The sequence below is a fragment of the Nicotiana tomentosiformis genome, chromosome 11 (genome assembly GCF_000390325.3).
Source record: "Nicotiana tomentosiformis chromosome 11, ASM39032v3, whole genome shotgun sequence".
Classification (NCBI taxonomy): domain Eukaryota; kingdom Viridiplantae; phylum Streptophyta; class Magnoliopsida; order Solanales; family Solanaceae; genus Nicotiana; species Nicotiana tomentosiformis.
This window is the reverse complement of record NC_090822.1, coordinates 123,544,862-123,689,040: the sequence shown is the minus strand read 5'-3', so window position 1 is coordinate 123,689,040 and position 144,179 is coordinate 123,544,862. Positions and strand designations below refer to the sequence as shown.

The 144,179-nt window shown below is 39.4% G+C and overlaps 4 protein-coding genes, 1 long non-coding RNA gene and 1 pseudogene across 19 annotated transcripts; 3 read left to right on the top strand and 3 right to left on the bottom strand.

The window, feature by feature from the left end:
- Positions 1-1,923: 1,923 nt before the first annotated feature.
- LOC104085877 (uncharacterized) lies at positions 1,924-10,065 on the top strand. Its single transcript, XM_070188559.1, has 7 exons — positions 1,924-2,145; positions 2,549-2,751; positions 2,887-3,334; positions 3,424-3,783; positions 3,882-4,060; positions 4,150-7,116; positions 7,256-10,065. The coding sequence occupies exons 1-7, from the start codon at positions 1,944-1,946 to the stop codon at positions 9,842-9,844; spliced, it is 6,948 nt and encodes a 2,315-aa protein (XP_070044660.1). The 5' UTR covers positions 1,924-1,943; the 3' UTR covers positions 9,845-10,065.
- A 4,501-nt stretch (positions 10,066-14,566) lies between these two features.
- LOC104085876 (ETHYLENE INSENSITIVE 3-like 3 protein) lies at positions 14,567-19,249 on the top strand. 3 transcript variants are annotated; one of them, XR_001967217.3, is made up of 4 exons: positions 14,567-14,898; positions 15,663-17,628; positions 17,722-17,791; positions 18,748-19,249. XR_001967217.3 is itself a non-coding variant. In XM_018767223.3 (3 exons), exons 1-2 carry the CDS (start codon positions 14,864-14,866, stop codon positions 17,593-17,595), a joined length of 1,968 nt encoding a protein of 655 aa, XP_018622739.1. In that variant the 5' UTR covers positions 14,567-14,863; the 3' UTR covers positions 17,596-17,628; positions 17,722-18,090. The 3 variants fall into 3 exon arrangements, 1 of the variants encoding a protein (XP_018622739.1); XR_001967216.3 differs by having other exon boundaries at positions 18,581-19,249; XM_018767223.3 differs by lacking the exon at positions 18,748-19,249 and having other exon boundaries at positions 17,722-18,090.
- A 30,410-nt stretch (positions 19,250-49,659) lies between these two features.
- Positions 49,660-51,151, bottom strand: LOC138900741 (uncharacterized). Its single transcript, XR_011411981.1, has 2 exons — positions 50,408-51,151; positions 49,660-49,965 (listed from the first exon to the last, which is right to left on the bottom strand). It is a non-coding gene; the product is annotated as an uncharacterized lncRNA (long non-coding RNA).
- A 1,735-nt stretch (positions 51,152-52,886) lies between these two features.
- On the top strand, positions 52,887-55,672 carry LOC104088748 (UDP-glycosyltransferase 92A1-like). Its single transcript, XM_009593486.3, has 2 exons — positions 52,887-54,587; positions 54,704-55,672. Exons 1-2 carry the CDS (start codon positions 53,996-53,998, stop codon positions 55,588-55,590), a joined length of 1,479 nt encoding a protein of 492 aa, XP_009591781.1. The 5' UTR covers positions 52,887-53,995; the 3' UTR covers positions 55,591-55,672.
- A 5,965-nt stretch (positions 55,673-61,637) lies between these two features.
- On the bottom strand, positions 61,638-94,420 carry LOC104088747 (uncharacterized). Of its 13 annotated transcripts, XM_070188240.1 has the most exons (17): positions 92,421-92,547; positions 91,631-91,879; positions 91,407-91,503; positions 91,244-91,318; positions 91,109-91,153; positions 89,986-90,153; positions 86,634-86,882; positions 85,780-86,535; positions 73,619-73,903; positions 72,398-72,825; positions 71,687-72,155; positions 70,938-71,195; positions 65,182-65,968; positions 65,037-65,095; positions 63,415-63,783; positions 63,175-63,213; positions 61,638-62,345 (listed from the first exon to the last, which is right to left on the bottom strand). In XM_070188240.1, the coding sequence occupies exons 6-17, from the start codon at positions 90,112-90,114 to the stop codon at positions 62,163-62,165; spliced, it is 4,011 nt and encodes a 1,336-aa protein (XP_070044341.1). In that variant the 5' UTR covers positions 90,115-90,153; positions 91,109-91,153; positions 91,244-91,318; positions 91,407-91,503; positions 91,631-91,879; positions 92,421-92,547; the 3' UTR covers positions 61,638-62,162. The 13 variants fall into 13 exon arrangements, with proteins under 13 accessions (XP_070044341.1, XP_070044330.1, XP_070044333.1 ...); XM_070188229.1 differs by having other exon boundaries at positions 91,407-91,788; positions 92,421-94,420; XM_070188232.1 differs by having other exon boundaries at positions 70,938-71,174; positions 91,407-91,788; positions 92,421-94,420.
- Positions 94,421-100,156: 5,736 nt separating this feature from the next.
- On the bottom strand, positions 100,157-104,362 carry LOC117280342 (uncharacterized; annotated as a pseudogene).
- Positions 104,363-144,179: the final 39,817 nt, after the last annotated feature.

Genomic DNA, 144,179 nt, shown 5'->3' with positions numbered 1-144,179 from the left:
TAGTTGTTAACTTGTTATAGTACTTGAAAGAGTGGTCTTTTGCTCACATCAGCTCTCATTTTCAAGTATAAGTTTGAAAAAAAATATATTTTGTTGGTCAGTGGAAATTGCTTATGTTCTAGTGGTTTTAAACTACTTCTTGTGCTTATTATTTTTTACGTACTCTTCACATGCAAGTGTTAGGATTTTCGTAAGAAGTATATGAAGGTTTCTTGTTTTGGTAGGTTAATATATATATTGAGTCTATTACTTCTTTCTTATTTTTCTCTAGATCATGACATCGTTTCTCATGTAACAAATGAGTAAAATTTATCATGCAAGGCTATATTATAATTAGGATTTCAATATTAAAACAACATTGGGATGGATCTTTATTGATAGTCAACAATATTAAAAATGAACCACTTAGCTCTTCTTCTTCTTCTTTTTTTTAAAAAAAGTCATAGAGTCACAAATTTGATGTTGTATGTGGGCTGAAACTAATACTTAACTTTATAGAGCTTTTCTTTCTCCGGCTGGCCGTGATTTTCTATATAGTTTGGAAACAATTAAGCAGTGGCGGAGCCACCTTATCCTAAGGGTCGTCTGGAAAATTACACTGGGTAGTTCGGTAATTTTTATTTTATATGTATATATTAGTATATGTTGACTCTCCTTAACTTCTTTGTGTGTTTACTTCTTTATATTTTTATACCCCTTAGTGAAAATTCTGACTCCACCACTAGAAACAAGAAACATCCTTTCTTCACTATGCATATTGTTCAATGTCTCTTCAGTTGCGTTGCTATGTAATCACTTAAAGTGATATAAGTAAAACAATATGAGAAACAATTGAAACATAAATGTTGAGAAAATGCAAAGGAAATTTGTATTGGATGATGTTAGTTAAACTTACGATGACAACAACTGGCTTCCAATAATAGCTGTTGATTTCATTGCAGAGCTCACCTTGTTATTTCAGTAGCAACAAAGTTCCCTCATAGTTCAAACTGAGGTATGTTTCTCTCTTTCTTTCTTTTTTTGTAGGGGGAGGAGGAACACTACTAAAAAATTCAAGTTTTAGCGACGGACAAATTCTGTAGCTAAACAGAAATATCCGTCGCTAATCTCATTTAGCGACGGATTAGCAACGGTTTATCAAGAAATTCTGCTTGCTACGAGCGTTTTAGCGACAGATTAGCGACGACGTTCGTAGCTAATTCTAGTTTTGAAATTTAAGTCATATACTCTAACAGAGTAAAGATTTTATTACACTGTAAGTGTAGTTTAACTTGTGATAGTAGGTTACCATATATAATATATTATTATTATAATTATCAATAAATGATTATCATTATAGAGATTGCTTGTAATTATGTTACAAGTGATCTGATTGTGTAAATATTTTTTACGCCGTTAATGATACAACTTAGCCTCTCTTTTGTCCCTTTCGTTTTATGTCTTTTTAAGTTTATAAAAAAGTAGATTAATAATAAATGGAGTATGCAAATCAAAGCTGCAAATACTTCCATGTGGAAACCATGGAGAAATGTAAATTCTGTTCACATCAAATAACATAGTAAGTGACAACAGAGGAATATTATGTTGATTCTTCTCTTGAACAATGTCTTGTTGAGAACAAACTTTTGTTTTTGTTTCTTCTTATTTCTGTTTTTTGAGTTTTCTTTATATCGGCATATACCTCTGTCTGAGAAATGATAATTAAGACCATTGTTTTCATCGATAAATATTTTTTCTAACCAAGTTCTGTTTTATTCTTTTTGCCATATATAGTTCTCATTATAGAAATATCCAGCAAACCTTTGGTTCTTAAAAATTAAAATAATAACAAGGCTGGCTTAGTCTATTCAGCTCCCATTAGCTTAATTAGATGGAAGTTGAAGTTGGAGGCTAAAAAGTTGTTATATGTATTTAGCAGGTACAATTGAAGGTAATTAAAAGCAATGGATGCTCAAAAATCCATTGAAGATAAATTCTCAAAGATACATCCATGTTTTCCAGTGAATACAAGAATAGCAATAGTTGGAGCAGGTCCAAGTGGAATATCTGCTGCTTATGCACTATCTAATCTTGGCTACAACAATGTGATAGTAATCGAAAAACATCACTCGGTTGGTGGAATGTGTGAATCTGTTGATATTGAAGGTAAACAAATATGTCTTATATAGAGTTTACATTCTGTGCACTGACAACGTAAAATAGAGTAATAAACCGCCATAGCTGGTTAAATTGAACGGATCGTGTTAAAATTCTTTATACTGTTAGTGAACAAGGGCAGCCCGGTGCACTAAGCTCCCTCTATGCGCGGGGTCCGGGGAAGGGACGGATCACAAGGGTCTATTGTATGCAGCCTTACCCTGCATTTTAGCAAGAGGTTATTTCCACGGCTCGAAACCGTCACCTCCTTGTCATATGGCAGCAACTTTACCAGTTACACCAAGGCTCCCCTCCTTTATACTGTTAGCGTATATAATTTAAACTCGTTCTATATGTAGGTACTTTTTGATTGAGGGTTTGTGAGAGGTAACAGATTTTGTGTGTTATGTAGGAAAAATTTATGATCTTGGAGGTCAAGTCCTAGCAGCAAATAGTGCTCCAACAATTTTCCATTTGGCAAAGGAAACAGGAAGTGAGCTTGTAGAATTAGGCTCTCACAAACTTGCATTAATTGATAGCCAAACAGGGAATTATCAGGACAACAAAGTTGCAGATGATTATGTATCTGTTATATCATTGACATTAGAACTCCAGGTCAGCCTATGTCATGTACAAAAATTCAGTTGAAATACAAAAAGAAACGGCATCATAATTCATAATTCGTAATTGACTAGTCTTACGCTGACTGTCATAATTCAGCTCGTTTGAACCATAAAAGCTTATTCACAGGACAAAGCAAAGGACTCAGGTAGAATTGGTGTTCATGCAGTGAGTGACATTGCTTCTGATATGACGCCTTCATTTCTTGAAAGTCGCGGATTTAAGTCTGTTCCAAAATCTGTTGCATATGGCTACACTGCTTCTGGATATGGATTTGTTCAAGACATGCCTTATGCATATATTCATGAGTTTACTCGAACATCTATGGCTGGGAAAATTCGACGTTTCAAAGATGGATACACAAGCCTCTGGAAGAAAGTTAGTGAATCTTTGCCAATAACAGTCATGTGCCAAACGGAAGTCCTTTCAGTCAGACGCGATACTTCAGGCGTTAAAATTGGTGTCAAAAACAGCAGTGGGGATTTCAAAAGTATGGAATTTGATAAAGTGATATTATCCGGGGCATTTCCTTATAGAAATGGGAAGATATATAGATCACCATCTTCCATTTCAGCAGGTATTACTAGTCTCTATATCAAGATATGCAGCCTTCTTTGTGCTTGAGTTTCGGCTCAGTTTTATGCTAATGTTAGTTTGATATAACAGATCCTGAAAATGAAGTGCTGGAATTGAGTGAACTTGAAAAGGAGTTGTTCAGTAAAGTACAGACCATCGACTATTACACGACGGTTCTGAAGATTAAGGGACTAGAACACATGCCAGTTGGATTCTATTACTTTGAGGAATTTATGGATGATCCTGAAACAATAGGAAATCCAGTTGCCATGCAGAGATTCTATTCCAATACAAACATTTTCCTTTTCTGGTCTTACGGAAACGCAGCCAATGTTGAGGTTTCAACAGTTTTACAGCTCGCGATTGATGCTGTCAAAAGGATTGGAGGTGAAGTTGAAATGATCGTCCTACAACGACGATTCAAGTATTTTCCTCATGTAAATAGCCAAGGTAAAGATTATTATACTGAAAGCACAACATGTCTTTCCTGTCAAAAATTAGCTCTAGAATTTAGGGGTAGCTAACTTCCTTTTATAATTTGAACACAGATATGAAGGAGGGATTCTATGACAAAATAGAAAACCAGCTACAAGGTCAGCAAAACACTTATTATGTGAGTGGATTAATGGCATTTGAGCTGACTGAAAGAAATTCATCCTATTCTATGGACTTAATTTCCAAGCACTTTGCAAATCCTGATACACAACCTACGTTTCCTTACGTTAAGGTACTCGAAAGAGAAAATGATTGTTGCATTTTAAGAAAAGTTGAAGTGTGACATGTGAATAATTCAAATCAAAACCATTGATTTTGCAGAGATTATTTCCGCTCTTATCTGATCGCTTGGATAAGAATACTACAGCTTTGAAAGAATACCAGCAAGTGGAGTTTCCTGAACTGACTAGCCTCGACGGTTATTTAAAGCACTGGAGTACTCATAACATCACCAGAAAGAAGACATTGTACAAATGGATTAGTGAAGAAGGACAAGTAGTTAACCAGAGGACATATGAAGAACTTAATGCTAATTCTTCTTGTATTTCTCAGAAGCTGTTGTCTAGTCAAAAACCAAACATGAAGCAAGGTGACAGAGTTCTCCTTGTTTATGTCCCGGGGCTTGATTTTGTCGATGCCTTCTTTGGGTGTTTACGAGCTGGAGTATTGCCTGTCCCAGTACTTCCATCGGATCCAATGCAAAGAGGAGGACAAGCACTACTCAAGATTGAAAACATTGCTAAATCATGCAATGCAGTGGCTATTTTGTCAACTGCTGGTTATCATGCAGCTGTTCGAGCAGGCTCCGTGAAGAGTCTATTATCACTGAACCGTAAAAATGGAACGTGCTCAGCTCGCTGGCCTAATCTTCCATGGATACACACAGACTCTTGGGTCAAGAATTCCAAAGGAATGCATTCAAATAACAATGAAAGTTTTGAGCCCCGACCGGACAACGTATGCTTTCTACAATTTACATCAGGATCAACAGGAGATGCTAAAGGAGTTATGATAACTCATGGAGGGTTAATCCACAATGTGAAGTTAATGCGAAGAGTATACAAAAGCACATCAAACACAGTACTAATAAGCTGGCTTCCTCAGTATCATGATATGGGACTTATCGGTGGCCTTTTCACAGCTCTAGTAAGTGGGGGATCAGCAATTCTGTTTTCCCCAATGACATTCATCAGGAACCCTCTCTTGTGGCTCGAGACGATGAGCAAGTACAAAGCAACTCACAGCGCTGGCCCAAACTTTGCGTTTGAACTTGTCATCCGGAGGTTAGAGGCTAACAAAGAGAAGGAATGGAAGTATGATCTTTCATCACTCAAGTTTCTAATGGTTGCTGCTGAACCAGTGAGGCAGAAAACTCTAAAGAGATTTATTGAGCTCACGAGACCTTTCGGTCTTTCCCAAAGAGTGATGGCTCCTGGGTATGGATTGGCAGAAAACTGTGTGTTTGTAAGCTGTGCTTATGGAGAAGGAAGACCAATATTGGTGGATTGGCAAGGAAGAGTCTGTTGTGGCTACGCGAATCAAAATGAGGCAGATGTTGATATCAAAATAGTTGATCCGGAAAGTGGTGAGGAGCACAAGGAATCAGGAAAGGAAGGAGAAATATGGATTAGCAGTCCTAGTGCTGGCATTGGATACTGGGGAAGGGAGGAACTGACTGAGAAAACTTTCAGAAACAAGCTCGGAACGCGTTCCAAAAAGGTATACACAAGAACTGGAGACCTTGGAAGGATAATTGAAGGGAATCTGTTTATAACTGGAAGAATCAAGGACCTCATTATAGTTGCTGGAAGAAATATCTACCCATCAGATATTGAAAAAACTGTTGAAAGCTCATCCGAACTCTTGCGACCGGGTTGTTGTGCTGTCATTGGAGTTCCGGAAGAGACCTTATCCAGCAAAGGAGTGTCAGTACCTGATCACTCTGATCAGGTTGGATTAGTTGTCATTGCAGAACTTAGAGATGGTAAACCTGTTAGCAAAGATGTTGCTGAGGAAATAAAGGCAAGAGTTGCTGAAGAACATGGTGTTACTTTGGCTTCTGTTAAGCTGATCAAGCCAAGAACTATCAGCAAAACAACATCTGGAAAGATAAAGAGATTTGAGTGCTTGAAACAATTCAGTGATGGAACACTGGATGTGGTTCCAGATCAAATTTCGTCGAAGCGGAAACTTCTTAGATCTTTTACCACAGCTTCATGTAGGGAGGGACATACACCAAGGCCACATTTGAATATAACATCACCTTCACCAACTCCAAGATTGAATAAAATAGAAATAGTGGAGTTCCTGAAAAGACTGATTTCTGAGCAGACAGGAATCTCTATCAGCAAGATTACTACTACTGAGAGCTTAGTATCTTATGGTATTGATTCTATTGGTGTAGTCAGGGCAGCTCAAAAGCTTTCAGATTTTCTTGGAGTGCAAGTTGGTGCAATTGATATCTTCACTGCAACTTGCATTGAGGATTTGGCAAGCTTCACAGAGGATTTGGTTAGGAAATCTCGGCTTCATGATACCGAAAATCCTTCTTCTTTTCAAGACTACTCAGAGGATGATTCATGTAATTTGGTGGCTGAAGTTTCCTCTTCTCGTCGATTCGGAATCATGCTATTACAACTTCTTGCTCTTGTCTATGCCATTTTCATGTTGGTCCTTCCTGCATACTCATCCATATTTGTCTTTAAAACTCTGATTTTGGCAAGTCCTATTCTGATGAATTCATTTCCTTGGGTTGGTTATGCAATTTCTTTGATGTTTGCACCATCTGCTTGGCTTTTATGCATATTTACCACCTGCTTATGCATTGGTATTCTTGGAAATTTAGTCCTTCAACCAAATTATTCCCTGACACCAGAAGTGTCCATTTGGTCATTGGATTTTGTTAAGTGGTGGGCACTGTATAAGGCACAAGAAATGTCATCCAAAGTTATGGCAGTGCATTTGAGAGGAACAGTATTTCTGAAATACTGGTTCCAAGTATTTGGAGCAAGGATAGGATCATCAGTCGTACTGGATACCGTCGATATCAGCGATCCAGCACTCGTTTCGATTGGAGATGGAGCTGTTATTGCAGAAGGAGTTTTAATTCAAGGCCATGAAGTGAAGAATGGAATCTTGAGTTTCCTTCCAGTTAAAATTGGCAAAAACTGTTCAGTTGGTCCTTATGCTGTACTTCAGAAAGGAAGTGTTTTGGGAGGAGGGACTGAGGTAGCATCATTACAGAAGACAGAAGGAAAGGCAGTATCAAAATCAAACAGCAGCAAGAAGGTGAGGAATTTAATTTCACAAGTTAAATTTATCTGATTGTTCAACTTTTTATAACCTTCATATTTTCTTATTTAGCCCCTAAACAGAATCCTAAGGAGCCTTTTTAACATAGTGAAATGCATTTCTATTGAGATTTCAGGTCATCGAACAGACAAAAGAAACAGAAGGTGGTCTTAGTCAAGCTATGTATCACTTGATGGGAATTTACATTGTCGGATTCATAAGCGCTCTCTCAGGAGCGATCCTTTATTTCTTGTACATTCTGTTAGCTCAAAAATCTCCATCTCTTCAACACTTTTCCTTAATCTGTCTTTCTGGAGCATTCCATTGGCTTCCTTTCACTATCATTTCTTACATGACCATTATTTCTACTACCTCTTCAAGTCCAATAATCTTTGCTATCTCAGTTGCAACCGCCTACTTGGCTCATGGATTGATCCTGAGCTTCCTTACCATCTTTGTCAACAATTTTTTCTCAAAAAGCACAGATGATTCACTAAGAATATGGCTGAAACATAGAATTAACATTGTCTGTCATCTCAGATTTGCTAAACTCCTTTCTGGAACTGAAGCTTTCTGTATGTACTTAAGGCTCTTGGGGGGCAAAATTGGAAAACATTGTTCTATCCGAGCCATCAACGCGGTTTCTGATCCAAAATTGATATCACTAGGCGATGGTGTCCACCTAGGTGACTTCAGCAGGATTATAACCGGTTTCTATTCCTCGAGTGGATTCACAAGTGGGGTAGTTGAGGTACAAGACAATTCAGTTGTTGGGAGCCAAAGTGTTGTTCTCCCAAAGTCACTTGTCCAAAAGGATGTAATTCTTGGTGCACTTTCAGTTGCTCCAATGAATTTCGTTCTACATAGCGGTGGTGTTTATGTTGGATCTCAAGTTCCTGTCATGATAAAGAACACACAACATTCTATGGATGAGAGGATAGAAGAGATGGATACGAAGTACAAGAAGATAGTTGGAAATCTAGCTGCAAACTTGGCTGCAACCACTCTCAAGGTCAAAACAAGATATTTTCATCGAATTGGTGTTAGTGGAAAGGGAGTGCTTAAGATGTATGATAACATTAAAGGATTGCCAGAACACAAAATCTTTCGATCTGGCAAACATTTTCCTGTCATAGTCCGGCATAGCAACAGCTTAAGTGCCGATGATGATGCAAGGCTCGATGCTCGTGGTGCTGCTTTGAGAATACTCTCTGATACCACTTCAGATGATGGAAAAACAATTCTAGACTTGACCCTGAAGACAGGGAAAGCATTTTATGCTCGGACTATTTCTGATTTTGCAACATGGCTTGTTTGTGGCTTAGCTGCAAGGGAAGAGCATGTGAAACGTGTTCCACATGTTCGCGATGCAGTATGGACATCATTACGTGATTCGAATTCATTTACTGAAATGCATTATTACTCAAATATATGCAGGCTTTTCAGGTTCAAAGATGGACAAGAAATGTATGTGAAGTTCAAGCTGAGGCCATGTGATGAAAATATTACTGAAGATTCTGGTAAAGTTGAGCCTATTGGAATACTTCCTCCAGAAACAGGTGCAATTCCAAGGAGAGATAATGACACACGCCCGTTACTTTTCCTTGCTGATGATTTCCAGAAACGTGTGAGCTCGCCAGGTGGCATTCGCTACATTTTCCAACTACAATTCAGGCCAGTACCTAAGGATGAAGCAACACAAGATATTGCACTTGACTGCACTAGGCCATGGGATGAAGCTGAATTCCCATATGTTGATGTTGGAGAAATCATTATTGATCAGAACCTCAACAAGGAACAATCAGAGAAGCTGGAATTCAACCCTTTTCTCCGATGCCACGAGGTTGATGTTGTTAAAGCAACATCAGCCTCTCAAAGTGCTTCAATCGATCACGGTCGTTCATTGATCTATGAAATTTGCCAACATTTGAGAAATGGTGAACCACTTCCAGAAGCTTGGAAGAATTTCATAGAACAATCTGATGTGAAAGTTGATCTCTCTGGTTGTCCTATTGCATCTTCACTACAAGTAAAACAAGAAACTAATCATGAAATAGCTCTATCAAGAACATGGTTTCAAACTTCTTGGTCTACTTTTGCTCAGCCACTACTCCAAACATTCTTGCCATACTTTTTCTTGGCATATTCAATTCATGGTCCACTAAATTGGCTGATGTTTTTAAAGCAAACTACAAAGCAACCACTATACTGGTTTTTTCCTTTCTTTTGGATATCTTCAGGGCTAATAGCAGCATTGGTTTGTGTATTGGCAAAAGCTGTTTTCACAACAAGAAAGAAAGATGGAGGAAAAGCACACATATGGAGCACAAGTCTTTTAATGGAAACAATATGGCAAGCATTTAGGACATTAGTTAGTGACTATTTCATGGAAATGACAACAGGATCATTCTTGTTTGTTATTTGGATGAAACTAATGGGATCGGAAGTTGAAATAAGTCAAGGGGTTTATGTAGATAGCATGGGAGCTTTATTGAATCCTGAAATGATGGAAATTGAAAGAGGTGGATGTGTAGGCAAAGAAGCATTGTTATTTGGACATATATATGAAGGTGAAGGAGTAGTGAAATTTGGAAAAGTTAGAATAGGAGAAGGAAGTTTTGTGGGGAGTAGAGCTGTGGCAATGCCTGGAGTTGTAGTAGAAAGTGGTTGTAGTTTAAATGCACTTTCACTTGCCATGAAAGAAGAAATTGTTAAGTCAAGGTAAAATGGTTGTTGGCTTTTGTCATTTATTCAAAAGAATATGATAAGCTAATTACAATCTTTGTTTATGAGTCTATTGTGTTATGTTCATGGCTGGTTTAGTGAATAAAGAACAAGTCCTATAGTTTTTATGTGAAGAGAGAATAAGTGAAAGAAATTAAAGTTATTCTCTTCTTTGTATGATTCTAAAAAAAAAGGTAAATAAAGGAGAATTGTTACGTTTTCTTTCTATTCTTTCTTTCACCTTGAACTTTTTAGTGTGCATACAATAAAACAATAACTATCTTTCAATTCCAAGCAAGTAGGGGTTGACCATATATATCATCATTGTCCATATCTTCCTTTCGCTTGCCAAATTCAGAGGCGGACCTATGTGTAGTGTTAAGGGGTCATCGGATCCCATAAATTTCGACAAAAATCTTATATATATGGTGCCCCATCATGTTAAAATGATTATATAAATAACTTGGCACCCATCATGTTAAAATCTTGGGTCCGCCTCTGATGGCGGGTGCCAATAGTTTATATGGATCAAAAAGAAAATACTTCGACATTTTGACCTCTGTATTTGTTTTCTCTTCACTCATCACTACTAACAAAAGTGTTAATTACATGGGGATTTTACATGAAAATTTTATTCGCAGATAATACCTACGGATTTTTATGGGAAACATTAAAAATCCTAAATTTAAAATATTTTACCTGCGAAAAATATTTTCCTAGGCAAATACGTAGGTAACTTTGGCGCCATTATGCGCCAAAATATTACCTAGGAAATTGTCTGGGGAAACGAATTAACAAATATATTTCCGTAAGAAAATCCACAGGTAAACCAATAAAGAAAACGGAAAAGAAATCCAATGTTAATCCGAAAGAAAATCTCTCGTTAACGCTACATGCGAATTTAGTTGGGGATATTTTCTTGGGGATTAGCTTATTTGGGAAATTACTTGGGGATATTGTTGTTGCGGATTTAGCCGGGAATTGTTTCTTGGGGATTTACTTGGGAATTCTCTTAGCTGGGGAATTACCTGGGGATGTTATTGCTGCAGATTTAGTTAGGGATATTTGCTCGGGGATTTACCTGGGAACTTTCTTACCTGGGGAATTACCTAGAGATTTTGTCGATGTGAATTTAGTTAGAATATTTTTCTTGGGATTTTACTTATTTGGGGAATTACATAGAGATTTTATTATTGTAATTTTGCCAGAAATTTATTCTTGGTGATATAGTTTGGGAGTTACCTAGAAATGTTATTATGTATGAAATTAACTAGAGATTATTTGTGTGGATTTAGGCAAAAATTATTGTTTGATAATTTACTTGAGTACTTCATGATACAATTTTGATTGGGGATTTGTTGTTAGGATTTAGATAGAAATTTTATTGTTATTGTTTTAATTCGATATATGATGCTTGAAAATTTACGTGATGATTTTATAACTAGATATTTAAGTTTGAAATTCTTTGAAGACTTTTTAAAATGTTATTTGAAATTTTAAGAAGATAATATTTTAAATTTAAAAATTATATTTTTTCGAAAAGTTACAAAACTTAATATGTAAAAAATATTCATAGAAATTAATTTTATCTATTATATTTTGTCGATTTATGTGTAAGTAAATGTAAAGATGTTGATCCTATATAAAACTTATAGATGTATACATGTTTGGATTGAGCATTATAAGGCATTAAGAACTCAATAATAAAATAATTATCACAAAGCTAGTTATTTTAAGAATTAAAAATTTAATATGACTAATATATAGGACATGATAAAGCTAGGATACAACTACATGTGACATATTTCAGCTAATATCTTCAAAAAATATACTAAATGTAACTGAATGATTGAAAAGTATTTACATTTAATTTCTTAGCAATGAAAATTATGTTACATTTATAAAAATATAACTAATTTTTATTAACTTTCTATCTTAAGTTTGTCATTTTTTTCACATGTATTTAATAAGATAAAATTTAATTATAGTATGTATAAAATGATGTAGTTTGAGATTGTCAGTATTCAAACTTAATCGAGTGATCTTATGATTCTATTTTCTAACATCATCTCTTGATTAAATTTTAGCATTATTAAAATCACTTAATCACGTATACTTTATTAGGATTAGCAAAATAACTCTTACTAATTATCATGTACAATGTGTTTAACTCTTGTTAATTAATATATTTTTATATATAAAAAAAAGAAATTAATATGTTAATCAAGAATATAAATGAATTTTAGAAAAATAACAAAAATATATTAAATTTAAAAGTAATATGAACGTAATTTGCTATTACTGGGAGAAGAGTGTTTCATTGTTTTGCGGAATCCTTAATTAATACATCCTTTTATAAAATAAAAAAATAAAAATTATAAAGAGCAATTTCGAATAAGCGTATCAAGAATGGGCTTTCTAGGTGTAAGGTTGGATTGTGGTTTATATTAATGTAATAATCCTAACAGTAAAAAAAATTAAGAGAGCCTGATACAAGGCATGGGTTACATATAGATTTAGAGGAACTACTAGTTAGGAACGAGTAAAAATAATATATAATATAATATTAAAGCGTGGGGTATACATTATAGTATATACGAAAAACAAATATGCGGAGAGTTGAATTAATAAATATATAAAAATGATATGATAGTAATTTTAATTTATCGTCTAAAAATTTCGACACATACACTTGACGATTTTTATGGAGATTTACTTACATCTATTTCTCTATCAAAATCCACAAGAAAACTCTTAAGTTTCATTATTTTTTTACCAAAATTTCATGCGAATATTTTGAATTTTCTATGGAAAAATCTGCAAGTACTTTACATGCGAATTTACAACCCCAGGTAATTTATATGCGGATTCAAAATCCTCAAGTAACTTACCTGGGAATTTTTAAAATTTGCAGGTAATAATTACCTACGAAGGTTTTTCCATCGAAATTTTTTCGGAAGGAAAATCCGTAGAAAACTTATTTTTCTGCGAATTTTCCTACCTCAGTAAAATTCCAATGTAATACGTGATTTTCTTGTAGTGCATCCAACTTAGACAATAGAAAAGAAAACTTAACACTTTCTCTTTAAATAATAGTTTTTATTTAGGTCTTACACTTTGTAGGAGTGGTTTAACCTTACGGAGATTTATATATTTTAACAAAATAAAGAACTTATAATATTTTTCTTAGTATTTGCAAATTTGAAATATTTTTTATCGGAGTAACATGATCAATAGAATTCATATAGCCGTAGTAGTTATTGTTTTATTGTTGTAATCCTCATCTAAAATTAAAATGACTAAAAACTTATGCCAAAGCCGTACTTGCAATATAGTTTTAATCTCATGTTCGTGAATAAAATCATTTTCTGAATTAAGAGGAAATAATCTTTTTCTCAGTCCATTCCCTCAATGGAAATAAAAGGATAAATTTGCAACTTAAAATGAATTAAAAGAAAGAGAAAAAGAAAAAGAAAACCAGAGCCCGTGAATTCGTGAGTCATTCCCCCTTAATACACAAAGCGGTGCATGCATGCACAGATTCATTGTATTTGGACATTTTCCTTTTTGTTTTCCATTTTAGTGTTCCATATTTGTATTGGATCCCGATTAATTCTGGTTCGCGTCACATAAAGCTTATTCAAAAAACAAAAAAAAACCTTCCTTCTATGATTTTTTTTATTCTTAGAGATCAACCCGAAACTTCTGATCAAGCGTGATGAGATTCTATTCATCACATCACCACTTTTAGTGGTATTCATAATTCATTGAATCTGGACATTTTCACAATTTTTTTTTTGTGGTCATTTCACAAGTTTCTTGAGAAGAGACAAATGATAGGATGAAGAAAATCAAGAAACCAACAACGCCTGTAATCTCTAGGGTTGTGACACTTGTCAGTTGTCCCCTCTAACTTTACAATTTGTCAGGTAAATTCCATAGTTTTATATTCTAATCAAAATTAAAATGTAATTTGATGTAGTAAATACTAAGGACACTTTTTCTCTCATAGTTGACTATTAGGTTCTCACAATAACATCTCTCCTTTTTAGTGCTTGGCGAGTCTATTAACTTCACACAAAAAAAAGTACCAATTATAATTTTTAAATACATTACACAGTTTTTATCAATAAAATTTAACTTCTTTACTTTTGAGTAATTTCGAAGCATTTACATTTAGGAATCGGTTGGTTGATGCATTAGAATTTTAACCTTAGCATAATATTCAGCATAACAAAGTAGTCATCACATAACTAATGAAGTTTTAGTTGGTATAACTAAGTAATTATTCATATTAAATTATACGATAATCCATGTATTATTTTATATAGGATAAAAAATATAATAAGGATACGTATATCAATAGTGCGGTGTATTTAGAATAAAGTTATCATTTTAAAGTAAGTATAACATATAACAATCTCTTCAATATTAATTATATCATAACAATCTCTATATTATTACTCACTATTTAAATAATCTCTTTATTATTACTCACCATATAAATAATCTATGTATTAATTATATGAACCAAAAATACCTCAATGTTTAGGAAGTAGAGTAAAATTTACATGTCTGCCTTTGATATTTAATCCATAAATCAATACATGACACATACTTTTGTACAATTAATTACTTAATTATTATGTTTTAATATAATTTCGTATAAACAGTCTATAAACGCTGGTGATTTTCCGCCTCTTCTTTTTTGTCCTTTTACAATACGTCTTAGCCTTTTACTTTTTTTTTCCCCTCCTTTTCGCTTTTCTTAAGGAATTTTCAATCTCGTTGTCTTCAATCTAACATTCTGAGTTTTCGCCGTCTCTGTTAATAATACATGTCTGCATTTATATTTATTTATTTTATTCTAAAACCTTTTTTAAGTTTTTTATTGCCTCCTTTTGCTGTGTGACCATTTTTAACCAAAAAAAAAAGGAATAAAATCTGATACCCTTTTTAGGGTTGAATCAATCTGCTGCAACCAAAAGGAAATAAAAACTGCTGCAACTGTTGCGTAGGCATGGCTGTGATAGATGAGATTGGTGTTGATGTCAGGTTAGACCCTTCTAATTTATTTATTTTTTCTGTGTGTGTGTGTATATATATATATATGTTTCATTATTTGTGTTTATTTTTTGTGTTTTCTTTTTTGGGTTGTGTTGTTGTTTGAGCTGTGTGTAAACCAATGTATAATCTTGAATAGTTGTGTTATGACCAATTGTTATAGTATCAATTTATCAGAATTGTCATATGGGTAAGTTTTGTTTTTTATAATCTTGAAGGGTTTTATGAGTTTTGAGCATTTGTGTATGTTACGTCAAATCTATATTAGTATTTGAGAATTTGGGTATGTAAACACTAGCTTGAAAGTTGAGTTTTTTATTGTGATTTTTGTTCAATTGCTGGAAATTAGATAAGCTTCCTGCATTAGCAATCATAAAAACTGAATCTTGGATTGAAAAGAATAGTCTTTTGTGTTTTACGAGTGTGAGTTTGTTGCTTTCTGTGGCGAGCCTTAGTGGACAGAGTTGCCCGATACCTATGTTGGTTGGAGGTAGTAGGTACCCCGTGTAATTAGTCGAGGTGCGCACAAGCTGGCCCGGACACATTGGTTATCAAAAGAAAAAATTGTCGCTTTCTGTGGTCACTTTGAAATTGTTTGTCTTTAGTGTTTGCACGTCTTAGTTGTGTGTTCTTTGACATTTTGATGTTTGCTGGTTTATGAATAATGTACCTCTGTTGGATGGATATAATTTTACTGGCATTTAGTTTTGAAGTGAATAATGTATGATGATCGATGCTTATGTGTTGGGGAACAGCTCGGACATTGAAGTCGATGACATAAGGTGTGACAACATAGCAGAAAAGGATGTCAGTGATGAGGAGATTGAGCCAGAAGAATTGGAGAGACGGATGTGGAAGGACCATATTAAGCTCAAGCGGCTCAAGGAAAGACAGAAACTTGCAGCCCTGAAAGCCGCTGAGAAGCAGAACAATAAGCAAGTTACAGATCAGGCTAGGCGGAAGAAGATGTCGAGAGCTCAGGATGGGATTTTGAAGTACATGTTGAAGCTCATGGAAGTCTGCAATGCTCGAGGATTTGTTTATGGTATCATTCCTGATAAGGGTAAACCAGTGAGTGGTGCATCGGATAACATAAGAGCTTGGTGGAAAGAGAAGGTAAAGTTTGATAAGAACGGTCCTGCTGCAATAGCCAAGTATGAAGCAGAATGTCGTGCGAAAGGAGAGGGAGTCGGCAGCCAAAATGGGTACGCGGGAAGTGTTCTGCAAGACTTGCAAGATGCTACACTGGGGTCCCTTTTGTCTTCTTTGATGCAACATTGTGATCCACCTCAGCGGAAGTACCCGCTGGAGAAAGGCGTCTCACCACCGTGGTGGCCAACAGGGAATGAGGAATGGTGGTCTAAAACGGGACTACCCAAGGGTCAGAATCCGCCATACAAGAAGCCACATGATTTGAAGAAGATGTGGAAAGTTGGCGTTCTAACTGCTGTTATAAAGCATATGTCGCCTGATATTGCGAAGATCAGGAGATTAGTCCGCCAGTCAAAGTGTTTGCAGGACAAGATGACTGCTAAGGAGAGCTCGATCTGGTTGGCTGTTTTAAGCAGAGAGGAATCGATCCTCCAGCAACCGGGCAGTGAGAATGGATCATCTAGCATAGAGCCACCTGCTAGAAGCCGCAGTGAAAAGAAGAAACCTTCCATTAGCAGTGACAGTGAATATGATGTCGATGGCATTGATGATGGTATTGGCTGTGTTTCATCTAAAGATGAGAGGAGAAATCAACCATTGGATGTTCATCCTCTAAATGCCATTCCTCAATCTCACCAAAGTAAGGAGCAAGGAGATGGACGGCATAGAAGAAGAAAACGTGCTAGGTCAAATCCTACTGAGCAACTGATCCTACCATCTTTGAGACATAGTGATGACCATAGTAACTCATCACCTGATACAAACAGTTCGGAAATCCTAAGGGAAAATGACAAGAGCGGAGCACCAAAGCCTGTAGAGCACAACATTGTGACTCAATCCGAGTTACCATTACAAGACTCGAACCTTTCATTGGTTCTATCAGCTAATGTAGTCTCTACAGAAGATGCATATATAGGCACTGAGCCATCTCTTTATCCGATGGCGCAAAACTCTGCAGTTGTCCCTTATGAATCAGGAGCGCATCTTGGAAGTCAAGACTCTGCTGTCCAGCATCAATTTCATGACACTGAGTTCCATGGTCACCATAAAATTCCAGGAATAATCGATGGACCACAAAATTCCCATTTGCATTATGGATCTCACAGTTCTGTCGTACATACCGAACTGCAGGTTTCTGGATTTGCTCATGGATCTCAAATTTCTAACTTCAATCAACCTCCTCTGTATCAATCTTATTCTTCAGCTGAATTTGGATCCACACATGAGAAACCACAGTCCCACTTGGCCCGCAATGAGTTTCAGATTAGGCCAAGGGATTCTGGAGTTGGTTCGTTGCTTCACGTAAGCGGAAATAATATTACTGTAGACAATCAACATTATGGAAAAGACATGTCTCAGAATAACCATGATAGACATATTGAGATGCCTTTTCCATCACCACTTACTATTGGTTCACCGGATTATGCTACACTCGGCAGCCCATTTGACTTGGGGCTTGATGTCCAAAGTTATTTAGATAATACTGATTTTTATTTAGATTTTGACAAAGAAATGATGTCATTCTTTGCCTCATAGACAACCACAAAGGGCTCAAACAACATTTAGAATGTGAGTATTACTGAAGTGAACTACTTCTCCCTCTTTCATTTATTTGGGCTGTAGTTTTGCTTTTATTTTCTCATTACAAGAACTTCTTTGCAGGTGCGTGATAAAGGTGGAATGTGTTTCAAAGTGGAACAAGTCATTCTCTCATTAAATCAGAAGCTTGACTGTAAGTTATGGACTTAGTTTTCTTATACAGAAGTCAAATGTAAATTCATTGACAGCAATCTCAATTTTGTTTTTCTATTTTGGCCTATCCTTACTTTGTTGAAGAAAAGTGGTGAGGGGCAAGAAAGAGTTGTTATTGTCTTCTTTAGAGGTTGTAAAGTTGCTCATCATGCTCAAAACGCTCTTGTGGCCTATAAACTGTTACTGTAGCATTTTTTAAGGTTCTTTTTCCCTATAAACTGAAGGCCGAAGACTGGAGACGCAATTTATGACATATCAACTATTTTTGTGGCCTACTCATATTTGTTGTCATCATTCTTTTATCTTTTGATTTTCTTTTACCATAATCATTGTAATTTTCACATTCATTCTAAGCTAACTTTTACACATTTATAGTCTGTTTGGCTAAGTTTTTCCAAAGCCAAAAGCAATTTATTTTCTAAAAAAATGCTTTTGAGTAAAAGCAGAAGCCGTTTTGGTTACGGAAAAAAGTAGTTTCTCTCAAGAAGCACTTTTTAAAAGCTTGGTCAAACATTAATTATTGCTCAGAAGTACTTTTCAATAATTAGTCAAACACAAACTGCTTTTTTCGAAAAAAACATTTTTGAGAAGAGAAAAAACACTTCTCGAAATAAGCTTATTTTACAAGCCTGGCCAAACACGCTAGTAATTTCCTCTGCCTAGGAATGGGACATATATGGAGGGAGAATCGATAGATGGATATATGTACCAGAGAGAAGAATTTTATTTTTGGTCCATAAGATTAAGTACTTTCATTACTTCAAAACAGGAGCGTACAAAGGAGGGAGGTGCAGGTGCACCACTGGTAGCATAAGGAAAAAGACATTCTACATCTATAGTTTCATCCGTAGATGGATCATTACAAAAAACAGTGGTTTCAGTATCTATATAGCTACATTCTTGATTGTTGTGGCTGTCTTGTGCTGGCACTTGCAGTGGATTTACAGCAGTGGTGTCGTGTTGGTTTACAAAAATACGAGTGCGGATGGATCGTCTACGAGCCACGCCTGTTAGGTCATGTGTGTATTCCTTGAGGGCAAAAGTAGGGGCTTGTTCCATGGTGCACATAGCAGAACCACTGGGCAACTTAGAGCCATACTTAGCTAAAACATCTGCTACCATATTTGCCTCCCCGTAGGTATGTTGGATGATAGGATCACCAAGCCGCATGAGCAAGAACCTGCAGTCATCAACAAGATTTAAGTAATGCGGATTTGTTGTTTTATGATGGTAATTAGCTCTTTTGCATCAATATTGATCTCTAATTCAGGGGTGGATTTATGCGGAGAGGGTGGGGTACATGCACCCATGCTCCCCTTCCTAGGCTATGTATATACAGTACAAAATTTGCAGTTATATACATCAATATATTGGTGACCACTCATGCTCAATTGACTACTTTGGTGCATTGGTGATTGAGTGCCCCTTTTGTCTCCCAGATCCAGAGTTCGAACCCCCATCCCCACATTCTTCTTTTTAATTAAATTTTTCTATTTTTTGTCTTTTCTAAAGTTCCTTTTAACTTTTAATTAAAATCTTCTATTAACAGATCCCTAAAACACTAAGACCCCAACCCCACGTCACTTTTTACTAGTATCGTTTTCGATCCTTTTCTTTTAGTCAAAATTAGATACAACTATTCTCTTTCTCTCTTCGAATACTCCATTCTTCAAGAATCAAGAGCGCAATTTCTTCTCATTGCTCTCTGCTTTTAGTTTCTCAGGTATGCAACTACCCTGTCTCTCTTCTTGCTTTGTATTTTAATTTACTCGCTGAACTTTCTTCTCCTCTTGCAATTTTCCGAATTCTCTTTTTCCTTTTTGTTCAATGTTTGAATCTCTTGCCAAGATTTTGTCTTGTTGGTGATTATTATTGTTTATTTCTAAGAAGATTAGGCTGTTGAATGCTATTTCTTGGGAGAATTTGGGAGAGCTATGGCTTTAAAGTCTTGAATATTGGTAGTATTGATTTGCCCACATATTATGCTTGAGAAAATGCTTGATCGATCTTAGTTAAGTGGGGGCTATGTGGACTTAATTTATGGCTAATTATTAGTATTTTGGGCCAAGATAACATAAGATTGAACTCTGCAAAGAACTAGAGTTAGAACTTCTGCTAAGAATTCTCTAAAAATGAAGTAATTACTAACAATCAAAAAAAGAATCATACTATGAAGCCAATGAATGAGAAAACTGATCTAATGTAGTAATTGATTGATTTGTGTCCCTTAAATTCAATTACTCTATGATTTGGATCATACTATTCTATTTGAAGTAAGATAGATTAAATAAAAGTGTAAATGTTTAACTTTGTAGGAACAATAATCCTTAAAATTGAAATGGATAGATTTCTCACCAAACCGAAAAATGGTGAGCCAAGTTCTAGTACTACTTGGCCCATCCGTGAGTTCACAAATAGCTCCGGAAGTTCAAAGGATGACAAATCCTTCGCTACTTTCAAGTAGTGCACCCATGATCTAAAAGTCGTTGATACACCTCAGCTCTAATGGATAGCAGTGGTGTTGTAATGCTAATCTAAGGCCGACTACTAAGGCATGTAATTCCATGTGGATGCTATTTGCATTGGGATATTTCCAGCAAATCCCCATACCCATTTATTTAAATCCTTTCAGTTTAGTGCTTTTCCACAACTCATTTGAAGGCGATTTTAATGTTTTAATAAGTATCTTCAGTTAACCTCAATTCTATTATTTCCACCTTTTTGTATGAACCCAGTTAAAACATTATCTTTATCTAAATTATATTGGTATGAGAAGGTGGGTTGTTCTGATGGTAAGAGTTCTTGGAGGGAAGGATGTCGAGGGTCATTTGGAAACAGCCTCTCTACCCCAGGGTAGAAGTAAGGTCTGCGTACACACTACCCTCCCCACACCCTACTAGTGAGATTATACTGGGTTGTTGTTGTTGTTGTTGTTGTTGTTGTTGTTGTTGTATATTGGTATGAGATCTCTAACTTTGATGATTTATGGTTGGTGAAAGTTTAGAAGTTAAAAGGAAAATGAGATTTCCCCAATTTAAGCTTGTCTTATAAGTAATTACTCTTAGCAATAGTAAAAAGGTAAGTTTAACTTTTAAGGAACTTTCTTAAAGCATATTTCATTTTTTTTAGGCAGGGGTGGGGGGGGGGGGGTGGGGCAGAAAAAGTTCGTCAAATGACTTTCTTTTTGGGCAAATAAATACTAGAAACTGAGTACTATAAATATTACCAATAACGATAGTACTGACTAGCCGTCAATACATCGATAATTAATTGTACCACATATATGTAATGAAGGGGTAATTACAGTAGTACAGAATATCCCCTATTCAAGCCTCCTAACTAATGACCTGGGATCCATCCCTCCTAGTGCCTTCTGAGTTGAGCTTGTCGCACATGTATTGCCTAGTGAGGTTTACATGTCTTGTGTAGTTTGCATGCTATTACACAGTGGAGGGTTTACCCAGTGCGCACAGTGTGCTCACCACAGAGTGCTCACGTAAAGCCCAAAGGGCAGAGAGGCTGTAGCGGATGCGGGTTATCCTAGAGTTCCAAAAAAAAAAATTAATCGCTCTTAGGTTCAACATCATTTTTCTCATCATCACTTTTCTTATCTATAGCCCATTCTTCAGCATCAGAAAAGACGTAACCTAAAGTCCATAAATGAGTATTTCTGAATACCATTCGGATGTAACAGCTCAATGTTATCTAAAGAGTGAGACTCGCCATTGATCACCTAGTAAAATAAGCACAAACTTAATTGATAACCTTTAACACATTAAGTATAAGCGCATATATTGTTTAATGAAACTAATACTCCACTTAATAATTACCACGAACACCCAACGTAGTCTTACAATCAGAGCATTCCCACTTTCCAGCAACATATATATATATATATATATATATGGAAGAGAAAAGGATGATCAGAATTATTTTATACCTCTTAATTATAGAATTCAAATTTTTTACTTATTAGTACCTCAGTTTGCATAGGTGGCTCAGCATCAGTACGGAAGACCCAATCAGGTACAAGTTATCACAATTTTTCAATACTGCATCGTAAGCGAGCCGGATCAGTTGTGGTCTTTCCTCTCCATCTGCAGGAGGCTCACCAGATAACGACCCAGGACGTACGCAGAATTTCTCGTAAGCGGTATCGATATTTAAAAGAAATAGGGACAATCCAAAATAATGATATCATATACTAAAAAAAAATATAGTTCTATGTCATATTAATAAAGTACATTACTATAACTCTCCTCAGTGAGTGTTGTTTACTCTTTTGAAATGGACTTATAATATCCCAATTGAAAATACAACTTAATACTTCTTTTTGTATGTAAGAACCAAACATAATCACATCCCACAAATATTTTCGGCGCTTAACCGTGTGAGCTAAGCCTTCCCTTTTGACAAGCAACGTCATTTCAATTAATTTATTATTACTTCATTTCCGCATACTAATCACATTATTACTTCATTTCCGCCCTAAAAGCCTCGCCAAGTAGTTGTTTCTCCTCTTCAGTAAGTGGACGATGTTGCATCTTCTGCACCCGCGGACACATCGTCAGCGAGGTGTCCAAATTCTCCTTTGCTTCATATGATGGCCGAGTTCGATGAGGAGGAATCGTTGCTGAGTGATGGTAATTTTCTTCCCCGCAAGAGGAGATTGGTGGACGTCGGCGAAGGAGCTGTCCGGGCGGTGAATTCGATGATGGGAGATTTCATCGTCTGAAAAACGACGACCGTAGAACTTGAAGATGACGTCGAATTACCGCACGTGATTCCGCCATCGTCTGATGCCGAAGAGGGTATGTCTCTCTCTGAGACCATGATGGAATCTGAAGGGCCATCGGCGAGAGTCCCTGACGACTTGCGGCAGGATGAGCCATCGGCCTCGCGACCGGCCGAGGATCCTTCTTCGAGGGCCGACATAAAAGGAATGCGCGTAGCCAAGGAAGGTTACGAGATGGGCTCTGATGTGGATTCTGAGGAGGTGAGGATGATGGGGGAGGGATTTACCCGACTCGAGGTAAGGTTGGAGGGGACCACGTGGACTATTGCGATCCCTATGGATCGAGATTTGCTGGTTGACACGGAGGACGTGGTCCCCTCTGTTCTGATGTGGAGGGTAAAACCCTTGAAAGATGAAGGATGCCACTTTATCTAGGAGCATAGCCGGCCTCGCTCTTAGGGTAAGTTTTTTTTATCCCTCTTCGTTTTTGTATGTCGTGTTCAAAGTTTCATTCTTACTCTTCGTTTTCTGTTTTTCTTTCTTTCAGACTGTGATTTTGGAGATTGAGAGTGCCTGAAGAGAGTAAAGGCGTAAGGCTATCTTTTTTAAGATGGAGAGAAAATACCGTGAGTACCGTTGTAAGTATAGCGAGATCTGGAGGCGTTTTGGCGGGGGAGGCAACTTCCGAATTCTCTGAGACGAGCTGAAGGAAAAAGATGACGAGCTGGTAAAGGTCATCAAAAAATGAAGTGTTCTTGAGGGGGCGTTTAGGGACAAAGAGTAGGAGTTGGAGGTTAGTAGAGGGGTTTAAGCCCAGTGTGGTGATCTTCAGGCCCAGGTGGTCTCGTTGCGCGCCGAGCTTGAGGAGTAGGAGTTCAAAGCGGGAGCTTTAAGTAGTGAGGTCGCTGAGAAAGCAGCTAATCTCGAAAAGGTGGAGTCATCTTGGTCGAGGGCTACGAAGAAGGGGGAGGCCTTGGAGATCGTAATTCGTGTTCTCTGTTCCAAGCAAGAGAATGCATTGGAGACGACCAGAATCAAAGAAGAGCGGCTTGATGAACAGATCGGAGAACTAGAGAAAGAGGTTTTTGTCCTTTGTGATCGAGTTTCCGTTCTAGAGGCCGAGAAGGCACAATTGTTGGCTTGACCATCCTCTTCCTATGTTTCTAACTTTCCTAATGTCCCTCGAGATTTATACGAAGAGTGGATTCATGCCGAGGCCCAGCTGGATATATTCAGAGATTTGATGAAGGCGGGAACAGTTTCGGAAGCCGTCCTCGAGGATGCTCGTGTTAAGGCACGTGAAACTTGGGTTGCATGTGGCTACGATCCGGCTACACTGAAGGCCGGGGATGGCGAGGAGGATGCAAGCATGGACCAGATTGAAGATGACGCCTGGTATGAAGATGAGTATCCTGATGGCGATGGTGAAGGGGTGGACGATAATGGTCTAGGCGACCAGGCCGATGGTGCGGCTGGGCCAGGCATCGATTAGCAGCTTTTCTTTTTCTTCTTTTGTGTTGCCATAGACTTGTGCATTTTTTTGTGGGCGTCTTCTCAAGACTTTTGTTTGGGTTTGTATGCTTTCTAATTTTGTTTCTTGGTTGCCTTGGTTTTCTTTGGTCGTAATAATCTAGATTGTGTGGGGTCGAACGAGGTCGAAACAAACTTAGGTTTGATCATGGTCGGGGGCCAGTGGACGTTAGTTCGAATGAGGTCGAACATATCGTATGTTTGTTTATGGTCGAGGGTTGCTTAGGTGTTGACTCGAACGAGGTCGAATGTAACCTACGCTTAGTTATGATTGAGGGCTGATTTGGGCGTTAATTCGAACGAGGTCGAATGTAACCTGCGCTTAGTTATGGACGAGGGCTGATATAAGCATTAATTCGAACGAGGTCGAATGTAACCTGCGCTCAGTTATGGCCGGGGGCCGATATAGGCATTAATTCGAAAGAGGTCAAATGTAACTTGCGCTTAGTTATGGCTGAGGGACGATATAGGCGTTAATTAAAACGAGGTCTAATGTAACCTGCGCTTGGTTATGGACGAGGGCCGATATAGGCGTTAATTCGAACAAGGTCGAATGTAACCTGCGCTTGGTTATGACCGGGGGACGATATAGGTGTTAATTCAAACAAGGCCAAATGTAGCATGTGCTTGGGGATAACAGAAATAAACTTCATGCATTTGTGCTTTATTCATATACTTGGAGAGATTTACATATTTTCCGCGTGTTGGCTTGCATTTCAGTCCCAGTCCTAGTCTATCTAGTTCCTTCATTGGTTGAACTGGAAAAGTATTGATAGGTCGAGCAATGAACTAGTCGTCCGGTGCCTTCGTCTGTGCGCACTTCAATCCTGAAGTATCCCCGTCATCGCCTCGTTAAAAACCTCCTCAAGAAAACCCAATTGGGACAAAATTCGAGTAAGGGAAAAAGAGTACGAATTTGGGACACCATCCTGTAAAAGTTGAAGTGCTTGAGGTGTGTAATATTCCAGTTGTTTGGTTGTCGCTTTCCTTCCATTGTTTCTAGTATGAATGACCCTTTGTTTGTTGTTGCCGTGATTTTGTAGGGGTTGTACCAGTTTTTTCCTAGTTTACCTTCTCGCGGGTCTTTGCTTGCTTGTGTTTTAACTTTAATCACGTAGTCCCCGACTTTGAGTGGCATGATCTTTGCCTTTTTGGTTATAATAGAGTTATGCTTGTTGTTTTTGGGCGACCATTCTCACGTAGGCTATATCTCTCTGTTCCTTGACTTCGTCGAGTTCCTGCATTCTACTGTCATCGTTCTGGGGTCCACTTTAGCTGGAGTATTTTAGGATGGGCTCCCCGACCTCGACCGATATTACTGCATCAGTCCCATAGACTAACGAGTATGGCGTTTCTCCTGTACTCATCTTTGGCATTGTTCGGTAGGCCTAGAGTACTTGTGGTAATATTTTCGGCCACAGTCCCTTGGCGTCTTCGAGTTTCTTCTTAATGATGTACAGTATTTTCCGCGGGGTGGTAAGGCGTTAAGACTATTCTTTTAATGTGCCATTTTTCAAAAAGGTCGACGACCTTCTTTCCTTCAAATTGGTGCCCGTTGTCGCAACTGATTTCTTTGGGGAGAGCGAAACAACATATGATGTTTTTCCATATGAAGGCGATCACTTCCTGTTTGCGTATTTGGGCGAAGGCTCTTGCTTCCACCCATTTAGAGAAATAGTCAGTTTAAACCAAGAGAAATCGTATGTTACCTCGTCCTGCCGGGAGGGGGCCCACGATGTCCATTCCCCATTTGATGAACGGCCAAGGGGAAGTCACTGAGTGTAGGTGTTCTCCTGCTTGGTGGATCATTGGGGCGTACTTCTGGCATTGCTCGCTTTTTTTCACGAAATTCGCAGCCTTCTTTTTCATGGTGGGCCAGTAATACCCTGCCCATATGAGGCATCTAACTAAAGCTCGATTGCTGGAGTGAGATCCACAGTGGCCTTCGTGTACTTCTTCAAGGACGCGCCACGTTTGATTTGGGCCTAAGCATTTCACTAGAGGGCCGCCATATGTTCTCTTGTACAGGTCGTTGTGAATGATGTTATATTTGGCTTCTTGCATTCGCAGCTTCATAGCCTCTTTTTTATCGTTGGAGAGTACACCTTCCTACAAATATGTAATAATACGGTTGCGCCAGTCCCAAGTCAGGTTTATGGTTCTTACCTCGATTTGATCTATCGATGAGTTGAGGAGTTAGACCATATTTCTTTCACCCGTTGTAATGTTTTTGGTGGCTGCGACTAATTTGGCGAGGTCGTCTGCCTCGATGTTCTGTGCTCGGGGGATCTGGTCGAGTTGACATTCATTGAATTCAAGTAGTAGCTTACAGATTTCGGTCTGGTACTTTTGTAACTTTTGCTCCTTTATTTGGAAAGTCTCTTTGACTTGGTTAAACACGAGTTGAGAATCACAGCGCAGCCTTAGCCGCTTCGCCCCGTATTTGAGTGCTAGTCTTATTCTTGCAATTACGGCCTCATACTCGGCCTCGTTGTTAGTCATGTCCGGGCATCTTATAGACTGGCGAATCACTTCGCCTATTGGGACTTCGAGTACGAGTCCCAGCCCATATCCTGACGCGTTAGACGCGCCATCGGTGTACAAGACCCAGAGGTCTTGTGTTTGGGGGGAAGCGTGGGCGACTTCTTTTTCAACTTCGGGCATTAATTTTTCACTGAAGTCGGCGACGAAGTCTGGGAGGACGTGTGACTTTATTGTCGTTCGCGGTCGATATGTAATATCATGCTCGCTCAGTTCGATGGCCCATTTGGCCAACCTACCTGATAGCCTGGGTTTATGCAAAATGCTTCTTAAGGGGAAAGTCGTGACGACCGAGATGGGGTGGCATTGGAAGTATGGTGTTAGCTTTCGTGAAGCCACGACTAGTGCCAGAGCCATTTTTCGAGATGGGGGTATCTTGTCTCGACGTCGACTAGTGTTTTGCTAATGTAATAGATGGGAGATTGCGTACCCTTATTTTCCTGGACTAGGACTGTGCTCACAGCTACTTCGGACACGACGGGATAGACGAGGAGGGGTTGCCCCGGTTCTGGTTTTGAAAGCAGCGATGGCGAGGACAAGTACACCTTTAACTCCTTTAGGGCTTGGACGCACTCAGGATTCCATTGAAGGTCGTTCTCCTTTTTGAGTATGCCAAAGAACTTATGGCACCTATTAGAGGATCGTGAAATGAACCTCGAAAGGGCGGCGATATGGTCGGTCAGTCTTTGAACTTGGTTTTTGGTGGTCAAGTGCTCTGGTATCCCTTCGATGGCCTTGATATGATCGGGATTGACCTTGATACCTCGTTGTGACACTAGTAAACCCAAGAATGTTTCTTAGGCCACACCGAATGTATATTTTTTAGGGTTCAGTTTCATGTCGTATTGCCTGAGTGTGCCGAAGGATTCTCTCAAGTGGTCGATGTTATCTTCTTTCCTTTTGTATTTGACCAGCATGTTATCGATGTAAACTTCCATCGTTTTACCAAGTTAGTCTTTGAACATCTTCGTCACCAATCTTTGGTAAGTTGCCCCCGCATTTTCCAGCCTGAAGGGCATGACCATGTAGCAGTACGTCCCCTGGTGGGTGATGAAGGTGGTCTTTTCCTGGTCCTCTTCCTCCATGAGCATCTGATTATAGCATGTGTAGGCATCCAAGAAACTTAGTAGCTCGTGCCCGACTGTTGCGTCGCTGAGTTTGTTGATATGAGGTAGTGGAAATGAATCCTTGGGGCAAGCTTTGTTTAGGTCAGTTAAATCTACGCACATCCGCCACTTGCCATTCTTCTTTTTTACCACGACTACGTTGGCGACCCATTGGGGGTACTTCGACTCCCTGACGGAGTCATTTTCCAAATTTTTCCACTTCTTCGTGTACTGCATCATTAATTGCGGTGTTGAACTTACGCCTCACCTGCCTCACCGGGGGTGGGGGTGGGTAGAGTGGATCGACGTTTAATTTGTGCGTGGCGATCTCCTTTGGGATACATGGAATATCTGCATGGCTAAAAGCAAACAAGTCCATGTTAGTAGTTTAAAATTCATGAAACTTACCCGGTTCGTGAAGTTTGCAGCTGATGTAACCTTTTTTTTGTGGTCGTTGCTGTCTAATTGAATGGGGTCGAGGTCCTCTATGGTCGATCCTGCAGCCTTGACCATATGGGGTTCTCTGATGACGTCCTCGCTGTCATTGCATACCGACCTTGACCCTGTTGATTGTTATGCCTCCTTTTCTTTATCCTTTGTTTGTTAGGTGGCAGTACAATCTAGGGCGATATGGTAGCATTCCTGGTTTGTGCGTTGCTCCCCTCGAATAATAAATATTTCCTATGGAGTTGGAAATTTGATGACTTGGTATAAGCTTGAGGGGATAGCTCTTATGGTGTGTATCCATGGTCGTCCTATTATGGTGTTGTATGTCGTGTCCTGGTCTATGATGTGGAATGCGGTCTCCAGAGTGACGCCACCCGCCAAGACGGGGAGTGTGATCTCGCTGGATGTTTTGCTCAACTGCATTGTTAAAGCCTGTTAGTGTGATACAATGTAGAACTATCTTTTCCTCGAGTTTCATTTGTGCGGGTACTCGAGGATGGATAATACATGCGCCACTCCCATCGTCTACCATAATCCGTCTTACGTCGGTATCTAAAATTCATAAAAGTAATAACGAGAGCATCATAGTGAGGGAAAGCCATACCGTTGGTATCTGACTTATCGAAGATGATACTTTCTTCGAGTTCATCATACCGTTCATGGGTGATCGACCGTTTGAGCTTGTGGGTTGTGGTGAACTTCAATCTGTTGATGGAAGTGTCGTCCCCGCCACCGATGATCATGTGGATGGTGCGGGCTGGCGAGGGCAATTTTGGCGGCCCTTGATGTTGTTCACGTCCCCTGGCAAAGTTGGTCCTTCATTGACCGCTCAACAATTTTTTGAGGTGTCCCTGTCGCAACATGTTTACGACCTTCTGTCTTAGGGCGATGCAATTATCAATTTTGTGTCCTCGCTCTTGATAGAACTCGCAGAGGGCATCTGATTTTCTGGTATTCGGGTCTGACCTCATCTTTTATGTCCACTTCACCTTTGATCCGAGCTTCTCCAAGGCGTAGACTATCTCTGTAGGTGACGCGCAAAAATTATGAGCAGATAGCAAAGGGGACATACCTCTCTCATTCCGGTGAGTCCCTATTCTTGATCAGGGTGGGCCTTTTTCATGGCGGGATGATGACGCAACGGTGGTTCTCATATATTGGAGATGTCGTTCCCAGTTTGGTCGCGAGGCCATGAGATCTCTTCTGATATCATTTCTTCGATCTTTTTTGGATTCTGCTTACACCGTGGTCAGTCAATGGGTCGACCCATTGAGGTCGTCTTCGTCTGCTCGGACTTCGGCACAATATACGTTATGTATTTCGTCCCAAGTCGTGGGGTGATACTTCATAATTCGACTTAATAATTTTCTTGTCGTCCTTGAACTAATTCTGCTCAGCCCATTTTGAAAAGCTGATACTGCCATTACTTCCGATACATTTGGCAAGGTCATCCTTACTCGGTTAAAACGGGCGAGAAAATTCCTCAACCCCTCTCCCGGGGATTGTTTAATAAAAAAGATGTCATTTGCTCTAGCCTCAGCCTTTTTGGCCCCAGCATGGGCTGTTACGAACTTATCAGCCATTTCCTCAAAGGTTTCGATAGAACATGATGGGAATTGCGAATACCAGGTTAATGCGCCTCCTGTGAGGGTTTCTCCGAATTTCTTTAGTAGAATGGAGGATACTTGTTCCTTGGCGAGGTCATTGCCTTTCACGGAGGTGACGTTGTGGGTCACATGACCCTTAGTGTCTGTTGTCCCATCGTATATTTTCAGATAGGGCGGCATTCTGAAGGTCTTTAGTATGGCATGTGGGGCAGCACTATCACTGTACAAGTGCTCGACGAACCGACCGACATCTCTCTTCGACAATAGCTTAGGAACGCCCGATATTTTATCGACCCTTTCTTGGTGTTCTCTCATTTGGTCCCGAAGTGCCTTGTTCTCGTTTTCCATTTTCTCCATCCTTTTCAGGATGGCCGTGAGAGCGTCGTCACCTGCATTGTTAACAATATTATGAGTAATACTTCTCATCATGGGAAGGGAAAGAGGTTGATCATGTTGCTCGTCCACTAGTGGCATAACATAGGTTCTCGCATTTTCTGCGGCCGCATCCCGAACGGGCTTATGGAGGACGCTGGTCAGTGTATCAGTTAGCCAGGCTTCAAGGAGCTTCTTTACTGCTGGTGATTCCTCATCTACCATGGATGTGGAGGTTGCCTTACCAAGAGATTTTGTGATGCTGCAGTGGGGAAGGGGTGATCCACCTCGCCTAGGAGAGGCATTGGGCATCGTGTCCTCATCAACTACTTCATAGCTTTCATGGATGATGTTCATGAGGTTGGTTGGGAGGTCACTCATTATTCTCGTTCTTTATTCTCTGTTACCTGCCATATTAGATGTATGTATGCAAAGGGAAAAAGGTTCTTGTTTTTTTAATGTTAGTGACCAGTGTCGATTGTAGATCTAGAAGAAACTAAAAGACTTAACTAGAAAATCCCCACAGACGGCGCCAAATTATTTGACCAAAAAGTATAACTTTTGGCTAAACTATTAAATTTATGTAATAATGGGTTAAATCTAGTTAAAGATAATAACTCTAGGTGCAAATCTTGAAAACGTACGGTAGATGGGGACAGATCCTATAAAGGGTTGATAGCAATAAATACAAAATATTCTTAAAATATAAGCAATAATGGAGGTGTAGCAAGCAATAAATAACAATAAATGACATTTAAGTAAATAGGCGGAAGGATTCACCCAATAATGGATGGATTGGACGAATGTTCCTCCTGACAGTGATGAATGATATATAGATATAAGATTTGCTTGGTCAATCCTCGGATCTGGTGGAAAAGTGTGGAATAGTATGAGCAAATATCTTGATAAAAGGTAATATTTGTATTTTTATCAGAGAGAGAATCTTCTTCTCAAAAGTGTTCTTATCAAATGAATATTACATACCCTTATTCCTTTTCCTTTTCCCTTATATATTTGACACATATCCCTACCAAGCCCAAAATATCTTATTTCGAAAACTAGTCGTTCCTATACTGGTAACGATGCTTGACCTCGGCCATCACTGCCTTCTTTACCACGAACCTCGCTATCCCCTGGCCGACCTCAACTAATTCTTTCCTTAATGACGTATTACCCTAAATATTATAGGGCAAATTTTGGTCCTATACACAAATCGTAGCAAAAACAAACATGTTAGGTGATATTTTGGTGAACGAAAAGAAATAATCGAGGTGCATACAAGTCAAACACCACGTTATTAGAAAATAAATTGTGAACATAGGATGCTGAAGCTTTCAAAGGTTGCTCGAGGGTGAAGCTAAGAGTGTAGGTTCTAGTGCTCAAAGTTAGTGAAGATTGGACATTATTTACAACGTTACTAGCAATGGATAACTCAAAATTACAGTTTGAAAAGACGTTTGAAGAAAATCAAAGCAGATTATGAGATGTTAAACATGTTTGGGCTTCTGAATTTCAAATCCAAAGCAAAATGTATATTTTAACCGCTTCTAAAAATAATAGCTGATATATATATATATATATATATATATATATATATATATATATATATACCCGGAAGCGAAGCCCCTAAAATATTAGGCAAAAAATAAATAAATGTAAGGACAAGAAGCAAGTAACAATAAGATAATTAAACCTGCAGAATAAAGAAAATTAGAGTGCAAATAAATAAATTTATGGGGCAGAGCCAGTCATGTAAATAAAATGCGATAAAGTAAATTAGGTGGTATAACCGACCATAATGCAGAGTAATATAAATGGAGTAAGTGAGCAAGAGTAAAGTAAATAAAAACTTGATTGTTATTGAAAATGCAAAAAATGATAATACAAGTTAAAAACTTATAACATACTTAGAGATAGAGAGCTCTAACCAATTCTAGATTGAGGGAGAGAATTCTTTCTCAAATGGTAGTGTAAGGTATGCCTTTTACAAGTGATATGGGGGGACTATTTATAGCCAAAAACAAAAAATTACATATTATTTTCTAATGTCATCCATGATATCATTAGGAGTAAGTGCTAGCTAATGTCATGGATGATGTCAACTGTGATGTCATTATGTTGTCACGCTGAGTTCTCAGAACATTAAATCATGGTCTTCTTCTTCTTCTGATGATGATGATGATTTTTTAGACGAACATTAAATCTCTAGGATCCTACGTTGAAGGTTAGAGAGCTGAGGATAGTCTTTAGCTTGGTGAATCCGAAGTTCCATAGAAAATGTTCTAGGGATCTCATAAGGTTTAAATGTAATAATCCGACCGGTCGTTTTGAGAGTTATAGTCCCGATCCCCTATTTACCTCTTTTCCCGTATCTGTTTCAACTTATGTGACTTCCCGGGAGGTTTTGTTTTGATTTTTGGAGGGTTTTGGGACACTTAGTCCCTAAATGGAAGCTTAAACCTTAAGCTTTTGACCGTAGTCAGAACTGTGTGAAGACGACATAGGAATAGAGTTCCATCGGTTTCGTTAGCTTTGTTGGGTGACTTTGGACTTAGGGGCGTGTCCGAATTGTGTTTTGGAGATCTGTAACTCATTTAGGCTTCAAATGGCAAAAGTCGAATTTTTAGAGATTTTGACCGATAGTGGACTTTTTGATATCAGTGTTGGAATCCGATTCCGAAAGTTGCAGTAGGTCCGTAATGTTTAATATGACATGTGTACAGAATTTGGGGTCAATCGGAAGTGGTTTGATAAATTTCGGCATCGGTTGTTGAAATTGAAAGTTTCAAGTTCATTAAGTTTGAATCAGAGGGTGATTCGTGTTTTTAACGTTGTTTGATTTGATTTAAGGGCTCGACTAAGTTCATATGATGTTATAGAACTTGTTGGTATGTTTGGTTGAGGTCCCGGGGGCGTCGGGTTCCTAGAGTTTTGGCACTTGCGGTGGGGTAACCACATGTGCGGGCTCGCACGTGCGGAAGGAGGAGCACGGGTGAGGTTTGGTCAAGCTTGGTCTGTGGGAGGAGGTGCGAGATTAGCCCGCAAAAGCGAACCCGCATCTGTGAAAGATGGAGCGAAAAAACGGACGGGGCCTAGAGCGTGATGATCGCAGAAGCGGAAGATATCCGCAGGAGCGGGCGCGCATGTGAGGACCCTTGCTCGCAGATGTGGACACAACCTCCTTAAGTTATTCCTGCATATGCGATGGTTTTTCCGCAGATGCGAAAATGCTGGACAGAACACTTAAATGCAAGGGTTCGCGATATTTGCTCATTTTAAACATTTTGAGCTCGGGTTTGGCGATTTCTTGAGAGCATTTTCGAGGGATTTCGTGAGGTAAGTCCCTTATACTTATTTTTGACCAATAATCTTACTTCCCAATTTATTTTTCACCTAGCTAGTGTGTATTTAAGGTGGAATATGAGAGTTTGAGGCTAGGGATTTGAAGAGTTTGATTTTGGGTTTTTAGTGGTCATTCGAGGTTGGATTTTGATAAATTTAGTATGGTTGGACTCGTGAGTGAATGTGCTTTAGGATTTTGAGATTTTTACCTGATTCTGAGACGTGGGCTCGGGTCGACCTTTTAGGATGAATTTCGGATTTTTTGTTAAAGTCTTGATTTCATTGCTTAGATTAATTTCTTATAGTTATATTTATGGTATATAATTGATTTTGGCTAGATTTGGGCAAATCAGAGTCGGATATTCGTGGAAAAAGCATTGTTACAGATTGATTTGAGCTTGGTTCGAGGTAAGTGGCTTGCCTAACCTTGTGTGGGGAAAATCCCCTTAGGATTTGGTATTGTTATGATAGGTGAGCGCCGTGTACGCGAGGTGACGAGGCTATTTGTAGAAAAAACCTGATTTTTATTGAGTAATAGCTTGCTTTCATCTTATCTGAGTATACTAGCATGTGTAGTTATCCTGTTAGCCTAGAATAGCATGTCTACGTGTCCTAATTGCCTATTTGAACTCTTTGCATCATGTTTAGTAAGTCCTGTTTCTTTCTTGATTTGTACTTACCCTAAATTTTAGGTTTTCTTGTTGTAACTATTATATTCATTTGTTTGAGTTGCGTATTTATTTTGGGACTACGAAATGGTATCCCCAAAGATCCCCTTGTATTGCGTATTTACTTTGGGACTACGAGGCGTTTACTCAGGAGATTCCCCTGTACTACATATTTACTTTGGGACTACAAAGCGTTTACTCGGGAGATCCCCCTGTACTGCATATTTACTTTGAGACTACGAGGCGGTTCCTCGGGAGTTCTCCCTGCACATTTACTTTTGAGACTACGAGGCGGTTTCTCGGGAGTTCTCCCTCCACATTTACTTTTGAGACTACGAGGCGGTTCCTCGGGAGTTCTCCCTTCACATTTACTTTTGAGACTACGAGGTGGTCCCTCAGGATTTCTCCCTGCATATTTACTTTTCAGAGTACGATATGGTATCTCGGGAGTGCCTATGTTGTTATATCATTGTGCGATGTTGTTATTGCTTTGTGAATACTTATTGTTGTCTTCTCCGTTTTTATTTCATGTTTATTATATCATCTGTCTTATTATTATATACCAGTAGGGCCCGGACCTGACCTCGTCACTACTCTACCGAGGTTAGGCTTGACTCTTACTGGTTACCGTTGTGGTGTACTCATGCTACTCTTCTGCACATGTTTTGTGTGCAGATCCAGGTACTTCCTATAAGCCCCGCTACTAGCTGAGAGTGTTTGCTGCTCTACGGAGACTTCAAGGTATATTTGCCGCGTCCGCAGACCTCGAAGTCCCCCTCCATTCCATCCTATGTCATTTACCTTCCTTATGTTTTTTATTAGACTCTGGTGCATAGAGATACTAGTTTTCCTCCTGTAGCTTGTGACTTATGATGTTCCTAGTTTTGGGAATACTGTGTATTATTAGAGTGTTGGTTGTTGTAAATGCCAAGCGACATTGTTATCAGTTATTTAGTTATCTGTTACAGTTAGTTGTTAAGTTTTGTTTCCATTTTTGTTATTTCCGCATCTTTGTTAGGCTTACCTAGGCGTAGAGACTAGGTGCCGTCATGAAATCTTATGGAGGGAGAATTGGGTCGTGACAAGTTTATATTAGAGCTCTAGGTTCATAAGTGTCGTGAGTCACAAGAAAGTTTAGTATAGTCTCATGTATCGGTACAGAGACGTCTGTATTTATCTTCGGGAGGCCATGGAACTGTAGGAAAATTTCACTTCTTTGATTCCTTCTTGTGCGAAATTGTTGGTTTCGAAATTCTAAACTTATGTATTCTATTCTCTCACAGATGTTGAGGACACGTACGGACGGATCTGATGACCAGGCACTCTCACCCCCTGCTAGAGCCGCGAGAGGCCGGGGCTGGGGTAGTGGCCAAGGACGTCCACGTGGTGCATCAAGAGCACCCGCACGAGCTGCTACAGAGAAGCCCCTGGTATCTCCAGTTGGAGGGCAGACACCTGAGATACCTGTTGCTGCACCAACTCTCCAGGAGACTCTAGCCCAGTTTCTGAGCATGTTCAGTACCTTAGCTCAGGCTAGATTGATTTCACTTACTCCTGCCACATCTCAGGCCGGGGGAGGAGCACATACTCCCATTCCCGATATTCCAGAGCAACGAGTTCAAGCCGACCGGGTTCCAGAGATTATATCAATGTAGCTGGTAGCTCCGGTTCAGTACGAGACTAGGACATCCGCTTTTGAGGCTAAGCAGCTCAGACTTGAGAGGTACAAGAAGTACCACCCAACTACCTTCAGCGGTTTGGCTACAGATGATGCTTAGGGTCTTCTGGAGGAGTGTCATCGTATCCTCCGTACTATGGGTGTAGTAGAGACGAGTGGGGTTTCTTTTACCACCTTCCATATTAGAGGAGCATCCTATAAGTGGTGGCGTGCTTATGAGTTGGATAGTCTGGCTGAGGCAGCTTCACTTACATGGACTCAGTTCTCGGACATGTTTTTGAGAGAGTATGTCCCTCAGAGCCTCAGGGACTCATGGCGCGTGGAGTTTGAGCAGTTACGCCAGGGTGCTATGACTATGTCAGAGTATCAGTTCATTTCAGTGATTTGGTCCGACATGCACCGGCCTTGGTTGCCACAGTTCGAGAGAGGGTTCATAGGTTTATTGAGGGACTCCACCCCAGTATCCGGATCAGTATGGCTAGGGAGTTGGATATGGATATTGCTTATCAACAAGTTGTGAGTATCGCGAGGAGATTGGAGGGAATGCTTACCTGGGATAGAGATGAGAGAGAGGCCAAGAGGTCTCAAGAGACTGGTTCTTATTCTGGTACTCGTGCCCCAGCAGCTCGCCATGGTAGGGGTTATATGAGTCGCCCCGTTCATTCCGCGCTTCCAGCCGCCAGTGGTATTCTAGTCCTTTTTAGGCTCCAGGAGCCTTATTATGCACCACCAGTATCTAGTGCACCTCCTGCACGGGGTGCTTTTAGCGGTCAGTCCAGCAGACCTAGCCCGAGTCAGTCACATCAGCCACGCTCTCCGGGAGCTTGTTTTGAGTGTAGAGACACCCTCTATATGGTGAGGGATTGCCCCAGATTTAGGAGGGGTGCACCTCCACAGACTTCTCAGGCACACCGTGCTCCACCGGGTCCTCAGGCTATGATTCCAGCACCAGCTACCACCCCACCTGCTCAGCCAGCTCGAGGTGGAGATTGGGGAGGTCGAGGTTGCCTTAGAGGGGGAGGCCAGGTCAGATATTATGCTCTTCCTGCTCGTACAAAGGTAGTTGCTTCCGACTCTGTCATTACATGTATTGTCCCGGTCTGTCATAGAGACGCGTCGGTATTATTTGACCCAGGTTCTACATATTCCCATGTGTCCTCTTATTTTACCCCGTATTTGGGCGTATCTAGGGATTCTTTGAGTTCCCTTGTTTATGTGTCTACTCCTGTGGTAGATGCTCTTGTTGTGGACCGCGTGTATCGGTCGTGTTTGATTGCCCTTAGTGGTTTTGAGACCAGAGCCGATTTGTTATTGCTTTGCATGGTAGACTTTGATATTATTTTGGGCATGGACTGGGTGTCGCCCCATTATGCTACTCTTGATTGTCATGCTAAGACCGTGACACTGTCTATGCCAGGATTAACATGATTAGAGTGGAGAGGTGCCTTAGAGTATACCCCCAGCAGAGTTATTTCATTTCTTAAAGCTCAACGAATGGTTGAAAATGGGTGTGACGCGTATCTAGCTTATGTGAGAGATGTCAGTATTGATACACCTACAATTGAGTTAGTTCCAGTAGTGAGGGACTTTCCAGATATGTTTCCAACTGATCTTCTAGGCATGCCACCCGACAGAGATATTGATTTGTTGCCGGGCACTCAGCCCATCTTTATTCCTCTGTATCGTATGGCTCTTCCTGAGATAAAGGAGTTGAAGGAACAATTACATGAATTTCTTGATAAGGGCTTCATTCGGCCAGTGTATCACTTTGGGGTGCTCCTGTCTTATTTGTGAAGAAGAAAGATGGCTATATGCGGATGTGTATTGATTACCGCCAGTTGAACAAGGTCACAATGAAGAACAAGTATCATTTGCTTCGTATTGGTGACCTATTTGATCAGTTACATGGTGCTAGGGTGTTTTCCAAAATTGACTTACGTTCATTCTATCATCAGTTGAAGATTCAGGAGCCAAATATCCCGAAGACTGCTTTCAGGACTCGGTATGGTCACTACGAGTTCCTTGTGATGTCTTGTGGGATTACCAATGCCCCAGTAACTTTTATGCACTTAATGCACAATGTGTTCCGGCCCTAACTTGACTCATTTGTCATTGTATTTATTGACGACATTCTGGTGTACTCCCGGACTTTGGAGGATCATGAGCAACATATGATGACAGTGCTTCAGACCCTGAGAGAAAAGAAGTTATATGCAAAATTCTCAAAGTTTGAGTTTTGGCTAGACTCAGTGGAATTCTTGGGTCATATAGTATCGAGTGATGGGATCCAGGTGGATCCGAAGAAGGTGGAAGCAGTGCAGAGTTGTCCTAGACCGTCATCAGCTACGGAGATCCGGAGTTTTCTAGGATTGGCGGGGTATTACTATCATTTTGTAGATGGATTCTCATCTATTGCAGCATTTATGACCAGGCTGACCTAGAAGGGTGCTCCGTTCAGGTGGACAGAAGATTGTGAGGAGAGCTTTCAAAAGCTCAAGACAGCCTTGACTACAGCCCAGTATTGGTATTGCCTACAGGTTTGGGGTCTTATACTGTATATTGTGATGCATCGCGGATTGGTCTCGGTGCGGTGTTGATGCAGGATGGTAGGGTAATTGCTTACGCGTACAAATAGTTGAAGGTACATGAAAAGAACTATCCTATCCATGACCTTCAGTTAGCAGCTATTGTTCATGCCTTGAAGATTTGGCGGCACTATTTATATGGTGTTCCTTGTGAGATCTACATCTATAACTGGAGTTTGCAGCATCTGTTCAAGCAGAAGGATCTTAATTTACGTCAGAGGAGGTGGTTAGAGCTTCTTAAGGATTATGATATCACCATTTTGTACCACCCTAGGAAGGCCAATGTAGTGGTCGATGCTTTGAGTTACCAGGCAGAGAGTTTGAGGAGCTTAGCATATCTACCAGCAGCAGAGAGGCCCATGGCGTTGGATGTTCAGGCCTTAGCTGGCCAGTTTGTGAGATTGGATATTTTTGAGCCGAGTCGAGTATTGGCTTGTGTGGTCTCTTGGACACAGTCCAGCACGGTGATGCTAAGGAGGTCACTATTGGGGATGATAGAGTATTTAGGATGCACGACAGACTATGTGTGCCTAATATGGATGGTTTGCGTGAATTTATTCTCCAAGAGGCTCACAGTTCGCGGTACTCCATTCATCTGGGTGCTGCGAAGATGTATCAGGACTTGAGGCAGCATTACTGATGGAGGAGGATGAAGAAGGACATAATGGAGTTTGTGGCTCAGTGTCTAAATTGCCAGCAGGTTAAGTATGAGCATCAACGACCATGTGGATTGCTTTAGAAGATAGAGATTGCGGAGTGGAAATGGGAGCGGATCATTGTGGATTTCGTTGTTGGGCTCCCACGGCCTCTGCAAAAGTTTGACGCAGATTGGGTGATTGTGGATAGGCTAACCAAGTCAGCTCATTTCATTCATGTGATGACTACCTATTCTTTCGAGCAGTTGGCTCGAATTTATATCCGCGAGATTGTCAGGCTTCATGGCGTACCGGTATCCATCATCTATGACCGGGGTACGCAATTTACATCATGGTTCTGGAGGGCTGTGCAGCAGAAGTTTGGTACTTGGGATGAGTTGAGCACAACATTTCACCCTCAGATGGACGGATAGTCCGAGCGCAATATTCAGATACTGGAGGATATGCTCAGCGCTTGTGTGATAGTTTTTGGGGTGCTTGGGATCAGTTCTTGCCACTTGTGGAGTTTGCCTACAACAACAATTATCAGTCGAGCATTCAGATGGCACCGTATGAGGCTTTGTATGGTAGGCGTTGTCGGTCTCTAGTGGGTTGGTTCGAGCCGGGCGAGGCTATATTATTGGGTACAGACTTGGTTCAGGATGCCCTGGATAAGGTGAAGGTAATTTAGGATCGACTTTGCACAGCCCAGTCCAGACAGAAATGTTATGCGGACCGGAAGGTTCACGATATTGCATTCATGATTGGAGAGCGGGTCTTACTCTAGGTTTCGCCTATGAAGGGCGTTATGAGGTTCGGGAAGAAGGGAAAGCTGACCCCAAGGTTTATCAACCCATTTGAGGTGTTTCAGCGAGTTGGGGAGGTTGCTTATGAGCTTGCCTTACCTCCCAGTTTAGCAAGAGTCCATCCAATATTCTATGTTTCTATGCTCCAGAAGCATCACGGCGATCCGGCTCATGTGTTGGATTTCAGCTCAGTCCAGTTGGACAAAGATCTATCTTATGTTGAGGAGCCAGTGGCTATTTTGGACAGGCAGGTTTGAAAGCTGAGGTTAAAGAACATTGCTTCCGTGAAGGTTCAATGGAGGGGTCAGCTGATCGAGGAGGCGACTTGGGAGACCGAGCAGGATATGCGCAGCCGTTATCCTCATCTTTTCACCACATTAGGTATGTCTCTATACTCGTTCGAGGACGAACGATTATTTTAAGAGGGGGAGGATGTAACGATGCAGCCGGTCATTTTGAGAGTTATAGCCCTGATTCCCTATTTACTGCTTTCCCCGTATCTGTTTTCTCTTATGTGACTTGCCGGGAGGTTTTGTTTTGGGTTTTGGGGTATTTTAGGACACTTAGTCCCCAAATAACAGCTTAAGCCTTAAGATTTTGACCGTAGTCGGAACTGTGTAAAGCTGATTTTGGAGTAGAGTTCCGTCAGTTCCGTTAGCTCCGTTGGGTGATTTTGGACTTAGGGGCATGTCTGGATTGTATTTTGGAGATCTGTAGCTCATTTAGGCTTGAAATGGCGAAAGTCGAATTTTTGAAGATTTTGACCGGTAGTGGGATTTTTTATATCAGAGTCGGAATCCAATTCCTGAAGTTGGAGTAGGTCCATAATGTTGAATATTACTTGTGTACAAAATTTGGGGTCAATCGGACGTGGTTTGATAGGTTTTGGCATCGGTTGTAGAAATTGGAAGTTTCAAGTTCATTAAGTTTGAACTGGAGGGTGATTCATGTTTTTAGGTTGTTTGATGTGATTTAAGGGCTTGACTAAGTTCGTATGGTGTTATAGGACTAGTTGGTATGTTTGGTTGACGTCCCGGGGGCGTCGGATGTGTTTAAGATGCTTAATGGATTGAATTTTGACTTATGCAAATTGCTGAAGTTTCTGGTTCCTGGTGTTTTCGCACCTGCGGTGAGGTGACCACAGGTGCGGGCTCGCACGTGCGAAAGGAGGATCACATGTGCGGTTTGGTCAAACTTGGTCTGTGGGAGCAGGTGCGAGATTGGCCTACAAAAGCGGACCCCCATCTGCGGAACATGGAGAGCAGAAGCGGACGGGGCCTGGAGCGTGATGATCGCAGAAGCGGAAGATATCCCAGGAGCGGGCGCGCAGGTGCGGCCCCTTGATCACAGATACGGACACAACCTCTTTAAGTCATTTCTGCACCTGCGATGGTGTTTTTGCAGGTGCGACTAGGGGTCTGCAGATGCGGAAATGCTGGACAGAACACTTAAATGCAAGGGTTCGCGATTTTTGCTTATTTTAAACATTTTGAGCACGAGTTTGGCGATTTCTTGAGAGCATTTTCGAGGGATTTCGTTAGATAAATCCCTTGTACTTATTTTTGATCAATAATCTTGCTTCCCCATTTATTTTTCACCTAGCTAGTGTGTACTTAAGGTGAAATTTGGGAGTTTCAGGTTAGGGATTTGAAGAGTTTGATTTTGGGTTTTGAGTGGTCATTGAGGTCAGATTTTGATAAATTTTGTATGGTTGGACTCGTGAGTTAATGGGATTTCAAATTTTTTGATTTTTTTTCCGATTCCAAGACGTGGGCCCGGGTCGACGTTTTAGGATGAATTTCAGAATTTTTGTTAAAGTCTTGATTTTATTAATTAGATTAATTTCTTATAGTTGTATTTATGGTATGTAATTGATTTTTGTTACATTTGGGCCATTCAGAGTCAGATATGCGTGGAAAAAGCATTGTTATAGATTGATTTATGCTTGGTTCGAGGTAAGTGGCTTGCCTAACCTTGTGTGAGGGTAATCCCCTTAGGATTTGGTGTTGTTATGATAGGTGAGCGCCGTGAACATGAGGTGACGAGTGCGTACACGGGCTATTTGTGGAAAAACTTAATTTTTATTGAGTAATAGCCTGTTTTCATCTTATCTGAGTATACTAGCATGTGTAGTTATCTTGTTAGCCTAGAATAGCATGTCTACGTGTCCTAATTGCCTATTTGAACTTTTTGCAGCATGTTTAGTAAGTCCTGTTTCTTTCTGGACTTCTACTTAGACTAAATTGTAGGTTTTCCTGTTGTAACTATTATATTCATTTGTTTGAGTTGCATATTTAATTTGGGACTCCGGGACGGTATCCCGGGAGATCCCCCTGTACTGCATATTTACTTTGGGACTACGAGACATTTACTCGAGAGATCCCTCTGTAATGCATATTTACTTTTGAGACTACGAGGTGGTTTCTCGGGAGTTCTCCTTGCACATTTACTTTTGAGCTATGAGGCGGTTCCTCGGGAGTTCTCCCTGCACATTTACTTTTGAAAGTACGAGGCGATTCCTCTGAAGTTCTCCCTTTACATTTACTTTTGAGACTACGAGACAGTTCCTCGGGAGTTATCCCTGCACATTTACTTTTGAGACTACGAGGCGATCCCTCGAGAGTTCTCCCTGCATATTTACTTTTGGGACTACGAGACGGTATCTCGGGAGCGCCCATACTGTTATATCATTGTGCGGTGTTGTTATTACTTTGTTAATACTTATTGTTGTCTTCTCCATTTTTATTTCATGTTTATTATATCATCTGTCTTATTATTATATACCAGTAGGGCCCGGACCTGACCTCGTCACTACTCTACCGAGGTTAGACTTGGAACTTACTGGGTACCGTTGTGGTGTACTCATACTACTCTTCTGCACATGTTTTGTGTGTAGATCCAGATACTTCTTATAAGCCCCGCTACTAGCTGAGAGTGTTTGCTGTTGTACGGAGACTTCAAGGTATTTCTGTCGCGTCCGTAGACCTCGAAGTCCCTCTCAATTCCCTCATATGCCATTTACCTTCCTTATTTTATTTATTAGACTCTAGTGTATAGAGATACTAGTTTTCCTCCTGTAGTTTGTGACTTATGATGTTCCGAGTTTTGGGAATACTGTGTATTATTAGAGTGTTGGTTGTTGTAAATACCAAGCGACATTGTTATCAATTATTTAGTTATCTGTTACAGTTAGTTGTTAAGTTTTGTTTCTATTTTTGTTATTTCCGCATCTTCATTAAGCTTACCTAGTCGTAGAGACAAGGTGCCGTCACGACATCTTACGGAAGGAGAATTAGGTCGTGACATTAAATAAAGGGATTAAAGAAGTCGATGTTTCTGTAGGCTTAGAACTAGTAGATGATGAAGGTGGTTTTTTAACTAAATATTCACCAAGACATTGTAAATATTTGTTTGTATAATAATTTTTTTCAAAAGTATTTTTAATATCTTTGCGTGTAATAGTTTCATTTTTATTTTTTAATTTGAAAGGATTAGCTTCTACTGAAGTATTTGCATAACTTGTTGAAAATCCTTGTGTTGGTGGAAGTTGTGAGATTACTTCCTCTCCAGAGGAGGTTTTCAGAAATTTTCAAACGTTAACTGATTTAGAAAAAGGAAAATATAATTGGTGATATTCAGCATAAGCTTCAAACCATTTAGAGAAATTAATTTGCTCTTCTATGAAGTTTAAAGACTCATAGTAAATACTTTGGAGATTTTTCCTTTCGTCTCCTTGAAAATTCTAGAAAAACCAAGTTCTTTTGAAAATATTTTCTTGTGAATAAAAATTTGCTCGAAGTTTTTCTTTATCAATTTGAAAATCATTTTCCAAAACAACTAATTCAGAACCTAAAGTCGAGTAAGTGGGAGATTGAGGTTGTTCATAATTAACTACTGTCGGGGGCTGTTTCTACAGTATATGTAGTTTGTGGGAGTCTAGAGTCAAAATTAACCGTTTCGATCCTAGAAGAAAAGGAAGATATTGAATGTCTTCCAGACTGAATCTCAGACTGTGCCGAAGAGGAAGAGACATTGACTCTTTGGCTAAGGGGCCTTTGGAAGGAAATGGCTACAGATCCGCTAGAATATTATTGGATCTGAAAGACCGTAGTATTTTCTGATTTCTCAGCCTGAGTAGTATCTTGCAGTAACCAGTTTTGTGGTAGAGAAACATGGCTCCAAGAAATGGATTTTGGTATTGACATATGAGATCTTTGTAGATCTGTTTTGAAAAGAACAGTTTCACCTTTATGGAGGGTTTTCATGGCTCCAGTATTAAAGGCTGAACTCATAGCTTTATACTGTATTTTATAAACAATTGCTACCGGTAAGGATCCAGTTTTGATTTTATAATTAGCAGTTTTAACATTAAGAGTTAAAGAATCTAAGATATTTCTATCTCTAAGAGACACTGTAAAATTAGGAAAACAATCAAAGTAAATAGGTCCACTATTGAGGCTAGTTTCTACCATTTCTAGGAGGGAATCATTGAAGTCTAAAAATCTAGAATCTCTAAGATAGAGGAGTAGAGATGTGTCTAGACCTTCTCTGGACAGAGGTCTAGCTGCAATCTGTACTAAACCAAAATGGAGATAATTGTATTTTTGCATATATTTTTCTATAGACTTGGAGTTTAAAAGTTTGATTTCCTCATGATCTGATTCAAGAGGAATGGTTTGTTCAATTATAGAAATATAGTAATCACTTGTTAAGGGCCATCGTGAAGACTTGTAAATTGTGTACTGTGGATGTTTAGGGATCTTTCAGTCATCAATTGATTGCTGCAAATCAGAAAAGCTAATTTCTTATTTGAGTTTGGGGTTGGAAGAGGATGAGGAGGAGGAAGATGAAGAAGTTGGAGAAGAGAAGGAATTTTTTGAAGGGGACAAGAAAGGGTGGAAGAAAGACATGTCTTAGATCTGCAAGTGATTACAATAAAATTAATGACGATAACTTTAATGCTTCCTATTCTTGGTTCAAGAGACCATTGGGTTCCAAAGGATAATATTCAAGTTCTTAACTCAATATTATGTAAAAAGGTTAGATCTAAAAATCAAATATATGGATACATGTCTTCTCTTATATATAGTAATTAAATCTAATAACCTCTTAAGAAGTTGTTCTTTAGGATGACCCAAAGGTTATAAATAATCATCTATAAGCCAACTAAGAATTATCATATCCACTTTTCTCAGTAAAACTACTTATAGTGTAGATCCGGAGGGATCAAAGTGCCATCCTTAAGAGATCTTCTTAAAAATAAAATATAAGATTTAAGAAAGATATATAAAAGAAGCCATATATCTATAGATCTAAGGTTGATATACCAATACCATATAAAAGAAAGTTAAAATCAAGAATAATAATCCTTACTCCCCCACATGGCTCTGATACTAAGGGGACCAGCCAATAATAATCCTTACATCCCCCCATGGCACCGGTCCCCTTGGTAGCAGAGAAGAAATTAGCTTCATCATCATCCTCTTCCAACCCCAAACTCAAAGAAGAAATTAGCTTTTCTGATTTGCAGCAATCAATTGATGATAGAAAAATCCCTAAACATCCACAATCCACAATTTACAAGTCTTCACGATGGCCCTTAACAAGTGATTACCATATTTCTACAATTGAACAAACCATTCCTCATGAGGAAATCAAAATTTTAAACTCCAAGTCTATAGAAAAATATATGCAAAATTACAATTATCTCCATTTTGGTTTAGTACATATTGCAACTAGACCTCTGTCCAGAGAAGGTCTAGACACATCTCTACTCCTCTATCTTAGAGGTTCTAGATTTTTAGACTTTAATGATTCCCTCCTAGGAATGGTAGAAACCAACCTCTGTAGTGGACCAATTTACTTTGATTGTTTTTCTAATTTTACAGTATCTCTTAGAGATAGAAATATCTTAGATTCTTTAACTCTTAATGTTAAAACTACTAATTATAAAATCAAAACTGGATCCTTACCGGTAGCAATTATTTATAGAATACAGTATAAAACCATAAGTTCAGCCTTTAATACTGGAGCCATGAAAACCCTCCATAAAGGTGAGACTGTTCTTTTCAAAACAGATCTACAAAGATCTCATCTGTCAATACCAAAACCCATTTCTTGGAGCCATGGTTCTCTACCACAAAACTGGTTACTGCAAGATACTACTCAGGCTGAGAAACCAGAAAATACTACGGTCTTTCAGATCCAATAATATTCTAGCGGATATGTAGCCATATCCTTCCAAAGGTCCCTTAGCCAAAGAGTTTATGTCTCTTCCTCTTCGGCTCAGTCTGAGATTCAGTCTGGAAGACATTTAATATATTTCTTTCCTTCTAGGATCGAAACGGTTAATTTTGACTCTGGAATCCCACAAGCTACATATACTGTAGAAACATCCCCCCGACAGAAGTTAATTATGAACAACCTCAATCTCCCACTTACTCGACTTTAGGTGCTGAATTAGTTATTTTGGAAAATGATTTTCAAATTGATAAAGAAAAACTTCGAGCAAATTTTTATTCACAAGAAAATATTTTCAAAAGAACTTGGTTTTTCTAGAATTTTCAAGGAGACGAAAGGAAAAATCTCCAAAGTATTTACTATGAGTCTTTAAACTTCATAGAAGAGCAAATTAATTTCTCTGAATGGTTTGAAGCTTATGCTGAATATCACCAATTATATTTTCCTTTTTCTAAATCAGTTAACGTTTGAAAATTTCTGAAAACCTCCTCTGGAGAGGAAGTAATCTCACAACTTCCACCAGCACAAGGATTTTCAACAAGTTATGCAAATACTTCAGTAGCAACTAATCCTTTCAAATTAAAAAATGAAAATGAAACTATTACAGGCAAAGATATTAAAAATATTTTTGAAAAAAATAATTATACAAACAAATATTTACAATCTCTTGGTGAATATTTAGTTACAAAACCACCTTCAGCTTCTACTAGTTCTAAGCCAGCAGAAACATCCACCTCTTCAATCCCTGTATTTAAACTTTATGAGATCCCTAGAACTTTTGCTACGGAACTTCGGATTCACCAAGCTAAAGACTATCCTCATCTCTTTGACCTTCAACGTAGGATTCTAGAGATTGAGAAAACTCTGATAACTCAGGATTCCCCAACTAACGATTCTTCTATACAGGTTCTCCGAGAAGTCGATTCTGACCAAGAAACCAATTCACAGTCAGACAATTCCATGATAATCCTCCCCTAGATATTTCCCCTGTTAGAACAAGATCCTTCAACTAGCGTCAACCCCAAAGACTTTACTATTCTAGAGATGTCCATCCTGATGTAGCCTTAGAAGAAAGACCCAATGTTATGCAGAACAATTATAATGCAAATAATATCTATGAATGGAACATAGATGGTTGTTCTGAATATAATATTTTTGTCAAATTACAGCAAATGACTATGGTAGCTACTGCATACCGAACTTCTCATAAATGTTCTGACTAACTTACTACCCATGTCTTAGTAGCAGGTTTCACAGGTCAACTTAAGGAATGGTGGGATATCCATTTTAGCGAACAAGATAAGAACCAAATTCTCTTTTTAAGTGTCCGAGTTAATTCAAGGGGAGAACTAATTCTTAAGGATGGCTTTACCATTCCTGATTCAACCAACACCCTGATTTATACCATTATCAAAATATTCATAGGTAGTCCAGATATCTTTTGGGAAAGATCTTCTGAGATACTTAACAACCTTAAGTGTAAAACCCTTTCTGATTTCAGATGGTATAAAGATTCCTTTCGTACCCAAATCTACAAAAACACTGACGGAAATCTCCCATATTAGAAAGAAAAACTACTAGATGGCCTACCTAAGTCTCTTAGAGATTTAGTTAAAGAATAACTCCAAAATCAACATTCTGGTGATATTATTCCTTACGAACAAATTACCTATGGCCAACTTATCAGTTTTATTCAACATGTAGCTTTCAAAATCTATCGACATGATAAGATATTGAGACAATTAGCTAAAGATAGAACATAGACCCGTCAAGATCTAGGTAGTTTCTATGAACAATTTGGTTTACCACCTTGTACTAAAAAGCCTCATAAGAGACGGACAACCAAGGATATGGAGATTACGAAATATAGGTTTTCTGCACCCAAATTTAGGAAGACCAAACCGTTTCCTTCTAAATCCAAAACCTTTCCAAGTAAACATAAATCAACAAACTTCCAAACTCCTAATTCTAGCAAATGTTTCAAATGTGGCAAACTAGGTCATATAGCCAAATACTGCAAGTTGTCTAACAAAGTTAAAAATCTTGATTTAGATGAGTATGTTCTAAACCAGACCGAACAACTTTTATTAGAGGACAATGGCACTTCTGATGTTGCTGATGATGAACTTGAACAACAATTTAACCAACTCGAAGATGATGACACAAAATCATCTTCATCCCAGTCTAGTTAAGAGGAACCTGCAGTTAATGTTCTCTCTAAAGAACAAGATCTTCTTCTTGAACAAGACCTCCAAACTGAAATAGCATTCCTTAAGGAAGAAATTCGAGAAAATAAGGAAAAACAAGAATTAGACCGTCTTGTTCTCCAACAGCTCTCTACCAAACCTGAAGAGCCTAAACTAGCTGAAACTAAACCAGTTGAACAAGAAGTTTTTGTCAACCACCTCTCCAGAATTTTCATAAGAAAATGCCATATGAGGGTCATCCTAATTGTCAATAAGTCATTTACCTTGGATATCATTATCTTATTTGATACAGGTGCAAATCTCAACTGCATACAATAAGGCTTCATTCCAACCAAATTCTTTGAAAAAATCAAAGAAGGTCTTAGAGCTGCTAACGGCAGAAAACTAGGAATTAGCTTCAAACTCTCCAATGTTGAAGTTAGAACCTCCCTAGAAAATTTTCCATTACTTTTTATGGTAACAAAACAAGGAATTCTAATCGAACGTATATGAGGTAGAACCCTTCTTCCTTTTGAGAGACCTCCAATGACAAAGCTCTTGTCTACCATAAAAAGTAAAAAAACACAGATCAATTTTCTAAAATAAGAAGTAGCGTTCCAAAGGTTACAATAGCAACTTCGAGATTCTTCTCTCCAATCCAAGATAAAAACTTTGGAAACCAGAATCCAAAGAGAACTTTGTACTGATTTATCTACAACATTTTGGAATCGCAAGAAACACATTGTTAGGCTCCCTTATGAACCTGACTTTGATGAAAAAACCATCCCCACAAAAGCTCGTCCTATCTAGATGAATCACGAGCTAACCATTCATTGTAAAAAAGAAATCAATGATCTTCTTGAAAAAGGCATCATCTCTCCAAGCAAACCCCCTTGGAGTTGTGCTGCCTTTTACCTCAATAAAAACTCTGAAATTAAATGAGGTGTCCCTTGATTGGTCAACAATTATAAACCTTTGAACAAAGAACTTCGCTTGATTAGATACCCTATTCCAAACAAAAAAGATTTACTTCAACTACTTTATGCTGCAACTATCTTTTCAAAATTTGATTTAAAATCAGGATTTTGGCAAATTCAAATAGATCCCAAGGAAAGATATAAAATTGCTTCTACGGTACCATTTGGACAACACGAATAGAATGTAATGCCATTTGGTTTTAAAAAAATGCTCCTTCCGAATTTCAAAGGATAATGAATGATATTTTTAATCCTTTTCACAATTTATTATTGTTTATATTGATGATGTTTTAGTATTTTCTACTAGCATAAAATAATATTTTAAATATCTAAAGGTTTTCTTTAATGCTATCAAATAAAATAGATTAGTTTTATCAAAAACTAAATATAGTCTTTTTCAAATCAACATCCGATTTCTTGGGCATAATATCCAACAGGGAACCATTATCCCTATTCAAAGATCCATACAATTTGCTGACAAATTTATTGACCAAATTTTAGATAAAACCCAGCTTCAAAGATTTTTAGGATGTGTTAATTATGTATCAGATTTCATTTCAAGCCTTAGCAATTTGCTAAAACCTCTCCATGATAGGTTGAAAAAACCTCCACCTCTGTGGACTTCAGTCCACACCAATGTTATCAAAGAAATCAAATTGAAATTCAAAGACCTTCCTTGCTTATCTCTCCCCGATCCTTCTGCATCCAAAATAGTTGAGACCGATGCATCAGACATTGGTTATGGTGGCATTTTTAAGCAGAAAAAAGATGACAAGGAGCAAATTGTTGCATTTGCATCAAAATATTGGAATAATTCCAAACAAAATTATCCTACAATTTAAAAAGAAATTTTAGCAATTATTTTGTACATTTTTTTATTTCAAGCTGATTTATTAAATAAATTTTTTTTGTTAAGAATTGATTGTAAAGCTGCGAAATCCGTTTTACAAAATGATGTACAAAATTTTGCTTCTAAACATATATTTGATAGATGGCAAGCTATTTTATCTATTTTTTATTTTGATATAGAATATATCAAAGGGAGCTTAAACTGTATTCCAGATTTTCTTATCCGAGAATTCTTGCAGGGGAGATAAAATGCCAAGAAAAAAGAAAGAAAAAATTTCAGATCCTCCAATACCTGTTCTTCCTCCACTTGAGGTAAATATTACTGAAGCAGTACCCAAACAGTCTGCTACAGATGTTGTTTTCAAACAACATACCATTTCAGTTGCCTCCAAGCAACTCTTAAAAGGCGCAGCTGGACCAAGCCAGCCCAAATATAGGAAGCCATCAGACTATGCCATGAGCGGACTCCCCCAAATTCATATGATAGAAAGTTCAGGACCCATTCCAATTTTTCGTCCAAAAAGATGGGCAGAAGAAGAATATCAACAAGCTTAAACTCAACTAGCACAGACCATGACTTCTCCTTGGACAAAAGGAGAATTCATGCAATGGTGCCAACTCATGGGAATTAAAGATCAAATGACCATGCCTGGCCTATTTAAAAAATAACTGGGAGATCAGTACTAATTATATAAAAATTATAGTTCCAAGGTGGCAGCACAAAGCCACGCATCTTCTTCCAACTCCGTGGCGGCCCAAAGTCACACGACCCCTTAAATTCCTGTGGTTGCTAAAAGCACCACACAAAAGATATTGGAGGCTACAAGCTCCATTGCAGGTACAGGATGTCGATCCAACATCTCAAAAACCACAACTAATCAGGCACTTTCTTCACCAGTGCCACAACCTATTTCTTCAACAAAAGTTCCTCCTTCGAGGAACCTACTTATATTAAGAATGAAAGTGTTTACCCACGCATTCAGATTGAACCAAAATTCTGGCATTCCAACCTCGAGGAGGTAGCTAAGAAAATACTTAGCCCTTCAGCCAATTTTGTTCAAAACATCCATAAATATACACAAAAATACTATGAATTTATTCTCATAGATATCAGTTCCTGCTTGTTTAAGCCTCACAAAGAAAAACAAACCCAATCATATGTCACGCATATTATGGTGTGGATTAACAAAATAATCTCACCAAAAGAATGGGGAACCATCCAGCCAAATACAAAAGACTTTCTCAGCCTTTTGATTCGTAATTTTACAATTATTACGACTACCAGACATCATGGATGAATGCTTTCACCTTCCAAAACCAACTTGGAAAGCATTCATGGTTCATCCTCTAGAGTAAACAATTAACCTCTGAATTCCCTTAGTGGTTTATACATCAATGGTATCCTGCATATGGTCATAGAGTTAAAATCCTCCCAGCACCAGTAAAAGAAGGATATGATTATTTCTGCCACAGGTTTTCTAGTGAGTAGCAAATACCCATACTCCTATAATTTTCCCACAGATTTCATATCCCATGGATATACTCCCAGACGTTTTCCTTCCATAAGCCAGAAAGACATAAAGGACTACTGTGGTTAGCCCTCCAAGGCCACTGCAAATGGTACAAAATGTAGGATTCATCTGAAGCCTATGTGCCAGCAGTAGACAAGTGGTTTCTATCTCATCCGCAGTATCTAGCTATAACAGATGTGCCGAAATATTATTTTTACAACAAAGTCCATTGCAAGTGCACAACTAGCCGGTTCCAGCAACATGCTTGATTTTATTCACCAAATGAAAAATATTCTTGATTCTCTCAAGACACAAATTCCAGGTCAACAAAATCAAGCATCTTCGTCTGAAAAATGATCATCATCATCATCAGAAGACCCTGATTTAATGTTCTGAGAAATTAATCAGAAATTACATCAGCGTGACAGCACAATGATATCACAATTGACATCATCCATGACATCAGCTAGCACTTACTCCTAATGACATCATGGATGACATTAGAAAACACTATGTAATTTTTAGTTTTTGGCTATAAATAACCCCCCATATCACTTGTAAAAGACACAACTTACACTACCACTTGAGAAAGAATTCTCTCCCCCTCTCTAAAATTGGTTAGAGCTCTATCTCTAAGTATATTATAAGTTTTTAACTTGTATTATCAATTTTTTTTTTTCATTTTAAATAACAATCAAGTTTTTATTTACTTTACTCTTGCTCACTTACTCCATTTATATTACTCTGCATTATGGTCGGTTATACCACCTAAATTACTTTGTCGCATTTTATTTACATGGTTGGCTCTGCCCCATAAATTTATTTATTTGCACTCTAATTTACTTTATTCTACAGGTTTAATTATCTTATTGTTACTTGCTTCCTGTCCTTACATTTATTTATTTTTTTCCTAATCTTTTAGGGGCTTCGCTTCTGGTCCCCTTGGTATATATATAGTTAAGATTAAGAATATATATATATATATATATATATATATATATATATATATATATATATATATATATATATATATATATATATATATATATCGACCGACCACTTTTGTATTTTGCCCAAATATAAGAGGACAAGACGCATTCAGAACAAAAGCCCAGGAGGAATTTGGGCTTGTGATTTTGAAAGGAAAAATGAGACATTATAGCCTATGTAAAAATAATAGCCGAAAAGTTGTATAAAATTTGTATAATTTTTGTATATATATATATATATATATATTTTGTATATTTATTATATACAAAAATTATACAAATTTTATATACTTTTTCGGCTACCAGATATAAATAATTTCTGGCGTTGGCTAAAAGTGATAATACCCCTTTTTGAAACACGACCCAATCTTATCTATGGCCCAAAAACTTTAGGGATCCACAATACACTTTACTATGATAGTACGATGACATGTTTATGCAAAATACTGTTGTAATATCATCTTAATTATATATAAGCACATAAAAAAATATTTTACATATATACACGGTACAACTCCGGAAAGAAATCCAGTAAATATGGCTCCACCACTATGGAGGCTATGAGCAATTCAATTTCGATGCCTGTTATTAAGAATTAAGAACACTGTACATGCACAAAGTAGAAGTATCTTGCGAGCGAGCGGCATGTTAGTATTCCAAAGTAAAAAAGGAAACCAAAAACAAAACAAAAAGAGGGAATGGAGAAAAAGAAAAACTGAAACAACAAAGATTAAAGGAAATATTAAAAAGGGTATATATTTTAAATTAAATTATATACTTATTTTTACATGTATTAACCATATCATAGTAGGTTATTTACTATACTATATTTTTTCAGATTTCCAGATCATGCTTGTTACATACAGTAACCTAATATTGTAGATAATTTAACATGATGGTGCAAAACAATTATACACTTTTATAAAGCCAAATAAGCTTCTGCAACATGTATAGGTCTTTCTTTTAAATTTGTCCTACGGCTTCTTCCAAAAAATAGCTGCACAAATATTCAAACAATACAAGTATAGATATTTCAACTACTATGTCACTTTCCACACATTTTCTTGATCAGGTTGTTACTCCACTATTTAAAGAATCAAGTAAGACAAATACCTGACCAAAATGTTTTATTATATTTTACATTTTGGAATTGATGGTCTGTTAAGAATATATTCACATGGTTTCCAAAATCTCTCTTTTATTAAGAATTAAAAAAAGACTTGATAATGATAGCAGATCATAATTCAAGAAATTCAAAGAGATAAAGCTTAAAAACTTACTTCATGGCCTCTATATATCTTAGTCCAAGAACTATACTCAAACTCTCTATATTTTCTCTCTCACACACAGAGCTATAGTTTCTTCTATACACTCTTGTCAATGGCACAAAAAAGAGAAAACATAGTAATGTTTCCATTAATGGCACAAGGCCATTTCATCCCCTTTTTAGCATTAGCTCTCAAACTAGAGCAAGAAAAAGGTTATTACATAACCTTTATCACCACCTCTCTCAATATCAAGAAACTCCGTCCATCTATTCCGCCACAATCCTTCATTCGTCTCCTCGAAATCCCTTACGATAGCACATCCCACGGCCTCCCTCCCAACACTGAATCCACCGAGAATCTGCCACTTCCGCTCTTCATCCGATTCCTCGAATCCACTCCCTCTCTCAAACCAGCCTTCACTAAAATCATGTCCAATCTTTTTCTTGAAGAAAATTGCTCTAGGCCACCACTTTGTGTCATTTCAGACATGTTCTTTTCATGGACAGCTAAGATTGCTCATACATTTGGAATGTTTCATGTTATATTCAATGCTGGTGGATGTTTTGGTATGGGGGCTTATCATTCAACTTGGATAAATCTTCCTCATGTAGGAAAAAAATCAGATGATGAATATTTTCTTCCTGGTTTCAAAAACTGTAAGATTCTTGTTAAAGAATTGACTGAAGAAATTAGAGCCATTACAGGTAACTGCCGATTCAGGATTTAAACTCAATGAATGTTCTTAGCAACATAATACATTGAACTATAGAAATTACGAAATATTAGTGTTTTTTACATATACGATTTACGTTTTTTACAGGACCTGTGCCATTTCCTCAGACCATGTTTCAAGAATGGCTAGAGACTGATGGAATGTTGTTTAATACAGTGGAGGAGATGGATTTGATGGGATTGGCTTATTATAGAAAGCAATTCCCTTGTCCAATATGGACAATAGGACCAATTGTTTCATCATTTGGTAGCAAAGCAAGAGCTGGAAAATCATCAGAAGCAGAAAGTGTTTCAAAGATTTGTGCAAATTATCTTGACACCAAGTCTCCAAGTTCAGTTCTTTATGTAGCATTTGGTTCTCAATGTACACTAACAGAGTCACAAAGAGAGAACTTAGCCAGAGCACTTGAATCTAGTGGGGTAAATTTCATATGGATAAATAGGAACTCATCAAATATTAATCAAGAAAAGGAGTGGTTACCAAGAATTCAATATAGTAAAAAAGGACTTATAGTCCAACAATGGGCACCGCAAATGGAGATTTTGTCACATAAATCAATTGGCGAATTTTTGAGTCATTGTGGATGGAATTCAGTAATGGAAGCTCTTACAAATGGAATTCCAATTCTTGGATGGCCAATGGGAGCAGAGCAGTCTTTTAATGCAAAGATGTTAGAGGAAGAGCTTAAAGTTTGTGTTAGAATAATGGCTAGTGGAGTAGTAATTAGCTCTGATATAAAGCACGAGGAGATAGTGAAGAAAATTGAGATTATTATGAAGGAAACACAAGGAAAGGAGATGAGAAAGAGAGCTTTAATGGTGAAAGAGATGATTCACAATGCTTCTATTACTACTAAAGAAGGTTTAAAGGGTTCTTCAGTTATAGCCATTGATGAGTTTCTTAATGCTGCATTTTGTATGAGGAAGAACATTTTTGGATCACCAGAAAAACTGTTATATGCATTGATAGCATAAAGTTGTTTTTAAAAAAAAATTAATATCTGCTCTATTTTTTTTACTGTTAATGTAATTCATCAAAAAACTATTTTTCTTTTCATGTTTTCATTCTTATAATCTGATTTATATTCTTCCAATGATGTGTAACACTGCCTATATATATATATCTGCAAACTGCATACCAATTTCAGAGGCAAATCCAAAACTTAACGTTAATGTGTTAAAAATGAATGCAATTACTATGTATATGAGTCCTTTAGTATTTTTGTATATGTATACATGATTAGAGTTGAAAGCAATTATTGAATACCATCTCAAGCCACCTATGACGAAATCGGACCACATTTAAAAAAACTGACCATAGCTTATAGAAACTAAACTTAAGGCAATAAGATTCGGATAAAATTCTAAGTCCTTTCAAGAAACTAAGACATTTTTCTCTTCTTCCTAAGGATATAAGACATCCAGCAATCTCTGCATGTCATCTGTGTTATCAAAGGCGAAAAGCGTAAAAAAAACTCTAAGGTTTGTGGGAGCTTTAACCGCAAAGCGCAAATAAAGCGTGAGCTTTAATGAAAAAAGCGCAACGGGAAAAAAAGTATATATATATATATATATATATATATATATATATATATATATATATATATATATATATGTGTAGTCCAAAACCAATAATTATAAACATGAATAACACATATATAGATAAAAAATTGAAAAATAATTAAAATAAAATGAAATATCAGTTGTTTAGTGTCGCCTTTTCAGGATTACACTCATCGGCAAGGAAAAATATGCCTTAGAGCCTTGATGCGACACAAAAGCGCCCCCAAAGCAAGGCGAAGCGCTCAACATGTTTTGAGCCTCGCTTCAGGGCTTAAGCGCGTCATTGACAACACTGCATGTCATTGGAGGGTGGACTACAAATATTTTGCAGTTCCATTTTCTAGTTTTTTTCTTCATAACCATTTTGTTAAAAGAAACAGTTTTTTTTTTCTTCTGAAACCCAATTATTTTGTATTCCTGAAACGAAATAATCATTTTAAAAAAATGTTTCTGTCTGCAATGTTATTAATCATCTAGTTCAAGTCTTTATTCTGCTCATAATGTAAATATGGCTAAAATGAAAAATAAAAAGTTTTATGGTTCAACGAATCTAATCACATGCATTATTTTGGCACACTTAGTACTAGCTGAAAAATTATTAAAACAATTGTATAATTTTACTTTTGTAGGGCTATGAAAATTCAAACTCAAATATCAAGAGATAAATACTAAAGAGGTGTAATGGAGGGAACATAGATTCAAACGTCTCAATCTTTTGTAAAAACTAAATCCTTTAAGCCTTCGAAGAATATTACATAAATTAAAAGGTTAAGCTCATATCAACCTGCTAAAAGATTGTAATTCTAATGCCTAGCATATACAGCTAACAAAATAGAAAAAAACACAGCGGCTTGGAATCACAGGAAACTTCACATCAATATACAGTAGTGCAAGAACTTAAATTAATTTTACCTTAATTCGCATAGGGGACCGGGATATACTGCTAGGGGATTTGGGGCATTCGGAGAGTCTCCGTGACTTTAGGTATTGCAGGCGCATTAAGGTGGAGGAGGTCGCGTGGGCTTTGCGTAAGATGAGTACGGGTAGAGCACCCGGGCCAGACGAAATTCCGGTTGAGTTTTGGAAGTGTGTGGGTAGAGCAGGCTTGGAGTGGCTGACAGGACTGTTCAATGAAATTTTTAGGACGAAGAGAATGCCGGATGAGTGGAGGTGGAGTACAGTGGTACCATTGTACAAGAACAAAGGTGATATCCAATTTTGTAACAATTATAGGGGTATCAAGTTACTAAGTCATACCATGAAAGTTTGGGAGAGGGTGGTAGAGGTGAGGGTGAGGAGGAAAGTATCTATATCCGACAACCAGTTTGGGTTCATGCCGGATCGCTCGACCGCGGAAGCTATCCACCTAATTAGGAGGTTGTGGAACAGTACAAGGATAAGAAGAAGGATCTACACATAGTGTTTATCGACTTGGAGAAAGCATATGACAAGGTCCCTAGGGAGGTGCTCTGGAGATGTCTTGAGGCAAAGGGTGTGCTGGTAGCTTACATCAGAGCGATCAAGGACATGTATGATGGAGCTAAGACTAAGGTTAGGACTGTGGGAAACGACTCAGAGCATTTCCCGGTTGTTATGGGTTTACACCAAGGCTCTGTGCTTAGCCCGTTCTTATTTGCATTGGTGATGGATGCATTGACAAACCATATTCAAGGGGATGTGCCATGGTGTTTGTTATTCGCTGATGACATAGTCCTAATTGATGAGACGTGAGATGGTATTAACGAGAGGTTGGAGGCATGCCATCGAGTCTAAGAGTTTCAAGTTAAGCAGGACTAAGACAGAGTACCTGGAGTGTAAGTTCAGTGCTGAGTCAAGGGAAGTAGGCAGGGACATGAGGCTTGGATCACAGGCAGGGGCGGCCCGACGAGTTTTGTGGCCTAAATCCAAACTTTACGAAGGACCTTAACTTTTCTTTTCTTTTTTTAAATTATTTATTTATTTGAAGTCTATTTTCTAGCATTTCTTAGATACAAAGTTATTAATAATTTTCTTATAATAAATAACTCCTAATAAATCTTTCTTAATTGACAATATTGTTAATTCATTTAATCTTTATTGAGACATTGTTTATCTTAGGTGAGATTTTATCAATTTTAACTTTGAAAATTTCTTTCCGCTAAAAAGGAAACAAGAGTTATTACCTATATTCCATAAGTAATATCGGCATTGGAAAAAGAATCAATTTTTTTTATTTGACCGAGTGTATCAGTTAAACTGTTATCTTCTAATTATACTATTTTTCTTAATATTTTTAATTCTGATAATAAATCTAAATCGTCAATATCGAATTGATTATCATGCATTAAGGAACATTCAAGATTAAGGTAATATGTTTTCAAAATTTTATCATCTAGTGATCTTAATCTTTACCGCTAAATAGAAAACCAAATATATTTTCATATGCTTCGAATTGTTCAAATCTATTTTGAAGTAAAAACAAATAGCCTTGTCTACTATGTATACAGTAATAAATTCCAAAGGGCTCTTCGAAATATTTTGAGATTTTATTTTCAACATTCTAATCAAATTGTTACTTCTTATATATCATACGTTTCTTACGAACTTCGGGTTCAATATTCATTTCAAGTGCAATTTTCTTGGCAGAAATCATAGCAGTTGCAAATCCTTCTTCTTTATACTTGTTAAAGAAAGAAATCAAAAAATTTCACTTCAAAGAACATTTAAACTTATACATAGCCTATTAGGTGTAACAAAAAATGGGGCTCCTATAAATGTAGGGCCTAAAGAAGTTGCTTTACTTGCTTTATGGAAGGGCCTCCCTTGATCACAGGTCATCCCCAAGAGAGGTAATTTCAAGTACCTTGGGTTAGTTATCCAGGGGGATGGAGAGATTGACGAGGACGTCACTCACCGTATAGGGGCAGGCTGGATGAAATGGAGGTTAGCATTTGGAGTCCTGTGTGACAAAAAAGTGCCATCAATACTCAAAGGTAAGTTTTATAGAGTTGTGGTTAGACCGACCATGTTGTATGGGGCAGAGTGTTAGCCGATCAAGAGCTCTCATATCCAGAAGATGAAGGTAGCATAGATGAGGATGTTGAGATGGATGTGCGGAACTAGGACGGATAAGATTATGAATGAGGATATTCGGGAGAAGGTGGGCGTGGCCCCTGTAGATGACAAGATGCGGAAAGCGAAACTCAGATGGTTCGGGCACGTACGGAGGAGAAGCCTTGATGCCCTTGTGAGGAGGTGTGAGAGGTTGGCTTTGGTTGGTACGGGAAGAGGTAGAGGGCGACCTAAGAAGTATTGGGATGAGGTGATCAGGCAGGACATGGCATGACTGCAGATTTTCGAGGACATGACCCTTGATAGAAAGGTCTGGAGGTCAAGCATTAGGGTTGTAGGCTAGGGGTAGTCGAGCTTTTTCTACTTCATACCGGGGGTGAGGCGGGTTTGATAGGGTTGATCTTAGACGATTAGGTGTTAATGTTGAGTCCAGACTATCTTTTCTATTTATCATAGCCCCGGGCCTTAATTACTGGTTATTGTTATTGCATGTCATCTATTTTATGGTTTTTATGCTGCTATTACTATTTCTATGATTTCTGCTGATGTTACTGATGAATTGTCTCTTCTTATTTTATTTCCGTCTTCCTGAGACGAGTGTCTATCGGAAACAACCTCTCTGCCATATCGGGGTAGGAGTAAGATCTGCGTACATACTAACCTCCCCATACTCCACTTTGTAGGATTTTACTAGGTCGTTGTTGTTGTCGCATATGTGCCTCAACAACACTTTTGTAGTCCCAATCTAGGCTGAGATAAGTTGTCATAGTTTTTTAATTCGACATTTAATAAAGTCTCCACATTTCTTATAATTTATTAGAACTACGGAGGCTTTACTATGACGTGGAATTAAATGAAGAAGACAATTGTTCCGGCTCTCTGGACATACTGTAATAATTATATATGTATGCAATAGCAACAACAACAACAACCCAGTAAAATCTCACAAGTGGAGTCAGGGAAGGGTAGAGTGTACGCAGACCCCATTCCCTAGAGGGGTAGAGAGGCTATTTCCGAAAGACTCTCGGCTCAAGAAGAAGAAAATAACAATAGGCAATGGGTCAGTTAATAATAGAAGCTAGAAAAATAATATCAGCATCTTAAGAAACAGAAAATAGATGGAAAAAGCAATAACAATAACCAGTAATAATGCCATAGAAAATAGTGTGGAAACTACATAAACAGTGTGGAACTACATAAACCACTAACGACCCAAGGCGAAACATTACCAGCCTAGCCCCGCCCCCGACACCACGTATAAAAAATCTCGACTCCCTCCTAACCTACAACCCTAATGCTCGACCTCCACACCTTCCTATCAAAAGCCATGTCCTCGGAGATCTGAAGTCACGTCATGTCCTGTATGATCACCTCACTCCAATACTTCTTAGGCCGCCCTCTACCTCTGCTCATACATGTCAATTTCAACTACTCATACCTCCTAACTGTGGCATCTATGCTTCTCCTCTGCACCTGCTCGAACCATCTAAGCGTCGCTTCCCGCATCTTGTCGTCCATAGGAGTCACGCCACATTCTCTCGAATATCTTCATTCCTAATCTTATCTGCTCGCACATCGATCTCAACATCCTCATTTCTGACACTTTCATCTTCTGGGTTTGAGAATTCTTGGTTGCCCAACACTGAGCCTCATACAGCATGGCCGGTCTAACCACCGCTCTATAGAACTTGCCTTTAAGTTTCGGTACCACTTATTACACAGGACTCCAGATGCTAACCTCCATTTCATCCACACTCCTATATGATACATGACTATATATGTATGCAATATATAAGAATATAGAGAGGGAACAACTATCATTAATCATCCTCGAATCCTCCAATAACATTAACAACATTTTTCAGAAAATAAGAACTCGTGTTCCGGTGCTGAAACCATAACAAAAGAAAAAGGAAAAAAGACTAAGGATGTTTTGAGAAAATTAGAGATGATGAGAAAATATATATATATGGATTATTTTCTTGTCGAGACCTTTACTTTTTTTCATCACGTGGAAGTAGAATTAATTCTTATTTATTTAATTCTATCCATGTGGAGAGGAAAGAAATATCTATGCTCAACTATTCTGGTATATTTTTAATGGGAGTTTTTGGTGTTGCATTATATGGTTCTAAGGAACCAAAAATAAATTTTGAAACATTAGTTAATCAGTCATATCTAAAGTTTTAACTGGGAAATACTCTAATGTTACTTATGGAGAAAAGGTTATATCAAGTTTTAATTTTTTTTTATTTTGCTCTCTCTCTCTTGAGTATTTGCATTATTCAATTTAAACAATTATTCTTGCATATGTTCCATAATCAAGTAATTGTAGAAGACTCAACAACTTTTTAAGAGAACCTATGACTATCTTGAATTTTGGTGATTGTATGGGGTTTATATTCCTCTTGAACCAAGTATTATTCCCAAGTAATTAATTCCTATTTATACCTCTCGTTACCACAAGCAAGCTTTTCATAATTCTCTTGTGCGCACTGTAATCATGTCACTGGCTTTTCACTACGGCACTAATATTCTAGTATGGTGAACTAGAAAGGATTTCAGTTGGTGGAAAGCAATCAGATATGATTGTGTCATCCAGTATGCTTGCTCATGTACCTCTCTCCTAAAAGAGTAAGATAATTGTGTGTGTGTGTGGGGGGGGGGGGGGGGGGTTGGAAGGTAGAACTTATTATGATCTACAACTCCTTTTGTGAGAACTCTCACAATTACCTAATGCATACAGTACTTCTCTAACTAAAGTTAGCTGTACAAAATGATAAACTACTGTATCTCTGGCTTCCTCTTTTGAGACTTTACAACCCCAAAATGAACAAAATAAGCATCCAAAAAAACATAGTTCTGCACAAAACCCTGATAAATTATAAGAACGGTAGATCAGTGCTTGTACTTACAGATAGATGTTTCCATTTTTACAAAAGGGAAGTACTCGTGGGATTTGCGAAGAGATGTCGTTTTAAAATAATCTTTGAATTCATGAATTGTCTTCCAAGAAGGCCACTGAGAATTGCAGGTGGCCCAGCTTTAGTTTCAAACATTTTTTGCGCAATGATATGGTTATCCAGAATCATCATCTCTAACAAAGTTCTGCAACTCTTTAAGACAAAAAGGCAATATATTAGCATTTCACAGAGGCATCCACTTCCAACCAAGAGGTTGCGAGTTCGAGTCGCCCCAAAAGCAAGGTGGGAGTTTTGGAGGGAGGGAGCCGAGGGTCTATCGGAAACAGCCTCTCTACCCCAGGGTAGGGGTAAGGTCTGCGTACAAACTACCCTCCCCAGACCCCACTAGTGGGATTATACTGGGTTGTGGTTGTTCTCAGAGGCATTCAAAGCATGTACTAACAACCTTTCTCTAAAATCATCTAATTTGGAATTCTAAGTTACAGATTTTCATACAATATTACAGAATCTGGCACTTTTGATCACTAAGAAAGAAACTGTATACTTCCTCAGCTAAGTAGCAATATATGATAGACATTACTCTAGTGCAAACCCCAGAACTACAGAAGTTCTTGGAAAGAAGTTGAATGTCAAAGGTGGTATTTATAAGCTCTCAGGTACTTGGCTCCACGATTAGATAAATGGGAGAAAAACTAGTCCAATTAAACTTAGATTGCAAATCTCTTTATAGCAACAAATACTTGGCAGCAAGAAGATGCAGTTAAGACTGATAAGTTTTGAACAAGAGCAATAAATTACATTCATTTTTGGGAGGACAAGGCCGAGAAGGTCCTCGGATATTATTTTACCAGAACTGTAACCATGTAATTCAGTTCATATGATAAATAGAAAATTCAGGTCACACTATGAAATCATTATGATCTTTTCCCGGGGTGACTTCTGTTTGTTCAGTCAATCGGAAACGTACACTGGGGCACTGATGAATAGTTTGTTCATGGAAAGTTTACAAATGGATATATACCTGAGGATTCAGACCATGCATCTGGTCAATAACATTATCCTGCAACAAAAATTAAAAGATGCATTTATAAGTTCATATCGGGAAGAGGCTTCATCATAAATAATGACCGTAGTAATCACTTTCTATCCATGCAAATTAACCGTGCCAACATCACTTCTGTAATGGTCTACAGCTACATGTCATAATCAACTGATATGCACCACATTTTATATAAGATACCGTAAGTTTAAAAGTGCATACCTCTAGAATTCCTGGATTCTGCATTATGATACCCAGAGCACGAGACACAAGTTTTCTGTAGACAATGTTGTTGACAGTGCCATCACCATCAATCCAAAACAATATTGGCTTACAGAAATGAGATTTTGCAGTTTGGAAGTCCAGTGAATCATGTCCATTTGTGCTTTGCCTTTCAAGTAAAGGTTCAGAAGGTTGCTTTTGATCAGTGGGATTATGGAGTTCAGCGGCTTCATATTTGCTTGGTGCTGCCCCTTTAGAAACTCCCGCAGGAATGACCAAAGAATCTTGTCGAGCAACAGACACAGTGGACAAGACATACTTAGAACGATATAACGAATCAACCACATGAACAGAATCATAAGCATTGACCTGCATTGAAGGTTCAATAGGTTATAGGCGCAAATTACAGAAAGTGGAAATCTCCCCCAATTAATCATTTCATATCTTGTCTCTCTGTAGCATCACTGAAAAACCATTACCAATTTACCAAGATGAAAGGAGCAGGGAAAAGGATCAATCGTAAATCAGATAATGACAAGATGTCTATCTTTGCCAACTTACACCCTTTTCTACTCCATAGGTGTGTATCAATCATGCGAATTTGTCTGGTGGATAAGACATTTACCTGCACCAGGGCATTGACTTAGCTTACTTGGAACAAACATACTAATAGCCTGTTTGGCCAAGTTGTTTTGGACCAAAAATGTTTTTTTTAAGCCAAAAGTGCTTTTTTCCAAAAATTGAAGTGTTTGGCTAAGCTTTTGAAGAGAAGCAGAAGCAGTTTTGGAGAAGCAGAAAAAAGTAGCTTCTCTCCAAAAGCACTTTTTTGAAAAGCACTTTTGAGAAAAATACACTTAGAAGCAGGTTTTAAAAGTTTGGCCAAATACTAATTTGAGAAGTGTTTTTCAAATTAATTAGCCAAACACAAACTACTTCTTACCAAAAGTACTTTTGAGAAAAAACACTTCTCAAAATAAGCTGATTTTTGCAGCTTGGCCAAACAGGCTATAATTCCTTGTTTTCTGGCACAACCCTCAATAAATAGTTTGTGTAGTTTTACGATCTATCCTCTTTCTAGAGGGGGGCATTTTTCTGGACACTATTACCAATACAAAAGGGAAAAAAGGTTACATGGTCCAAAGTATTGCAGTATACAAATTCCTCTATCTAAACCAACCAGGCCTTGGAAAAGGGAAACGAACCATATCACTATTCCCACTATAAGAAATAATCCATCCATCTCATAAAGATAGATCTAGTTTGATTGGAGTGGAGTTTAAGAGAGTAAATGTTTGAATTACATTTCCAAGTTGATAGAGAAGTGCTTAAATAATAGTTTGAACTTTGAAAGAGTGGAATAGTTAATTGAAAATATGTCACATCAAGTTGAAACAATACAAACTTGTAGTAATAAACCTATACTAATAAGAATTTTTGGAGGGACTTAAATTTACCATTTGTCGAAATAGTTCTAGCTTTTCCAGACTGACCAAAAAAAAAGGAGGTCAATTTTAATGGAATGGAGAGAGTACTTCTCTGCCTACTTTCTTTTATACTTGTCTAATCTCAAATTACCACCACTAGGAAAAAAAATTAAAATTGACAACTACAAAGCATAGTACCTTCAATACTTGTCCAAAAGTTTCAAGGACGTCGATAATAACGCCCAGCATCTTTTCCCCTGATAAGGGACAAAAACTCATCGCATCACTCTTGTGATATTTTAATCAAACAGAAAAGTAATGTGAAAAAAGAAGGGTTTCATACCCTGAACATCCACAGACATTGAGATTTCTTTCATGCTTAGACCCTGGTCACCAGCCTTTTGAACGGCTAAAAGTAAAGACCTATAGAGCCCTGGGTTAAGTGCAGAACTTTCCTTTTTAGAAGAAAAGGAGCAAAACTGTTCAGCACAGCTTGCCATGGCTTCCCAGAGCAACTCTTTGGAAGACACTGCTGTGTATCTGTAATTCTCATTCTCATGTGTTTCCTTTACATGATTTTGTCCTTCGATGTGAGATGCACTACTGCTAGCTTCAAGAACTGACATGAACTTGACTTGATTATCTTCACCAATTTGTGTCAAGGGCTGATAGTCATCATCTTTAAAAAGTTCTACAGCTTCTCTGCTTAAAAATGTTGCACGGCTCAAGGATAAAGTAATATCAGGAAAACCCTTTGCTCTGCGACCCTCACCTTCGCCAATCAACCATGGTCTCAATTTCTTACTCCTGTTTCCATCCCAAAACTCACAAATATTATGTTTACGTTTGAAAGTTCTGGCATCCTTAGCCTCTCCAATGCCTTCATCTGGAAGGCATGGTATAATTGACAGTTCTCCTGAAGACAATAGACCACATAAAGTTAAGACATCACCACATTGCATGTCCGGCGGAAGAACAACCCCACCATTTATCATCTCTTTTTCTCTTTGATGCAGCCAGGTTGAAAATCTAGCTGCTTGTGCTCCAGTTTCTCTTTGAAGCAGAGATAAAAACATACTATTCAAGATGTTCGGAGGAAAAACAACGGTGCCTTTGGCTGCAGTCCTGATCTGCATAAAAGTGAAGGTGAGGACATTTAGTATAATAAGGAGAGAATAATTGCAGATGCTGCCATCGATTAAAAAAAAATCTGCACTTCGCTACACATATCCTTCTATACCAGTTTCACTGAGTCATCTTACTATTAGGGAGTGGCTTAGAGAAACAGGGTAACCAGGTTGGTCTCACTTGCAAACTACCATCCAAGAAACTATGCTAATACCCTAACGGGGCACTTGTATCGACAAAGCTATGCTTCTTAATACCTGGACACAAATACTGGCCCTACACTACAACTCTCCTGTTGAGAAGCTCCATCAATCATAGACACAAGTAAACAACTAACAGATACTACTTTTTCCCATTATTCCATGCAATACTTAGTTATTCCTTCTGAAAAATTCCTTTACTTTCCAGTTGAACAAACATGAAAATTTGCAGTAAAATATGTTTGCTCAAAACATGACACTAGCCAATGCAGCCAATGACTGCTTGAATTTTTCTCAAATATATAATGCTGATACTATACTCAATTGTTTTATAAACGAAGGCCAGTGGCACATGGTCCAAAACTCGGTGGATAAAGGGTCCATCCCTCTACTCTTCACTTAAATACCGAGCTTTTGTCTGATATTAATTTCTTAAATCTTTTATATGAAATGTTTCTCCTGCTTTGCACATAATGTGACATAATTTGACTGGAACATGTGAGAAGGCACGTGAGAAAATATGTTATTGATATTAAATGATAAATACAATACAAGAGGTCCCTATTTATAGCTATACACTACAAGGAGATATTACTCCTCTTCCAATGTGGGACAAGACTACACTATACATATCTATAAACTAACACTCCCCCTCAAACCGGTGCATACACATCATATGTACCGAGCTTGTTACACATGTAGCTAATACGAGAACCAGTAAGAGACTTAGTGAAAATATCTGCTAGTTGATCATTCGACTTTACAAACTTTGTAACAATATCTCCTGAAAGTATTTTTTCTCTGACAAAGTGACAGTCGATCTCAATGTGTTTGGTCCTCTCATGGAACACCGGATTTGACGCAATATGAAGAGCAACTTGGTTATCACACACTAGTTCCATCTTGCTGATTTCTCCGAACTTTAACTCCTTGAGCAACTGCTTGACCCAAACTAACTCACACGTCGCTATAGCCAAGGCCCGATATTCGGCTTCGGCGCTAGATCGAGCAACTACATTCTGTTTCTTGCTCTTCCACGAGACCAAATTACCTCCTACTAGAACACAATATCCAGACGTAGAACGTCTATCAAAAGGTGATCTTGCCCAATCAGCATCTGTGTACCCAACAATCTGCTCGTGGCCTCGATCCTCGAATAGTAATCCTTTGCCTGGAGCTGACTTTATATACCGAAGAATGCGAACAACTGCATCCCAGTGACTATCACAGGGAGAATCCATAAACTGACTTACAACACTCACCGGAAAAGAAATGTCAGGTCTAGTCACGGTGAGGTAATTCAATTTGCCAACCAACCTCATATATCTCGTAGGGTCTCTAAGAGGCTCCCCTGTCTAGGCAGAAGCTTGGCATTCGGATCCATAGGAGAGTCAATAGGTCTGCAACCCATCATTCCAATCTCCTCAAGAATGTCTTAGGCATACTTCCGCTGTGAAATAACAATACCTGAGCTAGACTGAACGACCTCAATACCTAGAAAATACTTCAATCTACCCAGATCCTTAGTCTGGAAGTACTGAAAGAGATGTTGCTTCAGATTAGTAATAGCATCTTGATCATTGCCAGTAATAACAATATCATCAACATAAACCACTAGATAAATACACATATTAGGAGCAGAATGCCGATAAAACACAGAGTGATCAGCCTCACTACGAGTCATGCCGAACTCCTGAATAATTATGCTGAACTTACCAAACCAAGCTCGAGGGGACTGTTTCAAACCATATAGTGACCTGCGCAATCTGCAAACACAACCATTAAACTCCTCCTGAGTAACAAAATCAGGTGGTTGCTCCATATAAACTTCTTCCTCAAGATCACCGTGGAGAAAAGCATTCTTAATGTCTAACTGATAAAGAGGCCAATGACGTACAACAACCATGGACAAAAAGAAACGAACATATGCTACTTTATCCACGGGAGAGAAAGTATCACTATGATCAAGCCCAAAAATCTGAGTATATCCTTTTGCAACAAGACGAGCCTTAAGCCGATCAACCTGGCCATCCGGGCCGACTTTGACTGCATAAACCCAACGACAACCAACAACACACTTACGTGCAAGAAGAGGAACAAGCTCCCAAGTATCACTCGCATGTAAAGCAAACATCTCGTCAATCATAGCATGTTGTCATCCTGGATGAGATAGTGCCTCACTTGTAGACTTAGGGATAGAAACAGTGGACAAAGAAGATATAAAAGCATAATGAGGTGACGACAGGCGATGATAACTTAAACCGACATAGTGGGGATTAGGATTAAGTGTGGATCGTACACCTTTGCGGAGTGCAATTGGTTGACTAAGAGGAGACAAGTCCGCAGTAGGTATAGAATCTGATACGGGGCGTGAATCACCTGGGCCTGATGCTAGATGTGGACGACGATGATAAGTCAAGAGTGGTAGAGCTGCAGAAGGTTGAACTGGATTATGTGGAGGAACTGGAGCTATAGTTGGTGGAGCTACAACTGGAGCTGTAGGTGGTGGAACTAGAGCTATAGGTGGTGGAGCTACAACTGGAGCTGTAGGTGGTGGAGCTGAAGTGACTGAATCTCCAAAAGATGAAACTGGTAGTACCTAAGAAATATCTAAGTGATGACCGGAACCTGTGACGTATGATTGGGTTTCAAAGAAGGTAACATCAGCGGACATAAGGTACCACTGGAGGACAGGAGAGTAGCATCGATACCCCTTTTGTGTTCTCGAGAAACCCAGAAATACGCACTTAAGAGCACGGGGAGCTAACTTATCTGTTCCTGGAGTAAGGTTATAGACAAAACAAGTACTTCCAAAGATACGGGGTGGAAGAGAGAACAAAGGTAAGTGGGAAAACATGACAGAGAATGGAACTTGGTTCTGGATAGCTGAAGATGGCATACGATTAATAAGATAGCAAGATGTAAGAACTACATTCCCCAAAAAACGCAACGGAGCATGAGATTGTATGAGTAGGGTACGAGCAGTTTCAATAAGATATTTATTCTTTCTTTCAGCTACCCCATTTTGTTGAAATGTTTACGGACAAGATGTTTGATGAATAATCACATGAGATTTCATAAACTGCTGAAATGGGGGAAACAAATACTCTCGGGCATTATCACTACGAAATGTGCGAATAGAAACCCCAAATTGATTTTGAATTTCAGCGTGGAAGGTCTGGAAAATAGAAAACAACTCAGATCGATTTTTTATTTAAAATATCCAAGTGCACATGGTCATCAAGAAATAAAACAGCACATTTAAGTGATTTGGCTAAGCGTCTAACAACTATGAGATTAAAAGGACTACTGGGAACATAAAGGACTGAATCTCAAGGTAAGGAAGGAAGTGGATTTGCTTGACCTATTGCAGTTACCATGGTTTGAGACCCATTGGCCATTGTGACTTTTGGAAGAGATTGAGAATACGAAATAGTAGTGAAAAGAGATTTGTTACCAGAAATATGATCTGATACACCTGAATCAATGACCCAAGACTCAGAGGATGAAGATTGGGAGAAACAAGTCACGCTATTACCTGTTTGAACAAAAGAAGCTATCTCAAAAGATGTCTGCTTACATGCTTTATACTGAAGGAACTCAATATAATCTGCTAAAGAAACCATCCGACTATTCAAAGCATCGGTTCCCATGTCGCTACAATTTGTAGTAATAGGGTTAACTTGAAATAGTGGAAATAAATAACTCCTGTGAGAAAACTGAAGAAATAGCTTGAAAAACACTATTTACAGCAGGAAAACAGAACATTGTTCTGCGCCGAAAACATTGTTCACGCTGAAAACACTGTAGCTCGCCGGAATCTACTGTAGCTGACGGAAAAACTCAAAGTGGTCGGAATGAAACAAAACCAGTGAGGGTAGAATCGGAATTACCAGGCGATCCTACTATTCAACTGGAACTTTTTCAAAATTTGGCCGGAACAGTGCTCACGCGCCGGCACGTAGGTCAGATCTCGCCGGAAAATATTTTCTTTTCCAGGTGCGTGAGGGCGCGCGGACGTGTGTTTTCCAGTGGGGTTGACTGGGGTTTGGTCGCAGGATCCTGAGGAGTCTTGTGGTGGTGTTGGTTTTTGCATAACACCAACAGAAAGTGATTTGCTTACGGACAACCTTCTAAGTAGCCGGAAAATTGCACGGCGAAGAGGTCTTTCTTCCCGAAAGTCGCTGGAATGATGCACAGCGACGGGTTTCTCATTAATGCTCTGATACCATGTGAGAAGGCATGAGAGAAAATATGTTATTGATATTGAATGATAAATATAATACAAGAGGTACTTATTTATAGCTATACACTACAAGGAGATATTACTCCTCTTACAATGTAGGACAAGACTACACTATACATATCTATAAACTAACAGAACAAAAATCACAAACTTACTTTCACTTCAACATTGTATTGGTAGGAGTAAAGAAAAGTACTATTCTAATGTTTCTAAAGCTAGTTCGATAGTAGAACATCACACCGTAGTTTCAAAGTTGAATTTGAACAAGAATCTTGTTAAAGTTTTACAAATTGTAGATATTCTAGAAGTGCAATAAAATTTTAAGGTTTTTCTAATTACATGATTCTTGCATAAATTGGATGGAAGGGCTTCAAATCCAAATATCATGAATTTCTGCATACAGTGATTGTATTTCGTAGTTTAAACATACATCAATTGATGATAACATCCATCCAGGTTATATCAGTGCATACCAGTGTTCAGTAAGTGCAATGTGTATAATCAGATGAGCCAGAAAACACTTACCACTTTCTTCTCTTTCAGGAAGTTGAAAGCATCCAAAATATCATGCTTTGGGTAATGATTGTATGTTTCAACAATGGAAGCTGGCACCAGTCGAAATCTTGAGAAGGCCAGGACTGCCATCTTTAATAGCTCTGCAGCATTTGCAACTGAAACTGATTCAAATGCTTGCCTACTTACACTGTTGCTTACACTTAAAGGATCACCACACCTCTTAGGAACCCAGTGCGAGCTTTTCTCCTGATAAGAAATTTGTTTCATCTGGTCAAACTCTCAGCTTTTTGTCCATGGGGGGGGGGGGGGGGGGGAGGGGTAAGTAATTTAGTATAATGATGATCATGCAGCAGACATGCAGACACAGAGAGGGTGACAGGGAATAAAAAGAGAGTATTAACCGCGGGAAGCTTTCCAGATTGAAATTAGATATCATATGCAAAAACTTGATCAACACTTTCACCATGCAGATGGACAGATCAAGTAGAAAAAGGGTCCTGCACCCCAGATCTCTACTCATGCATCTGGAGTTCCTTTCTTTTTTTCATTTCCTCAGAAATTGGTGAACTTTTTCTGTTTTTACTGGTGAGGGACAACCAAGGTGATAGAGGACATTATGGCTCGGATATCAAACTTACTGAGTCAAACCTCAAGCCTCTGATTAAAGACACTGAGCAGAGAACAAACGGAAGATGATAAACTTGAACAGGCATAAAATGTCATGCACATCTATGACGTACTGCAACAACAGGACTTACAGGTCTTTCAGCATTTAAACTGAGATCTGAATTATCATTGGCAGATTGAACTCCATTGCTACCATCCAACTTAGCCATGTTTTTGCATTCTAGCACCTTATCTAGGGCAACCTTTACGTTGTCATTGTCACAATCATCCCACCGCTCGTGTGCAACAGCCTTTCTAGAATGTTCACGGCCGTCAGAAACACCTTGATCCAAATCTTCTTCTTCTGAGGCATGATGCCAAACCATCTCTTCACAATCACCGCAATCTAAAGACCTGTTCTGGAGGTGTCGTGCATAACGCTCCAAGACTTCATTACAGAGATTCATTAAAGCACTTCTGAATTGCATACAGCTGTTCAAAGCAGTCATTCTCCTTTTGCAGGCATCAGGTGACGCTGGAAGGTTTTTGACTGAGGCCCATTTAAAACGAGAATATGGCCCAAGGACAGCTTTGTGTCTTACAAATTCAATCACCAATTGCCTGGACAGATTCAATATATATTATGATCTAGAATAAACTGATTTATCAAGATATTATAGATTTGCTGAGTAAGCTGCTAAATCACCCGCTGCATGACAATCAGTACCAGACCGTGCAAATAGGATATTCCGCAGAAATTTACTTCAGAACAAACCAAATATACAACAAGCTGAAAAGTGTTACAAAATACCTCTAAAACTTATTTATCTACAGTTGAGATCATACAATGAACACGGGAATACCTGTCTGCATCTTCGCTCCAGGAGAAACTTGCTCTGCATGTTGGCTTCAGACTTGAGATATCACTTCTCTTCATGAAAGAGTGATTGGCCTCAGTTTTTTCGCATTGATCTATCCCTTTGGTAACCTCCCTATGATCACCAACACAATTTATTTGAGAATTACATCCAACATCCCCTGGAGAAACCAGGAAAGCATTTTGTTCATCGGGGAATGGGTCAACAGTATCGAATGTGCTCTTGTCACTTGGTCGTACGTCTGAAGTGCGTAACTTTACATGTCTTGCAGGATCTCCACCTGATGACCTCTTTCTTTTCTGTAAATAATTATTCCGTCCTTTTATGGACCGAACCTCCATCCATTTGGCAGTTACAACTCCTTGGAATCTACAGAGACGCATTTGCTTCCTATTGTGAAAACAATGGAACACCTGTATATTGTGTCTTCTAAATCATTCATGATAGAAATGTGTAAAATATGTTAATGCAGGAGAAAATGAAATAATTCTTAAAACTTTGTTTCTATTATTTATTTATTTGATAACAGAGAAATTCCTGAGGGCCAATTTGCTCACAGTTCTAAACTCGGTAGAAAATGGGCCCGCTCCTCTTTATTTCAACTCAGTTTTCTATATCCTCTCTCTATAACTTACATCTTCATGTACATGCATAATCCATTAAGAAAAATTTCACATATTGCATACAATTTCTAGAAAGGAAGGACCATGCTTTAGTTCAATAAAACTGATATTTTAAGGGTACAAATTAACTGCTAGCAGTAGCACAATTGGCAGATTAGCTAGATGATCTTTAAGTTCATTGAACAATACCAATAAGAGATTGTGCAAACTTCAAAAATTGCAGCGTCTTGTAAAAAATTTCATAATAACACTAAGTGACAATCTTTGTTTAATGATTTCGAGACACCTTCTTTGCCATTTTCTGGAAACTAAAACATATTTGGTCTGGCCACAAGCGAAGATCTTATAAACACATTAAGCTTAGAAAAGAAAAGAGAAAAAAGAAAGAAAGAAAAATGGATGTAAAGTGTCTTCAAGCTTGAGGGAGAGGGCTATTGAGCAGATATAGCAAACTGAGCAGCCCTATCATAGTATTTACAACATGAACATCCAAAGGATCAGCATTGACATCATGTCCATAGAGCAACATCTTCACCTAACAGCATACAAGGACAAAATTGCAATTTGTGTTACACTATCAAACCTCTTGATTTGCAGATTCTGGGGAAGCATTTGAAGCAGCTTCTGGATTAGCACCAGCCAATAAGTACTCCAGAGTGTTCCAGTACTCATCAACAGCGTTCCTATTTGAAAGAACAAAATCATGTCTAACTTGATGGCAAGAATCTGGACCATGAAAATCAGATGATCGTGCAGTTGAAGAGAAAGGTTCCTCAAAGTAAGGTTTAAGCTCTAGCGCATGAGTAAGAGTGATCTGTATCACATGAGTGGCGTCTACCGTATGTTCACCACAAACAAGGCGGATTAACTGCAAACAAAGATGAAACTGCTTCATACTTGCCAAAACAAGAGAAAAAGAAAAAAGAGTGATCACTTGATCATAAGTCAACTCCATAAGCCATGTTGATATAGCTATTCATGGTATCAAAATCCTCAATTTCTACAAATTGCAAAACAAGCTCTTTGACTTATTTTTTATGCAAGCTTTCCTGAAAAGAAGCTGGGTGTTTCTTAATATTTTCTTAAAACAATTTGGGATCCTTCCCCAAGGAAATAAAGTATCATGTTTAGTAGGTAGAAGGAAGACAATGGACCAAATCTTGGATTTTAATTATTTTCCATTAAATCAGAGTATCAGACTACGTACACACAAGTTCTTTTTAAAAAAAGATTGGGCCACAAGAAATTTATCAACCACCCATATATATCATGTCTTCGGCTAGTTGATCATATAAATTGGAAACCATTACGAAGTGAAACAAGAATTGATCTCTGACTCCTCTAGTCCTCTTATACTCCATCTTAGTCACTTCATCCCTCAAAAGTAGTTTGTATCTTCCAAGCATGGAAAAGTTTCCGTCAAACCAAACTCTTTCTTTCATCTTTTTGCTACCTAGATAGGGGGAGACAACAAATTTGTGGACCGTTTTGACACTGCTAAATCCAATTTATTCTAAAAGGTCATAGTTTTCTTACTTGTATACACTAAGATTTGAATAAAAAACATGCTCATCAACATAGGATCTTACATCCCCTACAGAATGAGCCATATCAAAGTTGATACTTCTGAGCAGAATACAAGAGGAAGACGGTTAAAGTGTCATCAGTACGATTTTCAGTTTAGTATCATCACATGAAATTAGAACCTCTGACCTGTGACTTTGAGGCATTCTTGTTTCATTTTTTCTCAGAACTGAAGAATGCATCTGTCAGGTCAACAAGTCAATTCTCATAAGGTTTGGCAATTTTTAAGCTCCAAAACTAGAGCATCTAGAATGCATCTGTCGCCTAGTAATTCCGATCTTACCCCTACTGTTTTCATTTCATTCCGACAACTTTGAGTTTTTTCCGTCAGCTACAGTACTATTCCGACAGCTACAGTAGATTCCGACAGCTACAGTTTTTCAGTATTCTGTTTCTGTGTTTCCGTACACTGTTTCAGTGGATTACAGTTGATTCTTTCTCCTATTTGGTAATAATTTGCAACAATGTCTTTGGGATTTGATGCTTTTGGGTCTAGAAACATGAGTTCTGGAAGCTCTAGTGCTATTATTACCTCGGAACCTTTAATGGGAGGTTCAAACTACTTAGCTTGGGCTTCATCTGTCGAGTTATGGTGTAGAGGTCAAGGTGTTCAAGATCATCTAATCAAACAGTCTAGCGATGGAGATGAAAAGGCAATAGCACTTTGGGCAAAAATCGATGCTCAGTTATGTAGCATCTTGTGGCGATCTATTGATTCCAAGTTAATGCCCTTGTTTCGTCCATTCCAGACATGTTATTTGGTTTGGGCAAAAGGCACGCACCTTATACACTAATGACATATCTCGCTTCTATGATGTGATATCACGGATGACAAACTTAAAGAAACAGGAATTGGATATGTCTACTTACTTGGATCAAGTACAGGCAGTCATGGAGGAATTTGAGAAGTTGATGCCAGTTTCTGCTAGTGTGAAAAATAACAAGAGCAGTGACAGAAGATGTTTCTCGTTCTTACCCTCGCTGGACTTCCTAATGATCTTGATTCAGTACGCGACCAGATTTTGGCTAGTCCGTCTGTCCCGATAGTTGTGAATTATTCTCTCGATTACTTCGCCTTGCTGCAGCACCAAGTCCACCAGTGATCTCATCACAAATACTTGATTCCTCTGTTCTTGCATGATGTTCGGGCATCTCAAACTATGGAGAATAGACGAGGAGGAGGTCGTTTTGGAAGATCTAGACCCAAGTGTTCTTATTGTCACAAACTTGGACACACTCGTGAAATGTGCTATTCCTTACATGGTCGTCCACCCAAAAATGCTTACATTGCTCAGACCGAGACTCCAGGTAACCAAGGATTTTCTTTATCTAAAGAAGAATATAATGAGCTCCTTCAGTATCGAGCAAGTAAGCAGACATCTCCACAAGTAGCCTCAGTTGCTCAGATTGATACTTCTGTTTCTGGTAATTCTTTTGCCTGTGTTTCCCAGTCTAGCACTCTTGGCCCATGGGTCATGGACTCCGGCGCTTCTGATCACATCTCTGGTAATATATCACTTTTGTCAAATATTGTATTATTCACAGTCTCTTCCCACTGTTACTTTAGCCAATGGATGTCAAACTAAGGCAAAAGGAGTTGGACAAGCTAATCCCTTGTCTTCTATCACCCTAGATTCCATTCTTTATGTCCCTAGCTGTCCTTTTAGTCTTGCATCTGTTAGTCGTTTGACTCATGCCCTCAATTGTGGTATATATTTTATTGACGATTCTTTTATTATGCAGGACCGCAGTACGGGACAGACAATTGGTACAGGACGTGAATCAGAAGGCCTTTACTACCTTAACTCACTCAGTCCTTCCACAGCATGTCTAGTTACAGATCCTCCAGATCTAATCCACAGACGTTTAGGACATCCGAGTTTATACAAACTTCAGAAGATGGTGCCTAATTTATCTAGTTTGTCTACATTAGATTGTGAGTCGTGTCAACTTGGGAAACATACCCGAGCCTCCTTTTCGCGTAGTGTTGAGAGTCATGCAGAGTCGGTCTTCTCCTTAGTTCATTCTTATATATGGGGTCCTAGTAGAGTTAGTTCATCCTTGGTATTTCGTTATTTTGTTAGTTTCATTGATTATTATTCAAGATGTACTTCGCTTTTCTTAATGAAAGATCGTTCTGAGTTATTTTCTATATTCCAGAGTTTCTGTGCTGAAATCAAAAAACAATTTGGTGTTTCTATTCGCATTTTTCGCAGTGATAATGCCTTAGAATATTTATCTTCTCAATTTCAGCAGTTTATGACTTCTCAGGGAATTATTCATCAGACATCTTGTCCTTATACCCCTCAGCAAAATGGGTTGCTGAGAGAAAGAATAGGCACCTTATTGAAACTGTTCGCACACTTCTAATTGAATCTCGTATTCCGTTGCGTTTTTGGGGCGATGCAGTTCTCACAGCTTGTTATTTGATTAATCGGATGCCTTCATCTCCCATCAAGAATCAGATTCCGCATTCAGTATTGTTTCCCCAGTCACCCTTATACTCTCTTCCACCTCGTGTTTTTGGGAGCACGTGTTTTGTTCATAACTTAGCCCCTGGGAAAGATAAGTTAGCTCCTCGTGCTCTCAAGTGTGTCTTCCTTGGTTATTCTCGTGTTCAGAAGCGATATCGTTGTTATTCTCCAGATCTTCGTAGGTACCTTATGTCAGCTGACGTCACATTTTTGAGTCTAAACCTTTCTTTACCTCTGCTGACCACCATGATATATCTGAGGTCTTACCTATACCGACCTTTGAGGAGTTTACTATAGCTCTTCCTCCACCTTCGACCATAGAGGTTTCATCCATACCAACCGTTGAGGAGTCTAGTGTTGTTCCCCCTAGTTCCCCAGCCACAGGAACACCACTCTTGACTTATCATCGTCGTTTGCATCTTCCATCAGGCCCAACTGGTTCTCGTCCTGCGCCTGACCCTGCTCCTAGTACACCGATTGCACTTCGGAAAGGTATACGGACCACACTTAACCCTAATCCTCATTATGTCGGTTTGAGCTATCATCGTCTGTCATCTCCCCATTATGCTTTTATATCTTCTTTGTCTTTGGTTTCCATCCCTAAGTCTACAGGTGAAGCGTTGTCTCATCCAGGATGGCGACAGGCTATGAGTGACGAGATGTCTGCTTTACATACAAGTGGTACTTGGGAGCTTGTTCCTCTTCCCTCAGGTAAATCTACTATTGGTTGTCGTTGGGTTTATGCAGTCAAAATTGGTCCCGATGGACAGATTGATCGACTTAAGGCCCGTCTTGTTGCCAAAGGATATACTCAGATATTTGGGATCGATTACAGTGATACCTTCTCTCCCGTGGCTAAAGTGGCTTCAGTCCGCGTTTTTCTATCCATGGTTGCGGTTCGTCATTGGCCCCTCTATCAGCTGGACAATAAAAATGCCTTTCTTCACGGTGATCTTGAGGATGAGGTTTATATGGAGCAACCACCTGGTTTTGTTGCTCAGGGGGAGTCTCGTGGCCTTGTATGTCGCTTGCGTCGGTCACTTTATGGTCTAAAGCAGTCTCCTCGAGCCTGGTTTGGTAAGTTCAGCACGGTTATCCAGGAGTTTGGCATGATTCGTAGTGAAGCTGATCACTCTGTGTTTTATCGGCACTCTGCTTCAAGTCTCTGTATTTATCTGGTAGTCTATGTTGATGATATTGTTATTACTGGCAATGATCAGGATGGTATTACCAATCTGAAGCAGCATCTCTTCCAGCACTTCCAAACTAAGGATCTAGGCAGATTGAAGTACTTTCTAGGTATTGAGGTTGCCCAGTCTAGCTCAGGTATTGTTATTTCTCAAAGAAAATATGCTTTAGACATTCTTGAGGAGACGGGGATGATAAGTTGCAGACATGTTGACACTCCGATGGATCCGAATTCTAAACTTATGCCAGGACAGGGGGAGCCGCTTAGCGATCCTGCAAGCTATAGGCGGCTGGTTGGAAAATTAAATTATCTCACAGTGACTAGACCCGACATTTCTTATCCTGTGAGTGTTGTAAGTCAGTTTATGAATTCTCCCTGTGATAGTCATTGGGATGCAGTTGTCCGCATTATTCGATATATAAAATCGGCTCCAGGCAAAGGGTTACTCTTTGAGGATCAAGGTCATGAGCAGATCATTGGATACTCAGATGATGATTGGGCAGGATCACCTTCTGATAGACGTTCTACGTCTGGATATTGTGTTTTAGTAGGAGGAAATTTGGTGTCCTGGAAGAGCAAGAAACAGAATGTAGTTGCTCGGTCTAGTGCAGAAGCAAAATATCGAACAATGGCTATGGCAACATATGAGCTAGTCTGGACCAAACAATTGCTCAAGGAGTTGAAATTTGGTGAAATCAGTCGGATGGAACTTGTGTGCGATAATCAAGCTGCCCTTCATATTGCATCAAATCCGGTGTTCCATGAGAGAACTAAACACATTGAGATTGATTGTCACTTCGTCAGAGAAAAGATACTTTCAGGAGAGATTGCTATAAAGTTTGTGATGTCGAATGATCAACTTGCAGATATTTTCACCAAGTCCCTCACTGGTCCTCGTATTGGTTATATATGTAACAAGCTCGGTACATATGATTTGTATGCACCTGCTTGAGGGGGAGTGTTAGTTTACAGCATGTATATAGTGTAGTATTGTCCTACATTGATAGAAGAGTAGTATGTCCTTGTATAGTATAGCTATAAATAAGGACCTCTTGTATTGTATTGTTTATCCAATATCAATAACATATTTTCTCTCGTGCCTTCTCACAAGTAACAACACTTAGAGAGCTAACATTTTATAAGGAAGGAGTAGTTTTCTTCTTTTGACACTTTTGAAAGAGTCTTTCTGAACAATTTGTTAGAATATGCAGGAGATTAGCAACTTATTCGTGCTCAACTTTTTTCTAGATCTATTATAGTTCTAATATATTTTTGCCTTGAGGAGAATCAGTAAAATTTTGATCTTCTCATATTAAAAACTAACTTGTTACAGCTTAACTTTAGGTCTTCACTTTTATAATCAAATAGCAATATCTAGCATGCTTATCACAAAATGCATCCAATGAATAAGCTGAAGTATAGAGTTACAGTGGTACTGTAGCTCCGAAAGCACTGTAGCACACAGACATACTAACCCACTCCTTCACCACCACCATGAACCATGAATCCTAGGATTCCACCACCACCATCCGATAGCCAACCCTTCCGCGACTCTACCCCAGAAAGAATCGCCGGGATCTGACACCCCACGCGCCGTCACGCGCGACACATCTCCGACGACCCCTAGCCCACGCGCCGGCGCGTGACGCCTTTTCAGGCAAGATCCCGACTTTTTTCCTTCGGACAGCCTCTTCGAGGGGCTATTCCGACCTCACCCACCCATCAACCTCCAACTTCCGACCACTTTTGCTATTTTCCGGCGACAGAGGTGTCTTTTTCCGGCCAGATTTCACTCCCTCTCACTTTCCCTTCTTCAATCAGTCACCTTGCGAGGCTCTTGGTTTAGCTATGATGGACTCTACAGAGAGAAGCTCCTACTTCTCCCTAGAATCTAGAAAATTAGAAAACATGTCTTTTAGCAAAGCTGCATCTTGGCCAGCCCTCGAACTTGGGGGAAGATGCCAGCGAAAGCTTGACGTAGGGCAGGAGCCGCACTTCTCGTTGTCCGAGGAGCACACTTTCAGGCGCAAAGGTTTCTTGGACTCTTGTTTGATTGGCTCTTTCTCCAAATGGGTTGGTTCCCCAGAAGCTGTTAGGAACTGGGCAGCAGAGGCATGGAACGTAAAGGACGGGCTGAAAATATCGAAACTGGGTGACACGCAATATCTCTTTTGATTTGTCACCGAGTGTCAAGCTTCAGAAATTCTCGTAAGAGGAAACAGGTGGTTTGATGGGAATTTCTTAAAGTTAGACAGATGGGTGGAGCACGATGGGTGTCTCGACCCTCGTTTCCCTGCCGAAACATTGGTGGTCAACATGGTGGGTCTCCCGGTGCATCTCTGGTGTCTTGACCTATTCAAGAAGGTTGGGGAAATCTGTGGGGGTTTCATTGATGTCACTTGCAGCTTGCACGATCTCTCGCGAGTAAGGATTGTGGTGAGGAAAGGGGGCCGAATCCCTGTCTCCACTGTTGTGGAAGATGGCTACTTGAGCTACAGGGTTTGGTTGAGCCCTGAATTTCGCCCGGTCTTTATGCCTGCGATTTTGGCGGAAGAAAGGGAAAGGTCAAATAGAAGGGAGGGAAGGGGAAACCAGTTTCTGAGAGGAGGGAAGGGCTCACCGGACCAGCGGACTAAGCTGGAATCAGACGGTAGATCGAGAAGTGATGGGAGGTTTGAACTTGGGAGAAGAAGACAAAATCCTAACAGGAGGGCAAAACGTGAATGGGTTAGTGATGCGGGCTGGAAAGGTAGAATGAGTCGGTCCTCTTTTAACTATCATAAGGTCAGGCAAGATTTCAGCGAGCATATGTCTGGGCCTCTACACATGGGCCCAGCAACTTATCCAATTCTATTAGAATCGATCCAAAGGGGCCCAAATTATATCAAGCGGCGTCCGATAAGGCTCCTAATCATATGGGAGCAGTCACTCCTCCTTCTGCCAATGATGCCTCAAACAGTGCTGTACCAAACACTAGGGGCTTGTGCTCCTCTTCAGCCACTGTTCCAGGGGCAGCACCGGCAAAAGCTGGCGGTGTTATTCCACGGCCCCCCGCCTGTGATGGACCCAGCTCCATTGCCCTTTCATTTCCCACTGTGCTTAGATGTGCTGAGGCTACAATACAATCTCCTCCAAGTGAGGCATTATTTCCCGAGGTTGGTGCCTCTCAACGAAACGACGTGATCCACCCGGCACACAGAGTTCCTACTACTAGCAATGCTATGGTCTTGCATTCCTCCGGTAGGGGCAAGGAAAACGTAATTACAGAAGACGCATGTACAATTTCGTCACGGATCGGAGAAGTGGACATGTCCTTATGGATGGAGGATAAACTATTAAACTTTGGGAAGTTCTTAGGTGTTTCTTTTGAAGGGAAGGAAGATAGGGTGCTGGAACTGTTGAGGGAGTTTGAGCAACAACCCTGTTACGAAGGCGCGGGGAGGGAGTTGGGTAAATGTGTTAATCAAAATAAAACAGGTGATGTAGTGGTATATCAGAGAAGGGGTCGAGTGGGTGACACGGAGAAAGGGACCTCGTCTAGGGGGGGTGGGGAAATGGGGGCTATTGTTGCTTATGGAAGTTAAGATCCTTTCATGGAATGTCAGGGGGATGAATGACCCGAACAAAAGGGCCATCATCAAAGTGGGAGTTAGGGAGTGGGGTGCCAACCTAGTTTGTTTTCAGGAGACCAAAATAGAAGTTTTGTCGGATGCGATCGTGAGAAGTCTCTGGGGAGGTAGTTGGGTGAAATATGACTGGGTCCCTGCAGCGGGAAGTGCCGGGGGTATTCTACTTATGTGGGATGATAGAAGTTTGGAGGTAAAGGAGATTAGGAAGGGAGCTTTCTCTTTGGCAGCTCTCGTCAAAGATAGAGTGAGTGGAATGGAGTGGGGATTTGGGGGAGTGTATGGGCCGGTAGGGGAAGGGTCCAAAGTGTCTTTCTGGGAGGAACTTGCTAACATTATGGGGGAATGGGACATTCCATGGGTTATAGGTGGAAACTTTAACACAATTAGATTCTCGGAGGAGAGATTAGGGTGCAATGTGATTTCGAGGGCCATGGAGGAGTTTTCTGACTTCATCAATGATCACTTTCTCATTGATCTTCCTCTGTCAGGGGAAAGGTTTACTTGGGCGAGGGCGGAGGATTCAAACTCAAGGTCCAGACTCGATAGATTTCTGATATCGTCCTCCTGGGATGAGCTGGTGCCGAATGTGTTGCAGATCCCTTTACCTAGGCTGACTTCGGATCACTTGCCTATCTTGCTAGATGGATGCAGAGGGAGGGGGGTCCGTGCTCCCTTCTGGTTCGAGAACATGTGGTTGAAAGTGCCAGGATTTTGCGACAAAGTGAAAGAATGGTGGACCAACTACGGGGTATCAGGGTCACCCTCATTCCGTCTGTCGAAGAAACTCAAATTGCTCAAGGGAGATATTATTAGGTGGAACAAGGAGGTCTTCGGGAGGGTGGAGGTCAAAATGAGGGAGCTTATGCATGAATTGGGGGAATTAGAGAGAGGGGAAGGGGCGAGGAAGCTAGATGAAACTGAAAAAGTGAGATTGGGGGAGGTTAAAAGTGAAATAGTCGAGCTAGCAATAGCTCAGGAGACTAGTTGGCGACAAAAATCAAGGGCGCTCTGGTTAAAGGAGGGGGATTCGAATACTAAGTTTTTCCACAGGGTTGCGATTGCAAATCGAAGGAGAAACTTCATAGAGTCCTTAGTTGTAGATGGGGTAATGATTGAGGGAGAGGAAGAGGTAAAAGGGGCGATAGTGGGGTTTTATGAGAACTTATACAAAGAGGAAGTTGGTTGGAGGCCTACTTGGGGGAATAGAGTTCAACCACATAGGGGAGGGAGACAATGAGTGGCTAGAAAGAGCTTTCGAGGAGGAGGAGGTGCACGATGCTATATCGAGTTGTGCTGGTGATAAGGCCCCTGGGCATGATGGTTTCTCCTTGGCTTTCTTCCAGCTCTGTTGGGACACTGTTAAGGGGGAGTTGATGGAAACCATTGAATACTTCCACGTGAATGGTGCTTTCGAGAGAAGCATCAATGCTTCTTTTATTACCATTGTGCCTAAGAAAGAAGGCGCATCTTGTATCAGAGACTATAGGCCCATCAGTCTAGTGGGGAGCATTTACAAGATTATTTCTAAAGTGCTTTCCAACAGACTAAAGAAGGTTCTTGACGTTTCCGTTTCGTCCTCCCAGAATGCGTTTGTGGAAGGTAGGCAGATCCTGGATGCTGCTCTTGTGGCAAACGAACTTGTAGACTCCAGAAGGAAAAATAGAGAATCCGGATTACTGTGCAAGTTGGACCTTGAGAAGGCTTTCGATCATGTCAATTGGGAGTTCCTGGACTTCATTATGAAACGGATGGGGTTTGGGGAAAGATGGAGGGGATGGATCAAGTTTTGCATTTCAACAGTCAGATTCTCTGTCCTGGTTAATGGTAGCCCGTGTGGTTTCTTTGGCAGCTCCAGGGGGCTCAGGCAAGGTGACCCCCTATCCCCCATGCTATTCATTTTAGTGATGGATGCTCTGAGTAAAATGATGGATCGTGCGGCGAGTGGAGGCTACTTGAGAGGTTTCTCAGCTCCGATCGGGGTGCTCAGTAACCGAAGGGTCTCTCATTTGCTTTTTGCGGATGACACCCTAGTTTTCTGTGACGCCGATATGGATCAGTTGACCTGCCTGAAGCAAGTACTGCAGTGGTTTCAGATAATATCAGGACTCAAAATCAACCTCGGCAAGTGTGAGGTTTTCCCGGTGGGTGAGGTTACTAACATTGATGCTTTGTCGCATGTTCTCGGATGCAAGATGGGCTCTCTCCCCACTACTTACCTGGGTCTACCGTTGGGTGCTTTGAAAAAGGATACTACTGTTTGGAACCCAGTCATTGAAAGGGTTGAAAAACGATTAGCAGGCTGGCAGAAACGGTATTTGTCAAAAGTGGGTAAGGAAGTGCTTATTAAAAGCACTTTGTCAAGTATCCCTACCTATTACTTATCCCTGTTGCAAGCACCTGTGAGCATCACAGAAAAACTGGAGCGACTTCAAAAGAATTTTCTCTGGGATGCGGCAGATGGAACTAGAAAGTTTCATCTAGTGAATTGGCAGATAGTCACTTCCCCAAAGAAGTGGGGTGGACTTGGAGTAAAAGATCTCAGGGTATTCAACAGTCCTTTGCTGGGGAAGTGGCTGTGGAGATTCGGGGTAGAAGAGCATGCTCTATGGAGGGAGGTCATAGCAGAAAAGTATGATTCCACGGGAGGGGGTTGGAGGACCAAGGCAATCACAACACCGTTCGGGTGTGGCATGTGGAGGAACATCATGAAGAACTGGGAAGCCTTCTATGGCAGCATCACTTACAAGGTGGGAGATGGAAGGAGAATCAGCTTTTGGAATCACAAGTGGTGTGGAGAGGCTACTCTGAGGGTCTCTTTCCCACACGTCTACAGAGCTTCAAACCAGAAGGAATTGATGGTCCAACAAATACGCAAGGAGCATGAAGGGAGGATAGTATGGGACCTCTCTTTTAGAAGGAACATGCAAGATTGGGAGATTGCGGAGCTCCAAAACTTATTGGCACTGCTATACGGGCAAGATATGCCCCATCCATCTTATGACTCTTGGAGATGGGGGTTGCGTGATGATGGCTTGTTCACCGTAAAGTCCTTCTACCAGAGTATGTTGGTGAGACAGGAGGCTACTTTCCCATACTCATCGATCTGGATTCCTAAGGCGCCCACGAAGGTGTGCTTCTTCGCGTGGCTAGCAGCGAGGGAAGTGATCTTGACATCTGAAAATCTGCGAAAGAGAGGAATTACACATGTTAGTTGGTGCTACATGTGTAAAAGCTCAGGGGAATAAGTTGATCATCTTATGCTGCATTGCCCTGTGTCCTGGGGTCTATGGAGGGAAATCCTGAATCTTTTTGGTGTTCAATGGGTGGTGCCAAACACTGTAAAGGAAATGCTATATAGCTGGGCCGGTTTCCGTAGAAGAAGCAAGCAAAAAGCGTGGAAGTTCGCCCCGTTAGCTAGTCTGGGGAGAGAGAAATAGGAGAGTTTTTGAGGGGATTGAGTCTTCGTTTTCACATCTTAAGAATAGTCTTTTATCTCTGATCGCTTTTTGGTGCACACATGTAGCCCCTACTAGTGTAGAAGATTGGGCGTCATTTGTAGAGAATCATGTTCTAATGTAAATTCTCTACTTTTTGTATACTTCTTGTATGCGGGAGTTTTTTCTCCCTTTTGATTAATACAATTTACCTTATCAAAAAAAATAAGCTGAAGTATAACTCTCAGCAAACAAAATGCACATGTAGATGTAAGATATGCACGTCTGGCAATCGTATCCCCAAATGACAGGAAGATTAATCAGATTGATGGGAGGTAATTGACTATGCCAACCTTCGGGGAAGCGATAGATATGTTAAAGTAAGGGTTAGAACTTAAATATGAAGTATTCTCAAAAATGATTTTCAATTATACCTTAAAACGTTGTAATATGACAATCAGCAGTGATAGCTCCTGGATTGACTGGGTATCTCTCAAAGGCGTGTAGTCCTTCATGGGAATATTAGAAAGGTGTAAATAATCCCCACATTTCTCAAACATATTCTCATGCATTGGAGCAGAACCTGAAACTTGTAAGAACAGCTCAAGCTGCATGGCCTCGATGGCTGCACCTATATCAACCAATTTGCAACTGTTATCATTATTTTTCAAATCACACCTGTATTTACCAGATGAGGAAGTATCTTCACTATCATGGGCATTATTGACATACTCCCATAGATAGATGTGAAGACGCTTTGCCTGAGCCAATTTTGGCATCATAGACCTAATCCGATGACTCTTTTTAGCTAGTGCATCTTGGACATCCATTTCTACTCTGTGTTGTCCTCTGTCCATATCATGCACTATTGGAAGTGCATTCCCCTTCTCAAACTGAGAAAAGCTTTCTTTACGCACTTTCCTTTCAAAGGACCTAATTCTATCATAAATGTTAACCAACATTGCCGGAGATAACTCATAAATGGATGGATGCAGGACCACGACCTTTTTACGGTTCTCGTAAAAGTTTGTGACAGCAGGGAAGAAGACATCAAGGCATTTACAGTGCCCTTTTTGTTGAAGCTTTTTCAAACTGCGTTCTAAGGTCTTTTTGTCCATTGATGTGTGCCTGCCCTTCTCAAGATTCTCAAGTCGTCTTTGTAACTCAGGTTTTATAAGGAACTTCTCCTCCTGCTCAAAGAAGAATAGCTTGAGTTGGTTCATCTAAACTGAAATGTATAGACTTATATTCAATGCAGAAGCAAAAAAGTAGTTGAGATGCCAAATACCTCTAACATTTTAAGTATCCACTGCTCCCTCTGTTCCCTTGCCCAGTCTTCTCGCAATTTATGACTGGAATATGCTTTGTACGCTTGGCATCTAGGGGATATTGTTTCAGTTACCGAAGATTTTACAGGTACAAGGTCACGTACAGAAGAATCCATTATCTGCATTTTTGTGTCATTAACTGTGTTGCCCACATCTATGGGGAAATTCTGTCCGTTGCTCATTCTATTGTTGCCCCAATCCTGGACCTCCTTGATAGAGAAAAACAAAAAGGTGAAAAGTGTACAATGACGAGTTGAGTACAGAATATAAATATGAGAATGTGCGTCAATGGAATAAAGCATTTGGTTCCCACTGCCAGATAATACTTGAGATAACAAACCAACTACCTAGAAACTACCAAACCACTGAACCCCCCAAGTAGCCACAAAAAACATTGTACTGCAAACATGAAACTGTTGAGTTGTCCCACATCGGTGGGATTTGAGGTCCTTGATCTCCTTATATGATCTTGGGCAATCCTCACCTCATAAGCTAGCTTTTGGGTTGAGTTAGGCACAAGGTACATTTATCATGGTATCAGAGTCAGGCCCATCCCAATTATTGTTACCAATGTTGGCCCCCCATTTATGTTGTCCATGCTCCAGTTTGCAGGCCTGGGCGTGAGAGGGGGTGTTGAGTTCTCCCACATCGGTGTGGGATTTGAGGTCCTTGGTCTCCTTATGTGGTTTTGGGCAATCCTCACCTCATAAGCTAGCTTTTGGGGTTGAGTTAGGCTCAAGGTACATTTATCAGAAACATAGTAGTTTCCCTACTGCAACCAGAATATAATGCCCAAACGCATAGAAATCAAACGGAAACTATTGACTCATTAATCTTATCGCAGACCTAAAATAAATAACTAAAAGTATTCCCTGCTTGAGATAAGGTGGACAAACAATTCAAAAGGAAAGAAATAAAATTGGGTTACACCATGTTTTATGTATATGATGCATTTTAGTGCTATCTCAACGTCAAACGCTATATTTTCAATGATTTCATGTTTATGAACTATTTAGTTGCAGATAGCGCATGTTTACGAACGTTTTGAAAGCTTATATGATGACAAATATGGATTTCATGATATTGATACATGAAATGTTTTTGGAGTAACCATGACAACTGAGAGGGTATTTGGACGTACGGGTTCAATGCCCAGAAACGGTACGTGCCGGTATAGGATCATAGCTAGTGCCATTTTTAAATGGTGGTTATGTTGCACCACACGAAAGTAAGTGGAAATGTTTGCTAGCATACCTATGGTAAGAAGGCATATGTCAATCGGGAGGATGATCGGACATCATAAGCACACATGGCAAAATCATGTTAATTTCTAGTGAAAGCTCCCTAAAGTTATAAATACTTATATTCATGGACCACGAGCACCCTTTGATTTCAAAAATAATTTCGAATGACTTAGCATATGTTTATTATATTGGGATAACATTGATTTGCATGAGAAATATGATTGTGATATTGAAGTGCATGTTTTTTGAATACTTGTCCCATATTTTAAAGGGTGATCAATAAGACTTATGGGGTATTTTAATACTCACCCCCTTACATGTGTGGTATAGGTTTGGGTATTGCAATGGAGTCCAGTCCATGACTTGAGCACCATTACTTAGAGCTTCAGTGGTGAGCCCCAAATTTGATCAGTGGCGGCTTAGTTCATTTCAATTGTTATTAATTATTTGGGGGACCATGTCCCACTTCTTTTTTGAAACAAGATTCTTTAGACGCTCTGTGACTCATTTTGGCTAGATGTATATGTACTCGGTATTGTATTTGGACTATGCCTCTCGAGGCTTAATTCAGATATGTTATATATTCGAGCCTTTCTTTGGGATGCTAAGCCTTATATTTAGTTGATACGACGGGCAGAAGGATTAGCTCAGTGAGCGCCAAGCTCGTCGGACACCAACCATTGCCCCTTAGTTTGGGTTGTGATAACAACAAAATTAAAGGCAAAAGTCTTCCTACTATGGTTAAGCTGTAGATCCTTCTAGAATAAATCTCACTAATTAGAGACACTCATTTGGCCATATAGATACCATCCACGACTTCCACTTACAAATAAAGCTTCAAGTACTACTGACTTGATTGTCAAACACCCTGCTACTGCTTCTTTGGCATGGAATTGTTCTAAAAGCCCTCTACTACATTTCAGAGCACTAAGGGGTAGCATCCCATCTATGCACTACACACCCTTCACCTATACATCTTATTTGATAGCCTATACTAGTTCACCTATCATTATCAACCATTTTGCTCCTTACACCTAGAAAATTTGTGCTCCCTACTAGTAGAAGATATGCTCTTGAAAGTAGTTTCACTCTTTATCTTTCGTTAATTGGATTTGATCTTTATCACCTTATGGAATGAAGAATAAGGCACAAAAATACTCTAACCAAAAATAGTTTTCAACACCAACTTGATCCAACCAAAGCGTCTCCACTTTGATGCAATTTATAACTCTATAAGGCATGAACCTAGGGAAATCCATGAAATCTCTGCTTACAGATGTCTTTAACATGTAAAAACTACACCAGAGAAATCTATACTATACCAATGCACAATCAAACAAAGAGTGAAGTTTATACAAATGTATAACTTGCCTCAAAGTAATAGTAGGAAATAATTTGTTCTTGACTCTCTTATGTTTGTAGGTGAAAGACTGATAACCACGGAAAAGTTGGAAATGACCTTATTCATCGAGATAAAATGCAGTGGCATACGGAACTGTGAGATAGTGTACATCATGCAAGAATTTGTAGTTTAATTCAACACTCTTTTGAAATGTACTGGGTGGAAAGGACAACTAGTATTCTAGTACCATTTCATACTTTAAAGGATGTTAAGTTGGAGTCTGACAAGAAGGTAGAAGATAAATTTCACAAAGCAGAATTCAACCTATGAAGATTGGGATATTCGAATTTCAAACTAAAGGTGTAGCAGTTGTCATGTTTCTAAAGGGTTTGAAGTCAGCTAGGCATCTATGCCCCAAATTGAGGTCTGATCTTAGCAGTTATCCTCTGACTGGCTTTATTAAGCAGGAATACCTCTATTTAAGCAGACTTTAACTAAGGAGAAGAGAAGTGCTGCAATTTTCATGTTTTCAGACTCTGTTATTCTTTTTTAAATCCTTCCTACACTTCTCTTAAATAAGGAGGGCATAAAACAGCTGGATGGCATATAAAGCACAGCAAAAACTCATAACTCACTGTTACTTCTTAAGACCACATCTGAACTGTTACACAAGACATTCCATGAAAAGTGGTAGATGGTAATATCAACAGAAAGAAATTTACATACTTCAAAAGTCTGATGCTCGACGGGAAGCTCCACTAGCTGTTGGCCAATCTGACCTCTCTTTTCTATTTTAACCGGAGGTTGTTTTCGGCCAAGGTTATCAGATCGACGAACGCGAGTATTAAAGTGCATGGTTGAAAATTCCTTTAAAAGACGCAAAGACTTGCCCTTCTGTGAACAGTGAATAAAATTACATAAATAAAGTCCATATGTAGATCACCATTTTTAAGATTACCAAATGAAAACAGTACTGACTGAAGGTGAAAGAGAATATTTTTGGTCTTCTGCCATTTTAATCACCTTGCTGACATCAATAATGTAAAATCCCCGAAGGCCCGAGCTACTAACTCGATAGCACTTTAGCCCGTATCATTCGTTTATTTTCACAAAATGGGCGGGTTGTGTCAATTTTGAGTGGGTTAAAATGAGTTTACCAAATAATAAGTCATGATTCAACCTGCCCAACGTATACTTGAATCATGATGGATTGGTCAAAATAAAATAACTAACGGGTCATACCCAACCCGTCCAACTTGATCCAGATTAACAAAAACTATGTAATTACAGTAAGCACTTTGATGGAGATTCAAAAAGTTAAAAAGGAACTACCAGCGAATATTGGTTTAGATGACAAACCACAGATTTTTCTTGAATCTCACATGCTTTAACAAACAAACAACATGTCAACAGAAGTGTTTAAAAGCTTTGAAATTCCATTTATGTAACATGAGAAAATATCAAGGTTCTATAACACGAACAATTTAAGGTTGATTGAACTATTTAGTGGATTTCAGCAGCAGATTTATGTGTTACATATTAGTATATTGTAACTCTGAAATAAATGAGAGTAAGCAGCAAAGACTTCTGTTTATCTTGCTTGATATACTTCAACACCATCATTCAAATCAGCTTCATATATACTAGCATGTGGGATATGGATGGATCATATCTTCTAATATTTCTTTCTATTCTAGTCCATTTCCCATGTTTTATGCCTATTTCATTTAGACAGCTATACTGAATCAAATGCTATAAACTGCAATGCAGAGGACAATGAATGTGCATTGTAAAGCAAAACGTTGGAAGTGATCTACAATTTAGGTCAATATGAATGTGTTTCACTTACTTCAGTTACCTCCACGACCTGAGCTTGTGTCAACCTACGTAAGATCTGTCAGGAAATCGTATCAGACAAATTGTACAACTTAAATAGTGCTTCTTTTGGATTCAATTTACTACCTCCAAGATAATAAGAACTTACATTTTTTCTCCATTCTTTATGTCCAAGAGCATCTCGATAACCTAGGTCCTTTTTAATATTTGAGATAGCAATAACCTGGAAAGGTGAAACAGGTTATAAGAAGGTTAGTATCATGTTGTTCACAAAATTGAGATACCCACAATAATTCAAGAGTATGACAGACCTTCCCCTTAGCCTTTTCAAGTTTATTACAAATTTCTCTCAGTATGGGCAGATAATCTTTTATATGCACATCCTCTCCATTAGACTTCACATCACAGCTAGCAGAATTTTCATGAGATAAATCATCAGACATCAGAACTCCACCTCTTATTTCAAGCCTTTGTTGACTGTGCAAGTGCTTCCTGTAGCGGCTTAAATAGAGCATGTTGGTTGTAGTATGCTTACTTATAAGTTTCCCTTTGTTGGATGCTTTGTTTGTCCAAACAACTGCTTCATGCCTCACAATCAGTCCTAGAACCTCAAGCTCCTTAAATATGTGGAAGAAGTTATTGGCCTTGATGCCAAATTCCTTAGTAAGCTCACACTGGGTAATTCCATTTGCTCTGTCATTGCACCATGAACCATGGTTAGCACATTATGAGAGGAAGCAGTGTCTTGATACTTGCTTTAAAGAGACAAAGAAGTCTCTTCAACCTATATATGCCAAGTAGGAGCGCAAACAACAAATTAAAAAGAATAAAAGCTTTTGAAAGTATGCTTCTCTTCAGCTCACAATTAGCATGACCGCACAGTAAGTCCAAGGTTCAAATCCTGATATAGGCAAAAAAGCTAGGTACTCTCTTCTTAATTTTTAACCTTTGAAAAAGTAGGTTACCTGGTGGAAGAATGCAATAGAATAGCTGAGGTGAGGCACAAATTGGCCTGAATATCACCATTTTAGAAATAGGAGGTGTCATTAACATTACAGATTTTAAATTTCATAACTTCAATGAAAACACAGCAAAAATTTTAATCAGGATGTGGATAAATCGGCAATGAGAAGAATAGTTTACAAAAATGAAGAAAAAACACTTCTTTCAGAATTAGAGTGTAATTTCTATGGAGCAGTGACATATATAATAATAGTTACAAATGTACATATATCAAAAAGACCAAATTTCACTCAACTCATTAACTCTAAATTCTGGCCGATTTGCCTCAATTTTGGAGGAAGAGATGGAGGAGATGAACAAACCTTGCAATGGCGATGCGTTGGAGGACTCTTTTCCGGAGATGAAGAGCTTCTAACTCTTGTTTACATAGCTTAGACTTGGAAACCTCAACCTCATGAATCCTAGTAAAATTATCAAGCATATGCTCCGGCACAACGATCTTCAATTCCATTCTCTCACATTCTTCCGCAGTACACTTAACCAAATCATTATCTTTCGTTTCGAATTCGAGACCTGGAATGTTAATAAGGCTAGACAAAATAGCCTTTTTTACATTATTACAGAGCACAACACCGTTTTCTGAAAGGTAGGGTTTAAGTTTGGGCCAGAGATCGGTTATAGGGATTGAATTACCGCCTTTAAAACTTTGTATGCAGAGTTCTTCCACTGCTTTGTTCACTATTGCGTCCATATATTTGTGAAAAACAAGTTTAAATAGAATTATTTCGGAACTCACACTCTCAATATAAAAATAAAACCATAAACGTCTAAATTCTAGATCTGTTACAACATTATATCCGTGTGAGGATCATATGTTAGAAAGAGTATAGTTTGAGTTCTCTGAAGTTTGTGGTGACGGACGGCAAGAGAAGAGGGCAATCGTGAAACCCTAAATTAAATCAAGAGCTTGGATTCCTATGGAGCCGAGAATGGGAAAAAAACAGAGAGCAAAGAGTTGTGGACTGAGGAGGAGGAAGAGAGGAAAGGAATGAATTTGGTAAGAATCAAAACGGGTATTTATACGTTTCTATAGAAGGAAATCAGCTAATTATAATGTACTCCATAAAATAATATATTACTCCATTAAGACTATTTTATGCGAATTTTTGGGGAAAAGGGAAGAATAAACTCATGAATCCTCATTCCTATTCATATAGTTATTAATATAATGGTCAAATATATCCCTGTTAAAAATAATTTAAATATATTTTTTGTTATACTATCGGATTATTTTAGACTCTATGGTTATACTATGAAACAAATATAATTCCATGTGGCGGATTAAATTGACCCATTTTTATTTTTTCTAACCCGATTCACTTAAGAAAAACCCGCTATCCGACCCAAAGTTTACCCCCACTGCTTCTCTCTCCCCTCTTTTCCTCCATTCTTATCTCTTGCATCACTGTTACGACCATGGCTGGTATCTCCATTGGCGAATTCGCCGGAAACCATGGAGAACCTTACGATTTGTCACCTCGCACCTTCTCTTCCCCTTTCTATATACCTACGCACACATTTATATATGAATCTAGAGAAATACATACAAGATGCCGGAGATCTGAAAGTTTTGGGTGTGAAATTTACTGGATCTGACTGGAAATACATTTTCCGGCGAGCCATTGTTCTCTTTTTCATATGTTCTTTTTATTTACCAGATCCGGAAGGGAGACGAAATAATAGCTGAAACTCCGACCATGGAGTATGGTCGAAATCTTGTCGAAGAATTTTCCGGCGACCTTTGTGCACCATGTTTTCTCTCTGACCGCTGGTCCGTGTCTAACGCCTTCGTAGCAGCGCCTCATGCGACTTTTATTGCCACAACAGCGGCACATTCGATTCAACTTGCTCATGGTGGTAACAAATTAAAGAAGTACAGTGGGAGACCTTTGACTTCTGAGAATACTTCAAAAGTTTGTTTGACAAGAAAGTTTTTCAACATATACTTGCAGATTTGTATCATGGAATTTTACAATCAAATTTTTAAATTTTTTTCTCAAATGAGATCAGATTTTTTCATAAATTCATCATTTTTGCCCTCCTGTTTGTGAATTATTTTGATCGGTTGAATCATTTGTTTCCTGCGGGAGTATGATATGGAAGTTTGACCTGATAGCAACTAAAATAATTGTGCTTCCTCTTATCACTAAAAAAGAAAGAGGGATTATTTCTTTGGATCTACAAATTTGCACCTAGAAAGAAGGTTTGGATGTTGTATCGCCTAAAGTGCTTATGTGGGTCTGTATGTTGGCAATGGTTTGATCCGTAAGTGAGTGGATTTAAAAGTGAATCGAGTTAAAAAAAAAAAGGGAAAATCCGTCGATTTAATCGTGTGCTGCCACGTGGGACCGTTCGAAATGAGGGTATATTTATTTTATAGCATAACGGTAGGGTCCGAAATGATCTGATAGTATAACGAAGGATATATTTGAACTATTTTCAATAGTACGAGGATATATTTGACCATTTTTCGTTAATATAACAGAAAATATAATGTAAAAGTATCGGTGTAATTTATCGATTATACAAAATTATTAGTTTACTAGTTTTCGAATACGTGCACATATATCACATGTTAATTGATACAAATTCTTAGTCATGTTTTAAAAATAAATGTTTGATCTTAACTAAGGGTCTGTTTGGTATGACGGGAAATATATTCTGGAACATATTTTTTTATTTTTCACTATTTTGTTGCACAGAATAATTTGAAAAATATTTTTTTAGGTATCACATTTTCCTAAAATTGGAGCAAAATAATTCCCCTAAAAAAAGTTAGAAAAACATTTTACAAAAATTTCATCTACCCTCACATCTAACTCCAACCCCCTCCCCCTTCTCTTCCCTACCCCACCTCTCTCACCCCCTCCCCAAAATATATTTTTTTTTTTTCAGATTTTAGTTTTGTTTTTACTTTTCCTTCGTCACCCACCCTACTAACCCTCCTAAAAAAATTAATTTATTTTTGTATTTTTAATTTTCTTTAAAAAAAAAAAATCTACAGCACCCTCCCCCATCCCCTAGGGAAAAAATATTATTATTTTTACTTTTTTTTTGTATTTTTAATTTTCTGCACCACCCACCCTCCCCTTCGCGGAAAAAATTATATTTGTTTTATATATTTTCAGTTCTAGTTTTTCATTTTTCAGTTTATATGTTCGAAATTTTATGAGTTCCAAAGTTTATGAGTTCGGAGGTTTACGTGTTTGGCAGTTTGCGGATTTAGAAATTATAGAGTTTACGGGTTTGAAAATTTAGTAGTTCAGAAGTTTATGGAATTTGTGGGTTCGTAAGGTTGTTGGTTCTAAAGTTTTGGCTTCATGTTTATTGTATTTAAATTATTTATGAGTATTCTTGAGAAGTTATTTTCTTTAATTTGCGAACCAAACACCAAAAAATAAATAAGATTACTACTTGTTTTCCAAGAAAACATTTTCTTGAAAAATATTTTCCGTTATACCAAACACACCCTGAATCACAATTCTGTTTCGTTCTTTTTTCCGTAAGGAATTTCTTCGAAACAGATGTTTTGCCAAGTTAATTAAACAAAAGACTAATAAAAACGGCACATTTAGTCATATCAACATTTTTTAAAATGACAATAAATATGTTAAAGAACTATTACATAATATTTAAAAAGGTAAGTATAATATTATTTGCCAGAAAAAAGTGGAAATTCAAAATAAGGAGAAGTAAACAACTCGTCATACCCCGCCGCCGTCCAATGCTTTTAAAACTTCTTGTGCTTCTTTTTTTTTCTCACTTTGCTGTCTCTTTTAGTTTTAACTTTTGTTTTCTTCCAAACTAGTGCCCCTTCAATCATATATTAGCTTGGAAAAAATTCTGAGATTCTTAAGAAAGAGTGTGAGGATTAAATTTCTATAAATATAATACATATTCAGTACTCAACATTAGTGACAGACTCAAGATTTTATGAAAGGGGTTCCGTTTATGACACCATTGCGACACTAACCGATAGTAGGACGATATCAAACACGAGAAGCGGATGTATGTTTTATTTTAAAGCATTCAATTTAAATTTTATGCTTTAGAATCGTAATTTATAGATAACAAATTATAATAGCACAAAATACAAACACAACTCGTTGTTACTATTTTCTTCATTTATATCTTTTTGTTTCTATTATTCTTCACATTTATGTCTGTATCCGGGTAAAAACAGATCCAGTGAGTACCCCGATTTTTCGGTGGGGCAAACAAAGTAAGAACACAACTACAAGAAATCAGAATCGAAGCTAGAAACCTCTCGTACAAAGGTCCGAACAAAGCACCTGCCACTGGATCCATCAACCACGCCCATGGATCCGGTTCGAGCTCCAAGACCTCGGAAAGCATTAGCAAACGTCTGCACATGATGAACAAAAGTTTGTGATATCCGTGCCCAACCGGATATCACATCGTGGATCTCGGCCCGTATCAACAACAGATCAATGATCAACGAAAAAGAAGATTTTTACCCTTTTTAGAGTTATACTAGGAATGAAACTCTACTAATATATAAAGGGAGTGATTTTTATTCCAGAAACACACTGTAACACGCATATCAAGGCAATATGCATTTGTTTTCTCTACTTCTAAAAGTTATTTCAAAAGTTCTTATTTTTGCTCGTAGTTCTTCATAACTAGTTGGCTTCGAACTGAGGGCAGAACAGTCACTAAGCTCAGACCCGAGCTTCGAAGTCAGGCTCTGTTCGAACCTTTGAAAAGCGAACGACTTATTACTATATTTGATTTTATGCTAAGGTATTAGAAATATTTGCAAGAATAAAAATTGTGAAAAGATGCTAAAACAAATAGAGACTCGAAATTGCCAGAAAGGGAAATTTTATATATTCCGGAATGTATTTACAAAGGCCCAACCAAGAACGACCTCAAAACAAACAAAATATATACACAAGACAAAATTAAAAAGGTTCTAAGGCATTCACGCATGATCTTCACCGGGGCCCGACTTGTCACCAGAACTGTAGGAGCCTTCGGATTCCTCATAACCCTCGGAGCCTTCGGCACCTTCAGGCTCGGAAAGCCTCTTCGCCTCGCCTTCAAACTCTATTGCTTCCTCGATATAGGCTGACAGGTCGAAGCCTCGGGCGTGAATCTCTTCGAGAGTCTCCCTACGAGACAACCACCTCATGTATTCGACATTGAGCCTCGGCTGCTTCGACATCGTCCTTGTATTAGGCCATCATCTCATCGGCATCGGCATAGGTTGTCTCCAACTTGGACTTCAATACTTCGTACTCTCTACAGAGGGCGTCCCGCTCTGCGACAATCGAGCTCAACTGTGCTCGGATATCATCATTCAGCTGGGACCGCTTGTCAGCTTGCTCCTTCACCACCCGAAGTTGAACCTCTACTGATGCCAGCTTTGTCTGGGCGTGTAGCAAACCCCTTTGGGAGGGTGCTACTTACGAAACAAATCTAGTTTACTACTTACAATATTAAGAAAATATAAATAAATAAAATATTCAGAATAATTTAGTAGCGAAAATAGGCCCATGTGATGAAGTCCAAAGTGCAATATTTTTATTTTCGAAAATACTCTTCATAATTTTTATTTTATTTTTTAAAATGAAATACAATGTCAAAATTTCAACATAATGTGATATAACCCTTCTTTAATAATCAACACGTTAAAGCAACTTTCTAACAAAATTATACTTTCATTCGACATCACTGCAAGTTTGTATTGTACATAAATTTCAAACTATCGGGAATAAAAAGGAAAACTAATTTTCTCCTTTGTACATATATATAAGACAAAGTGTAAATTTAACATATTACAAGACTTGAGTTATTAACACACCTTAAAACAGCAAAATAAGTTACCAAATTCAAGTTACAAGATTTTGGTCTTAATATCCAAGCCTCCAAATAACATACATAAGTGTAACATATATATCATGTACAAGTCCCAAACTATACAAAAACCATGGTGCATATGCAAATGTGATCTCCATAAGTGCTCCCAAAAAAAAACTACTTCATAAGGCCGTCTTCAAATTTCATCCCGTACATTACCTACGATACAAAAAAACAACTACCGCTAAGCATAAAGTTTAGTGGCGTCTAAACTTTGGGCTTGGAGCCATTAACTTCTCCAAATCCTATTTTCAGTCATAGGTAACTCGAATGAAACATAATTTAAAACAAGCAAACAAATATATCAAAAGTATCAAATATCAACCCTTAAAGTGTTTCCAAATATCAATAACAATGTTCAAGATTCAAGAGTTGAGAAATCGTATACTATCAATCCAAGAAAGCTTGTAAAATATCCACTTTTCGCCCAACATGTACGTCATGCCATTACACTAAGCATAATCAGATATCAAGATGGACCGAAGTCCCAAATCAAGTAGGGTCAAAACCCAATAGTCAAGAGAATCAAGAACCATATTAAAAATGGCTTCCTAGTTCATTCTTAACACAGACAAGTTTCATAATTTCAGACGAACTATAAATCCAAAGTCAAAATGGAAAAAGATCCAAATTAAGAGGCATGCCAAGATGAGTGACAAAGTCACTTCCACAAGAAGGACAAAGTCCCAACAAGAATGCAAAATGATCAAACAATCCATACGAGTGGGCGATTTAGCAAATATCTTGCGATACTTGATATAACACGAATACAATGCTATTAATTGAAGACAATAAAAATAAAATATGAGGTTATTTTAAAATATTCCAGCAAGTAAAAAGAGTACAAAGTTTATACACAAACCTTGGTGTTTTACCACAAAATAGTTCAACCACAACTTCAGGACGTTCGAATCGTCTACGCCCTAGACAAACCAAATCCGTCCACTTCCTCAAACACTTCCCCTTAGATTTTACAAGGATATATATACCTTAAATACATAATAAAATATCTGTATAAGTTCAGTAATTTAACATGTCAAATTAAACATGATATTGGTGAAAATTACCCAAAATGTTTGAAACAGAAATTCTGGACAGCATCATTGTCTCGTGTTATGACTCAGATTTGAATATGAAAAAGGATACACTAGAGTGTGGTCTTCTTTAGAGTTGTAGATATGTGTCTTAGTGTTTCATAACATATTTAATCACCCCAATATCAATTTTGTACAGGGAGGGTTTGTAAAATAGAAAATCTGGGCAGCACTTGCCCTGTACTTCATCACCTATTTTTGGGTAAATAAAAGACAAACCACATTTTGGTTACTTCATAAGAGTTATAGATATATGAAATAGCTTTTAATAAAGTCTTATATCACTTAATACGGAACTCGATACAAAAATATATGAAGAAAACATTAATAGTTATCTAGTGTAAAAACGGGTTTAGTAACTTACCACAAAAGAGATGAGCAACTTGAGCTTCACCAAGAACGAATTTTGTTGGTTGGTTTAGTGAAAATTTATGGTGGTTTTCATGAAGTTTTCAAGTGATAAGAAGGAGAGAGGGTAGGGGTTTTTCTTTTCTTGAAAGAATGAAAATGGAAAGTTTATGGAAGACTAAGTCAATCAAAGTTATCTTTAAGAATTTTGGATAAATATGAAATAAAAATGGCTGTCCAACTACTAAATATCCTTAGATAAATACAAAAGGGTGGTAGCCCAAAAACTTAATTATAATATATTTAACAACAATTCATCAAAATAATATTAAGTGTTACACACATCAACACCATGAAACTTCTTTGTCAATATTAACACAACCTAGAGTAATGAATTTTCATGTATTGTAAATTTCACGTTTAGGAAGTACTTATTAAAAATATCTCCTCATTATAAAGATGTTCAATCGAAAATGCAAATATTAGTAAAAATTTAGGGTGTTACAACTCTCTCCCCCTTAAATAAATTTCGTCCCGAAATTTACCTGGTACTAGTCCCTAAACAAATGTGGATATTGAACTCGCATATCTTCATCTCACTCCCAGGTAGCTTCTTCGCCAGAATAATTTCTCCAAAGAACTTTCACTAAGGGGATGCTCTTATTTCTAAGCTCATTTAACTCACGCGTTAAGATTTGGATTGGTTCTTCTCCTTATGTCAAATCAGGATTGACCTCAATAGATTCAATAGGAAGAACATGAGATGGATCTGAGAGGTATCTTCTAAGCATAGAAACATGGAAGACGTTATGGATCTTGTCTAACTCTGGTAGAAGAGCTAGTTTATAAGCAACTGGGCCAACTCTCTCAAGCACTTCATAAGGTCCAATAAATCGTGGACTAAGTTTACCTTTTTGGCCAAATATCATAATCTTCTTCTATGGAGAAACCTTTAAAAATACCTTATCACCCACTTTATACTCAATTTCATGTCTCTTAAGATCAACATAAGACTTTTGTCTGTTTGAGGCAATTTTAAGTGATCCTTGATGATTTTTACCTTATCTTCACTTTGTTAAACAATCTCAGGACTCACCAATTTTCTTTCACCAACCTCGTTCCAATAAAGAGGCGTTCTGTATTTTTTCCCATACAAAGCTTCATAAGGAGGCATGCCTATACTTGATTAGTAGATATTATTGTAAGCAAATTCCATCAGGGCTAAGTGTTTTCCCCAACTACCCTCAAACTCAATAATGGAGGCTCGAAGCATATCCTCCAATATTTGTATTACCCTCTCAGACTGGCCGTCTGTTTGTGGATGGAAAATGGTACTAAAATTCAACCTAGAACCCAAAACTTCTTGCAAGCTAGACCAAAATCTAGATGTAAACCTTGGATCTCTATCAGACAAAATAGAAACAGGGATTTCATGCATCCTCACAATCTCATTAATGTATAATTATGCCAAACGTTCTAGTAAGTAGTCCATTCTGATTGCCAAGAAATGAGCACTCTTATTTAGTCTATCTACAATGACCCAAATTGCATCATGATTCCTTTGAGTGCGTGAAAGTCCAAAAACAAAGTCCATCGTTATCCTTTCCCATTTCCACTCAGGTATTGACAAGGGTTGCAGTAGACAAGCTGGGACTTGATGTTCAGCTTTTATTTGTTGACATACCAAGCATTTAGAAATCTACTCTGCAATGTCTTTCTTCATACCACTCCACCGGTAGTGCTCCTTGATGGTCTGATACATTTTAGTACCTTCAGGATGCATTGCATAAGGCGAACTATGTGCTTCAATCAAGATCTACTTCCTCAATTCATCATCATTAGGAACACACAACCTATTTTTATATAATAATGTATCATCTTTCTTCAATGTAAATTCTGAGACTCTTCTATTTTGGACTTCTTCAACCCGTTTCACAAGCTTCTCATCTAACTTCTGCGCTTCTTGGACCTGCTCAAGTAAGATTGGATTGACTTGAAAATTAGCAATGATAGAACCATTAGAATTAAATGAAAGACAAACATTCATGGCTCTTAATTTAAGAAGCAAGGGCAAAGGACTTAGAGTTAAACTTGCCAGGGAATTGCGATTCAACGCATCTGCAACCACATTAGCTTTACCAGGATGATAATCAATCATGCAATCATAATCTTTGATGAGTTCAATCCATCTACATTGTCTCAAGTTTAACTCTTTTTGTGTACCCAAGTACTTCAAACTCTTGTGATCAGTAAATATGTGACATTTCTCCCCGTACAAGTAATGCCTCCAAATTTTTAAGGCAAAAATAATGGCAGCAAGTTCAAGATCGTGAGTAGGATAATTCAACTCATGCGATTTCAACTTTCGAGAGGCATAAGCAATTACTTTCCCTTCTTGCATCAAAACACAACCCAAGCCAAGTGAGATGCATCATTGTATACTACATAATCTTTCCCTTCAGCTGGCAAAGAAAGTATTGGAGCTTGTGTCAACAAGGGTTTGAGCTTTTCAAAGCTCTCTTGACACTTATCATCCCACACAAATTTGGCGTCTTTCCCCAAAAGTTTGGTCAAAGGAGAAGCTATAATAGAGAAGCCCTTCACGAACCTCCTATAGTATCTTGTTAAACCCAAGAAACTTCCGATCTTAGTTGGAGTTTTAGGAGGTTTCCAATCAACAATAGCTTGAATCTTTCTAGGATCAATCTTCACACCTTCAACTGATACAATATGCCCTAAAAATGCCACTTCACTCAGCCAAAATTCACATTTGGAAAGCTTCGCGTATAGTTGCCTCTCTTTCAGAATTTGCATGATAATCCGAAGATGCTTATCATGATCTTCTCTATTCTTGGAATAGACTAAAATGTCATCAATAAACACCACCATAAATTGATCAAGATAAGACTTGAATACACGGTTCATTAGATCCATAAATGCATCGGGAGCATTTGTCAAACCAAATGGAATTACCAAAAATTCATAATGGCCATACCTGGTCCTAAAAGCAGTTTTAGGAACATCTTGCTCCCTCACGCGCAACTGATAATAGCCAGACCTCAAGTTAATTTTTGAGAACAAGCTGGCACCCTTCAGTTGGTCAAACAAGTCATCGATTCTAGGCAGTGGGTATTTGTTCTTGATTGTTACCTTGTTTAGCTGTCAGTAATCAATTCAAAGCCTAAGAGTGGCATCGTTTTTTTCACAAATAAAATAGGAGCTCCCCAAGGCGAAATACTGGGACGGATAAAACCTTTCTCAAAACGTTCTTGCAATTGAGCCTTCAACTCTTTTAATTCAGCTGGAGCCATTCTATAAGGAGCGATAGAAATAGGGGTAGTTCCAGGGACAAGCTATATAGGAAATTCAATCTCCCTTTCTGGAGGCAACCCAGGAAGATCATCAGGAAATACAACGGGAAAGTCGCACACGGTTGGTATGTCATTAAGACTTGGACTCCCCAATCGTGTATCGACTATATGAGCAAGATAGGCATCACAACCTTGATAAATCATCTTCCTTGCCAAGACCGTAGAAATAATATTAGTTGTCAATGATCTTTTTCCTTGAGCTACTATGTGTGAGTATGTAGGAGTTCTAAAAGTCACTTGCTTCAACCTACAATCAACCAATGCATAGTGCCTATATAGCCAATCCATACAAACAATAACATCATAGTCTTGGAAGGGCATTTTAAGCAAGTATGCAGGGAAGACCAGATTTTGAATCATGAATGGACAATCTCGGTAAATCCTGTTAACAATAGCCTGATGACCTAATGGACTCGTGACCAGCACATCAAAGTCAAGTCTCACAGATTTAATAGTATCAGGAAATGCAAGTGATGAGCAAACATAAGAGTGTGAAGATCCAGGATCAAATAATGTAACAACAGATATGCCAAATAAGTAAAATTTACCAACAACCACGTCCGGGCCATCTTGGTCATTCTTCTGCCTCATATCATAGACTCGTGCAGTAGATCTCGACCCACTAGCCTGATTAGCTCCACCTGAACCCGCCGCTTGCATATTTCTAAGTCTTGCACCGCTATTAGCTTGAGAATGAGTAGTGATAGGCTTTTGAACTGAACCCTCTGTATGTGTATACGAAAGATGATTAGGATTAGGCCAATTCTTCACTTTATGATCCATACTTCCACAATTAAAACAAGCACCAGAAGCTCTTCTGCAGGCACCATAGTGATTCTTTCCGCACTGTGCACAAGTAGGTGTATAAGTTTTGCCTTGGCCATAACTTGGAGTACTAGCAGTATAGAAATTTGGTTTATTCTTCTTATGATTTGATGACTTCTGTGCACTTTCAATCTTGGAATAGTCAAACTTTCCCTTCTTGGGTGGACCGCCATAATCTGAATTACCCTTCCTAAACTTATTTTCTCTCCTAGTAGCTTCTTCCTTGTCAATTCGTTCCCAAGTAAGAGCTGCTGAAATTAGCTTGGAAAAATCCCCAAGTTGCAAGATTGCCACAGATTTTTGAATGTAACCATTCAAACCCTCTTCAAATCTTCTGCACTTGTCTCTTTCACCATCAATAATACCTCCAGCATAGCGAGAAAGCCTTAGAAAGTTTTGTTGATACTCTGCAATAGACATACTCCCTTATCTTAAATTCAGAAACTTTGTTTTCTTTGCATCACAGTAGATATGAGGGACATATTACACACGAAATGCTTTCACAAAATCATCCCAAGTCAGCACTGGAGGTATTGCTTTTGCATTTGGTACACTTACCCACCAATCATAAGCATCTTTTTGTAAAAGAGAGATAACATACTTAAATTTGGCAGCATTAGTACACTCTAGTTGTTCAAAGACCATCTGTATGCGCTCTATCCATTGTTCAGCTACTGTGGGATCAGTGGTGCCTTCAAATTCAACTCCACCCTTTTCCCTCATCTTCTAAAAATTCATTTCACTAGGTTCTGACATTGTCCCAGCCAAGTGACGAAAGAACTCAACCATCTGAAATGGAGGAGTCATAATAAGAGTACTATGACCCATTACTCTTGGATTATTGCCCACTTCATTTTCACTAACACGATGATGATTTAGGTTAGGCAAAGGTACCTCATCTCCTTCTTGGAGGTGAGGTGGAGCATTATAATGGACTTGACTTTCATCAACGGATTCAATATCTCTATTCGAAGAAGAGGCCATATTAAAATTCCTATAAAAGATAAGATCACACTGCATTAGGGACATGTACATGAGGCATATGTACAAGTAATACATCAAATTATATTAAACAAGTATGCAAAATTTTATAATCTCCAAGTTATTTTCAAGAAAGAAAATAACAAAAATATTAGGTACGATCACAACAAAAATCCTAGAATCACAAACCTAGGCTCTGATACCAAAACTTGTAGCAAACCCCTTTGGGAGAGTGCTACTTGCGAAACAAATCAAATTTACTACTTACACCATTAAGAAGATATAAATAATAAAAATATTCAAAATAATTAAGTAGCGGAAACAGGCCCATGCGATGAGGTCCAAAGTGCAATATTTTTATTTTTGAAAATACTCTTCATAATTTTTATTTTATTTTTTAAAATGAAATACAATGTCAAAATTTCAACATAAGGTGATACAACCCTTCTTGAAAAATCAACATATTAAAGAAACTTTCTAACAAAATTATACTTTCATTCGACATCACTGCAAGTTTGTATTGTACATAAATTTCAAACTATCGTTTATAAAAAGGAAAACTAGTTTTCTCCTTTGTACATATATATAAGACAAAGTATAAATTTAACATATTACAATACTTGAGTTATTAACACACCTTAAAACAGGAAAATAAGTTACCAAATTCAAGTTACAAGATTTTGGTCTTAATATCCAAGCCTCTAAATAACATACATAAGTGTGACATATATATCATGTACAAATCCCAAAACTATACAAAATCATGGTGCATATACAAATGTGATCTCCATAAGTGCTCCCAAAAAGACTACTTCATAAGGCCGTATTCAAATTTCATCATCTACATTACCGACGATGGAAAACAACTATCGCTAAGCATAAAGCTTAGTGGCGTCTAAACTTTGGGCTTGGATCTATTAACTTCTTCAATTCTCATTTTCAGTCATAGGTAGATCAAATGAAACATAATTTAAAACAAGCAAACAAATATATCAAAAGTATCAAATATCAACCCTTAAAGTATTTTCAAATATCAATAACAATGTTCAAGATTCAAGAGTTGAGAAAGCATTTACAATCAATCCAAGAAAGCTTGTAAAATATCCACTTTTCGCCCAACATGTACGTCATGCCATTACACTAAGCATAATCAGATATCAAGATGGACCGAAGTCCCAAATCAAGTAGGGTCAAAACCCAATAGTCAAGAGAATCAAGAACCATATTAAAAATGGCTTCCTAGTTCATTCTTAACACAGACAAGTTTCATAATTTCAGACGAACTATAAATCCAAAGTCAAAATGGAAAAAGATCCAAATTAAGAGGCATGCCAAGATGAGTGACAAAGTCACTTCCACAAGAAGGACAAAGTCCCAACAAGAATGCAAAATGATCAAACAATCCATACGAGTGGGCGATTTAGCAAATATCTTGCGATACTTGATATAACACGAATACAATGCTATTAATTGAAGACAATAAAAATAAAATATGAGGTTATTTTAAAATATTCCAGCAAGTAAAAAGAGTACAAAGTTTATACACAAACCTTGGTGTTTTACCACAAAATAGTTCAACCACAACTTCAGGACGTTCGAATCGTCTACGCCCTAGACAAACCAAATCCGTCCACTTCCTCAAACACTTCCCCTTAGATTTTACAAGGATATATATACCTTAAATACATAATAAAATATCTATATAAGTTCAGTAATTTAACATGTCAAATTAAACATGATATTGGTGAAAATTACCCAAAATGTTTGAAACAGAAATTCTGGACAGCATCATTGTCTCGTGTTATGACTCAGATTTGAATATGAAAAAGGACACACTAGAGTGTGTGGTCTTCTTTAGAGTTGTAGATATGTGTCTTAGTGTTTCATAACATCTTTAATCACCCCGATATCAATTTTGTACAAAATATTATGCTAAACGTACTAACAGTAGTACAGGGAGGGTTTGTAAAATAGAAAATCTGGGCAGCACTTGCCCTGTACTTCATCACCTATTTTTGGGTAAATAAAAGACAAACCTCATTTTGGTTCCTTCATAAGAGTTATAGATATATGAAATAGCTTTTAAGAAAGTCTTATATCACTTAATACGGAACTCGATACAAAAATATATGAAGAAAACATTAATAGTTGTCTAGTGTAAAAACGGGTTTAGTAACTTACCACAAAAGAGATGAGCAACTTGAGCTTCACCAAGAACGAATTTTGTTGGTTGGTTTAGTGGAAATTTATGGTGATTTTCATGAAGTTTTCAGGTGATAAGAAGGAGAGAGGGCATAGGTTTTCTTTTTCTTGAAAGAATGAAAATGGGAAGTTTATGGAAGACTAAGTCAATCAAAGTTATCTTGAAGAATTTTGGATAAATATGAAATAAAAATGGCTGCCCAACTACTAAATATCCTTAGATAAATACAAAAGGGTGGTAGCCCAAAAATATAATTATAATGTATTTAACAACAATTCATCAAAATAATATTAAGTGTTACACATAGCAACACCATGGAACTTCTTTGTCAATATTAACACAACCTAGAGTAAGGAATTTTCATGTATTGTAAATTTCACGTTTAGGAAGTGTGAAGTATAACTATCTCCTCATTATAAAGATGCCCAATCGAAAATATAAATATTATTAAATATTTGGGGTGGTACAGGGCGGTTTCCTTCTCCAAAGCCAACTGGTCCATTTTGCTCTTCCATCGTCGGTCGTGGCTTGAATCTCGTTCATCTAGATTCGGAGTTGGTCGATCTAGTTGATCTTCTGTTGGACCTGCGAGGTTGTTTTGTTAACCACCATGACTTTTTCCTCGTTTATAAGTTGAAAGACCTTTACCTTATTTACCAGGTCGGCATGTTTCCGCCTCAGGGTTGAAGCTTCCTTCTAAGACCTATCTAGCTCGGCTGGAAGGTCCTTGACGGACCTGTCTTGTTGTTCGCTGAGTAACTTATACATATCCTGCTTTCGAACCTGCTACTTGAGCTGGAGCTCGAGCTAGTTGACCTCACCGCGATACTGGAGGATACTCTCATGGTGAATTACCGAGGCCTGCAAAACAATGAAAGTCGTGAGAGATATCAAAACCTAAGTAATATTCAAGAAGACGTAGCTATGTCTTACCAGGTTTAGCGCCTGCTGCGCCTCATTTAAAAGACACGACACATACACCTTGTTCATCTTTGCCCGGTCTTCCTCGGCCATTGTACATTGGAGGTAGCAGGCTATTCCCACGAGAGTAGATAGAACCCAGGCATCCATCTGGACAGTAAGAATAACTGCTCTCTTGCGACCAGGGTCCACACTCAAAGCGGGAAACTAATTAACCAACTTTGGGATTGAACTCGGCCCTCCAGCTTATGAAGATACATCCTTATTCAGGATATCCAGGTCGCCAGCCCGAAAATATCTTCCAAAGTAGACGAATCCACGCCATTGCAGAAGGAATGAAGGGGGCCATCCGCACCATGGGCTCCTTCACTTGACTCCTCTTTTCCTGCTTGGGCCTCCTCAAGTATGGACACAGTGTAAGAGGGCGTCCCCATTATTTCTATTAAACTGATCGCTTCCTTCGGTGCAGAACCGGTCTCATCCCTTATACCCGTATCGACCTCTAGAGACTAAGGGTGGTTAGCCTCACGAATCTCCCCTTCGATTGCCGCCTGCTCCCCAGGAGGGGTCGATCCATGGGCAACAAAAATGACATCTTCTTCCAAATCATCCCTGAGCCGGAGAAGTGAGTCGGAATCTAGTACCCTGGAGCCGGTATTCTTCTTGGTCTTACGAACCACCCTCTTCTTTGGCTTCACCTCATAACCCGGGAGGCCTGAAGATTTTCTTTTCCTCTTCTTCTTTTCCACCACTGAAGCCCCGGATTGTCCCGTAACATAGGGATCAACGGATAAGGACATGTCCTTATCACCTTCTAACGGACTAATTTCGGTGGTCTTAGGCAAACCTGTGAAATAAAAAAAAAGGTCAGTGTTACGTAAGTTAAGAGCACGGTAATGTCTATTCAAAGGAGAACATTACCATGAGAACGTGCCTCTCATCGGCCCTTCGAAAGCTTGCGACATGAGCGCTCGAAGTATGACATATATTTGTAGATGCCTTCGATCAACTCCTTGAGCCGGGGGACCGCATTTGGAACCCGGGCAACAGCTGCGCAACCACAAATACAAATGATGAAAATGGAAATGAGTAAGAATTGACACTTAAGGAAAGACTGCACTTACGAGATACATTCCATTTTTTGGGGAATGGCATAAACTCGGGGGATGGGGGTTATTATATCTTCGGTCTTCACCCGAACAAAGCGTCCCTGCCAGCCTCGGTCTCGATCCTTGTTAATGCTCAAAAAGGGGGCCTTGCTGGCCCAGCAAGTAAGCTTGATTAGTCCCCTTAGAAAATTCGAGGACTATATAGATGGAGCAGGTGGTCGATGGTGAACCAATGAGACTCGGTGTTATTCACAAAATAACGGTGGAGTATCATGATCCTCCATAGAGACGGGTGGATTTTCCCAAGAACATCCCGTATCTCTTGTAAAAATCCAAAACAACTAGGTCTACCGGGCCCATCGTGAAGGGATAAGTGTAAACACTTAAATACCCCTCCACATGGGTAGTGATTTTGTCTTGGGCCCGGGGACTACCACGTCCTTATCTCCCCATTTACAATCCTCTCGGACAGTGGGCATCTATCTTCGGTGACAGAGCATATATATCTCAATGCACATTCACCTAGGTCTTGTTTGGAAGAGGCCTTCTCGACCTTGAAGTCGTCTGCAATTGAACAACCCCCGGGAATAAAGCTTTTCAAGGGGGCTCGGGGGCCAGTTCGGTGGCAGCCACTTCGGGAGAATCTGTCTCGAGGACGACCATTTCGAGAGCAGCCGCTTCGGTACAGGCGACCGGATGGGAAGATGAAGAGGCATCCTGTTGAGGAACTTACTCGGAAGTTTTAGCCATTAGTATAGAGAAAGCTTGAAAATTTAGAGAAAAGGTATAGAGATTTGAAGGAGCAAGTTTAAAGACTGAAGAAAAAAGTATGAAGACTTAAAGATTTGAAGCAAATATGGGTAGGAACCTAAGAACAATTCTGAAGATTTGAAGATCAAAGGGAAATATATGAAAGTTTGAAAGAAGTTGATAATAGCCGGGAAATTTGAAGGTAGAAGCCTGATTGGAAGTGGAAAAAGAGCAAAGGGTAGAAGCTTTTATAGGACAAGCACGCGACGCTTCGTATTCGGAGGAACCAGCCGATAGTTGACACGTGCCCAAAATCAGAACTACGTAATTGATGGGACATTTTGACTTCTTCATTTTTTCGGTTGTAGCATACGAAGGAAGGAATCGGAGAACATCTATCTTTTCTCATCATTTCGTCAAACCTCCTCTCTGAGAAACGAGGGAACTATTTGTATACGGGTAAAAACGGGGCCAGTGAGCACCCTGATTTCTCCGTGGGGCAAACGAAGCAAGAACATAACTATAAAAAATCAGAATCGAAGCTAGGAACCTCTCGTACCAAGGTCTGAACAAAGCATCTGCCACCGGAGCCATCGACTACACCCCCCGAATTCGGTTCGAGCTCCAAGACCTCAGAAAGCATTACCAAATGTCCGCACATGATGAATAAATATCTGTGATATCCGTGCCCAACCAGATATCACGATGTGGATCTCGGCCCGTATCGACAGCGGATCAGTGATTAACGAAAGAATTTTACCTTTTTTAGAGTTATACTAGGAATGAAACTCTACTACTATATAAATGGAGTGATATTTATTCCAAAAACATACTATAACACGTATATCAAGGCAATATACATTTGTTTTCTTTGCTTCTAAGAGTTATTTGAAAAGTTCTTATTTCTGCCCGTAGTTCATCATAAGTATTTGGCTTCGAACTGAGGGCAGAACAGTCACTAAGCTCAGACCCAAGCTTGGGCCTAACATCATAACTGGTTTGGTTATTTATTCTATCTTCAATTCACCTATTTAGAGCTATTGATTACTTGTATTGAATTAGTCCACATATCCTTAAAATCGGGTACAAATTCAATTGTTATTAATTTTTAAGGATAAACAATGTCTCTTCTTTCTTTTTTCATGTATACAAATTTTGCAGAACCACTAAATCAAAGCTCATTCCAGAGTCATCATCTTCATTTTCATAATATCCAATATCCGAGTCTTTATCTATATCGTCCTCTTTTGAATGTTGTGAGGTTGCTTTTTCTTTCTGTGATCCTCCTTCCAATATGTGTTTATCCGTTGCAAGAATTTTTCTAATATCTGCTTAATGATATTTTCTATTTTTTCAGTATTCCTTTTTCTTGATATTACTTGTCTTCTCCTGGATGTCTCTCCTATATATAAACAAACGAATAAGTTAGAGAAATAACATGAAAATGAATTTGTATTGAGGTAACTTAAAGCAAGAGAATTAAAGCTCAGCTAAACCCCGTAAAAAGAAAATAAAAAAAATAGATAAACAAGTGATAAACTAAAAACTTCAACCTTTGTACTTCAGTTATGCGTATGAACCGTCTATAAATATTTCCTCATGGGACGAGTTAATAAGGATACCTCTTTAGATGTTCGGGCTTATGCATAACGTTCCTTAACGGGTAAGTTGTTACGACATATATGGGGTGACATTGGAAATATGGTTGTTAGCTTCCTGGAGGCGCTTAGAAAGGCGAGCACCAGTTTTTCTAGGTGAGGGTAACTAGTTTTGGCCTCACCTAAGGTCATACTAATATAATAAATTGGAAATTGCGTACCTTGTTCTTCCCGAACTAGGACTCCACTTACCGATATCTCCGAGACCACCAAGTACAGTTGTTCGTCTGTCTTTGGTGTGTGAAGAAGCGACGAGCTCGATAAGTACCTCGTTAGCTCCTCCAAAGCTCGTTTGCATTCAGGAGTCCATGAAAAGTTATTCTTCTTTTTCAATAGTGAGAAGAATTGGTGGCTTTTAACGAACGACCTCCAAATAAATCGCCCAGGGTGGCTATGCGCCCGGTAAGCCTTTGCACGACCTTTACGTTGTTCACAACCGTGATATCTTCGATGGCTTTGATCTTGTCGGGATTGATCTCGATTCCTTAGTTGGATACCATGAACCCGAGTAATTTACCTGATCTGACTTTGAACGCACATTTTTCCAGGTTCAGCTTCATATTGTACTTCTTTAATATGCTGAAGGTTTCCTGTAAATATTTTAAATGGTCCTCTACTCGAAGATACTTAACCAACATATCATCAATGTAAACCTCCATCGATTTTCCTATTTTTTCCTCAAATATCCGATTTACTAGGCGTTGATAAGTGGCACCGGCATTGTTTAATCTGAATGGCATCATGTTATAGCAGTACGTGTCGTACTTAGTGATGAATGAGGTTTTTTCCTGATCATTCTGGTCCATCCATATTTGGTTGTACCCGGAATAGGCATCGAGAAGACTGAGGGTTAGGCATAGGGAAAGAGTCTTTTGGACATGCTTTGTTCAGATCCTTATAATCTACGCACATTCTTAATTTGTCCTCTTTTTTAGGGACTAACACTAGGTTTGTTAACCAATTCGGGTATTTAACCTCCCGAATGGACCCTATTTTAAGGAGTTTAGATACCTCATTCTTGATAAAAACATGTTTGACCTCTGACTGGGGCCTCTTGTTCTGCTTGACCGGATTGATTTTCGGGTTCATGCTTAGCTTGCGAGTGGTTATCTCCGGTGGGATCCATGTCATATCAAGATGGGACCAAGCTAAACAATCTATATTAGCTACAAGAAATTGAATAAGTTTTTACTTGAGCTCGGGAGTTAACCCCGTGCTCAGGTATACCTGCCGATCGGGTAGATGTTCGATCAATATAACTTGTTCCAGCTCTTCGACCGTTGATATGGTTGCGTTGGAGTCATCGGGGATTATAAAAGATCGAGGAACCACGTAATCATCATCTTCATAATTCCTCTGCTTATCCAGTTGGGTCGAGGCTGTTATCAGTGACTGCTATTTGGCCTCTTGGTTTGCTCCCGAATTCGGTTCATTCGATGTTGCGAGCGTTGATATTGGAATCACTTCTTTGACTGCAAATATTTATTTTGTGACCGGTTGTTCCTCATATATTGTCTTAATCCCCCTCTCCCGGAGTAGGGAATTTTAACACTTGGTGAAGAGTTGAGGGCACTACCATCATGTTACGACTCCACGGCTTTCCGAGAAGAGCGTTATACCTCAAGTCTCGTTCGATCACATAAAACGTGGCCTCTCTTATGGTTCTGGTGGTGTGGACCGGTAACATTATCTCCCCCTTGGTGGTTTCACATACCATGTTGAACCCGTTTAGAACTCGTAATGCATGCACGATTTTGTCTTGTAGACTGAGCTGGTCCACGACCCTCGACCGAATGATGTTGGCCGATCTACCTAGATCAATCAACACGCGTTTAATTCGAGTTTTATTTCCGAGTACAGAGATTACCAGTGCATCATTGTGAGGTTGTACGATCCCTTCCGGATCCTCATCGCTGAAAGATAAAATTCCTTCCGGTATGTAGTCTTGAGTTCGTTTCTTCCTAGTGTTGGATACTTTGGTGCGTTTCAACATCGGCCCATGTGGGATATCGACTCCATCGATGATCATATTAATGACGTGTTGAGGTTTGGTATCTTCCTGTTCTGTCTGTTTGTTAGAATACTTATTCCTGAAATGATTCTTGGCCCGGTCGCTCAAGAATTCTCGAAGGTGCCCATTGTTGAATAGTTCGATTACTTTTTCTCTCAGTTGTCGACAATTTTCTTTCTATAACCATGAGTCCCGTGATATTTTCACATATGGTTAGGATCCCTTTGATCTGGATTGGATTGTAGAGGTTGAGGCCATTTTGTATCCTTGATTATCCTGATAGTTGATACGGTGATAGCATCATTGACATTAAAGTTGTATTCCGACAGCCTCACCGCTTCTTTAGGCCCGATGGACCTGTCGAAGCTGTTTTTGGTCACGAGACCCTGGTTGCTTCGACCTTGGTCATTTATCCTTTCGTTTCTTATGCGGGTTCCTCCCGGACCTACTACTCCTCTGATATCCATTACATGGCAGATATCGATCCATGTTTGATCTTGGTTCATGATCGATGTCTCTCTTGACTCTATAGAGGGTTATGACGGGATAAACAGACTCTGAAGGGGCCCTGAGTTGGTCATCTTCGCCTCTGATTTTTGATTGATACTAGTTATGTACATCGTCCCAGGTAACGACAGGGTATTCTATCAAATTCTGCTTCAGTTGTTGTGAAGCCACCGAGCTTCGAATATTAAGTCCCTGGGTGAAAGATTGAATAGCCCAATCATCAGCGACTGACGGTAGATCCATTCGTTCCATTTGAAAATGGGACACGAATTCCCTGAGCATCTCGTTATCCTTCTGTTTGACTTTGAAAAGTCTGATTTCCTGGTTTCGACCTTGATGGCACCAACATGTGTTTTTACGAAAAAGTCTGTAAGCATAGCAAATGAGTCAATAGAATTAGGAGGTAAGTTATGATACCATATCATAGCTCCATTTGATAGGGTCTCCCCAAATATTTTCAGTAGAACAGACTCGATCTCGTCATCTTCCAAGTCGTTCCCTTTGATGGCACATGTGTAAAAGGTTACATGCTCGTTTGAATCGGTCGTTCTGTTATATTTAGGTATTTCGCACATACGGAACTTCTTGGGGATTGGCTTTGGATCTACGCTCTGAGGAAAGGATTTTTGCATGAAATTCTTGGAATCCAGTCGTTCCGTTATATTTAGGTATTTTGCGCATACGGAACTTCTTGGGGCTTGGCTCTGGCTCTGCAACTGAGGTATCGCCACCTGTTGAGCTTCCGTAGGCTGATCCTGTCTTCTTAATTGTTTTGTGTGTTTCGAGATACCGATCGGCCCCCACCGCGAATAGTATTTTCAGTGTCGGTAGGCAAGTTTTCATAGATAGCCACATATGAATTAAGATCAATCGGATCAGTGAGCGGAATTCCAACGGGATCAGCGGGTGGCCCTACGTTACCAGGAACCATGTTGTTATTCTCACTTTGATGACCGGACTCGTTGTCGATATGTAAGGGTGCTAATTGAGAGTTTGGCATTTTTGGCCTAAAATCAAAGACATTTCAAAGAGCAAGTATAAAGTAGTGTGTGTTATGGAGATTTGTATCAAACAACCACTATTATTCTTAGCCCCACAGTGGGTGCCAAACTGTTTACCCTCAAAATCGGATAATAATTGAATTTATTAGGGGTTTAAAGAATATGCGGATTAACTTTATACAAAGCGATAAATTAGATTTGAAATAAATAGCGATAGAGTAATTGCAAACCACACGAATTAGATGATTTCAGCATTCTTTTTTCTTGAAATTACTTGTCTTCTCTTGTATGTCTCTCCTATATATAAACAAATGAATAAGTTAGAGAAACAACGTGGAAATGAATTTGTATTGAGGTAACTTAAAGCAGGAGAATTAAAGCTTAGGTAAACCCCGTAAAAAGAAAATAAAAAATAGATAAACAACTGATAAACTAAAAACTTCAACCTCTGTACTTCAGTTATGCGTATGAACCTCTATTCCAACTATGCAGGGGTTTACTCCAAAACAATATCAGCGAATTCTCAAACTCTTAAGAAAATAACCTCAGCCAGCAGAAGTTGCCAAAATGGCAAGTAAATCACTCACTGAACATAGCTGTTAGATTATTGATTTTGGTGCTTCAAATCATATGGTATCATCCTTGAATCTCTTGTCAAGTATCACCCAAATACCTGTACCCAAATCATCCTCAGTCCATCTGCCAATGGTAATAGCACCAAAATTACTCATACTGGTTCCTGCAACCTATTTAACTCAGAAACCATTCATAATGTTCTCTATGTACCTGAATTCAAATATAATTTGTTGTCTATCTCCAAATATACTAAAGAGTTAAATAGTGTTGTCCACTTTTATCCTCATTTATGTATCTTTCAGGACCTCTCCAGTGGCATGGTGAAGGGGATTGGTAGACTCAAAGGAGGTCTCTACATCTTCAATCCTTCAGCACCTGTTACTGCCTCTTCTTTCTCCAATTGTATGACAGTTTCACATCAACCAAGTTCAAGCTTCTTATGGCATCAAATACTGGTCCATGCCCCTATGACAGTCTTACAAACTATACCTCGGATAAATAAATACTTGTCTAAGTCATCTGCTTGTAATTGCCCTATTTGTCCTCTTGCTAGACAAGTTAGATTGCCATTTCCTATTAGCACTTTTAAATCTGTTTGTTCTTTTGAACTAGTCCATATGGATGTTTGGGGACCCTATAGAGTATTTACTTACAATGGCTTCAAATACTTTCTAACTCTTGTTGATGACTATACTAGAATGACATGGACTTTTCTCTTAAGACTCAAGAGTGATGTGTATGTTGTTTAGAAAGACTTCCTTCAACTTGTAGAAAACCAATTTGGCACTACTGTCAAGTGTGTCAGGTTTGACAATGGACATGAATTTTTTAATACTCTTTGTTTCAATCTTTTTAAGTCCAAAGGAATAATTCATCAAAGCAGTTATGTGCAAACTCCACAACATAATGGAGTTGTAGAGAGAAAGCATAGATATCTTCTTGAAATAGGAAGAGCCTTAAGATTTCAAGCCAACATACCCTTAAGATTCTGGGGTGATTGCATTCTAAGAGCAACCTACATCATAAATAGGCTTCCTAGTTCTGTTCTACCAGGAAAATCTCCTTATGAGATGTTCCATGGAAGACCTCCTTCTTTTGATCATATGAGAACACTGGGATGTCTTTATTATGCCACAAAGACTGACTTCCATGATAAATTCAACCCTAAGTCTACACTTGGAGTGTTCATGGTATATGCACTAATACAAAAGGGATATAAAGTATATGATATTGCTGCTAACAAATATATGGTTAGAAGGGATGTTGTCTTCAAGGAAGGGATATTTCCTTTCAAATATCCTAAACACAGGTTCCTAGTGATCCCTGATCCAAATCCAAGTCACCTTGTTTCAGACATATTTCCCCCTTCCACCATAGCACCAGAACCTTCTATCACTAATGAACCAGAAGTCACTATAGCTGATCCTTCAAATGATTCAACAAATTCACCTGCTCCTTTCTCTAATTCTCTTGATAGCTCTCCTGGTATTCCTACTCATTCCTCCTCCCCTACTCCTCATTTGCTTGCAGATTCATCATCTGACATTCATGATGGATCAAACTCACACTCAAGTGTTATCCCAGTTACATATCCCACACAGGTTAGGAAGTCGGGTAGGGTCTCTAAGCCTCATATCTGGCTGACTGACTATGTACATCCTTCACTGCCTTCTACTTTTGCTTCTACTTTATCCCTCTACCCTATACACTAGTTCATTTCCTATTCTCATCTTTCACCTACTTTTCAATCCTACCTTGCCTCTTTTTCTTCTGACACTGAACCATCATCTTTCTCCCAAGCTGTCAAAGATGACATATGGAGCAAGTCTATGAAACTTGAGATCGAAGCATTAGAACAAAACAACACTTGGGAGGTAGTGAATCTGCCTCCTGAAAAAGTTCCTATAGGATATAAATGGGTGTACAAAATTAAATACAATGATGATGGCACAGTGGAAAGGTTCAAGGCAAGACTAGTAGCAAAGGGCTATACTCAGCAGGAATGGATTGACTTTCATGATACCTTCTCACCTGTGGCCAAACTGACTACAATGAGAATTGTTATTGCAGTTGTTGCACTCAGATAGTGGTCAATCTATCAAATGGATGTACATAATGCATTTTTGAATGGTGACTTACATGAAGAAGCTTACATGACTATGCCTCAGGGATTTGGTAGCCAGAGGGAGTATAGGGTATGTAGACTGCTCAAATCCCTCTATGGCTTGAAACAAGCCTCTAGACAATGGAACTTGAAGCTAACACAAGCTCTTCTCAAATCTGGTTTTCATCAAAGCAGACATGATTACTCCTTGTTTACTAAAACAACTAATGAAAAATTTATTCTCATACTTGTCTATGTAGATGACTTACTTATTACAGGTAATGATCAAGAGGAGATTAATGCATCAAAATCATCTTTGCATCAAAACTTCAAGCTGAAAGATCTTAGAGAATTGAGATATTTTCTAGGAATTGAAATTGCTAGATCAGCAGAAGGTATCTTTATGTCTCAAAAGAAATATACCTTGGAGATGATTTCAGAGGCATGACTCTCAGGATCAAAGCCCAAGAAGACCCCAATGGAACAAAACTCGAAGCTCACAAGCACAGAATTGATGACATTGTGAAAAAGAATGCTGATGACAGCATCCTGGAGGATAGAAGTCTTTTTCAAAGATTGGTTGGAAAGCTTGTGTATTTGACAATCACAAGATCTGACATTGCATATGCTGTGCAAAATCTAAGCCAATTTATACATTCTCCAAAGAAATCTCATTATGAATCTGCATTACATATTGTGAGATATATTAAAGATCAACATGGACTTAGACTTCTCATATCCAGCAATAGTGTAGAAAGAGTTCAGAGATTCTGTGATTCAAATTTGGGATCATGTCCTATGTCCAGGAAGTCAATTACAGGGTTCTGTATCAAACTGGGGATGTCTCTTATTTCATGAAAGGCAAAGAAGAAGACTACCATTTCGATGAGCTCAGCTGAAGCTGAGTACAAAAGTATTGCACATACAGTGGCAGAGTTGACATGGTTAAGTGGTTTGCTGAAGGAACTTACAGTAGACATTAAAGAACCTATGGAGTTGTTTTGCGATAACAAAGTTTCCTTACAAATTGCTTCAAATCCTATGTACCACGAAAGGACTAAACACATAAAAATTGATTGCCATTTCATAAAGGAGAAAATTCAAGAGGGATTGATCAAGACTGGGCACATAGGAAGTAATGAACAACCGGCTGATATCTTGACAAAGGCCTTGGAACACCAACAACATGCAGTTCTGGTATCCAAGTTGGGAATGAAAAATATTTTTCATTCTCAACTTGAGGGAGAGTGTAGAAATTAGTAGCTTAATGCAGTTGTACCTAAGGCTATTTAAGTAATACTGTTCTAGAAGGTGTATAAGTGTAATTAGAGTTAGGTCGGCTAGTGGTTATATATGTATGTACAGTGCATTTCATTTGGTTGGTCGAAAAAAGCAGAGCTTAGTTCTCTCTCTATCTTTTCTCTTTCTCTTCTTCCTTCATCTCTGGAAGTCGATGCTCACGAAGAGCTCAACAATGGCAGACCTAGAGCTTACTTTTGACAAATATACTCAAAGAAAAATAACAGAGAAACAAGAGTGAACATTTACTTCTTCTTTCTTTTGTGTTGGAGTTTTCTTTTATTCAATCTTTATTGTTTCTGCTCCTAGTTTATACTAGAAGAATTTATTGAATCTCGAAGAATATGCCTAATTTTATTCATTATAGTATAGGCGAAATATCCTCAAAAACCGTGTCTTTAACAAGCCTGAAGCTAAATCTTATCCGCATAATCCAATATTTTTACAACAAAAAGGAAACCATATTTTTTAGTTTCCTCCGCAATGTTTAAGTTGATAAACAAAAATAAAGCCACAAAAAAGGATATTGGAATAAGAAATATGTAAAAAAGTTCATAGAAACCACCAAAAGATATTACTCCTATTAATTATTATCCTGCAGCGGTTTCTCCAAAGGTGAAAATATTATGCCGTCTCTGAAGTCCAAAATAGTTTTCCCCCATATCCACATCCAAAGAGATATACTGATGAAAAAAAAAGGAAAAAAAGAAGAGATATACTGTCTTCCTCATCATTATTCTCTGTGCATGTAATTAAGTATACTATCTCTCTCTAAAACCTTTATTGATTTCTCCGGTCGATCGCTGATGTCCCATTCACGGAATATATTTTCTTCTTCTGACTCGTACGAAGTAACGTCGACAGGATCAGTTCATAGTGGTCCAACCCAACATCCTTTTCTTCCTTTCCCCTTCCCCTTTCTTCTTTTGGGTCTCCCATCAGTTTGGGAGGACAGTTCCTGCTTTCTGGCTATGGCGTTGACGTCTTTTGGGTGGGGGGAGGGTATTTCCTCCTATAAAATGGAACTCTCTAGCTCGCCGAAGAGCATCACCACCCATATAACTCACAATACCCAGAAGCAGCACTATGTCTTCAAAGTCTTACAGTGAGGAGGATGAGTACTCTACTGATTATGGCGAAGTAGAATACTCTCGAGAAGGGTATAGCGACGAAGAGAATGAATCTGAAGAAGAAGAAAATGAGGATGAAAGTGGAGGAGGAGGAAAAAATGCAGATGAAGTAGAAAACGAAGGAGGGGAAGAAGAAAATGAAGATGATGAATCTGGAGATGGAGGAGAAGATCTAACTGAAGATGAAGAGGAAGAAAATGAGGATGAAAATGGAGAAGGAGAAGAAGAAGAAAATGAGGATGAATCCGAGGAAGTAGAAAACGGAGGGGATGAGAAGGATGAATCCGAGGATGATAGTAGTGGAGGAGATGACGACCCCATGAAGTGGAAGCCTTGGCTTCAGCAGAAAAAATACTACGGAAACGCAAAAAAGTATTTGGTTCAATTTGATGCTGGTATAGAGAACTGTGATGATCTCACTCTTGATTCTGATTGGGACTGGCACAACCCCAATTCATTTCTTGACATCAGTGTAAGTATCGAGCTTATGTGACTGTTTTGAGTACTTTTGTTATATTAAAAACACATTAGTGTAGTCATATTCTTATTTGTTTTACGATATTACCTACTACTTATTACTTCTTTGAAAGGTAACCAAAAGAGCCAACCTGTTCCAATTATACATAGATCCAATTGTACTTAATTACATTTCTTTCTGATCATCATCCTTTTTCTATAATTTTTCTTGCAAATGTTGGATAGTGGAAATGCTTGGCATGTGGGTTTGAGAACCGTAATAGTGTGCATTACGACGGAAAAGTGACTTGCTTAGACAAGGCATACCGTGGTTTTATCCCCAGGCCTCCCGGTGATGGACTAGTTCATCTCAACGAGAGGGTAAAAATATTTGTTTCCTTCTTTCCTGTGTTACGCTTGGATTTTTCCCCCTCTATATATTGTTTAACCGAGAACTTTTTATATGGATTAATTTCCTTAGTGTACGGAGTGCAATCAACGATTTTGGGCTCAAATGGATATCTCACGTCTGCAACCACTTGACATTAAATATCACACTGGAATTATGATGAGTCTCAATGTGTTTGGGGCGGAGCCTACATCTTACCACAATCCTCCCGAAATGATGGTCACTTTGGTAAAATATTGTAATTGGATACTTACATATTACGTTTAGTATTTCATCTACTGATTAATGACTCGTTGAAACTATATTATTAGGTGTTAAACGGCGTGTCTTTCACTCATAGGCACATAACGCCGGACCCTACTGCTGAGTGGAAGCATGTGGTTGAGGGCTTGCCGGAGAATGAATGGCCTGTTGTCTGTGACATTGTGTTCGAGTTCTGGGATGTTGGGACTATACCACGAACTTGAGCCTAGCTAGGCCGATGGATAAAGTGATAAACCTTGGCTATGAGTTATGACTATGAGGAGTGTTTAGTGAAGTAGCAGTGTGACTAGTACTATATTAACCCCCCCTCAAACTCCAAAATGTGGAACAAGTTATTAGTTGTACTAATTAATTAGACTCCTTAAGATTCTCAGTACTGCTTTGTAACCAAATTAAGTGACGGCTTGTAATACCCCTACCCGGCCTGAGAATGCTTTAAAATATTACTATCAAAGTAACGTACTCCATTTGATTTTCTCTTTTTCGTTTTCTCACAAAATATTAGGAAAGAAAAGTGTTTACCCTCAAAATTGAGTAACAATTAAACTTATATTGTGGTTTTAAGGATATGTGATTTAAACCATCACCAATTAATAAACAACGAATTAAATAGATAAATTGGACAGTAAAATAAATCAAACCGGTCTGCAAACAATGCCTCAACCTTGATTCAAAATAGTCTCGAGGTTAGTTAATAAGAACAGCAGAGGATGGAACAAGCAGTGATGAACAGTAAGTAAGACAAAAAATGCAACGTATATGTATATTTTTATCAGTGAATCATGATGATTTACAAATGATTGGAACTCCTCTTTATATAGTAGAGGAAACCTAATTATGTTATGTCTCTCATTTTAGAAGAAAATCGTATAAACAGCCAGTTAACCGCTTCTGATTTGGTCCGTTCCGAGATTCACGCCATGATCCTCGACCAATTACGGATATTCGTCCTGAGATTCATGCCATGATCTTCGACCGGTTACTGATATCTCGCCATTCCGTTATTATACTTCCCTCGAAGTCGGTCATACTTGGTCTCGATTGTTGCTGGTCTCGGTTCAATGTACACTTCGATCTCTAGGCTCGATGTCTTATCTTCGAGCTCGGGTCTAATTTATTACGAGGCTACCCCCGATGCAACTCCTTTGTCTCGATCAAACAGCAAAATCGGGTAGGCCCGATTTTGACCGTATACAGATAGTCCCCTCGTTTCTTGAAGTGTAACGAGAAGAAACGAACTGAGCCTTCGATCTAGTACCCCGACCAATTATGACGTCAACATCGTGACGTAAGTGACAGAAGCGATTAAAGCATCGCATCTGCATAGTCCCCAAGGTCATTAATTAACGCCAGTTGATGGTCGGCCACCAGTACTTTCAAATCATCAAAGTGGCTATTATAAATAAACCATCTTCATAATCTTCTCAAACTTTACCTTCAAACTTTCTTCTATTATTAAAAAGCTCTTTTATTCTCTTCAAGTTCATCACTTTGCCGGTTTCCGTTTGCCAATCGAACACAAATTTCGTCTTCTTCTTCCTTAAACCTCATATAACAATAGAAAAAACATCAAAGACCGTTCCTCAAGAAGAAAAGGCCTCCTCATCGCAGCCGGCCGATGACAAGACACCGGTGGAGCCACGTATCGAAGAGTGCATCCCCGGGCCATATGAACTTACTTCCGATTTTAAAATCAAAAAATTCTCTTCGGTTCCTGGCCGATGCGAGCCCATGTCTAGATATATCTGTTCGATATCCGAAAGCGATCTCGAGCAGGATAAAAACGACTGCCACTGTGAAAATAAAGAGGTGGTGATTCCTACCCCCGAGGAGGACATCACCACTCATGTGAAAGGGTTCTTAAGTGTGTATACTTACCCTTTCACACTAGGTTCTGTCGATCCTATCATAATCGACTTCTGCAGCCAATACCGGGTAATCCTAGGCCTGATCTACCCCTCTTTTTGGCACATTGTCATTTTGCTCAGATTCTTCTCGAGAAAGATCGAGGGTATGTCTTTCGCCTTCAATTATCTCATTAGGCTATACAACCCTTGTCTTTATCGGGGCGAACTGATAAGGCTTCAGCGTCGGGCTACGAAGGTACTATTCTCGAGCATAGACGAGGACAAGGATTGAGGGTGGATAGGCCGGTTTGTTCTAGTCAGGACCTCAGACTTAATCCCCGCCGAGAAGATGCCATTCCCCGTAGAATGGAACATGAAGCGTAAGGAGAACCTCACCGATAACGTTTGATTACTTGTTATGTTTCCTTTACCTCTTCTCATCTATATTCTTCTTTATGGTGCAGCTTCCCCCTGGTTCCCTGGTGTAGTCCCGGACCTTGTAGGTTGGGTTCGACAACTGGTTTCAACCTCTTCATATGTTGAGCGCTCGTGGCGCGATTTGGCCAAGGGCCGATGTGAGGCCAAAGATCATGGTAAGTTCCCTTGTCCGTGTTTGATGCTTTCTTGTGAAATACGTTTTTCAAACTTGATTTCTTCTCATACAGGTCTTGGAGATAATGTCGTCATGAGGCCGCCTCCAATCGGGGAAGGGGAGGCCCCAAAGCCGACCAAAGACAATAAAAGGAGAAGGTCCTCGACTCCATATACCCTAAAGCCCAAGAAAAGCAGGGCTCGAAAGTCGAAGACCGATCCCTCTGTTCTGTCTGCCGATGTAGCCGAAACACTACGAGATAAAGACGAGGAGGGATAAGATGCCGACTCCCTGCTGGTGGCTCGAAAGAGGGAAGGCATCGAAGCTTCGAGAACTACTAAGCTGGTGACGATCGAGGAGGTTTAGCCGCATATGGAGGTGATCTCGGGGGAAGGTCCGAGTAGGATCCCCGAGTCATCGGGTGTTGATGATGCCTCCTGTCGTGATGAGCAACCGACGGGCATGCCCGAAGGGTCTAGTTCTGAGGCCCTTCAAAGAGAAGGGAATGCCCTGAGTGACTCGCTCGGGGCAATTAATATCGATGATTCGCCGCCCTACCCAACATTCTCCGAGGGGCAGTTTCGGGATGCCCGATCCATGGGGACCCCCGAAGGGGACGATATATTTCGTGGGTGCTTCACGGGGGTCGATGTTGTTTCCGACCTTGATGCATCACTCATTTTTGATGAGGCTCAGCGACTTCTGAACCAAGTGAGTTTTAGCCCATGCTACCATGCTTGTGTTTGTTCTTATTTCTCTAAGTCTGATTTCCTTTCTTTCTGTACAGGCTACAACGCTCCATCGAGAAGCGTCTTCTAAGTACCGAGCTGAGCTAGCCCGATGTGAGGTTGATCTCAAAAAGCTTACAGAGGAGAGAAACTCTCTCAAACTCCTCTATGTGCAAAAAGAAGAGGAGATCGTGAGCATTCGAGAATAGCTGACAAGAGCTCATCGAGATCAGACCAAGCTCATTGAACGGGTAATGTAAATTTTTGGGAGCTTGTTATGTATTGACTTGATATTGGTAACTAACACTTTGATCCTGAAGGTTCAGCAGAAGGCTGAATTGGTTGAGAAGCTTCGTGAGGAGGCCACGATGAAAGAGTCAGAGACTTTAGGGTGGAAGCAAAAAATGGACCGTCTCGCCTCGGAGAAAGAAACGGTTTGGTCCCAACTGTCTTCGGTTGAGCATCAAATATAAAGTGTGAAGGAGGAGAACTTGGCCCGAGCCTAGAAGGTTGAAGAGCTCGAGACTCGGTTGGACATTGAGCTTGCAAGGGCCATATCCGAGGCAGAGGCAATCGTGGCCTCCTACCGAGCTGACGCCGAAGCCACTAACACTCGGGCAAAGGAAATTTCTGATGCTGCTGAGGTTACATTGTCCTGTGTTGCCGAGCATGCTAGACGCCAGTCTCGAAGAGAGACTCTTGAGGAGGTACATACTTGTGGCTTCGACCTCACGACTGATATTGAGAATGCGAAGTTTTTGGAGGATGAGGCCGGAGTTTTGCTTTCCGATGAAGAAGACTCTACGAGTGGATCCGAGGGCGGAGATGAAGATGAAGCTCAAGAAGATGCGGTTCCCGAGGAGGACTAGGCACTTAGGATTTTTTTTCTCCTTTTGTTTTTTGTGCAAGACCCTGAGTGTTCTTTGTAAATACTTTGCATATATGAAAGATTTGTTTTTTCCATTTCGTCTCCGATTTCTGATTTATCATAAATTCTGTTTTGCCTTTGCCTTGTGAAAACTTTGTTGCAATCGGGTTACTGTAGCCTCTATAATCTAGTGAGAAATAGCTCGAACTCAAAGTAGAATAAACCCATAGGTTTTTTAGTTAAGCGAGGAGCGAGTCCCCGAGCTTAACAATAATGTTCAGGATTTTGATTTCGGATGGTTTGATTGAAGCCATTAATATACTGATTTTATAGCCGAGTTCAAGTAAGTTTCGAACTCACAGTAACAAACCCCTTAAGGTTTTTATATCAAATAATGATGAATCCTCGAGCTATATTTTATTTGAGCCCGAAATAGTGGAACCCTTAGGTCCGAATTGAGTGAGAACAAAATCTCGAACTCTAAGTGTATTGGCCCTTAGGTTCTTTGGATTAGGCCGATATGTCCTCTAAATGATGACTAGTTTTTCCCTTTTTCGGCTTAGAAGACTTAGTAAAATAAAAATTTCTTTATGCCTTAACATGTATTCTTTACCCATTGGTTTTTTTGAGGGTTCGATGTCGATTGAAACCCCTTTTCTTTTTGTGCCTTAGCATGTTTGTGTTAATACAATTTGATACCTCTTAAGGTTTTTTGAGGGCTGATTTTATCGAAGCCCCTTTTGATTACATGCCGAGGGTAGCCTTTTTTAACCGGTTTTTCAAAGAATTCGAAGGCTTATTTTTATTGCGAAATTCGCACGTCTCCAAGTCGCTTTAATTTGGTCGTAGCCTTTGGGTATGCCTCTTGGGCTTATTTCCCAATAATACTTCGAACTTGTTCGAAGTGTTAGTCCCTGAGAATGATGGCCTTGTCTTGTAGATCGAGGGGTGCCTCTTTGAGGTCTTATGAATTTGAGTTTAAATTATTCGAATATGTCGATCGTTGACGGCAGTCCCCGAGTGTACGAGGTATATTTACACTTGGCCCTTGAGACATTTCTCACAAAATCATAAGTATGGAGCTTGTATAGTAGAAAATTTGCTTTGAGACACAAAATTTTTGATATAAAAAGAATGCTTCTTTGTATAATTTATACATGCGTACATGTTTTGCCATCGGGTCTCGACTAATCTATACGAAAACTGTTCAATCGACCGTTTGGCCCATTACAAAGTTTCTCTATCGAGACCCTTTGACACAAAATATTTTCCTCAAAAATGTAACATCCAAGGGTGATGCCCCTCAGTATTCGAGGTTAATTGTAAAGAAGCCTTGGATACCGTTGAATGGTCCTCAGGTAGCACATAGTTGTTGCCTCGTTAAAAACATCACCGGATAAACCCACCTGGGACAAAAACCGATCTAAAGGAAAAAGAGTGCAATGCGTGCTTTTAAAACCTGAGGTCTCGATATCTTCGATCGATCATCTGCAATGAGTTAGTGTCGAATATATAAATGAAAAAAATAAAATAAAGTCATACCTTAGCAATAATACCGTTTGAGAAGCGATATGTTCCAATTATTTTTCAGTTGTTCGTCGTTCATCGTGCCGAGCTTATAAGATCCCTTTACGATGATGTCAAGGATTTGGTTGGGTCATTCCCAATTTGGGCCGAGCTTTCCTTCATTAGTATCTCGAGTGTTGATGGTGACTTTCCTCAGGACTAAGTTCCCGACTCTGAAGTGGCAAAGTTTGGTTCTCCTATTAAAGTATCTTTCGATTCGTTGCTTTTGTGCAGCCATTCGAACGAGTGCGGCTTCTCATTTTTCATCCAATAATTCGAGGGTAGTATTCATAGCCTCGTGATTTGACTCTTCAGTTGTATGTCGAAACCTGGCACTGGATTCCCCGACTTCGACTGGAATCAAGGCTTCGTATCTATATACCAACGAGAACGGGGTTTCCCCCGTACCGGACTTTGACAATGTTCGATATGACCAAAGAACTTCAGGTAGAATTTCTCTCCATTTCCCTTTAGCGTCATTCAACATTTTCTTTAGGTTTTGAATAATAGTCTTTTTCATCAACTCGGCATATCCGTTCCCACTAGGATGATACGACGTTGAAATATCCTTTTTTATTTTGTGGTCATCGAGGAATTTCGTCACATTACTGCCGATAAATTATTTTCCATTGTCACATACTATTTCGGCACGTATTCGAAGTCGACATACTATGTGATCCCAGATGAAGTCTATAACCTCTTTCTCTCTCACTTTTTCGAACGCGTGTGCTTCAACCCATTTAGAGAAATAGTCAGTCATAAATAAAATGAACTTGGATTTACTTGGAGCTGATGGCAGAGGGCCGACGATATTCATCCCCCATTTCATGAATGGCCATGGGGATAAGATTGAATGAAGTTGTTCTCCGGGATGATGGATCATTGGTGCAAACCCTTGACATTTATCACATTTTCGAACAAACTCCTTAGTGTCTTTTTCCATGATATCCCAGTAGTATCCTGCTCTAATGATTTTGTGAATTAGTGATTCGGCGCCGGAGTGGTTCCCACAAGTGCCTTCATGGACCTCTCATAGAACATAATCGGTGTCTCTTGGTCCTAAGCATACTGCCAATGGTCCATCGAATGTCCTTCTATATAATGTTCCATCTTCAGCCAATGTGAATCGAGCAGCTCTGGTTCGTATGCCCCTCAACTCTTTAGGGTCTGATGGGAGCTTTCAGTTCTTTAAGTATTCAATATATTTATTCCTCCAATCCTAGGTTAAGTTTGTAGAGTTTATCTCGGCGTGACCTTCCCTGATTAAGGATCTCGAGGGTTGAACGACAGTCCCCGAGCTGATCTCATCTTCCTCGACCGATGACCCTAAACTTACAAGTGCATCGGCCTCACTGTTTTGTTCTCGAGGTACATGCTGTAAAGTCCATTTCTTGAAATAGTGCAAGGTTACCTGCAGCTTGTCCAAATACCTTTGCATTCTATCCTCTCGAACTTCAAATGTTTTATTTACTTGGTTCACCACCAGTAAAGAGTCACACTTAGCTTCAATGACTTCTGCTCCTAAGCTTTTAGCTAGCTCGAGACCTGCAATCATGGCCTCGTACTCGGCGTCATTGTTAGTCAACCTAGAAGTTTTGATAGATTGCCTAATAGTGCTACCTGTGGGCGACTTCAAAACTATGCCTAGCCCGGACCCCTTCACATTCTAAGAACCATCTGTGAAAAGGGTCCATACCCCCGATGATGTACCCGATTTTAATAAGAGTTCCTTTTCGACTTCGGGTACGAGGGTTGGTGTGAAATCAGCCACGAAGTCTACTAAATTTTGAGACTTGATGGCCGTCCGGGGTTGATATTTGATATCATACCCACTGAGTTTGACGGACCATTTGGCCAACCGGCCCGATAGTTCGGGTTTATGCAAAATATTATGAACTGGGTAAGTGGTTAATACGCATATGGGGTGACATTGAAAGTATGGTCTTAGCTTTCTAGAGGCGTTTATCAGTGCAAGTGCCAATTTCTCCAAATGTGAATATCTAGTTTCTGCTTCTCCTAAGGTTCGACTTACATAATAAACGGAAAATTGCGTACCTTGCTCTTCCCGAACTAGGACACCACTTTCCGCGATTTTTGATACTGCCAAGTACAAGCAAAGTTTTTCAGTTTCCTTTGGAATGTGAAGTAGTGGTGAGCTCGATAGGTATCGCTTCAATTCCTCTAATGCTTGTTGGCATTTCGGGGTCCAGGCGAAATCGTTCTTTTTTTTTTAGCAGAGAGACAAATCTGTGACTTCGATCCGATGACCTCGAAATGAATTGGCCTAAGGCAGTTATCCGTCCGATCAGCCTCTGTACGTCTTTTACACTGTCCACGACGGTGATGTCTTCAATGGGCTTGATTTTATCGGGGTTGATCTCGATCCCCCGATTCGATACCATGAAGCCAAGGAACTTTCCCGAACCGACCCCGAAAGCATATTTCTCTGGGTTGAGCTTCATGTTGTATCTCCTTAAAATCTCGAATGTTTCCTGCAAATGAGCCAAATAGTCCTCTGCGCGCACGAACTTAACTAGCATGTCATCAATATAAACTTCCATTGATTTACCTATTTTTTCTTCGAATATTTTATTTACTAGGCGTTGGTAAGTAGCTCCTGCATTTTTTATTCCGAAGGGCATTACATTATAACAATATGTTTCATACTTGGTGATAAATGAAGTCTTTTCTCGGTCCTCTAGGTTCATTTGGATTTGATTGTACCCGGAATAGGCATCGAGAAAAGTAAGGATCTCATGGCCAGCCGTGGCATCGATCATACGATCGATGTTAGGCAGTGGAAAAGAATCTTTGGGGAACGCCTTGTTTAAATCCTTATAATTTACACACATTCTAAGTTTGTTCCTTTTTTAGGGACTATAACTACATTGGCTAACCATTCGGGATATTTCACCTCCCGAATACACCCTATTTTTGAGATCTTTAGTTACCTCGTCCTTTATGAATGCGTGTTTTACCTCAGATTGGGGTCTTCTCTTTTGCTTCACTGGTTTGAACCTAGGGTCCAGGCATAGCCGATGCGTCGTTATCTCCGGAGGGATCCCTGTCATGTCTAAATGGGACCAAGCAAAACAATCTATGTTATCAATAAGAAATTGAATATGGTTTTTCCTGAGTTTGGGGTTAATCCCGTTCCCAGGTATACCTTTATCTAGGGTAGGTACTCGAACAATATAACTTGTTCCATCTCTTCGACCGTTGATTTGGTGGCGTCAGAATCTCCGGGAACAATAAAAGTTTGAGGGGTCAGAAAATCCTCATCTTCCTTGATTCGGTCAAGGCTGGTGGTTGTGATTGCTATTTGACTTCCTGTTTACTTTTAATGCTCGACCTTTCCGAGGTTGATAGTATCGATATCGGTGTTACCTCATCGACCGCAAACATTTCCTTTGCAGCATGCTGCTCCCCGTATATTATTTTTACAACGGCCAACGTCGGGAATTTCATCATTTGGTGGAGAGTCAAAGGGACTGCCCTCATATTGTGGATCCAAGGCCTTCCGAGTAGGGCATTGTACCTCATGTCGCCCCCGAATACGTGGAACTTAGTATCTTGAATGGTTCCAACCACGTTCACCGGTAGAATAATCTCCCATTTAGTTATTTCACTGGCCATATTGAAGCCGCTTAAGGCCTGAGCTGCGGGCACGATTTGATTTTGTAGGCCGAGCTGCTCCACGACCCTCGATCGGATGATATTCGCCGAGCTACCTGGATCTACTAAAACACACTTAACTTGAACTTTATTTAACAAGATAGAAATTACCACAGCGTCGTTGTGGGGCTGAGATATGCATTCTGCTTCTTCGTCGTTGAATGATAAAGTGTTTTCGGGCACATAATCTCGGGTTCATTTTTCCCTAGTGATTTGTAAGGACCCGTAAATATTTAAACCAAAAACTCGGGGTTTCGTGGTGCCAAAAACTTGCAAGGTTACCGCGGTTCTGACCTTTTGGATTGAACAATACCCTACGAACTGAGAGAAAAATATTTCGCAGAAGAACGCATTTTTGTGGACTATTATACGGCTGCATAATCACTCTGTGAACCGCATAATGGCCGCAGAGTGAAGAAGTACGTTGGCCAATATGAGGTCAGCTTTGCGGTCAATTATGCGACCGCATAACCACTATGCGGACCGCATATCGATCGCATAATCCCTCTTGAGTTTTTGCGGAGGGAGTTATGCGGTGCATTATGCGACCGCAGAATGAGTAAGTGGACCGCATACTGGTCGCATACCTGGGCCGTAAGTTTGGGCCCCTGAGAGACATTTCTACGGTCACTTTGCGGACCGCATAACAATTGTGCGGTCGTATATGCAACCGCAGACCTGTGTCGGGGCACCCATTTGCTTAATTTAAAACTCGGCTCCCATTCTGTTAAAAGACCCATTTAGTCCATTTTGAAGCTCATTTCTCATATTTCTAGTGTGAGATAGAGAGGGTTCTAGAGGTAGGGCCTAATTTTCATCAATTAATCTTCAACCATAACTCAAAGCTTGGAAATACTCAAGTAGAACACCAAATTCTTCATCCAAAAAGGTAAGATTTCATCACCCCAGCTCTTAATTTCAAACATAGTTATTATGGGGTAGTAGGGTAATACTTCATGGGTATGGGAGTGGTTCATCTTGCATGCATGTGATAAAGAGTGTGGGAAAAATAAAAAGTGAACTAGAACTATGTAAATTTTCCTAATTTTGGGTTCAATTTGTATATTGCAAAAATAGATTGAGGTTGCTAAGGGTTCCGGATAATTGTAGAGTTTAAAGAAGTGCAATTGAGGTATGTATGGCTAACTCTTTTCTTCTTAGAATTGAACTCATGGTATCTGAATAATTGGTGTAAGTTCCAACTTGATCATACTAGGATTTTTTGCCTTAGTGTGTTGGATTGAAAGATTCATGTTCCCTAATTATTTTAGATAGTTACCATGTCATCATGATATTTGAGAACGAAATCATGATTTTCCAAGTTCCTTCCCTTATGTGTGAAATGCCTTATGTGACAGTGCTTATCAACATGAATGATGATGTTATTTGAACGAATACAAAGGGAAAGACTTGAATTGTAAAATACTCCCAAGTGTCAAGAACTACTTAATACATGAGGTTGTTTGTTCCATGTAACGAAAGATGGGAAAGAGTTGTGAATTGAGTGAACAACTGAAAGAGGTTATGTCTCAAGTGAGATGGCTTAGCCGATCGGGCCAAGATCGGATGCCATGTTGTACACATGGTGGCGTTTGTGTTGGAATCATTGATTTACAATGTGGATATGGATATGTCTCACTTGAGATGGCTTAGCCGGTCGGGGCGAGACCAGACTCCATGTAAAAAACACGGTGGCATTGTGAGTTGTGGTTTTGGCACTAAAGATTATTAACCTAAAAGATGGAAAGATTGAATTAGAAATTATGTGATCCTTACTTGGTGTTTCTTTGTATTTCTGTGAAGTACTTATTGATTGTTGTGACTTCCTTCTCTTTGTTTCACTGTTCATTCTACTAAGATTGGTGTTTGCCTTACATACTAGTACTATTCGACAGTACTAACGTCCATTTTGACGGGGGCGCTACATCTTTGAATGGATGTAGGTGGTTCCATCGCAGATAGCACTGATCGTAGATAGTGGTATTCTCCCTCACATCATCACAACAGTCTTGGTGAGCCCCATTTCTTCCTCGGGTCGTGTAGTCCTTTTTTTGTATAAGTTTTCATATTTTTGAGGTATAGCCGGGGCCTTGTTGTTGGCATTGTCATGTTACTCTTTTGAACCCTTAGAGGCTCCGTAGACGTTTATGTGGGTCATGTATATATGTTGGGGTAGTCGTTGGATCGAGTTGTATTTTGGAAACTTAATTATGACATAATGTATATAATGAAAAATGAACTAGCAACGTTTATATATTTATATAACTGATCTCCTCCCTATTTTTACAAATAGTGATGTGTTCCCTTTTTGGATTATGAATGAGTCGGGTAGGAAAGGTTTAATAGGCTTTCTCGACCATGTTCACTCGGTTGAGCGCCAGTCGCGCTCCCTTAGGTTGGGGCTTGACAAACTTGGTATCAGAGCCTAAGGTTTTAAAATGTCCTAGGATGTCTCGGAGCCGTGTCTAGTATATCCCTTCTTATCGGTGTGTTGTCGACCACATCTATAATTAGGGGGCTACTTGGACATTTAAGAATGATACCCTCCATTGTTGTCTATATAGTGTGATAGAGCAGAGCGTGAGGTTGTTTTCCCCTAACTCGTGCATTGTTCTAACCTTCAGTAAATGGCACCTAAGAAGAGAGCGAGAATTGGCCAAGAAGCCAATACCACCCCAGGAGTGGTTGTTGATCCCTTACTTGATAACGTTGGTAAGGAAAATCCCCCTTCTATCACACTGCCTGATTCGTCTATTCCAGAACATACTACCCCAGTTCCTACACCCGCGGAGGGTGCCACAATCCCTCCCACCGATATACCTGTTCCACCTCCAGCCCCAGCTCCCGGTATTTTTGATAGAGATCTTAGAGGAGCTATTCAGATGCTGACTCAGTTAGTATCTTCCCAGGCTTAGAGGTCAAATGTTGCACCCACCTCATTTAGCTTGCCAGGAGATTCTTCCGGTTCTAGGGTAAACAGGTTCCTTCAGTTAGACCCTCTAGTGTTCACAGGTAGTGATCCCGGGGCAGACCCTCAAGATTTCATTGATGAGATGCATAAGACTCTCCGAGTTATGCGTTCTACAGATACAGAGGGATTTGATTTGGCCTCCTATCGTCTGAAAGGAGTGGCATATTCCTGGTTTGAGATGTGTGAGGATTCCCGTGAGAAGGGGATCCCTCCGGCGAGGAGTGAGTTTGAAGATGCCTTCATAGACCATTTCTTGCCTGCTGAGACTAAGGCAGCCCGTGTTGTGGAGTTTGAGACACTTAAACAGGGTAGTAAAAGTGTGTGCGAATATCACATGGAGTTCGTGCGCCTGTCAAAGTATGTTGTTCATATGATGTCGGCTATGGAGGCTAGGGTGCGTCGATTTGTGCAGGGCCTTATCTCTTTGGTTATTCACGAGGCTACCACAGCTGCTCTAAATTCCGATATGAACTATGGGAAGATGGTGGCATTTGCCCAAGCTACGGAGGCTCAAAAGTTAAAGCTCAGGATAGAACGGGAAAGTAGTAGTAGGGCCCGATCAGTGGGCAACCTTGGGGATTCATTCGGAGGTGGGAGATTAGTTTTTCAGGGAGGATCATCAGGGCCACCCCAGTCTTATGCTCAGTATTCAGCTAGTGCCCTGCCATCAGGGCACGGGCAGCAGCAGAGGAGTCGCTTTAGGCCCGGTCAGGGCAGCAGGGGGTCCCACCATCAAGGCCGATCAGGAGGGAGATTCTAGAGCAGCAGAGGGCCCCATGCCCTAAGTGTGGGAGGATACATTCGGGAGTCTCATACCTGGACATGCCAGTATGTTACGGATGCAGATGAGAGGTCATATTGAGATGGAGTGTCGTGCATCCCGTCAGGGTACAGGCAGGGGCACAACTCAGTCATCCAGTCCTATAGCTGCTACATCTTCAGCACCCCCTCCAACTCGAGGCTCTTCAGCACCCACAGGGCATGGTGCAGCTAGGGGTGGTGCACAGAGTTCGGGAGGACCCGACCGATTATATGCTATGAGTGGTCGACAGAGTGCAAAGGCTTCCCCAGATGTCGTCACAGGTATATTGACTGTTCAATCTCATGATGTTTATGCCCTTATTGATCCCGGATCTTCTTTGTCCTATTTTACTCCTTGTGTTGCTACGAGCTTCGGGGTAGAACCGGAACAGCTTCATGAGCCGTTATTTGTATCTACTCAGGTTAGCGAGTCTATTATGGTCGCACGGGTTTATATGGATTGTGTTGTCACGGTGCGTGGTCGGGATACCATGGCTGATCTCATTGAACTAGGGATGATTGATTTTGATGTAATAATGGGAATGGACTGGCTTTATTCATGTTTTGCCAAACTTGATTGCCGAAACAAAATTATGAAGCTTGAGTTTCCTAACGAGCCATCTGTTGAGTGGGAGGGGAATAATGTTATGCCAAAAGGTATGTTTATTTCTTACCTTAAGGCCACAAAGATGATAAGGAAGGGGTGTATTTATCATTTGGTCCGAGTTACGGACACCACTGCTGAGGTGCCTGCCCTTAAATCTGTATCAATTATGAATGAATTCCCTGATGTATTTCCGGATGAGCTCCCTGGAATTTCTCCAGACAGGGAGATTGATTTTGGGATTGATGTGATGCGGGGCATGTAGCCTATATCCATTCCACCTTATAGAATGGCGTCGGCAGAATTAAAAGAGCTAAAGGAACAACTAAGGGATTTTCTAGAGAAAGGTTTCATCCAACCGAGTGTATCACCTTGGGGCAAACCAGTTCTCTTTGTCAGAAAGAAAGATGGATCACTGCGGATGTGTATTGAATACCGGAAAGTCAAAATCAAAAACAAATACCCATTGCCTAGAATAGATGATTTTTTTGATCAATAACAAGGCGCTAAATTCTTCTCCAAAATTGATTTGCGGTCTGGGTACCATCAATTGAAGGTAAGGGAGCAGGATATTCCGAAAACAACTTTTAGAACCCGGTATGGGCACTTTGATTTTTTGGTAATGTCTTTCGAGCTAACAAATGCCCCAGCAGCTTTCATGGATCTTATGAATCGAGTCGTCAAGCCGTTCCTCGACTCCTTTGTGATAGTATTCATTGACGACATCCTTGTATATTCACGAAATTGAGAGGATCACGCCGATCACCTCAGGGAAGTTCTGCAAACTCTTTATCAACACCAATTGTATGCAAAGTTCTCGATATGTGAATTTTGTCTTGAATCTGTTACATTCCTGGGTCATGTCGTCTCTGGAGAAGGAATTAAGGTTGATCCTCAAAAGAATGCAGCGGTGAAGGATTGGCCTAGACCTACTACTCCAACAGATATTCGCAGTTTCTTAGGTTTGGCCGAGTATTATAGGAGGTTCGTGGAGGGTTTCTCCACTCTTGCCTCTCCAGTGACTAAATTGACGAAGAAGGCGGTTAAGTTCCAGTGGTCCGATGCTTGTGAAAGGAGCTTCTAGGAATTGAAATCAAGATTGACTCCGACGCTGGTATTGACCCTGCCAGAGGGTACCGAGGGGTTTGTGGTGTATTGCGATGCTTCAAGGATTGGTCTTGGGTGTGTATTAATGCAACTTGGTAAGGTTGTAGCATATGCTTCAAGGCAACTTAAGAATCATGAAAAGAACTATCCAACTCATGACTTAGAGCTTGCGGCGGTGGTTTTTGCATTAAAAATTTTGCGTCATTATTTGTATGGAGTCTATGTAGATGTATTCACGGACCACAAGAGTCTTCAGTACATTTTTAAGCAAAAGGAATTTAACTTAAGGCAGAGAAGGGGGCTTGAATTTCTCAAAGATTATGACATCGACATTTTGTATCATCCGGGGAAAGCTAATGTGGTAGCGGATGATCTTAGTCGGAAATCTATGGGTAGTTTGGCTCACTTGGAGGCATGTCAAAGGCCCTTGGCCCGAGAGGTTCACCAGTTAGCCAGTTTGGGAGTTCGTCTTGTGGACTCTAATGAAGAGGGAGTGATTGTGCGGAATAGGGCGGAATCATCGCTTGTGACGGAGGTCAAGGAGAAGCAATACAATGATCCAGTGTTGGTGCAGCTGAAGGAAGGGATTCATAAACATAAGACTACGACTTTTTCTCTTGGCACGGTTGACGGTACATTACGGTACCAAGGACGACTATGTGTTCCAAAAGTAGATGGTCTTCGGGAAAGAATCATGGTAGAAACTCATACTTCTAGATATTCCGTGCACCTCTACAAAAATGTATCATGACCTCAAGGAAGTTTACTGGTGGAATAACATGAAAAGGGGTGTGGCGGACTTTGTGGAAAAATATTCAAACTGTCAACAGGTAAAGGCCGAGCATCAAAGGACCGGTGGGTTAGCACAGAGTATAGAAATTCCAATGTGGAAATGGGAAATGATCAATATGGATTTTGTGGTAGGGTTACCATGCACTCCGCGTAATATGCTCAATTGTATATCAAGTAAATAGTTAGGCTTCATGGCACTCCAGTTTCCATCATTTTCGATCGAGGGGCCCAGTTCACATCTAATTTCTGGAAGACATTTCAGCAACGTTTGGGTAGGTAGGTAAATCTTAGCACGGCTTTCCATCCACAGACTGACGGGCAAGCAGAGCGGACTATTCAGATGCTTGAGGACATGTTGCGTGAGTGTGTGCTTGACTTCAAGGGTAGTTGGGATGATCATTTGCCGCTCATAGAATTTGCTTATAACAACAGTTTCCATGCCAGTATTCCGATGGCGCCGTTTGAGGCCTTGTATGGTAGAAGATGTATGTCACGACCCGAAATTTTCCACTGACGGGACCGTGATGGCGCCTAACATTTCACTTGCTAGGCAAGCCAACGTTAGAGAATCATTAAACCAATTCCTTATTTCCATTCAATAATTAACAATAATTAACTAATATGAAATATAATGAGTGTGGAATATCATAAAACTGTATTAATTACTATCACCCGGATCTGGAGTCACAATTCACAAGTATTCTAGAATTTACTACAAGTAATAGTCTAAAAGAAATACAACTGTCTGAATGAAAGAAAATAGTAGGGCATAAAATATATACAGGGACTTCAAGGTCTGTGAACGCCGACAGATCTACCTTGAGTCTCCGGACAACAGACCAATAACAAAAATCTCGATCAACCTGAGCCGGTATCAAAATCTGCACAAAAAGTGTAGAGTGCAACACCAGTACAACCGACGCCATGTACTGGTAAGTGTCAATCCTAACTTCGATGAAATAGTGACGAGGCTAAGGCAAGGCACCTACAAATCAAAATGTACAATTTAACAGTGTATATACAAATAACAGAAATAAAGAACTAAACCGGAATTGTCGGGAAAGGAATATACTGTGGGGAATACAAAATAAAGAACTACAACAGAATGATCACCGGAGCATTCAATATACCATGAATCAACAGGAATAGTGAATACAGTAAGGAAAGATGCATGGCATCACCCTTCGTGCTTTTACTCTCAATCTCACCATAAAATTAATAGAAACGGCACGGCATCACCCTTCGTGCATTAACTCTCATATCATGGCACGGCATCACCCTTCATGCATTAACACTCATAATATGGCACGACATCACCCTTCGTGCATTAATACTCATAATATGGCACGGTATCACTCTTCGTGCATTAACACTCCCCCTTACCATAATGCAATGCATAAATAACAACAGAGAGATAGAATAACAAGTACAAACCTTATTTCAACATTTGGTTCCATAATATCAATCTCAACTTTGAAATAAAAACTCAATTATCACCAGAAAATCCGTAAACATGATAAGAACGATAAATTGAACAACACTAGTATAACACGTAGCAATTTGGCATAGGAAACAGACAATATAAGAAAAATAGAGAAATATGAAAAACAGGTAAATTGGTAGCGCATAAGTACTCGTCACCTCACATATACGCCGCTCACATGGATTTCACTTAGCAAGTAATCTAAGGTTTCTAATTTCCTCAAGTCAAGGTTAGACACGACACGTACCTCGCTCTGAAAGCCATTTAATTCTCAATCACAGCTTTTTCTTTGGGATTCACCTCTAAACCATTCGTATCTATTCAAAAATGACTTAATAATATCAAATACTGCTAAATAAATCAATTATATTGCATAAATTAAATTTCTCAAATTTTCCTCCAAAAAGTCGAAAACATCGACCCCGAGTTCGTTTGGTCAAAACCCGAGGTTCATACCAAAATCCATTTACCCATTCATCCCCGAGCCCGAATGTATAATTGGTTTTGGAATCCGACCTCAAATTGAGGTCTAAATCCCCAAATTTTTGAAATTCCTAGTTTCTACCCTAACCCCTAATTCTACCATGAAAACTCTAGATTTTAGGTTGAAAATTAAAGAAATGTAATGGGTAATTGAAAGAAAATGGTTTAGAATCACTTACCAACACTTTGGGGTAAATCGCCTCACACTTTTTGGTTTTTGAGAAAAATAAGTTTTTGGCTAAATCCCGTGTTTGGATTCTGTTAAGTGCAGGGCGACAGTGTTCATCGCGTTCGCGAGAACACTGTTGCGTTCGCGAAGAGTATAGGCTGCCAAGCCTTCGCGTTAGTGAGACAGAGCTCGCGTTCACGTAGGCTACCCTTCCCTGGGCTTCACATTCGCAAGACAGTGTCCGCGTTCGCGATGAAGAAAAGGTTGACTCCCCCTCCCCAGTGCCTAACACTACGCGTTCGCGAGGATCTGGTCACTTTCGCGAAGGGTAACACCCCCATTGCTTCGCGACCAAGCCTTTGCGTTCGCGAAGTAGAAAACTTCAGCTGCCCAGTTTACTATTCGCGTTCGCGAGAGTACCTTCGCGAACGCGGAGAAGGACATGCCAGAACACCTGCAGCAGCAAAATACTAGATTTTCAAAGTCCAAAACATCCCGTGGCCTATTCGAAACTCATCCGAGCTCTCGGGGCTCCAAACCAAACATGCACACAAGTCTAAAAATATCATATGAACCTGCTCGCACGATCAAATCGCCAAAATAATACTTAGAAGTACGAATTTAGCACCAAATCAAATGAAATTCACGAGAATACTTTAAAATTTCTATTTTCTCAACTAGACGTCCGAATCATGTCAAATCAACTCCGTTTCTCACCAAATTTCACAGACGGGTCTTAAATATCATAATGAACCTGTATCAGGCTCCGAAACCAAAATACGGACCCAATACTAACAATGTCAAATATCAATCAATTCTTAAAAACAAATAATTTTTAAACTTTTAATTTTCATCAAAAATTCATAACTGAAGCTAGGGACCTCCGAATTTGATTTTGGGCATACGCCCAGGTCCTATAATTCGATACGAACCTACCGGAACCGTCAAAGCACGGAACCGGGCCCGTTTACCGAACATGTTGACCGAAGTCAACTAAAATCAACTTTTAAGGCAAAAATGCTTCTTTTTATTTGTTTTCAACATAAAAGCTTTATGGAAACCTGCCCTGACTACGCACGCAAATCGAGGAGGGTAAAATAAGATTTTTAAGGCTTAAGAGTGTAGATTCGAGTTTTAAAACATAAGATGACCTTTTGGGTCATCACAATGTAGATCGTTGATTGGGTGGTTCGAGGTTGGAGAAGACGAACTAATGGAAAAGGTTAAGATCATAAAAGAGTAGTTGCAAACTGCTCAGAGTCATCAAAAATCCTATTCTGATGTTCGTCGCAGAAACTTAGAGTTCAAGAAAGATGATTGGGTGTTCTGGAAAGTATCTCCCATGAAGGGGATCATGCGGTTTGGAAAGAAAGGGAAATTAAGTCCGAGGTATGTCGGTCCATATAGAATTACTCAAAAGATAGGTCAGGTGGCGTACAAGCTTGATCTACCACCTGAGATATCATTAGTGCACCCGGTATTCCATGTGTCTATGTTGAAGAAGGTAATTGGAGATCCGTCCGCTATCGTGACGGTTGAGACCATCGAGATTAGTGAAGAATTGTCATACAAAGAGATTCCGATTGCTATCCTTGATAGACATGTCCGCAAGTTCGGGAACAAATAAATTGCATCCGTAAAGGTATTATGGCGAAACCAGCAAGTCGAAGAAGCTACTTGGGAAGCAGAGTTAAAATGAAAAAGAAGTACCCTCATTTATTTGAATAGCTATGTATTAGATTTATAAAGTTGTCCCCCAAAAAATTGTGTATCACTTGTTCGGCTAATATAAAGACACTATTTTCTAGTTATATGTCCCCCCATGAGGCTTCAGTTGGTGTTATTTTGCATTCTGTTGTGTCATTTAATTCTATATATGTTGTTAAGGTGTGTTTCGGGGGTTCTCTGATAGGTGGATAGGCCTAAATACAAATGAAAATTTTGGCGAAATTCTCAGAAAGTTAGGAAGTTAGGCAAATCTAGGGTTGATATTACGTGGTACAATTGAAATTGTGTTATGCAAACCTTGATCCTCATTTGAAGACGAATGATCTTAAGTGGGGGAGGATGTAAGGACCCGTAAAAATTTAAACTAAAAACTCAGGTTTTCGTGGTGCCAAGGTAGATTCATGCGTTATTATAGTAGAAATTCATCGCGGCGAGCTAGCTCGCCGCGGTTTAGACTTTTCGGATTGGACATTACCCTATGGACTGAGAAGAAAATATTTCGCAGAAGAACGCATTTTTGCGGCCCATTATGCGGCCGCATAATCACTCTGCGGATCGCATAATGGCCGCAGAGTGAAGCAGTACGTTGGCCAATTTGAGGACAACTTTGCGGTTGATTATGCGACCGCATAACCACTATACGGACCGCATATCGATCGCATAATCTCTCTTGATTTTTGGCGGAGGGAGTTCTGCGGTGCATTATACGCCCGCAAAAGGAGTATGCGGACCGCATACTAGTCGCATACTGGTCGCATACATGGGCCGTAAGTTCAGGCCCCTGAGAGCCATTTCTTCGGTCACTTTGCGGACCGCATAACAACTATGTGGTCGTATATGTGACCGCAGACCTGTGTCGGGGCACCCATTTTCTTAATTTAAAACTCGGCCCCCATTCCGTTAAAACACCCATTTAGTCCATTTTGAAGCTCATTTCTCATATTTCTAGTGTGGGAGAGAGAGGGTTCTATAGGGAGGGCTTAATTTTCATCAATTAATCTTCAACCATCACTCAAATCTTGGAAATACTCAAGTAGAGCACCAAATTCTTCATCTAAAAAGGTAAGATTTCATCACCCCAGCTCTTAATTTCAAACATAGCTATAATGGGGTACTGGGGTAATACTTCATGGGTATTAGAGTGGTTCATCTTGCATGCATGTGATAAAGAGTGTGGAAAAAATAAAAAGTGAACTAGAACTATGAACATTTTCCTAATTTTGGGTTCAATTTGTATATTGCAAAAATAGATTGAGGTTGCTAAGGGTTCCGGATAATTGTAGAGTTTAAAGATGCGCAATTGAGGTATGTATGGCTAACTCTTTTCCTCTTAGAATTGAACTCCTGGTGTCCGAATAATTGGTGTAAGTTCCAACTTGATCATATTAGAATTGTTTGCCTTAGTGTGTTGGATTGAAAGATTCATGTTCCTTAATTGTTTTAGATGGTTACCATGTCATCATGCTATTTGAGAACGAAATCATGATTTTCCAAGATCCTTCCCTTATGTTTGAAATGTCTTATGTGACGGTGCTTATCAACATGAATTATGATGTTATTTGAACGAATACAAAGGGAAATACTTGAATTGTAAAATACTCCCAAGTGCCAAGAACTACTTAATACATGAGGTTGTTTGTGCCATGTAACGAAAGATGGGAAAGAGTTGTGAATTGAGTGAACAATTGAAAGAGGTTATGTCTCAAGTGAGATGGCTTAGCCGATCGGGCCGAGATCGGACGCCATGTTGTACACATGGTGGAATTTGTGTTGGAATCATTGATTTACAACGTGGATATGTCTCACTTGAGATGGCTTAGCCGGTCGGGTCGAGACCGGACTCCATGTAAAAATACGGTGGCATTGTGATTTGTTGGTTTGGCACTAAAGATTATTAACCGAAAAGATGGAAAGATTGAATTGTAAATTATGTGATCCTTACTTGGTGTTTCTTTGTATTTCTGTGAAGTACTTATTGATTGTTGTGACTGCCTTCTCTTTGTTTCACTATTCATTCTACTAAGATTGGTGTTTGCCTTACATACTAGTACTATTCAACAGTACTAACGTCCTTTTTGCCGGGGGCGCTACATCTTTGAATGGATGTAGGTGGTTCCATCGCAGATAGTGCTGATCGTAGATAGTGGTGTTCTCCCTCACACTCACCACAACAGTCTTGGTGAGCCCTATTTCTTCCTGGGGTCGTGTAGTCCTTTTTTGTATAAGTTTCCATATTTTGAGGTATAGCCGGGGCCTAGTTGCCGGCATTGTCATGTTACTCTTTTGTACCCTTAGAGGCTCCGTAGACGTTTATGTGGGTCATGTATGTATGTTGGAGTGGTCGTTGGATCGAGTTGTATTTTGGAAACTTAACTATGACATGATGTATATAATAAAAAATGAACTAGCAACGTTTATATATTTATATAACTGATCGCTTCCCTATTTTTACAAATGGTGATGCATTCCCTTTTTGGATTATGAATGAGTCGGGTAGGAAAGGTTTAATAGGCTTGATCGACCGTGTTCACTCGGTTGAGCGCCAGTCGTGCTCCTCGAGGTTGGGGCGTGACATGATTGATACCTTAGTGCGTTTGAATATGGGTCCCTGTGGGATGTCGACCCCACCGATGATCATATGAATGACATGTTGGAGTTCCTCCTGTTCATTTTTCCTATTGGCGTCCTTTTCTCTAAAATGCTTCTTGGATCGATCGCTGAGGAACTCTCGAAGATGGTCCTCATTAAATAGACGGGCTACCTCTTCCCTTAGTTTCCTACAATCTTCGGTCTTGTGACCATGCGTGCCATGATACTTGCACATCAAATTTGGGTTTCTTTGGGAAAGATCGACTTGTATGGGTCTCGGCCACCTAGTATCTTTGATCCTTCCGATTGCCGATACAATGCTTGATGCACCGATGCTAAAGTTATATTTCGATAACTGAGGTGCCTCTGTGGGATCTACATACTTGTCAAAACCACTTTTGCTCATAAGTCCCCGAGAATTCTGTCCTCGATCACTTCTTCGATCGCTCTGGGCAGAATTGCATCCTGAACCATTGTTCCTTCGATCTGCGGTATATGGCTGATATAGGTCTATGTTAGATATTGGATCCCTGTCGACGTCCCTCTGGTTTTTAACTGCCGACCTGTTTGTATGTACTGAACTGAAAGGGTTTCCTAATTGGCCGTCCTCGACCATGATCTTCGATTGATATCTATTGTGCACATCTGCCCAAGTTATAGCTGGATACTCGATCAAATTTTGTTTCAACTGTCGTGATACTATCGAACTTCGCTCGTTCAACCCTTGGGTGAAATCTTAAACGGCCCAATCATCTGTGATCGGTTGCAATTCCATGCGTTCCATTTGAAATCGGGATACGAACTCCATCAGCATTTCACTATCCCTTTGTCTTACCTTGAAAAGGTCTGATTTCCTCGTTGCGACCTTTTTGGCCCCAGCATGTGCCTTTACGAAAGAATCTACTAACATGGAAAATGAATCGATGGAATTTGGTGGTAGGTTGTGATACCAAATCATTGCTTCCTTCGAAAGGGTCTCTCCGAATATTTTCAACAGCATAGATTTAATTTCATCATCTTTTAAATCGTTACCCTTGATGGCGCATGTATATGAAATAACATGCTCATTGGGATCAGTGGTCCCATTATATTTGGGTATGTCTGGAATAAGAAACTTCTTTGGAATAGGCTTCGGAGCCGCACGTGGAGGAAACGATT

Excerpts from the sequence above, each read along its gene's own strand:
- LOC104088747 (XM_070188229.1), bottom strand. The coding sequence starts at position 92,809 with ATGGACGCAATAGTGAACAAAGCAGTGGAAGAACTCTGCATACAAAGT. Across the intron at positions 91,789-92,420 it reads CAACGCATCGCCATTGCAAG|AGCAAATGGAATTACCCAGT; the intron begins GTTTGTTCATCT and ends GTGCAATGACAG. Across the intron at positions 65,969-70,937 it reads TCCTGAAAGAGAAGAAAGTG|ATCAGGACTGCAGCCAAAGG; the intron begins GTAAGTGTTTTC and ends ACTTTTATGCAG.
- LOC104085876 (XM_018767223.3), top strand. The coding sequence starts at position 14,864 with ATGGCTGTGATAGATGAGATTGGTGTTGATGTCAG. Across the intron at positions 14,899-15,662 it reads GAGATTGGTGTTGATGTCAG|CTCGGACATTGAAGTCGATG; the intron begins GTTAGACCCTTC and ends GTTGGGGAACAG.
- LOC104085877 (XM_070188559.1), top strand. The coding sequence starts at position 1,944 with ATGGATGCTCAAAAATCCATTGAAGATAAATTCTCAAAGATACATCCA. Across the intron at positions 2,146-2,548 it reads TGAATCTGTTGATATTGAAG|GAAAAATTTATGATCTTGGA; the intron begins GTAAACAAATAT and ends TGTGTTATGTAG. Across the intron at positions 2,752-2,886 it reads CATTGACATTAGAACTCCAG|GACAAAGCAAAGGACTCAGG; the intron begins GTCAGCCTATGT and ends GCTTATTCACAG.
- LOC104088748 (XM_009593486.3), top strand. The coding sequence starts at position 53,996 with ATGGCACAAAAAAGAGAAAACATAGTAATGTTTCCATTAATGGCACAA. Across the intron at positions 54,588-54,703 it reads AGAAATTAGAGCCATTACAG|GACCTGTGCCATTTCCTCAG; the intron begins GTAACTGCCGAT and ends CGTTTTTTACAG.